Source organism: Esox lucius, chromosome 19 (genome assembly GCF_011004845.1).
Source record: "Esox lucius isolate fEsoLuc1 chromosome 19, fEsoLuc1.pri, whole genome shotgun sequence".
NCBI lineage: Eukaryota > Metazoa > Chordata > Actinopteri > Esociformes > Esocidae > Esox > Esox lucius.
In genome coordinates, this window is record NC_047587.1 from 11,461,651 (window position 1) to 11,605,829 (window position 144,179).

The window sequence follows — 144,179 nt, forward strand, 5'->3', positions numbered from 1 at the left end:
CTCAATTGATCAGTCAATGAAACATATAAAGCCCTTCCTGCATCAGCAGTGACAATGTGCTTTTACAGTAACCTATAGACTCTTACAAGTACCTGAGTGGAAGAAACCTACAGAGGAACAAGGCTAATCTGGCTTTATCGGAGAGAAGGCCAGCAAGTTTTCCAATTCAGCAGTCTTAACTCCCACTAACCTTGAAACTGGTTTGTGTTTGGCCCCATATCCAATACTTGATATATTATTTAATGACTATATGAACAAAACAATATTTTTTGTTTCCCTCAAGGGTCCATGATGTCATCATCTCTAGTCCTATAGAATTATTCCCATATCTCACCCCATATCTCCCATATTGTCTTACAGGGACTGGGATGTGGTATAACTAGTTAGTCACTGGCCATAAGTAGGACTGTGTTTGGTGTTGGGTTACAATGGGATTTGTGATAGGAGGACAGACCTGACTCTGTGTCTAGCACAGTCGTTGTTCAGAGAGATTGTGGTGGTCGGTTGGCTTTGACAAAGTGGTTCTAGTTGGAGTCCCATCGTATCTGGTCTGAGAGCTGGGTGATTTTACAGTCAGCGATGTTGATAGTATAATGATCTCCTTTTTTCTCTATCTGAGTAAGTTAGCGTAAAACTTTTCAAAAGTAGGTTAAACAGAAATCTGGACTTACATTTTTCAGTTAGATTATAGGAGGGTGTTTTTGGAAGGTTTGGAGTTCAGCAAGCAATAATGGATGTGAATGGGCCTGGGTACAACAACCAAGGAAATGGTAAGAATAAATGGTGACAATTAATTTACACATTTTGTTAGCGAGAGTATTGGTTAACATATTCTATTGTTAAAATCCTGTTCATTTTTTATAGCCAGTAACATAATTTACATTATTGTAACAACAGCAACATTTATAATTTAACATATTTACCTAGATCAAATGTGAGACTATTGGTCAACATATTCAATTGTTTACGTAAAATACAGTTTTATTTATTTATTTATTTGTGATAGCCAGTAACATAAATTACATTATTATAACAACAGCAACATTTAGCAACATTTTGAATTGAATACGTTTACCTGGATCAAATGTGAGACTATTGGTCAACATATTCTATTGTTTATGTATAATCCTGTTTTTATATTTTTTTATTTTTTTATTATATTATTGCAACAACAGCAATATTTTGAATTTAATACATTCACGTGAATCAAATCTAAACTTGTTTTTGTGGATGTGTTTGTTTGTCAACTCACGGCTATAGTTATACCTATTTGAGAGTTACATATTAGACACATCTGATTTTCATTAGGTCACTAAACATATTGTTTAACTTGCCACTATTTCTCTTTTATGTAACATTTTTGTAGAACTCTGTGTAGATAAAGTAGACTGAAATTAATTGGAGTGTAACATGTATGAAATCCACAGAGATCATTCTAATATTAGCACAAGAGGAAGTGATTTTTTTTCCTCCTTTTTCTCTTCAATCTTTTTTTAAACCAGTGATTCCCACGGAGACTCTTCTAATCGTTGGGTCTGCTTATTTAAACTGCCATACACAACTGGATGGACGCCCAATGTTTTAAAGCTAGGAGTTTCAGTTGCACAGACGTGAGCCCCAAGTCAAAGATAGTCCGGAACTTGATGGGGACCAGCTGGACAGTAGCTTATGTTAGTGAAGATTCATTGCACATCTTCCTTTTGAGTGGCTGAAAAGCACCATCCGGGGCAAGTCCAACAAAGTTCAAGGAGCAATTCACATAGTGCAGTATGTCTGAAAAATAAACAACGCTCAGCTGCAAATTCTCAGATGTCATCTGAGTCGGAACCCTGGTCTGCCCGGACGGCTAGCGGGGAGATGAAGAGGGATGATTTAACTAATATTTTGTTTTGGAAGCTGTATTTATGGATGACCATGTAAAACAAACACCAATTTGAGCCATTCTATTATTAGAACATTTGTTATTTTAAAATAGTTTTTGCCAGTTTATCTTTATTTAATGCACATCCACAAGATTATCTGTGCTGTATGGGCCCCCTATGTGTACATCTGTTGCTTGCTCTCCGTGTGGCATATGACACATTACGGTGTTGAAGCAAGGCCACGAACTAGATGGAAACATGCCTAGAATTCTCTAACTTTCTCACACAATAATATATTAAGCAAACCGTAGTTTGAAATCAAATCTCAATTTCCTGTGATTTGTACTGTAAAGTACAGTAAAGCTACATGTTTATTATGTCATGTTTTTTTTGTTCTGACATTGGTTTCACTGACAAATGTTTTATCCGAACACATTCATTACTAGGTACGAATGTTGATTTACTAATGTCTGCTCTTTTGATCGATGAGTCCTGAAACCATAAACTCTTGTAGATTAACTTCTGCTTACATCCCACTGTGTGGGCCAAAGTCTTACAAGGACCCAGGTCACATAATTACATGAAGAGTTTGGACACGATTATCCAGTTGCGACCCAGTAATGTATAGTTACTTAAGTGTTGATTTTTCAGTACAACATTTCTAGGGTTTGTTTGGGACTACCCACTGTTGAGTGTGATGAGTGTCCCAAACACATAATTATGAAGCTATATTTCCTAGCAAACTCTACTGATGGTAGATTTTTGTTGCCTTGTTTTTCTTGTGTGTTTTTGCATTGACATTGACTGATTTATCGTAGATACGAATTATGTAATTATAAAATACTTAAAATATGTACCCTCTGGCAGGTACATAAACACATTTGGCATTTTAGAGAATTTTGGACGTGAGATTGGTTTACAAAAATGTGCGGAGGAGCTCAAATAAACTGCATGTACTTCCAAAACTTTCAGCTATTTAGAAATGGTCTGCGAGCTACCTGTACCTCGTGGTCAGCTTTTTAGAGGCACCCTGTTATTATTAATAACAGGGTGACTGACATGTAGACATTTAGTCTCTATTGTTCAGATCTCTATCAGACATTGTGAAAACATATTAGCAGTGAACATTCTAGTAACACTTTATTTAAAGGTCATATGCACAACGCATTATTCAGCATTATACATGTATTCATAATGCAATATAATACAGTAATAATGCAGTATAAGCAAGAAACAAATAGCGTTGTTAGCAGATCTCACTGTGAACCTCGACGGCTGCATGGTCGTATCCCAAAAAACTGTAAAAAACCTAGGCGTTACCCTTGACCCTGACCTCTCCTTTGAAGAACATATAAAATATGTCTCAAGAGTTGCTTATTTTCATCTTCGAAACATTGCAAAAATTTGAAACTTTCTATCAAAAACTGATGCAGAAAAATTAATCCATGCTTTCGTTACTTCTAGACTAGATTACTGCAATGCTCATCTCTCTGGTTATCCAGACAAACTAATAAATAAACTTCAATTAGTGCTGCACACGGCTGCTAGAATCCTAACTAGAACAAAAAAATTTGAACACATTACTCCTGTCCTAGCGTCCTTACACTGGCTGCCTATTAGGGTTAGGGCTGATTTTAAGATTTTACTCTTAACCTATAAATCAATACATGGACTTGCTCCTACTTACCTTGCTGAAATGATCCAGCCATGCATACCTACAAGTAACCCACGATCGTAAGATGCAGGCCTTTTAATTGTACCTAGAATTTCTCAACAAACAGCTGGCGGCAGGGCTTTTTCTCCTAGAGCTCCACTACTGTGGAATGATCTGCCAATTAAGGTTAGAAATGCAAACTCAGTGCAAACTTTCAAGTGTCTACTAAAAACTCATCTCTACAGCACAGTTTATAATTAGGTGTAGACTGGCCCGGGGGCGTGAAGATGACCAGTAGGCTTGATACTGTCCACCTTGCTGTCTTGCCAGGTGGGCTCTCGTCGCCACTAGGATGCCCTCCCTCCAATGCCTTTCGGGGGAAGAGTCACTGGCTTGTTGTTGTCTCTCTGTTGCGCACTTGTGCAATTGGGCTGTACGCTGCTGGCCCTCTTTCAGGGGGGTTGCGGTTGGTGGGTGTCCCTTTGGTTGATGCCTGGCAATGTGGGTGGATTGATTTCCTGCCTGTTGGGCCCTGTCCGGGCCTCCCCCGGGTAGGACCACAGTGTCGCCGGACCCCCCCGTCTCAGTTCCATGGTGTTATGCTGCTATATTATTGTGCTAGGAAATATGAGGAAAGCACTTTCTAACTTTTCTCAGTCTCCTCCAGTTAAACATTTTAGGAGGAGATGAGGTCCTGGTCCACACCTGCGGAGTACCTGGTTTGGGGTGCCCGTTGCTGTCCCTGTCCCTGTCCTTGTCTACCTGGTCATACTTTTGACCTAGTCTAGAATAAAATAGACTCTTGATTTAGCCCAGAGAAATGTATTCATTATTCTAATTGGACTCTTAATATCTCACCCGGCACAGCCAGAAGAGGACTGGTCACCCCTCTGAGCCTGGGTCCTCTCTAGGTTTCTTCCTAAAATTCGGCCTTCTTAGGGAGTTTTTCCTAGCTGAAATCCAACACTACTGTTGTTTTCTCCTTGGGGCTTAAGGCCGGGTGTCTCTGTAAAGCACTTTGTGACAACTGCTGTTGTAAAAAGGGCTTGATAAATAAATTTGATGAAATTTGATTGAGTTATAGACACTCGTAAAAACTCACGGAGACCCGTGATGTTGTATACAAACACTCATAATGCATTATATGTTGACAGAGTTGGGGAGTTACAGATTACAAGTAATCCGTTACATGTAACCGTGTAATCGGTTGTAATCGGATTCCAGATACATAAAAAATAAAATGTATGATTACTTTATGATTACTTCAATTAATAACAAATAGGTGCGCAAAATAATTATGACACATTGCATGTTTGAGTTTATTATTTAATGTTTTAAAAACATTGTTATTTGAATCAAAATAAGAATTGCGTGCCTCAGTTATGTGTGATTATCATGCGCGCAAAGGTGGTTCGCTCGCATAACCAGATTAATAACGGATTAAATGCTAGTTTAATTTTCTACGGTTTTGGTTGATTGGATGGCTAGTAAAAACAGAGTATATATACGATAATATTAGCCAAGCTATATAAAATGTTATTTAGTTATCTACTCAACGCATATTTCTCAGAACAATGATAGGCCTAGTGTGATATCTTTTTCAAGTTTCAAGGTTTATTTGAGTAATCCAAAAGTTACATTACTGATTACAAATGTGGACAGGTAACTTAAAAAGTAACCTACCCAAACCTGTATGTTGAATTATGATGACCTATAATGTACAGAATCATAGTGCTTTACAGTTACTGGGAAATATTTCCTCAGGTTTCATACAGCATTATAATTATCAACACAGTGATTCATCTAAAAGGTGTGGCCAATGACAAGCAAATCACTATTATTGCATCATCATTTTTTTCATGGTGTGTTATAGCAAACTTTTATAAGCCACTATAAAGTCATCTTTGATTGCTTTAGGTTAAGTGATGAAATGTCTTATCACAAAAACATAATACAACATATGACATTACTATAACATTTCCAGTTGAAGATTTAGGCTTCTCTTCTGATGCATACTGTAGCTTGACCACACGCTGCCTGCTCAAGCAGCAAGTATTATTTGGAGGCGCTTCGAGAAGAGTGTATTCTCCAACCAACAACTGCGATCAAACTTGCAGGTATCCAACCCGCTGTAAGGGGTCATTAAAACATGAGTGACAAGGCAATGATCTTCGATATCCCAACTGTCCTTCTTGGATAATGCTGAGTCTGCAATTTGCGCAGCCCTCTGAAACCCTCAGGTTTCCTGTCCTCAGCTGAACTCAGAGGCTGTGACTTCAGTCCCTACTCCTATGGATTTCCAGAAACACACCGGAACAATGTCATATTCAACACTCTCATTTTTGATTCGACATTGTACAACATGCCCTGAAATGCCACCTTGGTAAAATAGCCTAAAGACCACAGTCACTTTTACCACTTAAGCAACAGACATAAAAAATAGGCACACTTTGTTGGATATGGTTATATTCACCTTCTTTTTGAAGGCCTAATTCACATCTACAGTGGGGAGAACAAGTATTTGATACTCTGCCGATTTTGCAGGTTTTCCTACTTACAAAGCATGTAAAGGTCTGTAATTTTTATCAGAAAATCACATTGTATGATTTTTTAATAATTAATTATAATTTTATTGCATGACATAAGCATTTGATCACCTACCAACCAGTAAGAATTCTGGCTCTCACAGACCTGTTAGTTTTTCTTTAAGAAGCCCTCCTGTTCTCCACTCATTACCTGTATTAACTGCACCTGTTTGAACTCGTTACCTGTATAAAAGACACCTGTCCGCACACTCAATCAAACAGACTCCAACCTCTCCACAATGGCCAAGACCAGGAGCTATGTAAGGACCTCAGGGATAAAATTGTAGACCTGCACAAGGCTGGGATGGGCAACAGGACAATAGGCAAGCAGCTTGGTGAGAAGGCAACAACTGTTGGCGCAATTATTAGAAAATGGAAGAAGTTCAAGTTGACGGTCAATCTCCCTCTGTCTGGGGCTCCATGCAAGATCTCACCTCGTGGGGCATCAATGATCATGAGGAAGGTGAGGGATCAGCCCAGAACTACACGGCAGGACCTGGTCAATGATCTGAAGAGAGCTGGGACCACATTCTCAAAGAACACCATTAGTAACACACTACGTCGTCATGGATTAAAATCCTGCAGCGCACGCAAGGTCCCCCTGCTCAAGCCAGCGCATGTCCAGGCCCGTCTGAAGTTTGCCAATGACCATTTGGGTGATCCAGAAGAGGAATGGGAGAAGGTCATGTGGTCTGATGAGACAAAAATTTTGCTTTTTGGTCTATACTCCACTCGCCGTGTTTGGAGGAAGAAGGATGAGTACAACCCCAAGAACACCATCCCAACCGTGAAGCACGGAGGTGGAAACATCATTCTTTGGGGATGCTTTTCTGCAAAGGGGACAGGACGACTGCATCGTATTGAGGGGAGGATGGATGGGGCCATGTATTGCGAGATCTTGGCCTACAACCTCCTTCCCTCAGTAAGAGCATTGAAGATGGGTCGTGGCTGGGTCTTCCAGCATGACAACCACCCAAAACACACAGCCAGGGCAACTAAGGAGTGGCTCCGTAAGAAGCATCTCAAACCTGAAGGATCTGGAGAAGGTCTGTATGGAGGAGTGGGCCAAAATCCCTGCTGCAGTGTGGTATAAACCTGGTCAAGAACTACAGGAAACGTATGATCTCTGTAATTGCTAACAAAGGTTTCTGTACCAAATATTAAGTTCTGCTTTTCTCATGTATCAAATACTTATGTCATGCAATAAAATGCAAATTAATTACTTAAAAATCATACATGTGATTTTCTAGATTTTTGTACCTATGATAAAAATTACAGACTTCTACATGCTTTGTAAGTGGGAAAACCTGCAAAATCGGCAGTGTATCAAATACTCCCCACTGTATGTGCTGCAGTTCAACTCACCCAACATGGTTGTCTTGAGACTTGAGAGGTGCTTTTTGCTGTTTTTCTCCCCAGGTAAAGCCCATCAGAACCAGGACACGATCAGATCAGGACTCCCTGTCCAAGCCATGCAGAAGAACGAGAGGTCCACCCACATCCCTGGCATAGAGAAAGAGGTGGATATCATCAATATCAAGGGAATTGAAGACATTGGCTATGTCCAGTCGGATTCCGTGGTAATTTGCCTTTACATTTCAGTGACTGACAAGTCAACATCCACAGCAGTGCACACAGAAGCAACATTCAAAACGTGTGATTCATGGTGATACGTTAGCAGCACAGTAAAACCAGTGTGATTCATGGTGATACGTTAGCAGCACAGTAAAACCAGTGTGATTCATGGTGATACGTTAGCAGCACAGTAAAACCAGTGTGATTCATGGTGATACGTTAGCAGCACAGTAAAACCAGTGTGATTCATGGTGATACGTTAGCAGCACAGTAAAACCAGTGTGATTCATGGTGATACGTTAGCAGCACAGTAAAACCAGTGTGATTCATGGTGATACGTTAGCAGCACAGTAAAACCAGTGTGATTCATGGTGATACGTTAGCAGCACAGTAAAACCAGTGTGATTCATGGTGATACGTTAGCAGCACAGTAAAACCAGTGTGATTCATGGTGATACGTTAGCAGCACAGTAAAACCAGTGTGATTCATGGTGATACGTTAGCAGCACAGTAAAACCAGTGTGATTCATGGTGATACGTTAGCAGCACAGTAAAACCAGTGTGATTCATGGTGATACGTTAGCAGCACAGTAAAACCAGTGTGATTCATGGTGATACGTTAGCAGCACAGTAAAACCAGTGTGATTCATGGTGATACGTTAGCAGCACAGTAAAACCAGTGTGATTCATGGTGATACGTTAGCAGCACAGTAAAACCAGTGTGATTCATGGTGATACGTTAGCAGCACAGTAAAACCAGTGTGATTCATGGTGATACGTTAGCAGCACAGTAAAACCAGTGTGATTCATGGTGATACGTTAGCAGCACAGTAAAACCAGTGTGATTCATGGTGATACGTTAGCAGCACAGTAAAACCAGTGTGATTCATGGTGATACTTTAGCAGCACAGTAAAACCAGTGTGATTCATGGTGATACGTTAGCAGCACAGTAAAACCAGTGTGATTCATGGTGATACGTTAGCAGCACAGTAAAACCAGTGTGATTCATGGTGATACGTTAGCAGCACAGTAAAACCAGTGTGATTCATGGTGATACGTTAGCAGCACAGTAAAACCAGTGTGATTCATGGTGATACGTTAGCAGCACAGTAAAACCAGTGTGATTCATTGTGATACGTTAGCAGCACAGTAAAACCAGTGTGATTCATGGTGATACGTTAGCAGCACAGTAAAACCAGTGTGATTCATGGTGATACGTTAGCAGCACAGTAAAACCAGTGTGATTCATGGTGATACGTTAGCAGCACAGTAAAACCAGTGTGATTCATGGTGATACGTTAGCAGCACAGTAAAACCAGTGTGATTCATGGTGATACGTTAGCAGCACAGTAAAACCAGTGTCAACGGAGAACAATACATTTCGGAGATTGTGTTGTTTGGCTTTTGAGTCTACTGAATTTGTCAGTTGATCCACACTACTGTAATTATGTCACAGATGTATGTACGGTAAGTAAGGAGAGTCTGTCTCTCTGAGCTGTCTATCTAAATATAATTTATATGAATTTGACATATTTCTCTATCCTATCTGTAAAAGTACCACCGAGCACCATATTTTTAAACTCTTGAACCAATGTCAGCCACTGTAACGACATGATGTGTTGTTAACTTCTTAAAAGTCACACTCTCTCTTCAGTTTGACCTGTAAACTTCATACAGCCGGATGGTGGTGACTAATGTAAACCTACACTGTTTAGTAATGTCTTAGGCTAGCTGATGTAAAGTAATATATTAGGCTTGCTGTTTTTAATAGTATATTAGGCTAGCTGTTAACAGTAATTTCTTAGTCTAGCTGTTAAATCAAGGTTAGCTGTGTACAATAATATCCTAGGCTTGCTGTAAACAGCAAGGTATTAGGCTTGTTGTGTACAGTCACTAATTGTAAGTTGCACATGTTAATTGACAAAAATGTAGGCCTAAATGCAATATTCTAGGCTAGCTGTATACAGTAATTTCCAAGGCATGCTGTATACAATTATTTCCTAAACAAGCTCTTTACAAACATGTCCTAGACCAACATTAGTTTCTATGATGGATAAAGTTGTTTCCTTGATTAGCTGTTTAAGGTGATGTCCTAGACTAGCTGTATACAGTCAAATCCTATGCTAGCTGTATGCAGTAACACTTAGCCTTGGGCTGATTTGACCACATCCTTATGTTCCCTGTGAGAAGTGAACTTTGCCTCAGCTTCCTGCATGGAGCAGACGGACACATGTTTTCCTCTGGGACAGCTCACTAGTTTACAAGGCTGCATTTGTTATGTTTTTTAGCTAGCTTTGTGTTTTTTGCTTTTTAAGTAGCTAAAATTAACCCGTCTCTAGATTCCAGCTTTTTTTTTGGTGTTATGCAATGAAACATGCTTTTTACATTATTCACATGAATTTTTTTGTGTCCCTCAGATAGTTTTTAACAAAATCAAACCAATATACTGTTTGTCTGGTTGGCTATCTTTATTAATAACCTTTTGGAATCAGCTCAGCAAAAACAGAGCAAATATAAACATAAACAACAATTGACGTCAGTTATCATTCAAATAATAGTTATAACATTTAAGCTGATCTTGTACCAAAATACAAAGAGCATTAGATATGTGCTCATATCTTAGTGTCTTTTTCAGTAATCTTAAAGAGGAGATAAATAAACAATTGCATTTTAGTCAGCCATTTGATACATCACTTTAGGACTACTGTACTCAAAAATCTGATATATGTGTATTTATTTATGAAGACTGAATAAGTGTACAATTACACCTTTTTGAGGAATCACAAAAAATTCAAGCCAATTCTGGTGGATTTGGTCTTATTCATAGTGAAACCACTTAAGGTGAAACTATGAGGAAACATTTTTAGCTACTGATGGAACACCAAATGAACAAAAGTGTCAAATTTATTGTTTCTGGGGTGGGGTTACCCCTTTAAGTTGTTGGGATGATCAAACCAAAACTGTGCTACCTTGTTCACTCCTTCCATAAAATGTGTTATATATATTTTCTGCTGCTTATTAAGGTAATGGATAGGTGTTGGTATTTGGGGTGTGGTTAAATAGGAGTGTGTTATGTCGTGATGCGATCTATGTTGTGTTTTTCTATTGTATTATCTTGTAACAGAAAAGAGACGTCGGTCGCTACATATATACAGTACATATATAACGTATCTAGCCACATACATAAGAGGAAGCAGAGGGTTATATGTTAATAAGGTCCGAAATGTTGCCAAATTACGGTGAGTTTCTTTTACTACTACACTAGCGAGTCCAATGGCCTTTGGTACTGTTAAATGTTTTCCACTTTTTTACTATCTATAACTGGAGTGTTCGACTGACTGGCAGTATAACATTGCGAATCATGTTACAACACAGGTCACAGTCGGGCACAAGATACTTACGAGTGGGTATTTTAGTTTTGGAATATTCACAAGTGGAAGTTGGGCTGCAAGCTCTAGTCGTGTACGTTTGTAATATTGCCCCCCCAGAAGTGTCAGCCTCAAGTGATCACTATGAAACACTTTTCCATGTGACCACTCCACGAAAGCGTTGGGGCCCAAGTGTTCTTCCAACATAAGATTGGCGACATGTTGTCTTATGTAAGCAAGCATTACATGCTGCTTATAGTAGTTATGTCTTTCTCAATGTCTTTCAATTCTGCCATTGAATTGGAATAGAATGCAACAGATGAATAGGGAGAACTCTGAACATGATTATTTTGACTAATTGGCTCAATAAACCATGTTGCACACCATAGTTTGAAAGGTCAGTACATAGTACCAAAGCAATGATATCCAAATACTTAATGAACAGTTTTTCATTTTGGCCATTGCATGACTGTTCTCCTTGACCGTTACCTTACTCTGGTATTAGTATGGAGGTGGGCATGGTCGAAATCAAATTCCACTGTCAAATACATCTAACAAAGTAACTTCTAAAAGTTTGGGAAGATACTGGTGAAGTTCTTGCATAAAATTTGATTGATATGTCCTTCTCAGCATTTAAATCTGCTTCCCGAGAACACTGTAGATAACTATGTGTGATTACTGATAAAAACAACATACTGTGGTAGATCATATTTTAATTGGTTATTTTTTGCCGATTTCAGAAACATTGTTGTCAGGGACATTGGTCTTTCTTGTAAAGCATGTATTGATAAAAGTTAAGCTTTTATATTCATCAGAGGGTTCCGATTAAATTGTTCATATAAACCAGTGAAGTTCCTCTTTTTAGGAATGTTTGTTTTGGTTGGACCAACATTTATGTCGTAATGAAATGTAGCGCTGCTAAACCTTGACCTCCTATTGAATATCCGCTCCTGAAAAACATGATATACTGTATCCGCAGTGGTTTTATATGTACGGAATGATTGGAAAACAAGAGGGCACCTTTTCACATTCAGATCAAGGCTAATATTAGCTAGGGCTACTTAGACTCATCTCGTGTCTCAGACTCTTCTCATGTAACAAGTAGTAGCCTAGGTCTTGAAGCGGAGAGTCTTGGTTCACCCCTGTGGACGGTGTCAGAGAGCGGGAGAGAGAAAGAGAGAGAGGGGGAAAGAAAGCACGAGGGAGTGCTCTGTTTAATAGCAGTAGTCGCCGGCTGTGCTTGCCTAGTGATGGGAAGATGGCTGGAGAAACACCAGAGAGTTCAGGGACTTCACTGCTTCATAATGCAGCGGCTACAGCTAGCAAGCCCCGACACTTCTTAAAGGATGTGATTTTTCATGGCAAATTTCAAGTGAGTGGAATGACGGGGTGAGAAACAGTATGTGTGGATGTACATCATGTGTTTACAAACTAATACTTAGCAGAAGACAGAGACATCTTTCTCTGGAGAACTGCTGCTTTTACATTTGGGTTGTTTGGTATGTTTTAAAATAATACATATATGCTTGGCATTTCTTTCACTTTGCTTAACTATGATTTAAAATGTTGATTTGTGGAATGTTATAAATAGTCAGATGTGATGTTTTTAATTTTAGAAACCTACATATGCAATCAAATTGGTTAGGTTACAACACCAATTGGATAAGTAATTGCTTAAATATGTTAAACCATTCAGTTGTTTAGTTTTGTGCCATCTCAATATAGCTTAGAAAGGGCTTGACCTGGTTTTTAGAAAGATAATTATCATGTAGCCTAATTGCAGAACAAGACTATCTACCAAACATGTCTGACACGTTTTAATGTCTTGTTCACTGGTGTTGAGCTAGTCTTAGCACAGAGGGGGCGGGGGGCTCTCGAGGGGCCCATCGGACCAAATTATTTTGAAAATGAATAGCTGAAATAGCCATAAAAACAAAATGAGGATGTTAGTTGGTTAGACGGTGATGCCGCCATGCAAATCAGTATGTAGGGAATTAATATGGCGCAGTGCATGTGTACGTCACATGCATACTGCATACAAATTCCAGTCTGAACAGAATATTACTTATAGCCCAGCCCGAGCTCAATCTCACAGCTCATCAAATGTGTGTTCTTGTAAGCCCAATTATTGCACGACACAAATAAAAAAAAAAAAGCGTTCCAGCATTTCGTTGATATTAAAGACTATTTCTCAACCCTTGAGAAACCTCCACCTGAGAGCAGGCACATGTTAGGTTGTAGTCAACATCCCCCACCACTCTCCAAAATGTTTAAATCATATGAGCTTTCTTGTGGTGTAAAACGTAACCTTTTTTTGCTTAAAAGCCTGTTTAGGGCCTTCTCTCCCACGATGGGATGGTCACACCCTGTACATGACTACGTTAGCGCTGCTTCTTCCTGTAACACAATCTGCATGTCTCTCTGCAAAGACTTTTACTATGAACAAGAAAGGCGTTTGTGTAAATTGTGGGCCTTTATTTCTGGAACATAAACACCAGCAAACTGTGACATTCGGCCCCACCCCAAATCCTTGCTAAAAGCCACAACAAAGCAGTCATACATAAAAAAACAGGAACTTAATTGGTTGAAACCTAACTGAAGATTTTCCTTTATTTTGTTTTCCCTTGTGCTTTTCAACATTCTTTTTTATTCATTGCACTTTTGACATTGTTTACAAGTGGTGTGTTACAGAGGCTGAATAACTGCAGTGGATGAATTTTCAATAATGGCCTTTAGACTTCTTGTCTGTAAGACAATTGAAAATAATACCTATTTCTCTGAATTTATTAATGCTGTGTTAGTACTGTATAAAGTAATCTCTGTCATTGCTGTGAGGTACCAATAGTCATTCTAAACTAACACACTAATACTTTTGAAGGGCATGGCTCCCCCAGCAACAGTTAACCAGCAGCACAAGCACAAGGCCCTGGCCAGGGGGCCCCTCTAGGGGATAAGGTGACAGACAAAGCTGCACATTCCTATATAATATAAGGAACCCCAGCTAAGACCAACATGTCCCGCGTTCGACTCAGGTCACAGTCAAAACACTGCCTTAGGATTTGTGCAGGACAGACAAAAACTTTGCTAGCTACAACCTTCAGTAGCTACATAATAGGAAGCCTAAAATAAAACTGTTCTGGTGGATATTAGGATTTGTTCAGGATAGATAAACATTTAGCTGGATACACGATTCGTAATGGTTAAAGACACAGCCTTTCAAATGGGCGGCCCAGGTTTGAATCTCAGGAGGGCAACAACAATCAAGTAAATGTGAGAAAATTGTTTTGGAATTGTATCATGAATTAACTTGATTACAAATCACACAGTGCGTTGTTGTCTCTGGGTAGGATAGCTGGCTTGGTTAATTTATAGCCCTGTGGCTAGGTAGCTGGCATCTTGACACAAGAATACCAGAGTCAATACTAGTATGTGAAGTGGTTATATGTTATACTGTAGTTGTAAAATCACAAACTGCGTAATCCATTTAGGAATTAAAATCATTTAACACTTTTAACTAATTGCAAGCCAAAAAGCTGCATGAATCAGTTACAGTAGCTATAGCAATGTGCTGCGAATCTGCCAGCAGGGAAACTGCTGAATTGGCTGATTCTTTCTGATGATCTGGTATGAGTCACAACCATGAGACTCCAACCGGTTCAGATGAGAGATAAGACAATTTAATTAGCAATCCCACATATATATCTACAGTGAAATGGAACTCTTAAATGATATCCAAGATGTAACCTGTTTCCTCCCAGTCAATTCCTCTCAACATCTCAGTGGTTACACCCATGCCCCTTGCACAAGCTCCAATGCTGCAATAACACTTGAAGCTCTGTCAATTCTTCCACCCCTCATGAAAGTGGTGTTTGTGTCAAATCTGGATCTTTTACTGGAACATAAACAACATTAACACACTAATTCATGATGTTGTGCACCCCCTCACATACAGCTAGATGACGGAATTTGATGAAAAAAATACCCTAAAGAATTGGTCTTAAAAAAAAAGCTGGGGTAACTCTCATGGATCCAGCTGAAACATGTCTGTAGCAAATTGAGTTAGAGAACCATGATGCATCTGAGGACTAAGAGTCCGAAGTTTTTTGGTAAAGAAATTTCCCAAATTCCTATTTCCAAAAGGCATCCAGATCAAAGTGTCAGGGCGTTTATGAAACCTTAATTTAGGACAATCCTAATAAAACACAACACGTAACTGTATCTTTCAGTAATAAAAGTCTAATGAATACACAGTGGTGTTAATTAGGCAAAATAATATAATAGTCTTGTGACAAAACATTGAGAGAATTTATAATGTTAAGAGCACTTTGCTGAGGAGCTCATTTTAGGAGATGGTACATTGATACCTTCTGCCAGTTCAGCACCAATTCCATATTTGTGTTGTCTGGTGCTTGAACTACCATGGCCACTGGCATTCACTGCTCCTGGGGTAAAAACATGTCAAATGTATGAATGTCATTTACATTTTTTTATTTTTATAAGCCCATTCGTCTCTTCTGTAGCTTTTGCCTAGGTTCTCAGTGTACTGTATAGAGAAAGTAATGTGCTATGTTTTCTGTCAAAATACCCAGTAAAATAATTTCTTAATAAACAAATCTACAAGGGGGCTTCATAAAATCTGGTGGATATTTTCCTGTAATCTGTGTCCAGGTTGTGATTGTGTATCCAAAAGCATGTGCTCAGTTGTATGGTTCCTGGTTTGAGATTTGATTTGTCCTTAATTTTAATTATTCATAGAGAACAAACATATGTGATATTCAATTATTGAATCATACCAGAAGCAATGGTTTTAGATCTGGTAGATATAAATAGTTTGGGGTGTCCCCTTTAATTGCAAATCAGGCCCATTCATGGCGCATTTAACACGTTTCAATCTGTTTCCTACTGCTGTTTCATACAAATAACAATTAGGTATTACAGATATATACTAATAAAATAAATCTGCCCGATAAGCCTACTTTGCAGTTTTGGGAATGCTTTTGGGGAAAATGTATCATTATAAGCTACTGATCAAATTTGTGTGACCCAGAGACAGATGCAAAATATTATGTTTGGTTTGGCTAATAATTTATGCCATTATTATTTAAGCTGATAATGGCTAAACAGGGCTGTGTTCTTGTGAATGTTGCACTGATTAGATTGTAGCTGTGAGCATGCAGCGTATTTGTGAAATTTGTTTATAAAAGCTAGCCATGGAAGGCATGAAAAATTCTGTGTGTTCAAGGTACTCAGAAATGGGCTGCAAGCTGCCAATAACTGGTGAGTGAACTGATCTAACAGTCCCGTTTCCCAAAATGTTGGAACTCTGCGTAAATTGCAAATAAAAACAAAAGGCAATGATATGCAAATCATTTATCCCTATATTTAATTGAAAATAGTACAAAGACAACATATAAAATGTTGAGAAATGTAATTGTCTTTGGAAAAAGACATACCCATTTTGACTTTGATGCCAGCAACACTTCAAAATAGTTGGGACAGGGGTTTACCACTGTGTTGCATCACCTCTTCTTTTAACGATACCCCATAAGTGTTTGGGGACTGGTAAGACAAATTGCTGTCGTTTTTAAAGTGAAATGTTTTCCCATTTTTGCTTGATACAGGATTGCTTGATTTCAGGGTCTCCTTTGTCATATTTTTCATTTCATACAACACCAAATGTTTTTAATGGGTGACAGGTCCGGACTGCAGTCAGACCAATTTAGCACAAGGACTCTTTTAATACAGAGCCAAGCTCTAGTATGGCATTGTGTTGCTGAAATAAGCATAATATACCTTCCCTGAAAAAGACGTCTAGATGGCAGCATACAGCTCCGGAAAAGATTAAGAGACCACTGCACCTTTTTCTTTCCTTTCCAAAAAAGTTGAAAAGGAAGGTTTTGAGTGAGGAACAGAAGCGTTCAATTTGCAGTGGTCTCTTAATTTTAGCCCTTCTGTTCCTCACTTAAAACCTTCCTTTTCAACTTTTTTGGTCTCTTAATTTTTTTCTGGAACTGTATGTTGCTCCAAATCCTGTATATATTGATCAGGATTAATGTTTCCTCCGTAAATGGTTCTCCTTGCATGGTAGAGTTTTAGCTTGCATTTGTGGATGCTGCGGTGTTCACAGACAATGGTTTTGTCTGTGAAGTGTTCCTCAGCCCATGCAGTGATTCCCGCTACAAAATCATGTCTGTTTTTAAAGCGCTATCACCTACAGTAAGGGCCCAAAGATCACGGCCGTATAACATAGGTCCTTTGCGTACACAATTTCTTTGGTATTCTCTGTATCTTTTAAAGATATTATGTACCGTAGATGATGAGATCACCAAACTCTTTGCAATTGTACATTGAGAAACATTATTCTTAAATTGTTGCACTATTTGCATGTGCTGTCTTTCACAGAGTGGTAACCCCCCCCCCACATATTTACTTCTGAAAGACTCATCCTCTCTGGGATGCCCTTTTTATACCCAGTCATGTTACTGACCAGTTTTTTTGTTGTTGCATTAAACAACTTTTCCAGACTTTTGTTGCCCCTGTCTCAGCTTTTTTGCAACGTGTTGCTGGAATCAAATTCAAAGTGGGCATATATCTTTCAAAAAACAATGACATTTGATGCATTCTATTTTTATTTACATTTTACACGGTGTCCCAACCTTTGTGGAAATGGGGTTGTACCGACATTTAGATTAGATTCAACTTTATTGACATTGAGCAGTACAAGTACACTACAACAAAATGCAGTTAGCATCTAACCAGGTGGAGTTAGCATCTAACCAGGTGGAGTTAGCATCTAACCAGGTGGAGTTAGCATCTAACCAGGTGGAGTTAGCATCTAACCAGGTGGAGTTAGCATCTAACTCCACCTTAACTCCTACAGTGCCACTGACATAGGGCTTCTCAGTGGGTGTGGGTGTCCAGATGAAACCCATTCAGTTAAATGGCCTGATACTTTAAACGCAAACACCTTGAGAAGCCCAGTGTGTGTGTCTATGATCCACGTCTATGTGTACGTAGTGACCTGAAGTCCCCACAAAGACAGAATGCGTACATGCTCACGGGGCTTTTGCCATGTATCCACGGGGAAAATAACAACATTTTGGTCGCTTTTAAGGAAAGCTTTATATTTTATACACTATACACTCGGTTTATTAATGAGATCCCTGAAAGCACCGGTCCTGAGGAATGTTTGTCACACATTTTTAACTATGCTATTTAACTGTTCCTATCTGTGACAATGGGGTTTAGTCTAACGTATAACATTAGCTAGAAGACAGTGCCTCTAACAGTTTCTCAGCCAGTGGTATGAATGGAACAGTTTCTTAGATGTATCTCTTCATTACTTCAGGAAAATTGTTGTGTGGAATTACTATGAAATTAAATCAAAGCCATTATATTTATGTTGAATGGTCCACTTACATATTGTGACTAAAAATAGGAAATTAGTTTGTCAGTCAGTGTTATCAAAATAGTCTGCAAGGAAATTCAACAATATTATTACAGCTGATAAGACAGGCAGTCTTACAATTTCAAGTATGTTGATATGGTCAATGGGCTGGGCACTGTGGAGCCGTTTGTAGTTGTAGCCAGACCAAAACAGTCCAGCCCTAAAAACATCACATCAGTCAACTATGCTTTCCCAAACACAACTTTAAATGACACAAGTATACAGTCTGTCCAGCATGTGGTCTTGTGTGCACCCAAGCACAAGAAATGCCCATGTCTGCACACACACACACACACACACACACACACATATACACACACACACACACACACACACGCACAACACACTGTACACAACACACTGTACACACACAGTCATACTGCTACTTTTCAAACTGCTCACTCAACCAAGAAGCTAGCGGAATCAGTGCGTTGGATCTCTTTTGAATGACAACCTTAGTTCTGCTTGCAGGCGCCCCCGCCAGATTTAGTCACTAAAGTGTGATGAGACAAGGAAATCACTGCTGGCCCTCAGGCAAAGGTGGGCCAATTTGCACTACCTTCAGGGGACTCCCGCCAAGCACAGCCCAAGTTGAAATCCCACTTCTACTTATGAAAAATATGTCTTTCTTATCTTTTAATAGTTTTATGTTTTTTAAAGATTAGATTATCTAATGACATTGTCGACTGTAATTACAATAAAAGGTCAACCTAGTCTGAAATTAGCTGTTTGTTTTGAAGTCACCCAAATATCCCCAAATGTCCGATAGCAGCATATGTCTGTATTTATCTTTATGAGGATCCCATTTAGCTGCTGAGAAGGAAAGCATTGTACAAAATACATGGATATCCCAACAATTAAAAATAGTAAAATGCAAATGTACAGTTGTACACAGTTGGTGTATATTACATTAATATAGTTTTACAATGATGGACTCCAGAAAGAATAACAATCGGGGTCCTTTTTAATTAAATAAATAAATACAATACATTATACAGTACATTACTAAGAGGTTGCTGGATCAAATCCCCAAGCTGACAGGGTGAAATATATGTTGTTCTGTCCTTGAACAAGTTGGTTATGGCTAATCGTTTCAGGGTTGCTGTCAATAAAAGCTGATCTTCTGACTGTGACCCAACTCTCTGTGGGTGCAAAAAACAACGCATTCCTTTACACATGGAAAAAATGCAAGTGCACAACTGTTATCTTTATTGTTTCCTAGCCTCTGCTCTAGATTGGAGGTTTGCTAGGAGACCCCTAGTAGGATTCTTGCATGATGCCTAAGCAATAAGCAGAACAAATAGACAACAGATGAAAGATCCTGCATAGTTTTGTCAAAATAACTATTTTATTTCCCTAAATATTCTATGTTGTGTATGATTATTCAATGTATCCACTCTCTACCTTGTAAAACATAACCTATTGAAGTTCTTACAGTAATGGGTTATAACATTATTCATATGGATGTTATCCATATAAAGATCACATCAATTAGATTTCATAATACAGAGTCAGCAAAGTGTTGTTCTTCACATACTGTACAGAGTGGCATTTTGTTCAAGGTTGAAATAAATGCAAAAGATTTAGTATGTTTTTGTTTTTTATAAATACAATAATTAGGAAGCCCTGTTTAATCAGCACTTCTGTTCAAAGTCAATGAGGGAGGTCACTTCACCAAGGGGAATTCAATTCCACAGGAGCCTCATTCAGACTAGGTGACTCTGCTACCTTGACCCCTGTAGTCTATAACTGGCTCACTAACCAGTGCCTCTCACGACAAATGGCAAAAGCTGCACAGCACACGCACATACACAAACATACACACACACACACACACACACATGCACATGATTCAGTTAGGTAGCTAGCCCAGCCAGCCCTCTCTAATGCACAGCCCTCCCCTCTCCCCTCAGCTCCTGAACTCCCTAATACCTGAGGAGAACACACGATGCCAGCACGGCCTGTACTTCCAGGATGGAGAGAGGCGGGTGGACTACGTCCTCACCTACCACATCAAGAAGCCCAGCAGCTCCCGGTCCAACCGACACTCGTACTGCTTCACCGACAACGCCTTCACGCGGACCCTCCGCCGTGGGACAGCCAGGCTGGGACGACCGCCACCCCCGCAGCCCAGGGGTGATCTGGAGGTGGCCCCTCACGACCACAGCATGGACTACCATGAAGATGACAAGCGCTTCCGTCGGGAAGAGTTCGAGGGCAACCTGACCGACATGGGCCTGGAGTTGGAGAAGGATGAGGACGTGAGTTGCTGCTTTCTGGCGTCTCTTGTTCTTTTTGACAGCCCCGAGCCCACCCGAAATTATCAGCTGTGTCCAGCCGGGTCTAGTGGCATTAGCCACACATTAGCCCAGGCTGGAGAGGGGAGAGCATTCCACACAACACCGCTGCACCTCTGCAGTCTTTGTTTTCTGGTGGCTCGGTGGATCAGGGGTAGTTTTGTCTTTGGGCTTAGGTCAGCCAGTTTGGCTGGAGCCCCCACCATGCCGCAGTACACAAAAGGTGCATTGTGATTTGGCACAGTACCAGCTGAAACTGGCCTATAGAGGGGTGGCACAGGGCTGGGGTAACCCAGGTAACCCTGGTAACCTTTTAACCTGTCGGACTGCTGTCTTTGGTTTGTTTGTTTGTTTGCTTGTTTGTTGGATTTATTCAGAAATTGCATCTGCGTGACGAGTCTGTTAGCTGATGGAAGTGCTGTTTGGGTTTCTCTAAAAACGCCAAGATGGTATTCAAATTGCCTTAAACATTAAAATAAATATGCTTTATTGTTATTATGTTGAAAGCCATTGCCTTTTGAAATCACAGATCAGTATCAAAAGATTACTCTCTCTAATCAACTGTCTTGAGGGTATGAAAACAATAGTTGTGGTGTTTGTTTTCTGTACTCTTGTGGTGTTAGTCTTCAGTAGACTTGTGGTGTTAGTCTTCAGTAGACTTGTGGTGTTAGTCTTCAGAAATCTTGTGGTGTTAATCTTCAGTAGACTTGTGGTGTTAGTCTTCAGTAGACTTGTGGTGTTAGTCTTCAGAAGTCTTGTGGTGTTAGTCTTCAGTAGACTTGTGGTGTTAGTCTTCAGTAGACTTGTGGTGTTAGTCTTCAGTAGACTTGTGGTGTTAGTCTTCAGAAGTCTTGTGGTGTTAGTCTTCAGTAGACTTGTGGTGTTAGTCTTCAGAAGTCTTGTGTGTCTTCAGAAGTCGTGTTAGCCTTTGGTAGTTGACTGTCTTGAGGGTGTTTGACTGTCTTGAGGCTGTTATTTTTCAGTAGCCTTGTGCTGGTTGTTTTCAGGGGCCTTGTGGTATTGGTCTTCAGTTGCCAATTGCACCAGAAGAAGCTGCCACTGCTTTACATTGTCCAATATGTCAATACATAACTGTTATAACATAACCAATTTTATTTTGATACAAAATGTATCTTTTCTGAAATTATGAATCTTACAAATTGTCAATGTGAAAGAACATTTGTTTTGACTTTTTTAGTAACCAGATTGTTCCCTCCTCTGCCTTGATTTTAACCACACCCCTTCCATGTCCCACATTGATGAACACTGTGCCAGCAATTTGATCCTGCAGACGAGGTAAAGACATCTGAGACTATGGAGTTGGTCGAAGTGATGATGATGGCAAGATGACAGCTGCTGTTGCAGATCATTTTACCCAGACAGAGACACAGACAGACACAGACAGACAGACAGACAGAGACAGACAGAGACACAGACAGACACAGACAGAGACAGACAGACAGACAGACAGAGACAGACAGAGACACAGACAGAGACAGACAGAGACACAGACAGAGACAGACAGAGACACAGACAGAGACAGACAGACAGAGACAGACCAACAGAGACAGACAGAAACAGACAGACAGAAACTGACCGACAGCATACAGAGACAAAGACAGACAGACAGATCGAGATCGACAGACAGATTGATCAAGATATACAGAAAGAAACATAGAGACAGACAAATAGACAGACAGGCAGACAGAGGCAGACAGACAGACAAACAGAGGGATAGAGACTGACTGACTGAGACAGACAGACAGACAAACAGAGGGATAAAACTGACTGACAGAGACTGACAGAGACAGACAGAGACAGACAGACAAACAGACAGACAGCATACAGAGACAGACAGAGACAGGCAGACAGTTAGAGATTGACAGACAGACTGACCACAACAGACAGTCAGACAGACACATTGAGACAGACAGATACAGACAGATAGAATGAGGCAGACAGACAGAGAAAGACAGACATACAGACAGATAGAAAGAGACAGACATACAGCCAGAGACGTACAGACAGAGAAACGGATAGAGACCGACAGATAGAAACAGACAGACAGACAAGCCAGGGCAAGGCAGGGATGGCCCCTGTAGAAGGACCATTGCACACACACACACCCGTACACAAACATACCCGGAAACACACATACACAAACAAACACGCACACAAACCCCCTCACACATTTGCACTTGCACCCACACACAGTCCCACACACGGACACCAACACATGGACACAGATACATACACACACACACACACACACACACACAGCGTCTGGCAATCAATTTGGCAATGCCAGCAGGAAGATCCCTCTTGAATGTACTCTCCAAGAGCAGAACACACTCTAATACAACCCTGTATTCTGCATAGAGGACAACTGTTCCCGAGCTTGATGTCCTATTGTTTTTTTTCCATTAAGCGTGTGGTAAAGACAGACTTCTGTGTTCTTTGTACACTGTCCTTCATGAAGTGGCATACAACATTTGGTTGTGGATGCTAACGCTTGCTCTCTCTTAACAACCTGTTTATACAGTAAACCATCCGTTAATAATTTCCATGATGTCCCCAAATTTAATTTGAGACACTATTCTATTGCCAAAACTCTTTCTCTCCTGGTAACCGTGGTTATCACATCAAACTGTTTATGTTCTCTGTGGGGGGAAAACTAACTGAATAATCTCTTTCTTATGATGTTAGCGTAAGGAAGATCGAGGAGTAATATTTAGGTATTTTATCATTTCCTCTTATCGGCCGTCCGTTCTTGAGTTAGTTGATTAAAGTAGGCGCCCTGCGTATTATAGATCATTAAAGTGCTGTTGACTTAGACTGATCTGTATATAGAGGACACTTACTGGGACTTCTTCACATCTGGATCTAATAGTGGGACACTGCGACGGGACTGCAGTGGGTAGGGTGGAAGCAGAGGTTGTGATGGGATGTGGGGGACTGTGAATGTTTGGGGGTGAAACGCTGATGGAAAGCTACGCTAGGAATCCCATTATTTCAACTCTACCGCAACCGCTATGTTCTCCGATTGTGATGTCCGGCAGAGTGACATCAACTCTAAATTAGGTCTGTCTGTCAAAGAGCCAAAGACACATCCGCAGTGCTGGGACAAATCCATTCATTGGTATCTAGTATCCATTCACTAGTGACTAGGATGCTTGGTTAAGTCTCAGGCCTAGCTCTCACATTCATGTATTCCTTGTGGTTAAATGCTGCCTCTGAGAATTTATGTAATGTTGTCTTTTAATATCAACAATGCCACTTCTGTCTTGAGTTGATGAAAATGTCACTCATGCTATTGCAGATGTCTGCAGATCCACTGTTCGATATTCATTATACAGCACTGACGTGTTTCAAGCCCAAGGTACATTCAAAGGCCCATGATCTCTATCAAAAGCAAAACATAATGCTGGCTCAGAAATGCCAGAGAAAAACTCCTTATGCTGAGTGAGTTATTGAAGATGAGAGGGGACAAATGATGTTAAGTCTGTGGGTTGTTTCAGAGTTCAAAGTTAGTGGATGTGTTTTGTTTTATTATTCGTAGTCCCTTGTTACTAATGAGGACCGGCTCAGCTCCATTGGAGACAACATAAACTGAGAAACCCTGTTACAGTTGGCTTTTTAGAATTTCAGATGAAAGTTAGTGGCCGGCTTTCTGCTGATGACGCCTGCCTTCTCTCAGAGCTTTGAACCGTATCAGTGAGTCAGTGAGTGAATGAGCATCTCAGTAAGCGCTGATTCCATGTAAACAAACGAACCGCGATATCCTGTGGGCTGTAAGTGGGTAGCTAAGTAACAGCAGCGTCACAGCATTCCCAGTGAATCCTTCCTGCGTTTATGTACTCGAACATACAGTGAAATACAGATCTCTGTCTGGTTGCTATTTTTCACTTTCTTGTCATTGTCCTAGATTCCAGTGCTTATATTATGGTGAGACTTGTTTGTAATGATGATGAAAGAATGAATCATTTTGAAAGAATGATAGCAGACATTTCTCCTGATTTCCCAGGGTGTCTCATCGTCTCTGTCCCATAAGTAGCCTCCAGTTCCCAGATGTTTTGATTGAACTGATTATAGTGGGGGAGGAATATGTTTGGAGGGGCACTGTTTACCCAAATGTCATCCAGACGAATGTATTGCTTTCCTTACTGACATGAGATAAACACATGCATGCATTTAATTCTTTTATTCTGTTGCCTTTATAACCTTGGATGTTTATCTATTGTATCTGTGTGTCGCTGAAGACAATTGTTAGTCTGGCTTAGAAAGAGACAAAACCGGGCAAAGTGTTAGGAATTCAGTTTTCAACATCACTAATGTCAATTTTACTGTTAAAAAAAACGATGCCTCTTTCATCAAAGTAATGTAATCTGGGTTTTTTTCCTCAGACTAAAACCCCTGGCGTGGGCTTTGTGAAGATCCATGCACCATGGCACGTGCTTTGTCGAGAAGCTGAATTCATGAAGCTCAAGATGCCTACAAAAAAAGTTAGTGAGCTGCTGATGGAGGTGTGCAGGTTACTAGCTGTCAGATCACTGCTGGCGTAATTGTTTTCCCCTCAGCCCTCCCTCTGTGGGGGAAACAGGAGGAGGCAAACAGGAGAAACCAGGAGAAACCAGGAGAGACCAGGATGAAGGAAGCGGGGGTTTCTGACAGCTAGTACCTTTTTCAGACCCAGACCTAGTCTTGCTCATGGGTTCTTATCCTCTCTTCAATCATCTGGTTAACCCCTCTGGGTTGTTCCCTGTGCCAGGTATATGAAGTGAAGCAGAGTTCTGGCGTTGGGGCGAAGATCAGCACGTTGGTGAGCAAGGCCACGGAACCACTTCATCCCAACGTGGAGGAGAACAGGGTTCACAACGTTAAGCATCTCTCCTATGCCTTCTCCAGGGAAAAACAGCACCTGTAAGTACACCGATCCCTCAGTGTCTACGCTGTGTATGGACTGCAAACGTAAATGCAAGTTTTTAAGGTCCGTAGCTGTTCCAGTATGTTTGGTTTCGGGAGGCATTTAAGTTAAAGGAAAGGTTCGCTGTTTTTTTATCTTGGGGTGTTTTTTCGGATTATCTAGCCTAATCCTGGACTGTGGAGACATTACTTTTCAAAGGAAGCCTCGTCTGGCTAAAATGGAAGTGAACAGGGCAACAGATATAGCGTTCCAAAACGGGAAGGCCATGGTATGTTGATATAGGTCTCAGCATGTTCTCTGTCAAAACGAGCAAACTCTCAAAACTGTATTAATTCCAAAAAAGTATGTCTCCCCTTAGTCCAGAATTAGGCCAGATAATCAGAAAAAAGGTGCCAGGACAAAGATAGCTATCCTTTCCTTTAATGCGTATGTTCTGCGCAGTACAGTATCAATTAGCAGATGTGCATACACAACTGTCATGCCCTGTCTGTTATAACTAGGGGACTAGCTGACAACATATAGCGCTCACAGTGGAAACCCTTGTCTTTTAAATGAAAATGACTGGGGGCGTGCAACGTGTAGCTGAGGTCCTTACGGCTTTTACACAAGAGTCTAACAATTAGATCCATAGGACTGGTTCTACAGTATGAAGATCAGATTCCTGCAGCAGTCTGAGGTGGTTTTAGAGTCATTCAATGTGCTTCCAATAGACACATCGTACCATCTGCCCTATGGCATTGATGATTGGCAAGGAAATAACTTATGTCTTGGAGTTTGCAAAGCATAACCTCAGAAACATGCATAGAGGTGACAAAAAAACTACAATTTTATTTTATTTGAAACCTATCTGTTTATAGTATGTCTTTCAATGCTATATGTGTATATATAATATAAATAAATATATACAATACATACACAGTGGGGAGCTGTATTTGAAACACTGCCGATTTTGCAGGTTTTCCTACTTACAAAGCATGTAGAGGTCTGTAATTTTTATCATAGGTACTCTTCAGCTGTGAGTGACGGAATCAAAAACAAAAATCCAGAAAATCACATTGTATGATTTTTAAGTAATTAATTTGCATTTTATTGCATGACATAAGCATTTGATACATCAGAAAAGCAGAACTTATCTCGCGATACATGACCCCATCCATCCTCCCCTCAATACGGTGCAGTCGTCCTTTCCCCTTTGCAGAAAAGCATCCCCAAAGAATGATGTTTCCACCTCCATGCTTCACGTCTGGGATGGTGTTCTTGGGTTTGTACTCATCCTTCTTCTTCCTCCAAACACGGCGAGTGGAGTTTAGACCAAAAAGCTCTATTTTTGTCTCATCAGACCACATGACCTTCTCCCATTCCTCCTCTGGATCATGCAATAAAATGCAATTTAATTATTTAAAAATCATACAATGTGATTTTTTTGATTTATGTTTTAGATTCTGTCTCTCACTGTTGAAGTGTACCTATGATATGAATTATAGACCTCTACATGCTTTGTAAGGAGGAAAACCTGCAAAATCGGCAGTGTATCAAATACTTGTTCTCCCCACTGTACGTATTGCATCCAACTGCTCTTTGAAACCCTGATTCCTGGTTCATTGTGATGACATATGGCATAGCATGTGTCTTACCCATTGACACACATTGAAGATGGAAGAGATAAATAGCTGCTGGCTTCACGGTTTGAGAGCCTGCTCAACAACAGACTATCAATAATGACTGTGACACAGTTTAGCAAGAAATAAAACTAAAAACAAATGTTCTCTTTTTTAAGTAGGGTGTAGTCCTACATTGTAATGAAAGGATATTGGGATGGTGAACAATATCCTGAAAGGATTGAGAGTGACCCTATTAATTTCTAAACTTGAACCAGTTAGTTTGCAACACTTCCTGGAGCGACAGATCAACAAATAAACTTCTTGTTGATGTTTGTTAATGTTATAAAGAAAATGGCTTATCAGCCTTAAATCTTACTCAAACAACACACAATTGTATTTATCTAAGGGCATGAGCAATAAACAGGGTTATTTCTGCTTGCCTTTGTTGTTGTTGATTTATTTTGGGTAGAGTTTGGACAAGCTTCTGTTTTGAGCTGCTGACCCAGTGCTGGAGGCTGTGCTATGTTCTCTCTGCTATTTAATAATCTTGTCTGCTGTACATCTACCTATGCCAACTATACAAATTATGTTATAACTTTAGGCCCTTTGAACTCTGTCCAGCTACGCCTGGTCCCAGATCAGTTTTTGTTGCTGTGTGACAATGACTGTGGTAGACAACGAGACCACAGGAACTAATCTGGGGACAGGCTTTGTCCAGGCTTTTTAACCACTTACACCGTCTGTATAATGGGGATCATTGCAGCTCTGTGCGTAAAACATTTCCAGGATGATGTTTATTGTGTACTGATACAACAACAGCAACAAGTGCTTCTATTTATAATGTTGGTACATGGCCTCAAAGACCACCTGTCTTTATATTATGTCGCCGTTAACACTGTCTATTTCTCACTCTCTGTTTTTTTATAATAGGTTTGATTTATCAGACCGAGAGTCCTTCTTTGACAGTAAAACAAGATCTTCAATCGTAAGTGTTGCTTCATTGTCTCACTCAAGTCCTCCATTAGTGTACAAGAGTCTAAAACCCTCAAGGTTTTGGACAGTATTTTCACATTAAGACTGTGGATAACACCTATACTTTCTTTAAGATTTCTTTAAGAAAATGTCAGGATATTTTGAATGACTTATTTTTATGGTTACTCAAATAAACATTTAAAGAACCTAGCCCCTCAAAAATGAACTTCCCCTCAAAAAAGCAGGTTCTTCAGAAAGGCTGAGGAATCATTAAGAAGGGGTTCTTTGAAGAACAGTAATCAACCATAGTTTCAATTCTCTAAAATGTTCCTCTATGAACAATTGTTTTTTTATAATTTTGGCTGTAATCAGTATGCTAGATATTCCTATTTTGTTATAACAAAATGCATCTAAAATTTTCTAATTCGATTATTCTTCACTTCTTATCAGGTTTTTGAAATATTGAAACGAACAAAATGCACCAAGGCTAAGTATAGCATGGGTAAGTTTGCCTCATTTTTTATTTGAATGTGAGATGGATATTGAGGATGTAAATTGTCTCCAAAATGCATGTGTTTAAGGGTCATTCTACAAAAACTGTGGCTTTTGGAAGAGCAACATTTCTAAAAATTATTTAACCCAAAAATATTAGAAAACACAAATAAATGACATCTTAATTTATTTTACTGAACTGAAAGCACTTTGAATTTCTGTATTATCATAATATGGCAAACTACAACAACACACAAACCGAGTGTAGAGCAGATTTTGACATTGTAGATAATTCAACAGTTCCTTCTTCTGTCACACTTTTCACATACATATTTTATTATTATTTGAATTGAAGTCTTGCCATTAATTATCTTGGGAAACTAGAAACATTTTGGGTGGAATTTCTTGGTATATCTGACTAATCCCATTCCTGCATTAAGCATCTGCCTGTTTGCCTGTCCTGTGCTGTTTCCACATATTCTGTTGTTTAGTTCTAAGACAGTATGGGGTGAAGTCTCTGGTCAGGAGAGTTGTGATTTCAGTGTAACTGCACACACATCTCAACAGTTAATCCATTTCATGTTGAGTAAGTTTACAGTGCTTCTTCCAGGAATACTTTTTAGGCCCTTTTAGGGCAGTTGATTGTCCAATCGAGAAGTTATTTGGCTGAGCTGTAGTCATCATCGCTCTTCTTCAGAACCCTTCTGGGTCGGAGCCTGACTCTGGTAAACTCTTTAAAGCAGCCAACTACAGTTGGTCGGTTTTAGTTGTTAATAACTGAAATCAAGACTTAGCAAAAATTCCTGATGAAATGAACAATGGATGAAGATGATCTTTGAGACAGTATTACCTGTACAGTTGACGGTAGCCGCTTCATTCTGTTACACCTTCACATTTTGGTATGAGTAGTCTTATGATGACACAAGCCATAGCTCTGGAAAGTCTCCTGAACATCCAACATGTCATGTTAAATTGACTGTCTTCCCCTTTGGGTCTGACCCTCCTCTCTCACCCTCTGTCATGCTGACAGTCCCAATCAGCTAATCTGTCTCTGCAAAGGTGAATCTGATGTGTATTTGTTCAATGGTTAGTTTTTTGTGTGTGACCACTGGTTGGATACATGTCTGCACAAGTGTGTGTGGGTAAAGAAATGCATCTTATCTTTGCGTGAGTGTGTGTAAACTGCTTCATGTAACTGTAAAAGTTGTTACAGTATTACCATCAAACATTCCAGCTATTGTTACTGAATAATCACAGAACCCATCTTATGCCAGCTACTTTTGCTCTATGATCACAGAACCCTCCCTATACCAGTTTATGTTACTGTATGAACACAAAACCCATCTTATGCCAGCTACTGTTACTGTGTAATCACAGAACATTCCCTATGCTAGATACTGTTACTGTATGAACACAAAACCCATCTTATGCCAGCTAATGTTATTGTATGACCACAGAACCCTTCCTTTGTCAGCGATTGTTACTGTATGATCACAGAATCCTTCCTATGCCAGCTACTATTACTGTAAGATCACAGAATAATTCCTATGCCAGCTCCTGTTATTTGTTCAGAAAAGCACCTAAATAAAAGAATGATGTTTTGGCTACTATTTAGAATGGCCCTGAGGGCCCTGAGGCTTACACTACCAAAACCGATATCTGAAGTCATTAGATTCCCTGTTCCTTGTTTACTCCGAGTGTTGTTCCCTTAATAATGGGAGTTGAAACAGTTAACAGCATTGGGAAAAAAAATATATTTATACCATTTGCATTGCAGTTTTTCCAAACATAATGCTGTCATATTTGGCAAATAGTTTGGCTTTTCTTTTTTGAATAATCGTTTTGTCAAATTTAGCTTGTCTTATCAGTTAGATATGCTATGTTTTTGTATTTTATTAATGAGCTCAGGTGTACCACATTCTTTGGGGAAAATCGTGAGCGACTGTGCATAAGACTGAATTTTTACCTTGTGACTAAGCTACTATTCACAAGGCCTGCAAATGCTTTATTATGAAAAAATAATCCACCTCTTCTGTAAATATCATCTGGCATTTCTGATGGCCGGTACCGTGGTAGATGGCAATAACAATCTAACTAGAGGTCACAGCTCAGTGTAAAACAGATTTCTCTCATCCAATAGATGTAGGACTGACACTTCAAAATTGCATTTCCTACATGATTTATTTGTTAATCTGTTTGCAATGTTTTCGTTTGATATTTCAGTTTAGATATATGAGGCAAAGACATGGGTTAGACGTTCATCAGATCAGGAAGGGCCATGAGTAGCGACAGAAACTGTGAGGAAGGGGACAGATTCCCTAGGGGAGATTCAACAGAAGATAGGAGCGTACAAAGAATACATGTACCAGCGAAGAATGTAATCATTTTGCACCAGATACATTTTCCAAAAATAAATTAAATAAAGAGAAAAATCTGATCAGACTTTTCTGAGTTGCTGGCCAGGGGAGACCCTTGTGTATTTTTACTGTTGTTGACATCTTTCGTGGATGTGTGAAGTCAACACCCCTCTGCATTACCACACGGGAAGTCTGTTAATGCACTTGGCTGGGTCAAAGGCACAGGCTGAGGATCAAAGGAATTAGATGGTATTTCACTTAGATTTTAAACAAGGTACAACTAAATAGTGTTTTGCCTTGCAGGGATCACCAGCCTTCTGGGTAATGGAGTCTATACAGCTGCCTATCCGTTACATGATGTGAGTAGAAATTTAAGTATGCATAGCTGTGTTAGCAGATCGTTATAATTTTTGGGTTCAGTTTGTATTGAGAACATATATTTCCAACACCGTAGAAACCACACGTTTATTAAGAGATGGGACATGGGAGTGAGTTCACCTGCTCAAAGCTAACAACATAATAAAGTTTAATGTCAACTTGACTGTATAAGCAGTGGGTATGATTATTAATTAAAAATGTTAACATGTTATTAATAAAAATAATATTGGCGTTGTTGTGTCCATTAGATTCGATGATGAAATGGAATGGCACTGTGTAGGCACACTGTCGACTATTCTGGACCTATTCTGTCCTGATCATGACTGGACTTTTGTTTTGCAGGGCGATGTGGATGGTGAAAATGTGGAGCCCAATGATAGGAAGGTGAGTGACTTGAATGTGGACCCTGGCGTTAGTCAAACCTAAGCAGACCACACCAATATTAACCGACCAGACTGACATTATCAGACCACACTAATGTTACCTGACCTCTCTAATATTATCAGACTAGTCTCATTAACAGACCAGTCTGATATTATCAGACCAATCTAATATTAACAGACCTCTCCGATATTAACAGACCAGTCTAATGTTAACAGACCAGTCTGATATTAATATACCAGTCTGATATTACCAAAACCAGTCTGATATTAACAAACCAGTCTGATATGAACAGACCAGTCTGTTATTAACAGACCAGTCTGATATTAACAGACCAGACTAATATTAACAGACCAGTCTAATATTAACAGACCTCTCTAATATTAACACACCAGTCTAATGTTTACAGACCAGTCTGATATTAACAGACCAGTCTGATGTTAACAGACCAGACTAATATTAACAGACCAGTCTAATATTAACAGACCTCTCTGATATTAACAGACCAGTCTAATGTTTACAGACCAGACTGATGAAAAAGATGTGCTTTGAAAGCAGTCTTAATTAATGAGTACACAGGTATGACTAACACTTCAACATGATTATATGACTGTAGTGTGTGTATGTGACTGTGTGTGTATATTTGTGTGTATCTAGCGTTGCACAGTACACCAACACGTCTGTACTTCATTTAAGAGATAGTTTGACCTTGATTCATATTTGTGCAATTTTATTTTTAGTTAGTTTCTGGTTTCAATGCGGCTTTTGTATCTCTAGATGCACAGTTTCAAATAATGTATTTGGACGATGGTAATATTGCAAATTCCAGGCTTGGGACAGAGGTGAAAAATGGCTTGTGAAAATCTATTTTATTTACCTTATAATTATGCAGAGAAATTTATTGAGACTCTTTTACAGCTGAGCCCTGTATTACAACAAAAAAAAACATACAAAATGGAAATAAAACATACATTGAGAAAAATTCTCAGAATTAACAATTATAAGATAATTTATAAGAAATGTAAAATGTCTTATAGGCATTCAAATATATAACTGAAATTAATTCTGGATGGCATTCCATAAGTGAGGCAAAATATTCAAAAGCAGTTTTAACCAGGCATTTTTTATCCTAATCCTAACCTGAGTTTTGTGATGCCTAAACTTAACCATAACCTAATCCTAACCTTATGCCTAACCCCAATATTGCCATGCCTAACATTAACCCTAAGTAAACTTAACTGTAAATGTTATTCGTAACGAGGCATTTTTAATTTAGAAATGATTAGGTTTTGGCTCTATACTCCATGGTGTATTTGGGTGCGTATTGGTTTCACCCTTTTAAAATGACAACACTTTGTACACAATTTAAGGGCACCAAAAGGATTGGAGCCAAACAAGATTTTGCAGTTATATTCATGTTTTGAGACTATGTATTTAGATTTACCACATCCAGATCTGTTTTTTACTTTGGAGCAAATATCTGTTTTCCTTGGTACTGTTTTGTTTTCCGAGTTTTGGTGTTGGATATACTTTGGTATCGACATGGTGATTCTAAACTTGGCCCTTCCATTGTAACAACAGTGTTTAATGAGCGTACAGCTGCTTGGCGTGTGAGCTGGGGCAGACACCTATCCAGAATGATGGGTTGGACCCCGGGAACTATTAGGACTGGGGATGACAGCTTGTCTCAATACTGTTAAACAATCTTACCCACTGAAGTCTGCCCTGGCAGAAGGCTGAGGCCTTATGGTACTGGATGTCTCCAGGTTTCTGCTTGCTAAAGTCATATACAGTACTGTAGCCATGTGTGTGTGTGTGTGTGTGTGTGTGTGTGTGTGTGTGTTTGTGTGTTGGTGTTTAGTGCTCTTGTGCATGTGTGTGTACTCGTGCACACTTTTATAAACTGGGAATGTTGACTGTCTCTCCGTTACGTTTGAGTAATAGGCTTGACTGTAGTAACTGTAGCAGAGACTATTTTAGAGACTCTGGCTTTGACTGGCTTTCAAACAAACATTCCTATCAGGTATGCCCTTCTGATTCAAACACACATTCCTGTTAGCTGTTAAATGTCCTTAAGAATTATTGGTTCTCAGTTCTTAATGGGCTGTTTCTTACATAATCTGCATGGAGTTGAGACCTGGATATTGCTTTGAGATCTAGTCAAGAAGAGTGCCTTCTCACAGAATTACTTGTAGAGTATTTTAACATGTGTAAAATTTCTGTTTTAAATCATTCCTGAACATCAATTTTAGATAATTATGGTGGCCTGAAATATAACAGAATTTTCTTTTTCACAAATAAATAGATAAAACAACTTGAAAAGTAGAAAATATGCAGCATTTTCAGAGTTGTGTTGTCAAGCTGTTTTTGTGTGTGAATGTCTGTCTGATACTGTCTGGGACATCTGTTGAGTACTGGAAGGATCCCATTGGCATCCCTATCATTGAAACTGAGAATAATGACATGTAATTGAGGAATCCTCTCGGAACATGGACGTCTCCAAGTGTCTTATCTGCCACCCCCTGGGAACCAGTACAATAAGCTCAATTTGGCAACAAATTTAATCTATATATGGCTTGTGTGTTTGTGCGTGTGTGTATGTGTTTTTCTGCCCGTGTGTGTTGTCAGAGCTCCAGCCAGATGCCTCCCCCCCCGTTTCATCTTGTATCAGCGCCACCATCTGTCTTGTCCTCGCAATGACCAAAAACCAGTTGAATTCACCAACTGTTTACGTTTTCACGTAGCTAACATAATCACGCTGATGAGATAAGCTGACGCATGAGGTAGTTCAACGAAGATAAGGACCTTTATAAGGGAACATGCCTCTCAGGGAGTGGAGGAATGGAGGAGTAGGAGAGGATCTTTGATGGCACACCAGGGAAAGGAGCTGTCTCTTCGAGGCCCGTCGATCAGTAAGGCTTTGTGAAAAGTCCAGTGGGTTATTTATATATGGCCTCTATGGTATTTCGGCAGGATGGTGTTGGTGGAAAGTGGAAACCCTGTCTGTTGGGGTAAGGGATAAGGAGGGAGAAAGAGAGAGGGAGGGAGTGAGGCATGGAGGAAAAACCGAGAGAAAGCCCCTGCTTATTGGGGGGGTTGATGGCCTCAAAATGCTCTCCATATTATCGAGTGGGATCAATGTGTCACTGGCAGGGCACCAGAGTGGGACAGTTCCAGCGCTGCCTGCCGATGGGCCCGTCCATCCCTGCCAGACCCTGCCTGGAACCCCGCAGGATGAGCCCAGGCCAACAGGATGGTCTCAGGGCAGAGGAGAGGAGCAGGAAAACAAAGCCGTAGCATGTCACCACATTTCTCTGTCAGCGTCTGAGCTGTGTGGGACACAGTGGACACCTGCCAGGATCTGCAGCCAGAGGGTGTGACTGAAATATACAGAGAGAGAGAGAGAAGGAGAGGCAGAGGGAGAGAAAGACAGGATGTGGGGGTGCTGAGGGGAGGGACAGAGAGGGAGAATAAGAAGGTTGAGTTATGAGGCTGTACTGGCTGTGGGTCACACAGGTGGGTAGGTGAAGACAGTGATGAGACTTGTCTTCCTGTCTTCCTGTTACTTGTTGTCCCTGATTGGTTGGATCATCTGCACAGATCGTGTTTGCCTGTGGTGTTCACACTGTGACACTGACAGCACAGTCGGTCGGTCGTCATTATTTCCTCTGGAGGAATGTGTGTCAGTGTGGGGAAAGGTCGACGTGCGGCTTTCTAAGGAGGTTCCTTCCTCTCCTTGTTTTGGTGTAGATGGACTGAGAGGCTCAGTTCGGTTGACTTTTGAAACGGGCAATCTACTCCAAAACTAAATGAAAATAGAATTATGCTGACACCCTATAAAAAGGATTTCCTCCAGAAATGAGCCTCGTTTAGTGGTTTGGGATGTTCCATATTATCAGGTGGGCTGTCAGCCAGGTGAACCTTTTTTAACCCGAAAGACAGCAAGCAAATGAGAAATAGGCCATTTTTACGTAATCATTCATGTGAAATTTCCTTTTTCAGTGAGAGAGTTCTGTGAGCTTGTGGGCTTGTGGGCTTAAATCAAAGGATATTTGTGTGCATCAACAATGTCCAGGCCCTTTGCATTGTATCTCATCCAGACTTTTCTTCAGGGGCTAAACAGTGTAGATGTAGCAAAGTGTAATAAAATCAGTAGACTTCTCTTGACATTTTCTTGCTATTCCTCAGTCGTCTTTGACTCTATAATACAGAGGCTGTTGTGTGTTGAGAAATTCATCCAACACCTGGTAGAACTCTCCATGTTAAACTCGCCTGGTAGAATTCTCCTGGTAGATCTCTCCTGGTAGAACTCTCCTTGTAAACCTATCCTGGTAAAACTCTCCTGGTAGAACCCTGCTGGTAGCACTCTCGACCACAGCAGTCTATCCCCTATCTGCTAAAAAGTATTCTTCATAACATTATACGAATGTTTTTGACCCACTTTGATGGATGACTAAGGGAGTTTAGCCTGTGTGTCACCTCATATGTATACCCCAGTGAAACAGGATGTTATTGATGACCACTTACGTAAGAATTCCCAAAGATTCATATAAACTTTCAAATGTAAAAATGTAACATTTCTTTCACTAAACAATTTTCACACAATAAAACGTTAAATTAATATGATTTCTAGAGTTGTATGAACAACAGTGCAATTTTTTCACAGCCTTTTTTGTTTGTATTTACATAAGGTGACACAATTCTGTAGGGTAAGTACTATGGGCATACTTACAGTTTGTGTTAGCATTATTTTTGTGGACAAAATGTTCAGCTACAGTATGAGAAATTCAGAAATAATAAATGCCGATTGGCAAGATGTTTAAGACACATAGCTAAACTTAGCGAAGGGAGTCTCAGAAGGAATGTGCCAGTGCGAGCTGAGACTGGCGATCCCAGCGGATCGCCCACGGATCACCTTACCGCTGTGTGAATGGCTGGCAGATACACTCTATAAACCAGCCGGGACAACCTGATGCCAAGGGGCCTCGTTCATGAGGCCGTGCATCTCTGCCATTTGTGCTGTCAGTGGACACGTACAGCAGGTATGTCTGAATGGTTCTTCAAAGGCATTTTCCCCCTACAAGTGATCTGTCATGTTCCAAATGTAGGGAGTATGCTAGAGAGATATTGGATGTTTGTGTGTGTGTGTGTGTTTGTGTGCGAGAGAGACCCATAGAGTGAACAACTTGTCTTCATTACTCTAAAGAAAATATTTGTTCTTAGCTGTGATGGTAAAAAAGAGACAACAATTATTTAAGTTGATGAAACAATACAGGGCTCATGAGAGGTTGGAAAGAAGACAGAATTTTTTTCTAACAAATAATTGTTCACCAATGTTTGATCAATGCAGTTTGTTGCTGTATAAAATAGCATGAAGAGGTGTTGATCAGACAGATGCACAAGCGGACAGGACACACAGATGGAAAATGAATTGGGGTGGGACAGAAAGCAGTCTCCCCAATACTGAACACTGTGTCCCAACTCCCCAATACTGAACACTGTGGCTCCCCAATACTGAACACTGTGTCCCAGCTCCACAATACTGAACACTGTGTCCCAGCTCTCTAATACTGAACACTGTGGCTCCCCAATACTGAACACTGTGTCCCAGCTCCCTAATACTGAACACTGTGTCCCAGCTCTCCAATACTGAATAGTATTGTCTCAACTGCGCAATACTGAACACTATTTCACAGCTCTCCATTACCAAAGACTGTGTCCCAGCTCCTCAATACTGAACACTGTGTCCCAGCTCCTCAATACTGAACATTGTTTTACAGCTCCCTAATACTGAACACTGTGTCCCAGCTCTCTAATACTGAATAGTATTGTCTCAGCTGCCCAATACTGAACACTATTTCACAGCTCTCCATTACCAAAGACTGTGTCCCAGCTCCTCAATACTGAACATTGTTTTGCAGCTCCCTAATACTGAACACTGTGTCCCAGCTCTCCAATACTGAATAGTATTGTCTCAGCTGCCCAATACTGAACACTATTTCACAGCTCTCCATTACCAAACACTGAGTCCCAGCTCCTCAATACTGAACACTTTGTCCCAGCTCATCAATACTGAACATTGTTTTACAGCTCCCTAATACTGAACATTGTGTCCCAGCTCTCCAATACTGAATAGTATTGTCTCAGCTGCCCAATACTGAACACTATTTTACAGCTCTCCATTACCAAACACTGAGTCCCAGCTCCTCAATACTGAACACTTTGTCCCAGCTCCTCAATACTGAACATTGTTTTACAGCTCCCCCAATACCGAACAATGTGTCCCTGCTCCCCAATACTGAGCACTGTGTGTCCACTACTGGTTACAACCTTCTCTCTCCTGCCTGTTCGTTAACCCTTCCCTCTGTCACTTTACAGCTCCCATCTGTTCTCTGCCACTCACAAACTCCCCCCAACCCTGCTCCCCCCTCTCCCTCCACTTTCACAGCTCTGCCATTCAACACGGTAGCACGTTCTCTCTTTACCTCCCTCCTGACATCTGTGGTCAGACGAGGGAAGAAAAAAGAGCTGGCTTCAAATGTCTCACTCTCAACCTCCGGCCAGGCTTTTCTAACTGGAGCTCATTTCATCCGTCAGAGGTCAAAATGCCCATTCATTCACAGCTCTCACACCCTCTCTCAAGCCTACATGCTTACATGTGTTTCACTTAGAGCTTAGAGAGACCTACTTGTCAGTAAGTCATGGGAAGATCCAGAGCTGTAATATTTTTTTTCATCACTCAATATCACTGACAGTGGTTTTACTGCTGAAACATCTGACATGACATGATAAAGCATCGGTGTGTGTGTGTGTGTGTGTGGGGGGGGGGGGGGGTTGGGAGGGTGGGTTACTATGTGATCCATCTAAGGGTTTGAAAGTAATATTTTGTGTTTTTGTGTGTTTCAGCTGTTGTATGAGGAGTGGGCGAGTTACAGTGTATTTTACAAATACCAGCCTATCGGGCTAGTTAGGTGAGTTTGGAAACGTCTCTGGTCTCTCATCAAAGTTTGGTTCTGTTAAGATCGAAACATCACACTATGTCTTTTAAAAAGTTATGTATATGCAGTAAATTCCCAATGTATTTGGACAGTAACACATTTGGCTCTTTTTTTCACCAATCTAGAGATTATACAATGGCTGTGGGTTAAAGTGTAGACTGAGAGCTTTAATCTGAATGTGTGATCATCCATATACTACAGTTTAGAAAATACAGGGCATTTTACATTTCCCCCATTTTTGTGAAGAAAAGGAGTTTAGACAATTGCTGGTGTCTGAAAGCTTGAGAACCAAAGCACTGTCAATGCAAGTCAAGCTTGCAACCACAAGGCAGATAACATCATTGTTTGGTACATAAAAAAAAATGGTAAATTACCTAATAGATAAAGGAAGACTTCTCAAGTAGATAAACAAATAATGGTCATTATTGTGAACAAATAAAAACTTACCGATTAGAAAAACTCTCCAGGACACAGGCAGAAATGTGTTTCACAGAACACTACAACAGGTAGTGTCTGTGTCTGGACTGCTGTGTGCTAGCTTTAGAAACAGGATGCCCTTAAAAACGCACATATCACATCATCAGTGAAATATGGGTGAGGCGTTGTTCCTGTATGTTTTGACATGGCTGCCACTGGTTCTGGCTCAATTGTCTTCATTGATGATGTAACTGCTGACAGTAGCAGCAGGCTGAATTCTGCAGTCTATGGAAACAGCTGGTCTGCTCAGATGCATTTGCTGTACAGGCCAGGCAGAGCATCACCAATAAACATACCCAGCATCTGTTGATTTCTACTGGTCGCAGGTTATGGGTCCAGACCAATTATTAAACATGACAGCATCAATGATTTATTGCATATAATCTTAATCTGTCAAAATACTTTTGGTATTTATAAAGTTGAGAGAATAAGTAGAACACATGATGTACATTTCAGAATGGTTAATTTGATATGGATTAAAATACCCTCGAAGCATGTTTAGTAACGCCAACATTCTACAATGTCCATCTGTAAAATGGAGTAAGTCGATGTGATGCAATGTGTTCTCCCTAATGCAGCAAATGTGTGTCATGTATTTTGCTTTGCTCAATTTAAAAGCTGAGATTGCTGTGTTGTTCCACATACAGGAAGTACTTTGGAGAGAAAATTGGTCTGTACTTTGCGTGGCTGGGACTGTACACCCAGATGCTGATCCCTGCTTCTCTGGTGGGGGTCATCGTTTTCCTGTATGGCTGTGCCACCGTAGATGACAACATTCCCAGGTTAGCAGCATGAGGCCCTCTTCACAGCCTGCCTTACAATCAAGGAGTTAATCACTGGCTTCATCTGACAGATGATCAAATAACTGTGCAATGGGTCTTACAAAAATAGAAAAATGATTGAATTACAACGAAATGGTTTAACAGTGTTCATCACCGGCCCTCCTGAGGCACACAGTAGCTCAATGAGAGTAAGACCTTACATCCAATTCAGACATCAAGCTGAGTGGTTTCAGATACTGTAACCGACAGATTTACAGTTGGATAATTTCAGGACAGAGGCCTCGATGGCCTCAACAACTGGCAAGTGCACAACTTGCCTCCAGGCCTATCACAGAACACAAAAGAGTTTTTAAATAGTTTATATTCAACAGTTTAAACTAACAGACATTTACCAGTTCATGGTCTTAACATTTTACCTTAAAGAAAAAGACACATGATTTCTTATTATTTTAAAACTACACTGAAATCCGCTTATAGCTTTCACTTGATTCTAGAAGAAGTGTCCTGCTCTTCACCTCCGTACTCCTGTCCCTGCCGACTGGCTCGTCAGGACTAACATCTAATAAACTATTGATAACAGACTGGGTCACTTTCCTGCTGGCTTAACTATAAAAAAATAATCAGGAAATGTTCCCATATGGAGACCGAGGAGGTGATTTGTGACTTCCAACATCTGGTTGATGTAGGTGACAAGACAAGTTGAAGCTTCCCCCCTCTGGCTAACATCTCTTTTCTCCGTTCGGATACTTTGGCAGCCGGCAGTGTGTCCTGATCCTCCAGCACTTGCTGTCACTCCTCCACACACGTTAGGTTAGCCCGAGTCGCCTTGTAAAAACCAAGAACAGGAGGTATTCCTGGGACTTGACCTGACCTTGAACTCTAGCTTGGTGCTGAGGACTAGACCTAACAGAACAACGTGGGACAGATTTCTAATCAAAATATCTTCATTGTGTAAATATCTGAATGATATATTTAAGGGGTTGCAGTGAACTTCGACATTTTGAAAACAGCGTGGGCTGGGATATATACACGCTAATGCTCTTCACCGTGGTAACAACAAAAAGGGGGGCAGAATTTTGTCTTTCTCTAACCCCCCTGACACCACCCCCCCCCCTCCCCCGCCCCTATTACTCTCCAATTAACTGCTGTGTGTGTGTTTTTATGTGTGTTCGTGAAGCATGGAGATCTGCCACCCCAAGAACAACATCACCATGTGTCCGCTGTGTGACAAAGCCTGTAGCTACTGGAAGCTGATGGAGGCCTGTGGGACGGCCCGGGCCAGCCACCTCTTCGACAACCCGGCCACCGTCTTCTTCTCCATCTTCATGGCCCTCTGGGGTGAGAGGCTGAGGCTCAGTACAACAGGGCCTCACCACTTCCTCATTTCTGTTGAGCTGACCTGAACAGGGACGCTCACGGTAATGATTAATCAACATGTCTGATGGTAATGTGAGACACAGTGGCTGTATACCCTCCTGTCACGTACACTTCCTCTGGTCCCTTCTGGCTTGGACATGGCTCACTGGACTAACCCACACAGACTTTGCTAGACAGCTAAAGAGACAACAGTACTGCGCCACCATCTCCAACTCTGTAGTGACCTTAGTGATGTAGGCTTGTTTAGCAGGCAAGGTATGTCCAAAGTGTTTCGGAGAGGTGAAGTGCCAAGTGCACGTATACAGGCCACGTCCCCTGTAAAACTCTGATGTGTTGCTTATTGTACAGTGAGGATACGTTGACAGCTCTGGAAGAAAATGAGAGACCACTGCAACGTTTTCTTTCCTTTCCGAAAAAATGTAAAAGGAAGATTTTGAGTGAGTAACAGAAGGGTTCAGTTTGCAGTGGTCTCTGTTCCTCACTCAAAACCTTCCTTTTCGATTTTTTTGGAAAGGAAAAAAAAAAGGTGCAGTGGTCTCTTAATTTCTTCCGGAGCTGTATATACTCTTCTGTACTTATGTGATGCCACAGGAAATGAACTCCTGGCCTTGACTCAGCCAGGGTCATTCTCTTATTGAGCCGTGCAGGACTTCTCTAAATAATAAGACTGTAACTCATTTCATTCATTCCTCTGCTCTTTCTCAGTTCAACATATTCTGTTCTTGTAGATATTTAGTCTCCCAGATCTCCTCTCTCTTTCTTCCCTCCCATCAGTGCACACTAGTGTCTCTTTCTTTCTGTGTAGCTGTCTCTTTCTGCAAAGCTTTCTCTTTCTCTTCAGCTGTCTTACACTCTGTTTCTGTCTCTTTTTCTCCCTCTCTCTAGCTGTCTGCCTTTCAGTCTAGCTGTCTGTCTCTCTAGCTGTCTGTTTATCTGTCTTTCTTTCTCTCTAGTTGTCTGTCTTTCTAATTGTTTCTCTCTAGTGTTCTCTTTCTCTCCAGCTGTCTGTCTTTCTAGCTGTTGCTCTTTCTCACTGTCTGTATCTTTTACTTCCTCTCTGTCTTTCACCTTGGCTGTCTCTCTCTGTTTCTTTTTCTCCAGTTTTAAATTTTTCTCTCTCTGGCTATCTAACTTTCATACTTTCTCTCTCTATTCTACTAAGCCCTGTAGACTTGACTGCACTCTGTTTTACAGTGTGCTATAAACAACTCTTGCTTTCCCTTGTAAAAAGGGACTGTTTGCGTGTACATTCCTGTGCTCTGTTCAGTGTCTCTGCAAAGCTGGGTCTGAGACTGAAGGCAGAAAGTGATAAACTGGAGTACTGCAGGAGGGCACGTGTTCAGCCCCAAGATCTATTTGCAGTTTAACAGAAATCAGCATTTTATTGGATCTCAACTGAGATCTAAGTCTTTCTTATTTGTGGAAAACCCTTAACAATAGCTGGGTTTTCATAAATTTTATAAAGTTTTCAGAATTGAAATTGAATGTGTTACTGTCATGTTTTTAGCTCAGTTGTAAATGTGCCCACCCCGGTCTTGGCACCCCCCGATGGGTGCTCTAGCGAAAAGATGGTAGGCACACCGAATGTACGCTAGTTCACACGACGACATTGTTTCAGAACAAAATTACCTCCCAGGAAATAACAATTAATGGATTTCAAATTCATTTTGAATTATGTCAATCATCAGCCAAGCACCAATCATCCTGGTACCAAAATTGTTCCATAATAATTCCGCTGCGCAATCATACTAAAACATGTTACCTCTGTAACTTAATAAAGTTCATGCTTTCTCAAATTATAGTGTGAGGACCTCATAACATGTCATCACCTACCTCCAAGTTTAGTTTTTATTGTGTCCTCCCTGTTTCTGCTATCAGGGTTAATATTATGACCAGAAATTATGTTTTGGTTGTCCACAGATGAATATCCCTGTTGCAATCAGGTAGACATTGTTGTGGTGCTCACCACCATTCCAGTAGTGGATGTAACACTATAGGAAATAAAACAATGTCAGCGCCTCCTTCAGTCAGTCTTACAGAAGGTGTTTCACCCAAGGAGTTCACAGGATGCTTTGATGGACTATATGGAAGGAATGCTAAACATGTTAGCTGTCCTCACATTGGACTGCCATCAGTGCATTTCTGTCCCACTGAACATGCCGTAACGAGAACATGCCGTAACTAGAACATACCTTTCAATCCAACTGGTTTAATGACCAATGAAGCAACTGCTCATTTCTGAGTTGACTCCAGGGTAATGGTGTTATATGTCAGAAATTATTATTAATTCCCCAAGTCTCTGAATGAGGTGTCTGACCACATGCAAACCCATCTCGAATCCATTTCCACAAAAGCATTGAATTAGCCACATATTTAGCTCCTCATCCCTCACACGTGGCAATTTATAATTTTACTAATTATGAATTCCATAATTGATAAGTCTTCCTAATTTTAACACCTTTATTAAACAGCACACACATGATGACTTCGGCCAGGCTGAGGGGCCATCATTTAACTGTCAAGGTTACATTCAACTCATTTCCTAATGAACCTCTCTCCTATTATTTAACCTGCATGAGGAATGTGACCATGCAGCCATCGGAAATGGCGGGAAGAACTGTCCGCCTTCTTGATATTGTGGATCGTCATCCACGGAAGTGAGTTCCTGACTGACCTGTGTTGTGTTGTCTCGTGCAGCCGCCATGTTCATGGAGCACTGGAAAAGAAGACAGATGCGTCTGAACTATGAATGGGATCTGACAGGCTTTGAGGAGGAGGAGGTCAGTGCTGTCTAGTTAGTCTTGAATTTCACTGCTGTTTTTGAATGGAAGCTGCGTGCTGCACACTGTCTGAATTAATGCAATCACCTGATGTGTTTGTGTTTCTAAACGCTGTTGTTGCGGTGCACTAACGTCCAAATAATGCTTCTTTACCTGTATTTTTCGTCACTAGCCACGGGAAACTGAATACTGTAAAAGGAATACTTTTGCAAATCTACTATTTTTTTCACTGACCAGCATTGTCCTAATTGAAGACTTAACATTGTCAAAAACCTATCTGACACCATAGACTGGTATACCACAACATCCTTTAAGAAAAAAAGACTTCAAGGTTGAGAGGTTTTAGTAACTCTCTTGTCCTCCTCTTTTCCCCCGTGGGTACCGACAGGAAGAGCTGAAGGTTTGAAACATTTCATTTTAAACAAAATATTTTTACCATCTGGCTTTGCCACCACTCCACACTGGCTCTTCTTCCTCAGACTGTCCACGGACACTTCCCCCCCACAAAGCTTCCACAAACCACCACTCTTCATTAAACCACCACTCTTTCACTGAACGCCCAGTAGGGTTGCAAAATTCAGCTAACTTCCAACTGCTGGAAAACCTGAGAATTTTGGGGGAAAGTTATCTGAATTTTCCAACCCTAATGCCCACTGCTTTTGGCCTGCTCACAGGGATCTGTGTCATCCTGTCTCCTCAGAGTCGGATGTCAGGTCCAGCTCACCAGCCCATGATTTTCCTGGCCTAGCCAGCACTCACTCTCTCTGAATCCCTGGCCTAGCCAGCTCTCTCTCTCTCTCTCTCTCTCTCTCTCTCTCTCTCTCTCTGAATCCCTGGCCTAGCCAGCACTCACTCTCTCTGAATCCCTGGCCTAGCCAGCTCTCTCTCTCTCTCTCTCTCTCTCTCTCTCTCTCTCTCTCTCTGAATCTCTGGCATTGCCAGCCTCCTCTCTTTCTCTCACTCTCTGGACCCTTGGCGTAGACAGCCCCCTGTCTCTCTCCCTTCGATTCCCTGGGCTGTCTCCTCTGCAAAGATTCATATTGCAGAATATCAGCCACTCTTGGTGAAATTGTTCTGTCCGTCATAGTCAGTCAGTAGAAATCGGGAACCATCATATGGGACAGAATCCTTTGAAAATCTTCGAGCCTGGGTGGTCCAGGGTTCTAAGCCACGGCCTCTGGTGCACACATATCTCACAGCAGCATGGGTTTGATTCACATATGGGTTTGATTCAGGTATGGGTTTGTTTCACGTATGGGTTTGATTCATGTGTGGGTTTGATTCACATAAGGGTTTGATTCACGTACTGTAAACAGCAGCAGCATGGGTTTGATTCACATATGGGTTTGATTCAGGTATGGGTTTGTTTCATGTATGGGTTTGATTCATGTGTGGGTTTGATTCACATAAGGGTTTGATTCACGTACTGTAAACAGCAGCAGCATGGGTTTGATTCCTGCCTACTTGCTATTGCAGCACACTGTTCTGTATTTCTCTCCTGTATTTCTCTCCATTTTGCAATAAAATGCAAAATGCCATCCCCCCAAAATCAAAATTAAATATCTTGTACATACTTTGACGACCCATAACAACCCATGTATTGTTGAATTTGATAAGTGGATTTAAAACCTTCATTACCAAGTATGTTGTCAAAATAATTTCCACTTGGTTGGACAGTGACAACCTTGATGGGTGTCCCTACCTGTGTCCCTGCCTTGATAAGTCTATATTCCATCCTTAGGACCACCCACGAGCTGAGTATGAGTTCCGAGTAATGCAGAAGTCCCTGAAGAAAGAGCACAAGACACAGAAGGTACCAGTTCACTGTTCCTGGTTGTTTAGCCAGCCGCTTGATGTCGCTGGTTTAGTTTTTCACATCATCCAACTTCTCTTGATATCATTTGCTTTGCAGTCTCTTCTTCATTCCCGATGTTTGGAAAAAATGTGTGCCTCTCATGCAATAATTAATCCTCTAACTGTGGTAGATTGTATCAAATGACATGTGACACAGGTCTCTACTACTGCAGTGTCCGATAACAGCCCTGTACATGACTAGCCTGTGTTTCGCCTTGTTTTCTTTGAACTCTATGACTGTCTTGCGGTGCTCCTGGGTTGCTGTGTTTGTGTCTCCTGAATGTTAGAAGCCCACAGAGGTAGCGGAAGAAACCACAAACAAATGGAAGCAAACGGTTCAGTCTGCCATGGCTGGGCTCAAACTGGTACTATCGGTGTCTCCTCATCTCCCTAACACACCTGTCTCGCACACACTGCACTCGTCTGTCAGGACAAGCCCAAGTCATCCCTCACACCCCGTTGGGTTCTAACTGAATGAACGGAGAGAACCCGCTCATTTGTCTGTGAAGCACACGAGTGATTATGCACACAGTGTTTTTGCAAATATTGTGTCTTTGGATTGAGGCTGGGACTCGACACCTCGGCCGATTTTTCTGTTGGCAGCCCCTCCCACTGAGATCTTCCCTCGCACACCACTGCTCGCCGCCACGTTTTACAGAGCTGACGTCAGAACCAGTGCACGTTTCCACTTTCTTTTGTCTTTTCTTTTCAATAACTGTTTGACTGTTTGCCTCTGCTTTCTGTTGTTAAATTACCTGGATGTGATTTCCCCATAGTGGAAATGCCTGGTGCATGTTGTGATGTTCTGGTTGCCAAATTCAGTCCGTTTTGTGTGTTCTCCTGTAGATCCATAGACAGCATGCTAGTTGGTTTTGATCCAGATGGTTAATGCAATGGCTGTGGCTACAAGGGCACCCTATTCCCTACTTAGCGCACTACTTTTCTCTGATCAGAAGTAGTGCAAAGTCTAGTGAATAGGGTGCCGTTTCAAAGGACAGAGATGTGCGGCATTCTGAGACTGAGAATGACTAAATGCCTGACGTGTGGTGAATGAACTGTGACAGCGCCGTGCAGACCGTTGACTCCCAGTGTTGAATAATACCGTATGAGACCGTATGTGTGTTATGGTTGTATCAGCATCAAAACACCAGCTTTGCTCATCTCCATCCATCATCCTCTGTTTGGATTCACCTGCTCACTGATTGCATATGCACGGCTGTAACTCGACAGGTCTGAATATCTGTATCTACTCTTTTAGACAGAAAAAGAAAAGCTCACGTGCAGAGATCGGTTCCCGGCGTACATGACCAATATAGTCATGATGCTTCTGATGGTGAGTCCAACGACAAGAAGTACTTTGTTCTGTGGAATTTTTGATTATTCTAATATCTGGTGTGATGTGGACTTGTGGCTTTATCAGTCAATTCTCTGTTAATGCCTCAAATTGTACACTGATAATAAGATAATAAGTTCAAAGGTTTATGAATTACATGTTTAATAAGGACATTAAAGTTTATGTCAGTTTATGACCGTTTAAGGTATTTCTCGGTAAAATAAGTATTTGGTTACCTACAAACAAGCAAAACAGCTCTCACAGACCTGTAACTTCTTCTTTAAGAGGCTCCTCTGTCCTCCACTCGTTACCTGTATTAATGACACCTGTTTGAACTTGTTATCAGTATAAAAGACACCTGTCCACAACCTCAAACAGTCAAACTCCAAACTCCACCATAGCCAAGACCAAAGAGCTGTCAAAGGACACCAGAAACAAAATTGTAGACCTGCACCAGGCTGGGAAGACTGAATCTGCAATAGGTATGTAGCTTGGTGTGAAGAAATCAACTGTGGGAACAATTATAAGAAAATGGAAGACATACAAGACCACTGATAATCTCCCTCGATCCGGGGCTCCACGCAAGATCTCACCCCATGGGGTCAAAATGATCACAAGAACAGTGAGCAAAAATCCCAGAACCACACGGGGGACCTAGTGAATGACCTGCAGAGAGCTGGGACCAAAGTAACAAAGGCTACCATCAGTAACACACTACGCCGCCAGGGACTCAAATCCTGCAGTGCCAGACGTGTCCCCCTGCTTAAGCCAGTACATGTCCAGGCCCGTCTGAGGTTTGCTAGAGAGCATTTGGATGGTCCAGAAGAGGATTGGGAGAATGTCATATGGTCAGATGAAACCAAAATATAACTTTTTGGCAAAAACTCAACTCGTCATGTTTGGAGGAGAAAGAATGCTGAGTTGCATCCAAAGAACACCATACCTACTGTGAAGCATGGGGGTGGAAACATCATGCTTTGGGACTGTTTTTCTGCAAAGGGACCAGGACGACTGATCCATGTAAAGGAAAGAATGAATGGGGCCATGTATGGTGAGATTTCATCAGCAAGGGCATTGAAGATGAAATGTGGCTGGGTCTTTCAGCATGACAATGATCCCAAACACACCGCCCGGGCAACGAAGGAGTGGCTTTGTAAGAAGCATTTCAAGGTCCTGGAGTGGCCTAGCCAGTCACCCCATAGAAAATCTTTGGAGGGAGTTGAAAGTCTGTGTTGCCCAGCGATAGCCCCAAAACATCACTGCTCTAGAGGAGATCTGCATGGAGGAATGAGACAAAATACCAGCAACAGTGTGTGAAAACCTTGTAATGACTTACAGAAAACGTTAGATCTCTGTCATTGCCAACAAAGGGTATATACCAAAGTATTGAGATGAACTTTTGTTATTGACCAAATACTCATTTTCCACCATAATTTACCAATAAATTCATTAAAAATCCTACTATGTGATTTTCTGGATTTTCTCATTTTGTCTCTTATAGTTGAAGTGTACCTATGATGAAAATTACGGGCCTCTCTCATCTTTTTACGTGGGAGAACTTGCACAATTGGTGGCTGACTAAATACTTTTTTGCCCCACTGTATATCATGGAACTCCCAATCATTAGATAATTTCTCCTGGTATTGTCCTCTGAGGGCTAGTTTTGAGTCAGGACCCTGCAGTGCTGTCACATCATATTATAATGATCAGTTGGAACTGCAGACTCCACAGTTGGGAGACCTGAGAGATTACAATCAAATTATTAACTGATACTTTATTTCAGCAAAATCAAAGCTGATTCAAAACAAGAGTGGAAAAATGTACATAGAGTATCACAAGTTCTACCTGAGTTATTGAACTGCTCTTGAAACATGTCTCCTGTCTGCTCTGTTCTGTCAGATTGGGGTGACATTTGCCATTGTGTTTGGTGTTATCCTGTACCGGATCTCCACTAACGCAGCTCTGCACTTAAGCAACAACCCGACAACGCGTTCCAACGTCCGTCTGACGGTCAAAACCACTGCCGCCATCATCAATCTGGTGGTCATTCTGATCCTGGACGAGGTCTACGGGGCTGTCGCACGCTGGCTCACAGTCCTAGGTATTTGAAGTAATGCATGAATTGACATTCAGCAACGTGGAGATATGTTGTCAAAAGTCAAATACAAATTAGAGTGCCACAGCTTTATATTTGAACTAAGTTAGAACTAAGCAATAAGGTATGTGGTGTGGTATATGGCCGATATACAATGGTCAGGGCTGTCCTAAGGCATGAGGCAACATGGAGTGACAAAATATAGCACATAGTTCTGGTATGTTAGAAATGTACCAAAATCCGTTGAGGTGCCTTATTGATAGTATATACTGTAACTGAGAAATTATTCCCCGTTGTCCAGGTATTGTGCTATTCTTGATGCCTAAGAACAGCTCTTAGTCATGGTATGTTGGCAATATAAGGTACATCATCCCCTTGTGCCTTACTGCTTACATGTAGCACAGCTTTCAGGCAGTCACTATTCCGGGTTTGTACTAATAGCAATACTTTTTTTGGTTTCCATTGTCTTAGGTCAATTTGGCAACATTAAATAAAGACCCATTTACTGGAAGCCGTGTCTTGGTGTATTCTGCTTTGACAGCCTGCCAACGTCTCTATTAACTGTTAGTCACCAGTATAGCAGGGATTTTGGGTTGCCACTAACAACAAAATAATTTTCTTGTCAACCTTTAAAGTAGCTCCACCATTAATGGTCTTCTGACAAGAAATGTAGAGTAATTTGGTCCAGATTGAATGCAGTAACCCTTTCTAAGACTCGTCCTTCTCTAGAGGCCTAGTACTGTTTTCCTTTAAATCTCAACCAGCGACAGCCGTGTAACCTATGTGAATGTTTGTCCCCTCAGAGGTCCCGAAGACAGACAAGAGCTTTGAGGAGAGATTAATATTCAAAACATTCATCCTGAAGTTTGTGAACGCCTTTACCCCCATTATTTATATAGCATTCTTCCGAGGCAGGTGAGTCACTTGCAGTCGACTTATTTTTCTCAGCACTCTATACTAATTTTAATGGGCTTGTTATGTGATATTATGCAGTTCTATGTGACGTAATGTACAGTGACTTGGGAAAGTATTCTGACCCCTTAACTCTCTCCAAATGTTGTTGTGTTATGGACTTCAATCAATCAAATGTATTTATAATGACCTTTTCACATCAGCGATCGTCACATAGTTTACAGTTGATTACATTTGTTTTGCCGTCAGTCTACACTCAATGCCTCATAATGACAAAGCAAAAGCATGTGAGGGGATCTGCAAGGAACAATGGGAGAAACTGCTCAAATCCAGGTGTCAAAAGCTGTAGAGACAATACTCAATAAGACTCAAAATATTGTGATAGCTTCTGCAACATACTCAATAAAGAATATGATTTACATTAAATATTTCTGTTTTTTATATTTTTAAATAGATTTGCTCACATTAACACAAGTAGGTCCATAACACGAGAAAAGTGGAGAAAATGAAGGGTTCATTTGAATGAATCATTTCCAGAAGTGTCCGTATAAGACTTCTTTACACAACATACGTTGATGAGACACTGTACACTTGTGCTTTGGTGTTGCTTCTACTGACACATTTTCTCCCTGACTCCTTGCAGGCTTGTTGGTCGACCGGGGAGTTATCTGTATGTGTTTGAGTCCTACCGCATGGAAGAGGTAACAATACACCTCTAAATCCTCCTTGGACAGGAATGCACTAATTGAAAAATAATTTTGCTGAAAGTGAGGCAGAACAGCACTGCTTGGATGACAGGGAATGGGTCTTTGTAATGGGGGTCGCAAGAGGCAAGAGAAGCCTGGAGTAAATGATAAAAACAGAAGATGCATTTGTTTCAAAATATTGCAAGTGATATTGATCTCTTGAGGTTTGACTTGCGATTTTGATGAGAATTCGGTTTATTCTGCAGTCCTAAAAGTAGCTAATTTGCGTTTGAATAATTCCCATGTTTAGTGTTTCTGTTTTGTATGTTTGTGGTACTGCAGAGAAGACTTGTAATATAACTACTGCCCCCCCCTCTCCCCCCCCCCCCACACACACAGTGTGCTCATGGAGGATGTTTGATGGAGTTGTGTATTCAGCTCAGTATCACCATGTTGGGAAAGCAACTCATCCAGAACAATTTGTTTGAAATTGGCATCCCGTGAGTACACGCACGCACACACACACACAGACAAACACCCATATGTACATGCCAGCCCCAAAAGTAGGTGTCTATGATCCCAGATGCTGATGTTGTCCCTGACTGAACCGTTGCCATGACTACGGCTGTCCCTATGTATCCGTGTTAAACTGTTCTTCTGATTGTGTTCCACTGAACGCAGGAAGCTGAAGAAGTTGATAAGGTACATCAAGTCCAAGAGGAGGTCCTTCCAGGAAGAGGAGAGGGAGAAGAAGTTACAGCGCTACGAGACAGATCACTTCCTGGAGCCCTTTGCAGGCCTCACACCAGAGTATATGGAGATGAGTGAGTGCCTGTGTGTGCATGGGTGTGTGTGTGTGTACTGTGAACCCCTAGCACTGCTAAATCTAGCCCTGTGAGAGTCTTGGGGATGCAACAGGCCCAGAGGACCAATCAGTTATAGAGACCCTATTTGTTTTTACTGTTTGTTTTCTTACATAGAATGTAGCCTTTAACTGCTCCAGCGGTTCTTGAACTTCTCCTCTGGGACCCCCCAGACTTTTCAGACTGTTTTGTATTGCTGAAGTAGCTCACCTGATTCACCTAGTCAAGGGCTTGATGATTAGTTGACAAGTTAAATCAGGTGTGCTAGCTCTGGGATGGGCTTCCATGTACCTGGCTCCAGGATTCAGGGATGGACTGCCGTGTACTTGGCTCCAGGACTCATGGATGGAATTCCATGTACCTGGCTCCGGGACTCTGGGATGAACTGCCATGTACCTGGCTCCAGGACTCTGGGATGGACTACCGTGTACCTCTGGAGATGTAGAGTAGGACTCTGGAGATGTTGTAGAACCGCTGAACTACATGGCCTTGTTGTGACTAGACTGGGGATCCCAGTCAAGGCTAACAAATGGATGTGGATGACTTTCTATATTTATTTAACATTCCACCAAGGAACAACCCTCAGGCCCTTACGCCACATCTTAGCTTGTAGAGTCTACAGTGCCTATAGGCATTTTTATCCCTTCCACTTTATCCTTAGCTCTTTTGATGGCTACTTGGTACTTACGATTTAGCGTTGCCTATTCTCTAGAGAGGGAACTTGGTGAATCAGTACAGTTTAACATGGTTTGATCTGGTGAATCAGTACAGTATAATATGGTTTGATCTGGTAAATTAGTACAGTTTAACATGGTTTGATCTGGTGAATCAGTACAGTTTAACATGGTTTGATCTGGTGAATCAGTACAGTCTAACATGGTTTGATCTGGTGAATCAGTACAGTTTAACATGGTTTGATCTGGTTAATCAGTACAGTTTAACATGGTTTGATCTGGTGAATCAGTACAGTTTAACATGGTTTGATCTGGTTAATCAGTACAGTTTAACATGGTTTGATCTGGTGAATCAGTACAGTTTAACATGGTTTGATCTGGTGAATCAGTATAGTTTAACATGGTTTGATCTGGTGAATCAGTACAGTTTAACATGGTTTGATCTGGTGAATCAGTACAGTTTAACATGGTTTGATCTGGTGAATCAGTACAGTTTAACATGGTTTGATCTGGTTAATCAGTACAGTTTAACATGGTTTGATCTGGTGAATCAGTACAGTTTAACATGGTTTGATCTGGTGAATCAGTACAGTTTAACATGGTTTGATCTGGTTAATCAGTACAGTTTAACATGGTTTGATCTGGTGAATCAGTATAGTTTAACATGGTTTGATCTGGTGAATCAGTACAGTTTAACATGGTTTGATCTGGTTAATCAGTACAGTTTAACATGGTTTGATCTGGTGAATCAGTACAGTTTAACATGGTTTGATCTGGTGAATCAGTACAGTTTAACATGGTTTGATCTGGTGAATCAGTACAGTTTAACATGGTTTGATCTGGTGAATCAGTACAGTTTAACATGGTTTGATCTGGTGAATCAGTACAGTTTAACATGGTTTGATCTGGTGAATCAGTAGTTTAACATGGTTTGATCTGGTGAATCAGTACAGTTTAACATGGTTTGATCTGGTGAATCAGTACAGTTTAACATGGTTTGATCTGGTGAATCAGTACAGTTTAGCATGGTTTGATCTGGTTAATCAGTACAGTTTAACATGGTTTGATCTGGTGAATCAGTACAGTTTAACATGGTTTGATCTGGTTAATCAGTACAGTTTAACATGGTTTGATCTGGTGAATCAGTACAGTTTAACATGGTCTAAAGACACCGAAAATGTAGAATTCACAGACATGGCCTTGTTTTAATAGCGCTTCTCTGTGGTCTATGTTTCCACTGAGAAGCCAGGTAAAGTTTGCCTGACTAGTCTATGGGTGTGAGTAAACCAACCCCAGTCCAGTACTGTTCAGTGACCCGCTTAATGTTTTAACCATGACGGGCATTTTACACTGCACACATCTGCCGTGGCCACTCTTGTGGGCATGGATCAGAAATAGCTGTGTCTCCGCGTAGATACAAGCACTCAGAATCAGCTTTCATTCCCATGGTGAATTGCATCACACACCAGCAGTAGCTAAAACAGGGCTGTAAAGCTTTTAATCTTGAAAGGTGAAAACACGTGGAGGACCAGTGCTACACAAGCTGGTCACTGGTTTGTTAGCACCTTCGTTTAAAGACACGTGTTATCCCTGCTGATAGAGGATTGCTGTTGTTTTAATGTTATTAGACCAGATCATATCATCTAGATATCTGCAGTTTACCGGGCATGCTGTCATTTGTTAATGTGTTCAATGCAACTGCCTGGAACTTGTCATGTCAACAGGAAGTGACAGAGCAAAGTTTTTTCGTGGAGAGTGTGAGGACCGGGGGTCTCTACTGTGTATACTCAGTGGTTATCACTGTTGACCAGAGACACGCTGTGAGGAACAAAGAAACAGCCAGGTACTTGTTGTTCTGGAGCTCTTTAGATGTTAGGTTCTAACCTCTATCGTTACAGAATTCTGACGGGCCATTTTTGACTGTCACGTCACGACATATTATTGATTAGTTGGAGCTGGGTTTTATTTTCTATTGACTTGAATCATGATGAAACCTCGGGTGGCTGTCTGGCTTTCGGATAATGTCAGAGATCGAAGTAATTAACAGATGAATGAGTCAAAGGCCTTCTTTCCTCAGATGGCTAATTGGGGGTTCTCTTTTGATGGGCAAGTAGTAGATAATCACGACTTGTGAACATTTTAACCAGGTATTCCTGTAGCAAAGCTGCATGTTTACAATGCCAAGTGACCTAAAGGCTTTAAGAAGTAATTATTTCTATGCGTTAAGAATTAATGTTTAAGACCCATTTAGAGTACTCACCAAAATGTCAAACAAGAATGGACACTAGCTTATTAAACTAAACATTAGTTTCACTGTGTGTGGGCTTGGAAAGAATATTGTTTTTGATTTATTCCGGACACCTGTGACCGAAGTTAATTTGTGCCGTTGTCAAGTATATTGAAAAAGGATATCGCAAATTGAATGAATGACTTCCTTCCTCCTTACCAAAGCTACTGCAAGGCTTCTTCCTCCATGACAAAGTGCTTTCCACAGATCCGCCTGTTGGCAGTTACCACGGCCAGATCCCCCACATGGTTCATTTCACCATGACTGGTCGTTTGTTTTTCATCCCCCTGGTTTACTTGACATGGCTAGGCTCCATGATCCACGACCCTCCCTTTTTGTCGTGTTTCCCCGTTCATGTATTTTCTCTCTTAACCGTCTCAATGCTCTGTCTCTATCTACAGTATCAGAAATGTAGGATCTATCTATAGAAATCAAAGATTTCTTGCTAGCTTGTTTGCACTCACATGAGGGTGGCCAAGTGTGGCCAGGCAAATACTGCGTGTGTAGTATATTTACGCAACAAGGCACGAGGGGGTGTGGTATATAGCCAAAAAAACAAGTCTAAGAACCTTTTAGCTCAACGCATTGTGGAGTTAAAAGTGAGCTGCAAAAAGTGCTGTAATGTCATACCCATAGTATATGGTCTCTTATACCAATGCTATCATCCAATTAGCATTTAGGATTTAGGAAACCACTGTACTAATTAAAGTTTAAAACAGCTTGTCTTAAAGAAGCTGTTAGGCCAAAGACTGGTGAATAGTCTCACTGCATTCTCAGAATAGAGAGTTTTACTCTTAATTGTCATGGCATTGCAAAGATGGCTGATTTCACACTCATGTCTTAAGGTGTCATAATACTTTGGTGTTAATTAGACGAATGTTCTTATCCTATCTTCCCAGCTGGGCCTAGGGCTATTGGTCTCATTCACTGGTCACACCCATGATCCACACATTTACGGGTTGTTTAGTATTACACAGAATTCTGCACCTTGCAGTGGGTGTTAGATTTCCCGCTAGCGTGACTTCTGAAGAGCACCTGCTTCTGCAACACAAATGAGCACTGTGTGTGTGTGGGTGTGTATGTGTGTGCATATTGTTGGTGCGTTTCTTTGTGTGTTTGAAGCTAAAGACAGAGAGAGAGAAATAATGTGTGTGAGAGAGTGCAATTAATGGTGAAAACACTACATTCTCAAAAGCATGCTTCAGTTAAAAAGTACCCTAATCAGGTGTTGAAGTTTAATAGCTACTAGGCATTCTAGGGGGTTGAGAGGGAGGGACATTACTAAGGGTTCTAGTGGGTTTTGGAGGACTGTCATCACTAAGGGTTCTAGTAGGTTGTGGAGGAGTGACATTACTAAGGGTTCTAGTGGGTCGTAGAGGAGAGATATTACTAAGGGTTCTAGTGGGTTGTGGAAGAGTGACATTACTAAGGGTTCTAGTGGGTTGTGGAGGACTGACATTACTAAGGGTTCTAGTTGATTGTGGAGGAGTGACATTACTAAGGGTTCTAGTGGGTTGTGGAGGACTGACATTACTAAGGGTTCTAGTTGATTGTGGAGGAGTGACATTACTAAGGGTTCTAGTGGGTTGTGGAGGACTGACATTACTAAGGGTTCTAGTTGATTGTGGAGGAGTGACATTACAAAGGGTTCTAGTGGGTCGTGGAGGAGTGACATTACTAAGGGTTCTAGTGGGTTTTGGAGGACTGTCATCACTAAGGGTTCTAGTAGGTTGTGGAGGAGTGACATTACTAAGGGTTCTAGTGGGTTGTGGAGGACTGACATTACTAAGGGTTCTAGTTGATTGTGGAGGAGTGACATTACTAAGGGTTCTAGTGGGTTGTGGAGGACTGACATTACTAAGGGTTCTAGTTGATTGTGGAGGAGTGACATTACAAAGGGTTCTAGTGGGTCGTGGAGGAGTGACATTACTAAGGGTTCTAGTGGGTCATGGAGGAGTGACATTACTAAGGGTTCTAGTGGGTCGTGGAGGAGTGACATTACTAAGGGTTCTAGTGGGTCGTGGAGGAGTGACATTACTAAGGGTTCTAGTGGGTTGTGGAGGAGTGACATTACTAACGGCTCACTTCCCACCCTCTCTCTCCTCCTTTCCCCTGCCCTGCTATTCCCACCGTCCCCTCTCTTCCCTCTCTCTATGCCCCTGTCACCCTCCTCTTGCTCCCTCCCCCCTCCCTCTCCTTTTCCTCCCTGCCACCCTCCCTTTCCACTTTCTCCCTGTCCCTATCCCTCCCTTTCCTTTCTCTCTGTCCCTTCTCCCTGACTGGCCTTGCTGCGGTATATAATCAGATCCACTACCACACTTAGTTATTCTCAGCTACTTCAATAAATAAACCTCTTAAGAGAATGTTGTTGATCCAGAGGACCTAAAGATGTTACTATTTAATAGATTTATTTTTTTACATTTACAAGTGTTAATTTTGTTTTGCCATATTTGTTGAGTGAATCATTTCACATGAGCATGCTTTAGCTTTGGACACTGTATGGTGTCATGTGAGGTTTAGATCATCCATGTTGATGGAATTGTTTTGCCTATTCTCAACGAATCTCATAGTAGGAGTGCTGACTTAGGATCAGGTTTGACCCTGTCCATATTATCATGTTCATTATGATCTAGAAAATATACTTTTTCACTATCATTACTTCTAATTGGTTAATGTGGAGCTGAAGGATGACTCTCTGTCTCTGTGTCCTATCAGTAATCCAGTTTGGGTTTGTGACCCTGTTTGTGGCGTCGTTTCCACTGGCTCCACTGTTCGCCCTCCTCAACAACATCATCGAGATACGCCTGGATGCCAAGAAGTTTGTGGCTGAGCTCAGGAGGCCGGTCGCTGCTAGGGCAAAAGACATTGGTGGGTTCAAAGTTCAGAATCATTGTTCTTTCATTAAGCATAAATGTTATTTTTCTTATGTGGTCTATGATAGGCAAATGAACACACACGGGACAGAGGAAGAACTCTGCCTAGAAGGCCAGCATCCTGGAGTTGCCTCTTCACTGTTAACGTTGAGACTGGTGTTTTGCGGGTACTATTTTATGAAGCTGTCAGTTGAGGACCTGTGAGGCTTCTGTTTCTCAAATGAGACACTAATGTATTTGTCCTCTTGCTCAGTTGTTCACCGGGGCCTCCCATTCATCTTTCTGTTCTGATTAGAGCCAGTTTGCCCTGTTCTGTGAAGGGAGCAGTACACCGCGTTGTCCAAGAGCTTCAGTTTCTTGGCAAAATTATTTGTTTCTGGCCATTTTGTGCCTGTAATCAAATCCATAAACACTGATGCTGAAGATACTGAACTTGTCTAAAGAAGGCCAGTTTCATTGCTTCTTTAATCAGCACATCAGTTTTCAGATGTGCTGACATAGGGTTTTCTAATGATCAATTAACCTTTTAAAATGATTAAATTGGATTAGCAATCACAATATTTCATTGGAACACAGGAGTGATGGTTGCTGATAATGGGCCTCTGTACACCTATGTAGATCTTCCATTGAAAATCATCCGTTTCCACATACAATAGTAATTTCCAACATTAACAATGTCTACACTGTATTTTTGATCAATTTGATGTTATTTTAATGGACAAATTTTTTTCAAAAATATGGACATTTATAAGAGACCCTGACTTTTGAACTTTAGTGTACATATACACTCACCCAAATGATTATTAGGAACACCTGTTCAATTTCTCATTAATGCAATTATCTAATCAACCAATCACATGGCAATTGCTTCAATGCATTTAGGGGTGTGGTCCTGGTCAAGACAATCTCCTGAACTCCAAACTGAATGTCAGAATGGGAAAGATTTAAGCAATTTTTAGCGTGGCATGGTATTTCACAATCTGCTCAGTTACTGGGATTTTCACACACAACCATTTCTAGGGTTTACAAAGAATGGTGTGAAAAGGGAAAAACATCCAGTATGCAGCAGTCCTGTGGGCGAAAATGCCTTGTTGATGCTAGAGGTCAGAGGAGAATGGGCCGACTGATTCAAGCTGATAGAAGAGCAACTTTGACTGAAATAACCACTCGTTACAACCGAGGTATGCAGCAAAGCATTTGTGAAGCCACAACATGCACAACCTTGAGGCGGATGGGCTGCAACAGCAGAAGACCCCACTGGGTACCACTCATCTCCACTACATTCAAATACCCGTCATGGTTGAGACATTCAGATGTCAGAATTTGGCGTAAACAGAATGAGAACTTGGATCCATCATGCCTTGTCACCACTGTGCAGGCTGGTGGTGGTGATGTAATGGTGTGGGGGATGTTTTCTTGGCACACTTTAGGCCCCTTAGTGCCAATTGGGCATCATTTAAATGCCCCGGCCTACCTGAGCATTGTTTCTGACCATGTCCATCCCTTTATGACCACCATGTACCCATCCTCTGATGGCTACTTCCAGCAGGATAATGCACCATGTTACAAAGCTCGAATCATTTCAAATTGGTTTCTTGAACATGACAATGAGTTTACTGTACTGAAATGGCCCCCACAGTCACCAGATCTCAACCCAATAGAGCATCTTTGGGATGTGGTGGAACGGGAGCTTTGTGCCCTGGATGTGCATCCCACAAATCTCCATCAACTGCAAGATGCTCTCCTATCAATATGGGCCAACATTTCTAAAGAATGCTTTCATCACCTTGTTGAATCAATGCCACGTAGAATTAAGGCAGTTCTGAAGGCGAAAGGGGGTCAAACACAGTATTAGTATGGTGTTCCTAATAATCCTTTAGGTAAGTGTATTTTAAACTGGAAGGATGACATACTGTTCCTGATACTGGCAATAAAATACAGATAAAAGCACATTTATATGCAACGTTTGAATCCCAAACTACAACTAAACCATGGGTTCCTGGCACACAGCGTTACCAGTGTGCCAGGGTAGACTGTTGGTTAGAGCATCAGAGCAGTATCTTAAACGGTTGTCAGGTTGAATCCAAAAGCCGACAAGTTGGAAAAGTCGTTTGTCCCTGAACAAGGCAGTTGTTGCTGTTTGTGAGAATGTATTCACAGTCATGTCTACAACGCATAATAATATTAAAAAAATTAAAGGTCAGAGAATGAGTGTAGATTTTTTTTTCCTATATGTGTAATACTGTAGGTTTATTATTAGTATGTTAATAATAATAAGTTTCATCCAGAGTTCTGACTCTCATGTCCAGCTTTCTGTTCTGGTTTTAGGGATATGGTACAACCTACTCCGGGGTGTGGCTAAAGTGGCTGTCATCATAAACGTAAGTCATTCCTGTAATTAACATTCAAAATTAAAAACAACAACAGATACTTTTTGTGATGTAAAAGAATGAGACAAAGATATATCATGTTAGAACTTTTTCCAATTTTTATGTGACCTATAATGTGAACAATTCAATTGAAAAATAAACTGAAATCATTGAGGGAAAAAAATGACAAATAAAAACCTTAACAATAAACTGGTTGCATACGTTTGCACACCCTCTTATAACTGGGGATGCGGCTGTGTTCAGAATTAACCAATCACATTCAAACTCATGTTAAATAGAAGTCACTACACACTTGCCATCATTTTAAATGACTCTGATGAATCACAAATAAAGTTCAGCTATTCTAGTAGGATTTTCCTGACATTTTCTTAGTTGCATTTTAGAGCAAAAACCATGGTCCTCAGAGAACTTCCAAAGCATCAGAGGGATCTCATTGTTGAAAGATATCAGTCAGGAGAAGGGTACAAAATAATTTCCAAAGCATTAGATATACCATGGAACACAGTGAAGACAGTCATCATCAAGTGGAGTAAATATGACACAACAGAGACATTACCAAGAACTGGAGGTCCCTCTAAAATGTAAAAAGACGAGAAGAAAACTGGTCAGGGAGGCTTCCAAGAGGCCTACTGCAAGATTAAAGGAACTGCAGCAATTTCTGGCAAGTACTGGCTGTATGCTATATGTGACAACAATCTCCCGTATTCTTCATATGAATGGGCTATGGCTAGGGTGGCAAGATGGAAGCCTTTTCTTACAAAGAAAAACATCCAAGCCTGGCTGAAGTTTGTAAAAACAAACATCAAGTCCCCCAAAAATCACGTGGGAAAATGTGTTATGATCTGATGAAACCAAGGTTGAACTTTTTAGCCATAATTCCACAAGGTATGTTTGGTGCAAAAACAACACTGCACATCACCCAAAGAACACCATACCCACAGTGAAGCATAGTGGTGACAGCATCATGCTTTGGGGCTGTTTTTCTTCAGCTGGAACCAAGGCCTTAGTCAGGGTGGAGGGAATTATGAACAATTTTGTGGAGGCAATGTTGGCACAAAACCTTCAGGCGTCTGTTAGAAAGCTGAAGATGAGCCAAAGCACACATCCAAATCCACAAAAGCATGGCTTCACCAGAATAAGATTAACGTTTTGGAATGGCCCAGCCAGAGCCCAGACCTAAATCCAATAGAACATCTGTGGGGTTATCTAAAGAGGGCTATACGCAGGAGATGCCCTCGCAATCTGACAGATTTGGAGTGCTTTTGCAAAGAAGAGTGGGCAAATATTGCCACATCAAGATGTGCCATGCTGATAGACTCCTACCCAAGACTGACTGCTGTAACAAAAGGTGCTTCAAAAAAGTATTTAAGGGTGTGCAAACTTATGCAACCAGGTTATTGTGAGTTTTCTATATTTTTTTTCCCCCCCTGTTTTTCAATTGAATTGTTCACGTTATAGGTCACATTAAAGGTGGAAAAAGTTCAGACATGATTTATCTTTATCTCATTCTTTTACATCACAAGAACCTAGCATTTTTACAGGGGTGTGTAGACTTTTTATATCCACTGTATATAGAGAAACTTACACTTAGTACATTCATCTTAAGATAGTCAGGTGAGATAAGCACAAAACATAAAATCTTTCAAAATGTATTTTTTTTTATATATATATATATAGGGAAGTCACTGAGATGTTCTGCCAAAGTTACTTTTTTCCCTCAATTGTATTCATTCTTCAACCCCCTCAACATTAACATATCTGCACTCAGAATACAGGGATGTTCTAGTTTTTCTAAACAAAATTAGAACTTCTGTCACTGAAGCTTAACCCTCGAGCACATTAAAGAGCCGGTCCTTCACTGTGAATTTGTTTCATATACTTTTTACAGGGGGGTACTTTTAAAATAATGTAATTGGCCTTTTAAGAGGTTTCCCCTCTAAACGCCTGTCACTAGGCTCAGAGAATACCATACTTGGTCAGAAGGAGAGCTCGAAAGTCCATAAATCCTACACCAGGCTCGCACTTCCCTTCCAACAAGAATAAACCTTGAAATGGCAACGTTGAACTGAGATCAAGATCTGTGTTATTTACGACAATGGAAGGTTTCAGTCGTCAAAATTGAATGGGAGTCTATGAAATGTTTCATTCAGAACAGGATGTTGCCCATGCATGTTTATGTCATTGTATTCCAGCAAATAATTAAATGTTCCAGCAAATAAGTAAATGTTATATCGATGACGAGGAATGTGCAAGAGTGCGCAACTTGGACGAACAATATATCGTTGCAGGGTTGCCATATCCGGTTGCCATATCCGGTTGCCATATCTGCAGTTTTCAAGTAAATTGGGCTACTTTTCAAACAATGTTCACCGCAGCTGCACCATTTCTTTGTTTATGCGCTATATTGTGTGTTTCTATGGTATTATCACAGTCAGATGTCAACTACAGAATCCGAGGCTTCACATGCGTATATTCTACATCTTCCCAGTTCAGGGGGCTGGGGGGCGGGGGTTACTTGTAAAATAGTAAATTTTGTGTACCAACAGAAGTTGGGCGAGTTTTCAGGCATTTTGGGCTGGTTTTCAGCAGTCGTTGGGCTGATAACTTATGTTTAACCTGGCAACACTGTATCATCGGTCATTGACCCCGGTCCGTCTCCCTCCAGGCGTTTGTGATCTCCTTCACGTCAGACTTCATCCCCAGGCTGGTGTACCAGTACATGTACAGCCCGGACGGATCCATGCATGGCTTCGTCGACCACACCTTGTCCTACTTCAACGTGTCGGACTTCCAGCACGGGAAAGAGCCCATGGAACCTCTGCATCTGGGCTACCCAGTGGACATGTGCAGGTGAGGTCACACAAACACCCCGGCTGAGTTAAGTACACTGGTGTTTTTCATTTTCACATTGGTAGGGATTGTCGTTTTTACACGCGCTACGCAAAACAATGTAACACGCAAAACAATGTATTTGAACTGAATTGTTTTTGACTTCACGAAAAGGTACTGTGGAGTTTATTTATTGCATATGGGGGTGACTCTTGACTAGGTATAAAGACTACAGAGAGCCTCCGTGGTCCAACACGCCCTACGTGATCTCCAAAGAGTTCTGGGCCGTGCTGGCTGCCCGGCTGGCCTTCGTCATTGTCTTCCAGGTGCGTGGAGTGGAGGGGAACATTTTTCAGGGATGTGTGTGGTGGTAGTGTTGCCTTGTGGTTACGCGTTGGAACAAAGTGCTGTGAGAAAGCCAGGAAACTGGGGACAGGTTATACTGTGTGTGATGCAGCTAAATTGTCATTAGTATTTACAGCCACAAGACATGAACGTATTGCTCAAAGATAGATTAGTATGCCCAAAGTGATTAGTTGTTGTTTTTTTGCTCATATGATGTGAAACAGGTTGATTGCTGAATCCACGAGACATGACTACAGTTTTATACAGGCATCCTGTTTCTTGCTGATTGACCAATGACATGCTGTTCCTCCCATCCATCCTTCTAGAATGTGGTGATGCTGATGAGTGACATTGTGGACTGGTTGATCCCAGACATCCCTAAAGACATCAGCCTTCAGATCCACAAGGAGAAGATCCTGATGGTAGAACTCTTCATGAAGGAGGAACAGGGCAAGAGGCAGTTTATAGACAGCATGACCCCTGGTGGCGGCAAAGAGAACAGCAACAAGCACGCCCCTATTGCCCGATCGCGCTCCATTCCACACACACACAGTCACACACATGCCAACAACTTCTAGCAGCTACGGTACAGTGTGGCCTGGTTAGCTCAGTCAATGGTTACTGAGGTCTGTGTCCTTATCCTTGTCCAGACATTCCATATAAAGGGAGAGGTGCTCCCCACAGTGTGTTGAGGCCGAAGTCAAGAGAAACAGAAATTGTCCCTGTGTACGATGCCTGCCAAAACTTTCAGTGAGTAACTAGATGACTGATCAAATGCCAACCAGTTAACCAGATGACTGAATAACTGCCAACCAGTTAACCAGATGACTGAATAACTGCCAACCAGTTAACTAGATGACTGAATAACTGCCAACCAGTTAACTAGATGACTGAATAACTGCCAACCAGTTAACTAGATGACTGAATAACTGCCAACCAGTTCACCAGATGACTGAATAACTGCCAACCAGTTAACCAGATGACTGAATAACTGCCAACCAGTTAACCAGATGACTGAATAACTGCCAACCAATTAACCAGATGACTGAATAACTGCCAATCAGTTCACCAGATGACTGAATAACTGCCAACGAGTTAACTAGCTGCCAACCAGTGGAGTCGTGGGCATTGAGGTCTCAAATATGCCATTTAGCAAAAGTTTTTTTATCCAAAGCAACATAAATTAGTGAAAACTGTGGCGGACCATGTTCAATGAGAGGGAAAAAGGTTTATTTCTATTTTAATTTGCACAGTACTGTCAACAAGACATTTTTTGTAACATGCTTTACATTATGTCCGGCATCCAAGATATTTCTATGTTTGCCTCTTTATAAACAGGATGTAAATTATATATTATTATTTACTATGTTTATTTAACCATACTCTAAACAGGATGGAGATATACATTATCATTTACTATGTTGATTTAACCATATTCTAAACAGAATGGAGATTATACATTATCATTTACTATGTTGACTCAACCATACTCTTGGTGCAAAGAATCACCATTATAAACGCTAAACCTTTTTTCAAATGTTACAGATGTGTTTTCTTTTGTTAACATTCTTTCTCAAAACAGTATTTTTATTTACCTAGTTTTTTTTGATTGGATTTTCAACAACATTTTAATATTGTAAAAATAATAATAAAAATGATTAAAATAATTCAAAAAATTGATATAAAGAAATGTGTGTAGAGCAAAAAATATATAATCTTAATCTTAAATGGGTGAGAGGATTTGTTTTTCATTGATACACAGATCTCAATCTATCACAGATCAAAAGTCAGTAGATTATTGGATGGCATTAGTAAAAGTGTCAAAAGGCTCTGCATAAGGGAAGAACATGGCTGAACATAGTTAAATTACATTGAATGTTTTAGTTCAGAGCATACTGTACATCTTAGCAGTGTCACTCATATGTCTCCTGTTATCCTTGTTTAGGCTACATTTTAGGAAAACTGTCTCTGCCATGAGTCGTAATTACATCACACTATGTGACTTCTATGCTTCAAGCCAATCAGGAAGCTTTTTTTTTTTTTTTTTGCAAATGGATTCATAATAATTTTAATGAAACTTTTAAAATGTATTTAAAACTGTATATTGTTTACACTTTCTTCTGTATACTGGATAGTAACAAATATAATATTCCTCCTTCTATACTTGTCTTTCTTCAGAGGACAAGGACCCTTTGATCATTTCATATGTCAGTTAAATGTATTCGTACAAAGTGAACATCAATCTATAGCAGCATACATTTTACTGGATTAATACGGTCTATGTTGTAAATGTATCAGGGATCTGCCTATTCTCTTTTTGATGCATGTGACGTTGAAAAATCTATTAAATTGAATGTATTTACAAGAAATGTGTTGTGGCTGTTGAGTGCTGTCCTGTTTTTGGACAAGGAGTATCAGCGTTTCAACCTTTCCGCAACTTCGAATAAAGAAATGTAGTGTTTCTGTCAAATATAGAACACTGCTGCTTTACACAGTTTTGTACAATGTGATGTTTGTATTTGTACTGAAATGAAATGCGGATGTTAAATCTAATATGCCTACTGTCTGTTGTAACATTTTGAAGTATTAGAGTGTCACACATCATTTGATACTGTATTTCAATTAGTGTTTTCCCCAAAATCCTATCAGTTTCTACAATACCAAGACTGTCAAGGACCCTGGACACTTTGCAGTGTTCTGGAACCTGTGTTATTTGAGATAGGCCAGACCTGACCCAAAACAGGACATCAGGAGAAAGGAAGCACTTCTTGATGTAAATAAAAAGAAATGTTCCATCTCTGCTTGACAATGGAACTTCCTCTCCTAGGCAGGACAGTTTTTATACATTCTTTGAAAGACATAACAAAAGAAGAAACTTTTACTGGAAATCATGCCCATGTATAAAAAAGCCCCGTCAAGGTTTTATTTTTACAAGGTGAAGAGATTTATCTTTTTCATTCTCTCTACATTCAAGTGTATATATTTTAGGGCATTAGACTAAACTTGGATTTGGGAAGAAAATCACATTTTCACAGAAAAAGGCAAACTGACGGCTCTGAAGTATCAGTAACTAATACTAGTTTAGCTCCAAAATATATATCCCAACATTGAATGATCAGCCTATCAGCTTTATGGTTTAGTACAAGTTCTCTTTGAATGAAAGCAAATGCGTGTGTGTGAGTGTGTGTTTCCCAGCATCCTTAATGGTGCACATGTGGCTTATCTCACCATGTGTCTAGATACACTTAGGAAGGTGTTGTCTTTTTACTAACCTTAGTTAACCCAGAAGTCAAGCCTCTTGTGATTTTCCTTTTAACCTGTTTATTTTGTGATCTTGTGTCTAACGGGTGATAAAGGCCCTGCTTCACTTTAGTTCAAAACAGCACATCTCAGCCGAGTTGCTCAAACACCGCAGCAAAGTCGAGTGGACTCGAGATGGCCGATGTTGGGATACATCCTCCAAAGCACATCTGATGCCGGTCTAGTTCTTATTGCCCTGCTCACTACGCCAGGAGTCTACACCATTAGAGACTCTACGGACTATTACCTCTACTGAGCTCAGAGCCGGAACAGTGTCGCTAAAGTGTGATGAGGCAAAGTAACCAAGGTGACACAGTGGAGGCCATTTTCCCAGCCCACCACGGGAACCCTCGGCTAGTCCTAGAGCAGAATACAAACCAGGTGCCGCAATATTTCAGCTAATTGTGAGGCAGTGACTTGACCTGCTGTACTATACAGGGGGCCCCATTGACTACATTTTCTGTCCGTGAGATATCACCTTTTGTCCTGAATATGTACTGCGTTATTCATCCCAACCACTAGATGGAAACAGTGAGGTTCATCCAGTACTCATAACATCATCATCGCCAGTGGGCTGGGACATACAGCATGTCTGTGTTGGAATCTGTTGAGCTGTGGTTTTTGCGTACGGAAAATAAGCAGTGCTCAACAGGAGCTCACTGGTGCTGATACATATCGAATAGACAGTGCTTGACAGGAGCTCACTGGTGCTGATACATATGGAATAGACAGTGCTTGACAGGAGCGCACTAGTGCTGATTCATATGGAATAGACAGTGCTTGACAGAAGCTCACTGGTGCTAATTCACATGGATTAGGCAGTGCTTGAGCTTCGGTACCTTTTATAGAATATTGGCATAAAAAGTTCCTACAACTCCTGTACCAAAACATATACAGAAAGTGAAGCAGCATATGTTCAAAGCCAAACGGACAGCTTAATAAAATACACCAAGAAATAATAAATGTCCCACCAAAAACTGCTATGTACATACAGTATCTCACAAAGGTGAGAACACCCCTCACAGTTTTGCAAATATTTGATTATATCTTTTCATGTGACAACACTGAAGAAATGACACTTTGCTACAATGTAAAGTAGTGAGTGTACAGCTTGTACAACACTTTAAATCTGCTGTCCCCTCAAAATAACTCAACACACAGCCATTAATATCTAAACTGCTGGCAACAAAATTGAGTACACCCCTAAGTGAAAATGTCCAAATTGGGCCCAATTTTCCCTCCCTGGTGTCATGTGACTTGTTAGTGTTACGAGGTCTCAAGTGTGAATGGGGAGCAGGTGTGTTAGATTTTGTGTTATCGCTCTCACACTCCCTCATACTGGTAATTGGAAGTTCAACATGGCACCTCATGGCAAAGAACTTTCTGAGGATCTGAAAAAAAGAATTGTTGCTTTACATAAAGATGGCCTAGACTATAAGAAGGTTGCCAAGACCCTGAAACTGAGCTGCAGCACGGTGGCCAAGACCATACAGCGGTTTAACAGGACAGGTTCCACTCAGAACAGGCCTCGCCATGGTCGACCAAAGAAGTTGAGTGTACATGCTCAGCGTCATATCCAGAGGTTGTCTTTGGGAAATAGTATGAGTGCCGCCAGCATTGCTGCAGAGGTTGAAGGGGTGGGGGGGTCAACCTGTCAGTGTTCAGGTCATACACCGCATACTGCAACAAATTGGTCTGCATGGCTGTCATCCCAGATGATGAACAAGAAAGTCTGCAAACAGTTTGCTGAAGACAAGCAAACTGAGCACATGGATTACTGGAACCATTTCCTGTGGTCTGATGAGATCAAGATAAACTTATTTGGTTCAGATGGTGTCAATCGTGTGTGGCGGCAACCAGGTGAGGAGTACAAAGACAAGTGTGTCTTGCCTACAGTCAAGCATGGTGGTGGGAGTGTCATGGTCTGGGGCTGCATGAGTGCTGACGGCACTGGGGAGCTACAGTTCATTGAGGGTACCATGAATGCCAACATGTACTGTGATATACTGAAACAGAGCATGATCCCCTGCCTTCAGAGCCTGGGCCGCAGGGCAGTATTTCAACATGATAACGACCCCAAACACACCTCTAAGATGACCACTGCCTTGCTAAAGAAGCTGAGGGTAAAGGTGATGGACTGGCAAGCATGTCTCCAAGCCTAAACCCTATTGAGCATCTGTGGGGCATCCTCAAATGGAAGGTGGAGGAGTGCAAGATCTATAACATCCACCAGCTCTGTGATGTTGTCATGGAGGAGTGGAATAGGACTCCAGTTGCAACCTGTGAAGCTCTGGTGAACTCCATGCCCAAGAGGGTTAAGGCAGTGCTGGAAAATGATGGTGGCCACACAAAATATTGACACTTTGGGCCCAATTTGGACATTTTCACTGAGGGGTGTACTCACTTTTGATGCCAGTGGTTTAGACATTATTGGCTGTGTGTTGTGTTATTTTGAGGGGACAGTAAATTTACACTGTTATACAAGCTGTACACTTGCTACTTTACATTGTAGAAAAGAGTCATTTCTTCAGTGTTGTCACATGAAAAGATATAATCAAATATTTACAAAAATGTGAGGGGTGTACTCACTTTTGTGAGATATGTATATATATATATATATATATACTGTTATGCTTAGGATTTGATTTGAACATCATTACATATTTGAATTTTTTTCTTATACACTTGCACTTATACGCAGTAGTTTAATCATTGAACTCCCACTACAGAAAACTGCATTTACCAGTTTTACCACTAGGGGTCCTCATCCAATCGTCCGAAAAAGCATCAACAAAGATCGTCCTTGGTCCACAGCCTGTGGAAGAGACTCCTTGTGACGCACCATTTATGCACCCCTCATAGGAATCTACGGGGGGGATAAGGTCAACCTCCTCAGCACAACGTCACCGTCTTCCACGACACGTCATCAAGAGTGCAGGGATGAAGACCCCTCTATAGATAGTTCAGTATAGGGGAACTTGGCTGAGCACAAGCGCCCTGGACAGGGCTGGTTCCGATGAGCGGTGACAGGCTGCCTTTGTGGGGAGACCCCCAGCTGATGCCTGCTGTTCTTGCCCCCCCCCGCCCAGATGGTTCATTACATCGCATGTCACATAGAGACGCACCGCTTGCCTCCGCCCCCTGCCTGACGTCTGTTAAAATCCTTTTGATTCAATGACAATATGTAGATTCCTTCTGAAATAGCCATACCCGAGACATTACATTGAAAATGATATGAACGAAAAGAATGAAGAATTGGCCTGCCTGTTTAGTACTAACAACAGGTTGATCTGTTCGGTGTGCTCTGACTGACACAGTGGTATTTCTGACACGGACCACAGATAGAGACCTGTACAAAACATATCATATTTGGAGTAGCCTGTGGGAGCACAAATAGGGGGTACTTGAGTGAAATCGAAATTGCAAACATGGGGTTTTACATGCTTTCACTTCAGCTGTGTACAACTGAACAAGCAAGGGCCCCTATAAAAATGGGCAAGAAACTTGCCCACCACTTGACTTCCTTTTGCCAAGCTAAAGTTAAATGGCTCATTACAAAAGGAAAACGAAAATGTCCCAATAAAATAAATATAATCCATTATTTATTTTTTTTAAACAGCCATCACAGCTAACTTTAGCCATAGCTTGCAAAACATATATGCAAGTATGTTCTTATCAACTCAGCCACAGTAGCTGGTTAGGCAGCTTGTGGTGGAACAAAGTTAATGTTATGCATGCTGCAATGTTTGGCCACATCCTCAACTCTACATACATTTGCCTGGCCGAATTGTCCGCACTGTTAACTAGCATGTTATTTTCCATGACTGTTTGATCCAGAAAACACTAGCTGTGGAATGCCATTCAATCCACAAAACACTAGCTATGTAGTACCAAAATTACTATGTAAATATGTGCAAATGTATATGGGTAAATATAATGACAAATTATTATAAAATGTCATGTGCATAGAATTTGGGAGTCTCAGATTTGGCTTCAGCTTCATTCCAAAGTTCTGCTCATTAAAATAACTAACTAGAATACTAAGTAATTAAGCTTGACCAAAACAACAGATCATATTTTGAGAGACAAGGTGCTGGGTGGTATTACTTCAGACAATCACTGAGCTTTGTCAGTATGATACGTTCCAGTTGTAAATCCAAGTAGAAAGGTATTTACATATTATTGAAAGTTATTTACATTAAAATGTTATCCTGAGGATTGCTGTTCATTTAAATAGGCATTAATGTCTTTGGAGTTCTTTGTGGGAAAGAAATAAGCCATGGTGTCAATGCAAGGCTTACTGAATCCTTGCGTTTAAATCCTACCTCCACCAGTTGCTCTGGGGTAGAGTTTGATTTGGTCATGCCTATCTCCATTCTGGAGTTTTTAATAGATTTCCTCTTTGCCATTGGGAACCAATTTGAAGAGCATTATTTGTTCCAACACTACCCGACATTTCTACAGTACTGACAGCAGTTTATGGTGGTTTTAGGATCCGAACATTAGCCTCCAAACACATCGTGGGAAAACACACTGGCCAACATGGAAATGGTTTAAATTTGGGGCTGCAATTGAGGGCAATGAACCACCAATCATAGAAACCAAAGGCATACTTGCTTCCAGGACCATAAGTGAATAGCCCTGCAACAGTCTATGTATATGTCCTCCTCAACTGCTTTCCATTCCTTGAAAGCGAGTGAGTGTATATAACTCTGTCCTTTACATAGGGCCCTGTGGCTACATTTAGTCTGGTCGAGCAAACGGATTTCCTCCAACAAATTGAGTCAGACGAATAAATATATGCAAGAGGAGGAGGGAGAAGCTGATTTTCCCAGACACTGGCTGCGTCAGAGAGGGGTAAAGAGCAGCAGTGGGTCCTCACATCTCCCAGAGACTTCCAGGCAGAGGTTGACATGGGAGGGCTGGGCCTCCTCAGTGGGTCCTCACATCTCCCAGGGACTTCCAGGCAGAGGTTGACATGGGAGGGCTGGGCCTCCTCAGTGGGTCGACAGCATTGGGATTGGAACTGTGTTATGACATCAAACAAATCAGGTCGGCCCGTCACTGTATATAACAACGCCTTCTTTAATAGGTGACTTGCCTGGTTAAATCAAGGTTAAATAAATGAAATGAAGAGCAGAGGGAGAAGGACAGTCACCCACAGCGGGAAGATCCAACTGACTCTGACGCTGTCCTAACATGGACACCGTAGACACGGTTCTGGTGACAACCCAAGCTGCTGGGGTTTCACAAACACTTCCACCCTATAGACTCACGTCAAGACACAGGTCTTCCACAGAGAGGTCACCATATACAACTCCCTGAGAAGTAGACTTAACTTGTTCTGTTTTCTTACAAACTCGACCCAAAAATGACCTACAGTACACTCATCTTAATCTCCATCCAACAGTACAACAACCTAGAAATGTAATTCAATTCATACAAACTACCGAAGAGATTGTCTTTTTAATATGAAGAGAGCAATAGATAATATTTACAACCACTATCATTGGCAGATGAAACCTAACTGAGGTCGTCTGGTCATGTAGCATCTCTCACATACATCACTTCCTGTTTAGAAGAGCAGTGTAAATAAAAATGGCTTTGTGAATATGCTTTTGTAAATGGGTTCTCGTGGGTTTCAACGCTCCCGAATCTTTTGGAAGTTGTTGCTATGAGACGGCCATAGATTCAAGTTGATATGATGGACTTGGTAAATGGGTGTAAGTCAGATTACTGCTTCAATAAAAACATTTGAAACAAAAAATAATGGATAGTGTATCTGGGCATACTTGATGCATGTTTAGTGCACGTGGAGGATGAGTATTGTATTGGTGAGTCACATTCCCCACAGCACCGCTGCATTCCTTATGTACAGTCATGTGCCAAAATCTCCTCCTGTAAGGTTTGCAGTTTCTACATATTTTGACATATGGATATGTAATCTTCACTTCAACTTCACTGGTGGCAGATATAGGTTACCTTATTCAAACAAACTACTCTGCAAGGATAAACTTTGCAATCATTTGCTCTTCAAAAAAAAACTCCTTCTACACTATAAATCGTTGTTGATAAGAGGAATGCATTTTCTGAATTTTCCCAGTCTCCTCCCGTTTTAAACTTTAGGAGGACATGAGGTCCTGGTCCACACCTGCGGAGTACCTGGTTTGGGGGGGGCGTGGCTGGCCCTGTCCAAAATCCTCTTGGTTGTCTTGCAGATCAAGACAAGACGATACCTATCGATTTCAGCTGCCACTGTGCTGACACCTCCTCCCTCCCCTGTGTTGTCCCTGTCCTTGTCCATTTATTTGGTCATGCTTCTGACCTAGTCTAAATTTAAATAGACTGGATTTGGATTTGGATTTAGCCCACATGCATTTATTAATTATTCTAATTTTTCCCGGCACAGCCAGAAGAGTCACCCCTCTGAGCCTGGGTCCTCTCTAGGTTTCTTTCTACATTTCGGCCTTCTTAGGGAGTTTTTCCTACTGATATTCAACACGTCAAACTTCAAGGATACCTACAGCATTTCGATAGGATTGAGATCTGGGCATTGACTTATAAATAACAATTATTTGTGAGACATTCTGTTGTAGATTTGCTTGGATATTTAGTTATATCTAGACATATTTAGTTAGATATTTAGTTAGTTTTCCTGTTGCAAGATTCGTGTTGTGTTCAGCTTCAGTTTATGGACAGATGGCCTTTTCCTCAGAAATTCTCTGGTACGATATGGAATTCATGGTTGACTCAGCAATGACAAGATGCCCGGGCCCTGAGGCAGCAAAGCAGCCCCAGACAATATTGTAACCGTCTTCATGGTTTATTGTTGGTATGAGGTTCTTCTGTTTAAAAGCTGTGTTTAATTTTCACCAAACATGGCATCTGGCATTGCGGTCAAACAACTCTAACTTTGACTCATCTGTCCAGAGCAAATGGTTCCTGTAGCCTTTACTCAGGTCTGGCAAACGTACGTTTTGACTTTATATTATTCTTTGAGAGAAAGTGCTTCTTCTTTCCTGACTTCCCATAAAGACAATGTTTGTGTAGTCTCTTTCTTACAGTTGATTATTTCTGACAGTCTCTTTCTGACAGTTGACAGTTGATACACTTGTTGACAAAAATTGTGACAAGAGAGGCCTGTAGATCCTTTGATGTTATCTTGGGGTTCTTCTACCAGCATCTTTCAGGCAGCTATTGTGTTGAAGTTGGTGGGACAACAGGTTTTGCTGCAAAGTATAGGCATATTATGTGATAGTAATGGTAGGGGTGTTCTCACATTTTCTAAATAAATAAGTTTCATTTTAATCTCACAAATGGTTTCAAAGTACAACCCCATTTCCAGAAAGGTTGGGTCACTACGTAAAATGCAAATAGAAAAGGATGCAGTGATTGCAGCCATTTATTTATCCCTATATTTAACAGAAAATTGTACAAAGACAATATATAAAATGTTGAAAAGTAGATATGTTACTGTTTTGGAAAAATACTCAGTTTCTCAGTTTTCTCAGTTTCAACATCTGATATGTTGTCTTTGTACTTTTTTCTATTGAATATAGGCTTTAAATGATTTGTACATCATTGCATTCTGTAATTCTTTACATTTTGCACAGCGTCTCAACTTTTTTGGAAACAGGGTTGTAAATCAAAAAGTGTGATTCATCAAATTTGGTTAACTTTATCAATTAATGTGTTCTTGCTCAGATGTCTATATAAGCAACTATCTATATATGTATACAACGATCAGCCATAATATTATGACCACCAGCTTAATACTGTGCAGCCACAGACCAGGTCCCCCTTTTGCTGCCAAAATCCCTGTCAAGGTATGGACTCCACTAGACCTCTGAAGGTGTGCTGTGGTATCTGGCACCAAAATATTAGCAGCAGGTCATTTAAGTCCTGTAAGTTGCGAGGTGGGGCCTCCATGGATCTGACTTGTTTGTCCAGCACATACTACAGCTGGAGTCTGGATTGGATTGAGATCTGTGGAATTTGGAGGCCAAGTCAACACCTTGAACTCGTTGTTGTGTTCCTCAAACCATTCCATTTTTGCCTTGTGGCAGGGTGCATTATCCTGCTGAAAGAGGCCAAAGCCATCAGGGAATACTATGAAAGGGTACACATGGTCTGCAACAATGCTCAGGTAGGTGGTACATGTCAAAGTAACATCCACATGAATGGCAGGACCCAAGGTTTCCCGGCAGAACATTGCCCAAAGCATCACACTGCCTCCGCCGGCTTGCCTTCTTCCCATAGTGCATCTTGGTGCCATGTGTTCTCCAGGTAAGTGACACACACGCACCCAGGCCATCCACGTGATGTAAAAGGAAATGTGACTCATCAGACCAGGCCACCTTCTCCCATTGTTCCGTGGTCCAGTTCTGATGCTCAAGTGTCCATTGTAGGCACTTTCAGACGTGGATAGGGGTCAGCATGGGCAACCTGACTGGTCTGTGGCTACACTGCCCCATACGCAACAAACTGTGATGCACTGTGTGTTCTGACACCTTTCTATCAACACCAGCATTAAGGTTTTCAGCAGTTTGAAACCACTTTTGATAGGTAATGACCACTGGAGACCGGGAACACCCCATGAGGGCTGTAGTTTTGGAAATGCTCTGACCCAGTCTCCTAGCCATCACAATTTGGCCCTTGTCAAAGATGCTCAGATCCTTACACTTGCCCATTTTTCCTGCTTCTAACACATCAACTTTGAGGACAGACTGTTCACTTGTTGCCTAATATATCCCACCCACTGACAGGTGACATGATAACAATTATCAATCTTATTCACTTCACCGGTCAGTGGTCATAATGTTATGGCTGATCGGTGTATAATATATCTTTGGGATGTGGTGGAACGGGAGCTTTGTGCCCTGGATGTGCATCCCACAAATCTCCATCAACTGCAAGATGCTATCCTATCAATATGGGCCAACATTTCTAAAGAATGCTTTCAGCACCTTGTTGAATCAATGGCATGTAGAATTAAGGCAGTTCTGAAGGCGAAAGGGGGTCAAACACAGTATTAGTATGGTGTTCTTAATAATCCTTTAGGTGAGTGTATGTGTCTGTTAAATTCCAACAATGGCACACCTGATATCACCTCAACCAAATCAGATTTAACTAGGAAAAGTATAAAACCCACTCCTGTGGTCATCAATATCCTCATGCAACAGGACCAGCTGGATGGCAAAAACAGTGCAAGTAGTACCTCAAAGGTATTTTGAATAAAAGAGTAGCTATTCAGCATGACAAAAGAGTTTAAAAGAAAAGCTTTGAGTGAGGAAAAGAAGGGTTCAATTCTGGTTTTACTGGCAGAGGGATACAGGTTGGTTCCATCCTGAAAATCTCAAAGACAGCAGTTCATAAGAACAAGGTCAAGCAACATACATTGAGGGTGAAAACATCCACTGACTAAGATGACCGTCAACTCATTAGAATGTCACTCAACAACCGTAGGATGAAATCAAGTGACCTACAAAAAGAATGGTCAACAGCAGCTGGGTTGAAGTGCACAGTGAGGACGGTTCAAAACAGGTTCCTAGGGGCAGGGCTGAAGTTGTGCAAAGTTAGAAAAAACCTTAATCAATGAGAAGCAAAAAGGAGCCAGGCTGAAGTTTGCAAAAGACCATAAGGATTGGACCGTAGTGGAATGGAATAAGGTCATCTTCTCTGATGAGTCAAATTTTCAGCTTTGCCCAACACCTGGTCGTCTAATGGTTAGACGGAGACCTGGAGAGGCCTACAAGCCACAGTATCTCGCACCCACTGTGAAATTTGGTGGAGGATCGGTGATGATCTGGGGATGCTTCAGCAAGGCTGGAATCAGCCAGATTTGTCTTTGTGAAGGACGCATGAATCAAGCCAAGTACAAGGTTATCCTGGAAGAACACCTGCTTTCTTCTGCTCTGACAATGTTCCCCAACTCTGCGAATTGTTTTTTCCAGCAGGATAATGCTCCATGCCACACAGCCAGGTCAATCAAGGTGTGGCTGGAGGACCACCAGACCAAGACCTTGTCATGGCCAGCCCAATCTCCAGACCTGAACCCCATTGAAAACCTCTGGAATTTGATCAAGAGGAAGATGGATGGTCACAAGCCATCAAACAAAGCCAAGCTACTTGACTTTTTGTGCCAGGAGTGGCATAAAGTCACCCAACAGCAATGTGACAGACTGGTGGAGAGCATGCCAAGACACATGAAAGCTGTCATTATTTTGTTATTGAAAAATGTATATGAATTAGTTTTCTTTGCATTATTTGATGCATCTTTTTTATTTTTTTATTTTGACCAGTTGTTTTCTACAAATAAATACTCTAATATTCTATAATTTACTCAAACACATACCTATGAATAGTAAAACCAGAGAAACTGATAATTCTGCAGTGGTCTCTTAATTTTTTCCAGAGCTGTATATATATATAAATAAATCCAACTTTCCAGGGGGTGCACTTCGGTATGCCAGGCCAGCCACTGTCAGCCACCCTGGTGCACTGACCTATTCAAAATGGTGGTAGACCAGAGCTTCTTGGCCAACCGACCAGTCCTAATGCCAGCAGAGTGCACGTAGAGCACCCCGAGGCTTCTAGAACCCTGCCGAAGTCACTTCCTGCCTCTGCCACCAGGGTGGGGATGCAGCAGGATCTGGTTTCTAGCGTTCTGTATGTTCTTCCTTGATACGCTGAGTGTTTGATTAAGCCTGTCTGTTTGGATACCATTTCAACTCAGGTCTGCAGGTTCACTCCGCTTTCACAGTGTCTCTGTGCCCCAGGTACTTCTGCCTACAGAGACAGAGCTAAAGGTGTTGAAGTGATTCACTGCTGACATTTCAAAAAATATCAGTGACCAAATTGATATGCGGCAAAGTTCTCAGCACTGATTTCAAATTGTGTTTGACGTCATTTGGGAACCAAATGCGCAGGCAACCAGCACATTTTATCTATCTTCAACCATCGTCAAAAGACTTCACATGGTGAAAGTGTAAAGAAACAGAAATGTAAGCTAAGGTGCCAAAATACCGGGCCATCAGTATAAGAGCTTAAGTGACCCGCTTGGCTGAATAAAGGTTAAATAAATCAATTTAAATCATGTCCACTTTAAGACACATACAGCCAGTGGCTTATGACTCATAGGCACTCTATCCTTCAGATTTCATAGACCTGTCCAATTACCAGTGTGATGGAAAACGTTCTCCCATAGACTGATTGACCCCTAATGAAATCACAATGAGTTAATAAAGACTTTAAACCATAAAACAATAACTTTATTTGTTGAGTTCAGGAGCATGTGTTTTAAGTTAAATGATTTTGCATTAAAATGTCAATTTCTAAATCGCAAGCATCTTATTCTTAGACCGTGTCAATTTCCATATGTAAATAACATATTGTACGAGGCAGCCAACATACTCTTGTATGTTAAAATAGTATAGGAGTCTGGGGACGAAACATCAGTGTGTGGTATTTCAAACATCCACCCTAGATGGCAGTGTTTTCCCTTACTCCTGTATGTATCAGCAAGGATTTTCACTGGATTGTTGTTGTTTCAATTACATGTAAGAACATTATGTTTTTTTACATCCATCTTGGAACTTTAATGGCAAAACGATTGCTGTGGATTCTAAAGAGGAGTGAAGATACAGAGTGAAGTAGGCATACTGTACACAGAGCCGAAATGATAAGGCAAGAATGGACCACTACCAGACAGGCACACACACGCACACAGGAGTAAACCAGTGACATCCCATGCTGTACAGTAAGTACAGCAAAGTGGCTACAGATTATAAATTATCTAGCCATTAGCATTTTATTGTGCAATAATTGGAATTCAAATGCTAGAGTCGGTGAGCGTGTTTTAGTCCAAAGCAAGACAGGCATTTCATTGTCCCAAAGTCACAATCAGTCCCAGAAAATCTAATTCTGCTTAGGGCCATAAAAAAGGCTACAGTTGGCACTGCAAACGTTATTCAAAAACATTCACGCAGTTGCATTTGCTTGAGTCTGCTTGGTGCGCCAAGTGAATGAGCCTTGCCGTTTTAGGACGTTCTTGCTCTTGTTCAAGTCAGGCAAGGTCAACCAATTACAGTATTAAATTAATTTCAAAGTATTCTCTTAGTCAGCACCAGGACAAGGAGGAAGGCTTTGACAAATATGTAAATGTAAATTGAAACTCAAAGACTAAACTGTCATGCACTGGCTGTAACTCTTTGTGAATCTTTGCCTCAGTCATTTCATCTTTGTCTCTGTATGTTTCCCTCTCTCTTTCCCTGACTCAGTCCTTCTCTCAGTCATTTCATCAACATCTGTCTTTTTGCCTAATTTCTTTCTCTGACTGTGATTTTAACAGTGTCATAGTGATAGCGCTACAAAATGTTAAAGGTACTTTAACTTGATTTACCGATGCCTTGAAAGTGGTTTTCTTGAAGATTCAGAAATTGAATACTTAAATGTTGTTTTGTTGCTAAGCTTCAGGTTAGTATGAGAATGCATTGGAGGTAGTAAAATCCCCCTTTATTCCAAATATGAATCCTAAATCCCAAACAAATTGAATTGAAATCACACAACAATTAATAAGGTCCAGAATCGAACACTAGCCTTGTCCTTGTGTTGTACATAAATGGACAGCAATAACATTTTATTAAGTGATTTGTCTTTAGTCGTCAACATTCCTTCATTTGAAATGTGCCATGCAGTAAGGTGATATACTACATGAACTACAGTTGTATTTCTGAATACTGTATACAGCAGCATGTTGAGTATTGAATCTGTCATTACACAATAGAGCTTGTTCCCTTTTCATTTGCTTTGGAAAAGCCTTACCTGCTGGATTCATACCACATTGAGGTACTCTGTTGTGGAATGTAACATTAAGTTACCTAAACATTGTAAAACAATTATATTGCATACAAGCTCTTATTGCTCTGTTTATATTCTGTCCCTTAGTGGTGGTTGAATTTTTCACTTTCATCGTCCCTGAGCCCTGGATAATGTAGGCTAGAAAGAGTAGTGCCTCTATTAGCGTGACCAGAGAGGGCACCCATCCAACAGACTGTCTACATTATTGTTGACATGTTCCAAATATGGTCCATATTATTCTCTATCTCTGTTTACATTGGTTTCTGTGCCAACCATTTGTGGAGTCCGAGGCAGAGAGAAATAAAACCCTTAATGTTTGAAACAGAAAGGTGGACCTTATATACCTTTGCTGTGAATTTTTTTTGTTTGTTTAAAAGGTAAATATACCTTCTGTTTTGCAAATGTATTCAACCTCCTCTTCTTTCAGATCCGCTAGGAAGGGCAATCTCTCTCTCTCAAAGCTGCTTACACAAGGTGCTGATATACAACCAGAGGTGGCTGAGTACTTTTCCACTGTTTCTGACCTCAGGATACAGCCCAGGTGACATATTAAAGGGAAAACCTGGATGAATGAGTGGAGGAACATAACAAATGCAGAAGCTTCCATACAAGTGTACTGCACGATACAATTAAGCAATTAACATCTTAAAAATGCTGAGCAGGCCCAGGTGAAGTCGATTTTGGATCAAGATGGCAAGAGAAATGTTTCTAAGTGACTGTGATAGAGAGTTCATTACTGGGGCATGGATGGCAGGAGTTTCAATAGGAAGAGTGACTAAAGTTATTTCTGCATTCAGATCTGTGGGAAGAACATCAGTAAAGTGGGTGGAAACTGTGGTTGAAAGCAAACATTTGATGACTGCGATGCATGTGCATTACTGCAATTTGTCAGGACAAACAGAAGGCCAACTCTTTCCGAAGTTACTGAGAATGTCAGCGCAGGATGTGATCAGACTAATTCAGCAAAAACAGTCCAGTAACAGTCCTACACAGAGAGGGATATCACAGTGGCGTTGCAGTGCACAAACCCCTGATTACAAAGACAAATGCACATAGGCACTGGTCTACAGAGATGTGGAAGAAAGTGTTATGGTCAGATAAGTCATCCTTCACCATATTCTCAACAAGTGGGCAAATGCATGTGTGGAATGGTTTAGACCTGAATGTTTGATCCCTACAGAGAAGGTTTCCGGAGGCTCTCGTTACGCTGTGGTGGACATTTTCCTGGCAGGGTTTGGGTCCACTTGTCCCATTAGAGGGTAGGATCACTGCAAATCATTACAAAGTTATTTAGAGTGATCACATTTAGCCTGTGGTGAATCATTTCTCTCCTGATTGAAGTAGTCTCTTCCAGGATGAAGATGTCTCCATCCACAGGGCACAAGGGCTCACTGAATGTTTTGGTGTTTCCAAAACACCTTTCTGAGACACTTTTTTATCCTTTAATTTGTCAACCGTCTGTATTTATACGACGTGTTTGTGGTATTTCACTCAAAAACGAATTACCGTATGTACGTGCCTCCTGACAGTGCCGGCTCTAGTCTTTTGGGGGCCCTAAGGATAATTTGATTAGATCTCCCTTAGCAATCGGGGGCTCCCTAGCGGTCGAGGGCCCAAAGGGACCACTTATGTTGCTTATACCTAGAACCAGCCCTGCCCCTAGATATGATAGCAGAATGTGTAGAACTGCAGGAAATTCGCTTTTAAAATAAAAAATGTTGTGTTCATCTCTCTTGCATCTATAAGGGAAATAAGAAAAACAAAGAATTTACATAACAAGCTAGCCACCACATTTGATTTGGATTTCAGTTTTTCATAGACAACTTTCAAGGTATAACTATAACCAAGCAAACAAAACCTTTTTTCTGTATGTGTCCCAGGCAAGTTTAGCCTTGGGAGCTAACTAGATATCAATTGGCTATCTTGGGATTCTAGCTAACTTCATATAATGTGTGGTTTGGAAAACCCATTTTTATAAACTGCCCTACCCATGTTGTATCTGTAACCAGGCTTACTCACCCTTTTGTATTGTTATGGGTCTCCCATGCAAAGAATAAACTGAAGAAACATTTAAGATGGACTGAAGCGAAGTGGAAAACTGTCCTGTGGTCTGATGAATAAACATTTTAATTTATTTTCGGGAATCCGGACTAAAGAGAAGAGGGACCATCCGACTTCTTATCAGTGCACAATACAAAAGCCAGCATCTGTGATGGTATGGGGGTGCATTAGTGCACATGGCATGGGTGACTTGCACATCTGTGAAGACACCAATATATATAGGTTTTGGAGCAACATATGCTGCCATCCAGGGAAGGCCTAGCTTATTTCAGCAAGATAATGCCAAACAACATTCTGCACGTATTACAACAGCATGGCTCCATAGTAAGAGTGCTAAACTGTCCTACCGGCAGTCCAGACCTGTCACCCATTGAAAACATGTGGACAAAGTAAAGAATTTGACAAAGGAGACCCCAAACTGTTTAGCAGCTGAAATACTAAACACTTACAGAGTATTGGTAAAAGAAGTGATGCAACACAGTGGTAAACATACCCCTTTCCCAACTTTTGCTGGCATCAAAATAGGCATGTACAGTATTTTTCCACAAACAATAAAATTGCTTAGTTTCAACATTTGATATGTTGTCTTATTTTCAATTAAATATAGGGATATATTATTTGCACATCATTGCATTCTCTTTACATTTGCATTTAACGCAGCGTCCCAAAAGCAATAGCATTCATAATATAATTAGATATTTCTGCGTTTGTATGTTGGAAATCTATCAAATGGATAATTAAACTAAAAACATTTCCCTCAGTCACATGGCTGAATAACAAAACATTTAATATCACACGATTGGTTCACTTTTATCTTTTAAAATGAAAGTCAATCATGTGTGCTGGCTAATACATATTTACAAAGATGAAAAGATCCAAACAAGGACACAACTAGGAAGCTGTGGTGTCTATGCTACAAGACTATCAGTGAATGGCCTCATTGAAGGTGGGCAGGGCCAGGCTCTGAACGATAACTCCAGATTTCAGTGTAGCTGATAACTAGCGCTTGCGTGTTTAGACTAAAGGGGCAACTGCAGAGTCTTTGCAAATCTAAAATTAATGATAATGTAGTGTGTATGCAGTGCAGAAACCTCATTGGTTGGCACTGGAATTAATGAACATTGTCTGTAAAATGACTGATCTTAATTGCATTGAGAATGGAGGGGTTGGATGCACTACATACCAATTAGTAAGGCGCTGCTCTGTTTGGTTGTGGTGGTGGGGGTGGTTGTGGAAAAACTCCCTGCAGAAGTAGTTAATTTAGCAACAGGACATTTGTCCAACCAGCGTTAACATTAAATTGCGATGCTACGGGTTAAACATAGAATGTTGACTTCCAGTGTGGAACCTGGCAGATAGGAGCCAGCCAAATGGCTGAGGGAATGCAGAGAGCCAAAACATCACACTTCCTAAATTACAGATTAGAAAGCATCTGGTTCATTGAACAACATTCTGCTTCTCGTATAGCGTGAGTCCTCCCCTATCCTCCCTGCAGCTCCACACTGATCTGTCAAAGAAAGGAAAAGACAGGCCAACTGAATATGGTCATTACCCTTGTTCAATTCAGACTGCCACAGGTGTGAGCAGTGTATGGCTGGACTGATTGAATCATTACTTCTTATGATCAATAAATTGTGTTTTTACAATTGAATCTGACATGGAAAATGTACTTTTTTTCTCCAATACATACAGCTGATTAAAACCAGGACCAATAGCCCGACTCTTCCAGAATTCAGCCCTTTAACCTTTGAAGTGTTGTTTCCACAGACTGTCTACTCGGCGCTGTAGCTCGGTCCAACAGACCATTTAAGACCCACTTATCTCAGGTAGTTTTAGGATAATTATCAATATGCCTTGAGGGTGGTAAGTATTTTCAGCAAGCTAATTTGTGAGGTCAGTGATCTCTATCAATACGTGTTTATCTCCTGCAATCTGGAACTCATTAAAACAATTCAACTTAAAATGGGTAATGGTAAATGTTTTCAGTTCGCACTCAAGAATAATCTGAAATGACAGAAATCAGTAAATGAGCAAAGTTTTTTTTCTTTTATTATTATTGTCCAGAATGGTTGGCTAAGCGGTGGAAGAAGACATGGAAATTACATTCCACTTAAACCATGTTTGTGCTGTTGAAGGACAGTTCCTTACAGCCCTTTATCCCACAAGCTCTCTGGATGGGCCCGCCACTCCATACACCCTGAAACCCTATCGACGACAACCCTAATGTCCTACAACCCTTCCCGGGCCCTTAAATCGCACGGACCTTCAATCGCCTCATCTGATTGCTCTCAGTACCAGCACATCAAACCGCCATAGTCACTGACAAGAACATTACACAACGGTTGGTATTTAGGCCTCTGAGACACATTTTACAGTTAAAAGTTTAACAGACTACACCGTAGATTTCCCTGGTATATACTGTGGCCAACAGGCCTTCTACACAGGGCAAGACACAAACCCATAAATACCCTGTGCGGCACGCTGTGAATCTATGGATTCTTGAACAAGCACTCTGCTCTAACATAATGCCAAGGGCATTTAGATATGTAGCTTAACAACGTGCTAATTATCAAGATTGTAACCACAGTGCTGTCAAGATGGAAACAATTTCAGCAGGAGTAATTTGCGGGCTGGACTTCAGACTGAACTTCCAGATTTTACAGTAAACCAGTATAGTGTGAGAAATAATGGTGAGAACGCGGAGTGGAGTCTTTTGTGTAGTGTCCAAGTGAGGTGAGTGGAATGTAACACTCATAGCCTTGAGGTGAAAGCCTTGAAGTGTCCAAAAACAAAGGTTATTATCATTATTATTTGTATAAGTCGGGTGCAATTTCAAGATGTGGCATTCCTTTTGATTTGGTAAACCCCCACGCAGATACCATACTAATGTGGCAGAAGTCATGGCAAAAGGGGTTGAAGTGTCTGAAATTTGCTGTGAAATAAGAGATCAGTATATTTCTATGTTTATTTGGGCATTATTTAGGCAGCAGCAGATAGCCTGGTATTTGTGGGCCGTTTGCTACACAAACCTTGAATGTCTGTAGGAAATGTGGCGGCCTTGCATGAACCCTGAGGAAAAAGTTACAAAAAAGAAAAGATCTTGTGATTTCATTTATTTGACAAACAAATCAATTAAATATGTATTTCATCTTTCAGGCATGCCATATTGACAAAAACACTAGTGGTAAAGTTATGAGTTGATCCTCATTTAATGCATTACAACATTTAGAAACAGAGAAAATGAATACTATTTGCAAACACGAGACAAGATTCACAACGAATGTAGCATCAATGACTGTTCAGCCAGTGATTATTTATTGCAAAAAATCATCAATACCTAGATTTGTTCTTGAATATCACAACTGTATTCCTATGCATAACTAATAAAATTCTCAAAAGATGGAAATATAACATGTACATGAAATATAACCATTCAACTGTATTAACATTATATTTTATATTTACGCAACAGATTAATAAAATATTTTCTCATGTTTGGGATCCACAGTCTTGACTGTTCTCCATTGTTGCTACTTGAGTTTCTTCAGATCTTACTCAACCTCACAACTGAGAACCACACCAGTGCCTGTCTCCATACAAGTCCAGTCTGTCATGCAAACCTATTATAGGAACTTGGTAAGATGCTGAATCCTAACTTTGACTGCAACTGAAGTAGTTGGATATTAGCTAATCTTTTGTTGCAGAAGGTTACATATGTTTACAGTAAAGTTAATTACATTGCAACTTGTTAGGGCTCAGATTTTTTTTTTCTTGTCAACAAAGGCATGTGTACAATCTCTATGGGGTTTGTTTACCGACCAGGGGTTTAAATGTTATCCTCGTTATCAACTAAGTTGTTAAACATCTGTTTCATCACAGGTAGTGGGGCTAGGAAAACAGCTATCCATGCAATTTTCTTAATATCTGTGCATATTTTGTTAAAGTAGTCATTCCAGTGTTAGGGAACTAATGTCACAGTGTTTCACTGCAGGCCCGTGCACAGATAGACCCCAGTGGGGGCTTGGCCCCCTGCCCTTTACCCCTCCAACTCCACCAGTGCCCTTTTTGCCCATCGGTCATCCGTGCCCGCATTCTATCTGCGTCATTCACACAGACGTGCATACATTTTCCATCTGCGTAATGCACATCATGGAAGCTGACCGTCATGAAGAAGCCAATGAGGGCATTGCACCCAATGTCCGTTCCGCAGCCTACAATCCTAAGGAGCCTTTTTGTCAATTGTGCCTCTCGAAAGGTCAGTGCACGGCCCTGTTTCACTTATACATACCCTTTCTGCTGGGCAAGAAGTGCGAATGCCACTCACTCACTCACTCACTGACTGACTGACTGACTGACTGGATACCCCTTATTAAATAGCGGAGTGGGTGGAGACGCAGACTAGCAAACCAGAAGTGCTGTGTTCAAGCCTTGTCAGAATCAAAACAGATTATGCATTAGGATTTGTTCAGAATAGACAGAATCAATGTCATTCACGATTGAAAGAAAAATAAACATTGTTGTGCCATGAAATTAAATAGCTTTGGCAGTGTAAATTTCATCTACAGTCTTTTTAGCAATTGCTCAATTCTTATGACTATGCCAAGTAGTAAGTTAGTAGATATTAGTAAGCCTATTACTGGCTAATAAGCTGTTAAGACGGCCAGTGGCCGTTTTAAAGCCATGCACTGCATAGATGATGTTTGTGGTGGAGGTACACTTAATAAGAAACATTAGTGAGTTTAACACAATGCTTAATGGTGTCTAGCGAAATATTCAAACTTAGCTAATGTCGAGACGCTATACCGATACCATGCAGACATATAGCTCTGTGGTGAAGTGGTTTAAAATACAGCCATGTGGGAGACCCTGGTTCGTATCCAGTGAGGACAACAATTTTCATCACTTTTAATTGTGGGCCGGCTGAGCTAGGCTTTTCTGGTTTTTATCCCATTGCCAAATCCTTGTTTAAGCTACAGAGAAAGACAATAAAATACAGAAATGGCTTCTTAGAATATGCCTAATAAAAGGCCTTTCTTTTGACCATTCAAAATAACACCATTCTACTGGTGTTATTTTGTAAGCTGTTCGTGTGTTGATGTGAGCAGTTTCATCAATAATGTCTTGCTGGACACAAGTATGTTTTAAAGTATTGGGGTACATCGTGTACTTTAAATTATGATTCACAAATCTATCTTGTTCGCTTTGACCACATCTGCTGTGTTCAACAAAGTTGTATGTAGCACTGAAGTGGGTGCAGGACTGTGACGTAACACTTGCTGTCGGCAACCACATTCTCTGTGCGTGAGAGAGGTGCACACTGAGGACAGTCCAACAGGGAGGTTTATTCACAGACACAAATTTAAAATGTATCTTTGTTTCCTTTTAAATGAAAATATTAAAGCAAATTTAAGGGAACAAATTTTCCGTTATGAGATACATTTCCCTACAAATTAAAATGTACCATATGTTAACGCTAGGAATAATAAAAAGCTATTTAGCAGATGCTCTTAAACAGATTGACTTACAGGAGCAATCACGGTTAAGTGCCTCAGTCAAGCCAGCGACCTTTGGGTGAATTTAGCAATTCACCTTTGTTCCTCGTCTTAACATTTTCATTTAATTCATTTTTGGAAAACATCTAATATGTCTTGGATTTAATTCAAGTATTATTAAAGCATGTTCAATAGATGAAGTATAATTATATATTATTCTTGTAATTATATCAAAACACCTATTACACATCCGTTGCATTACGTTATGTACATCATAGCTAAATACAGCACATTCCTCAGATGTTACCAGCAAAGTGGACTGAAAACGCTTTCCTACCTCAACAGCCTGGTTGAAATTCTGGGTACTGTCTCAGGGACAAAACAACAATGCCAGATTGGGATTGGATCTATCAGTCTTTTAGTTACTGTTTAGTTGATGTAACTGCTAGGCTATCAGATGCTAGGCTGCTAGGCTAATAAGTTCAACTTATAGTTTGTTTTAAAGGTTGTGCAGTTAAAGATGTCTACAAATATAATTAAGTATTGACACTAACATACGTGTGAAAGCAGCAGCTATATGGGTCAAACTCAAACCTTTCATCTTCTGTGGTGTTCTACATCTACTGTTCCTTTCCCTTTGGACAGTTAATGTGCTTAGTTCACGCATGCTATCATAGCACTCCTAATCTGTGAATAGTATGAGATGATAAATACTGTAAATCGATTAAATAGCCTACGTTAAGCGATGATCAATCACGGGTGATGCCTACCATCATTGTGCCCTTTTTTGAGAGTCAAGAGTAATACCTACTTGTAATCCCTCATTTGTTCTAGGAGCGCTGTTCTACATCATACCTTCAGCTCTTTCAAATTATTTTGTTTTTCAGTCTGCATACAGCGCTAGTCACAACATTTTACAAAATATTGACAGGAGAATACCCTTTGAGTGCGGGGATAGGACTTCATGAAACATCTGTGTGTGTTGATCATGATGCCTGTTCTGTAACTTCATATAGTGTCCAGCTGTTTCGAATGTGCACAAATTACTGTGAAACAAATACTGGCCTCTTCACCACTGGTGTCTTCGTTTCAACGTATTTCCACCAAGTGGGCAAGTCAGGAGCAAATAGTTTGAATTGACCAGTGGAATGCTGGTGTTGAAACTGGCGGTATATAATTTGGGAATGCCTAATTGCCATTTTGGATCCATCAAAAGTAAAGCTGCGAGGAAAGCTCTGCCCTCAGAAATGGGTGGCTCGCCCTTTGTGATGCGGCTTTGAGCATTGAGCCTGTATGTGTGTGTCGTGTAATTTTATCCATCCATAGCCTATAGCGTACTGTTCTCCCCATGGCTCGCACTGATTCATTCCTTCCTCGGTCATCGATGGGGCAATTTAATCAGCAACTTTGTTTTTCGAGCAACTTCGATTTCTCACGTGAGCTATCTTTGTGTCATTGCGAATGAAAAATAGAAGAGCAAAACACATTGTGTCTAGGTTTGGATTAATTATGGACCTACTAAGTCTTCGATGGAAACTATTGAGTTCGTTTGTGGCACTCAAAGAAAAGGACTAAAAGATTATTATCAGCCATGCAATAATGGTTGTAATTCTGGTCTTACTATTGCTGAATGTATTGCATCCCAGTTACCAAAAACCCTGTTCAACCATAGTGGTAAGGACCACTTTGCGGTGCGCTAGTGGGCAGAGATGTGACCCGAGGCAGCGCAGGGATGTTGGGGGGCGCGGAGGAGTGTACGAGTACCTTGGGGGAGCACCGAGACACAGAAAGTTGTATTGTGCCACGAAGTATCATTTACAAATACATCCCAGTGGAAAAATAGACGGGACCTTGGAGGAGAACAATCCGTTTAGTGAGTAAAGTGTAATTGCTTACTTTTATAATATTTAAGACAAGTAAAGCTGTATGGAGTCAAAGCATGCGTATCAAAGTTTATGTCCAGTCGCTGTGTAGGCTACATTTATTATTGTATGGGGAAATCAATATTAAACGTACATTAATGAATGCTGGAATAAAAAAATAAAACGTTTATTATTGCATGGGTAAGTCACGTTTTTTTTTTTTTTTACCGGATACAAGTGGGCAATTCTATGGAGTTCTTTGGGCCCTCTTCATATTAAAATGTCTGTGGTAAGAATTACAGCTACAGTTAAAACCAAGTAGGCTATGTTCAAAACACTGGAAGTGTTTTCTGTCAGTTCCCTGGACCGCTGTTTGCTAAATGTTGCTGGAAATGGGATGGAGGCTATACCATCAGAACTAACCTATGGCCGGGAGATGTGAGGTGGCTGACAGTACAGTATTCAAAGCATGGGGAACTTATTTGTGTTGATTCAATGTTCCTGGTAAATCTGTTGAGTTGTAGCATGCTGACAACTAACTTTAATTTATTTAATGAGACTTACAGAAGTGTTTTAGGTATGGGAGAGTGTTAATGTTGCTATCCATGTGTACTCAAATTCAATTTGTTTAACTTGCTATCCAGGTATATTGGAGATGATTTAATGTATGTTGCTACCCAGGTATATTGGAGATCACAGCAGTGGATGTGGGAGTAGTGGCGATTAAAGGACTATTCTCTGGGAGATTTCTGGCCATGAACGAAAAAGGACGACTTTATGCTTCGGTAAATATGATCAGATTTCTGATAACGGCTCAATGCTATCTCTTATTTCTGACTCATTGATTCAAAGAAAACAAAAACACAATTAAAAACTATTCAGTAACATTCTCTGTGTGTATGTGTGCATAGGTGTGTGTGAGAGACGTGCGCGCGTGTGTGTGTGTGTGTGTGTGTGTCCGTGTGCACTTCTCTTGTAGCATAGCCTGTGGTTTCAACATTGTCACCTTTCAGGCAGCCTTCAACTCGGAGTGCGAGTTCATGGAGCGAATCCATGAGTTGGGCTACAACACCTACGCCTCGCGCCGCTTCTGGACATCCCCGTCATCCCCATCATCCCCGTCATCCACGTCCACCGGCAGGCGAAGGGCGAGTGTCGAGAGGCTGTGGTACGTGTCGATCAACGGAAAGGGACGGCCGAAGAGCGGCCAGAAGACCCGCAGGACCGAGAAGGCCTCGCTATTCCTGCCCAGGATCCTGGGCCATAAAGACCATGACCTGGTTCACCTGCTGTTCAACAGTAGTCTAGGGTACAGACAGACGGCCCACAGACTCACAGGGAGCACAAGGCAGAGGAGACACAGACACACTTCCGGAGCCCTGGAGTCTGGCAGCGATGATGAGGATGACTGACACAGAAGAGCTCCTGTTGCTTTTCCACCACAAACACACGCAAACACACACACACATACTCAGGCAAACAGAAACTCTCTCTCTCACACAAACACACACACACACTTAAATATACTCAGAGTGATGTAGAACATTAGAATGCATATTATGTTCATGCTGTCCTATGATGTTTCCGAGAGGATGAAGACTGCTGAATGTTTTTTTGTACTGTTACTGTTAACTCACGTTATTGGATATGTTTGTCCTGTGCTGTAATTCATATGAATACATTGGGAAGGATGTATGCGAGCTACTCGAGAAAATTATGTAGCAAATGCACTTTGTTGGAACTTTCTGTATGCCCTCTCAGTTTCAGATGGTAGAGGTCAGCTTAGCCGATGCCAGGCCAGCACCGGTGAATCCCAGTGGATAAAAGTTATTTCCTTTAATTGTGTAGCTCAATTTCCATGGCATTGTCTATTTATTTGCCTCTGTTACTTGTTACATAAATACTTTTTGATCAAAATGTTTTCATTGTTGGGTTTCTACTCTGACTCAAGTTTCATCACTGTGTTAGTCTAGATTTCCACAGCTATTCTTCTCTGGGAGAATTCTGCAGAAATATCTCAAAATAACTGTGTAGGGAATCTGTGAATCATTTGGGTAATCAATACTAACAAATATTGAAACTGTCAGGGTTGCGATTTCAGAGTTCTAGGCTACTGTTATTACTATGACACATGTGTTCTGTGTGATCTGAGTTGAGCACAGGTTTGGTTCTGTTCATATGTAGACACTGCACCCTATGGGTCAAAAGTCAAACCTCTTTAGAGACTAATTTCTTAAGAAATGACATGCCATTACAGACACATATCTTTATTAAATATATATATATATATATTAGTTTAACAAATTCACCAAGAGATTTAAAGAGAGAGATTTAAAGACAATTTAGAAAACAATAATAAAAGTCTGGATCATTGTTTTTCCTTTTTTATGGTTATGGATTTTCAGTGTGTATATTCACAGTAAAGTATTCATAAGTAATGTTCTTACAAAGGCAATGGATTTCTTTCAAATAATAAATTCGTGACTGCGACTTTAACACTATTTCAGTGCCAGCATTGGTGAATCCGGTACCCATGCAATACACGCATTCAATGAAAACGTAAAACCACGTGGATGAAAAGCAGTACCAAGGAGAGCGGCTGTGAATGTTTACTTAAACAAAGGCTTATTGGGTTTATGTACACACACAAATGTAGAATATCAGGCTATTTGAAGAGCTGAAAGAGTACTGAAGCTTAATTTTCACCAAACAAAAAGCATCCACGCTGGATATCATAAAATAAAAGAAGTATTCCTATAACTATAAAAATTTCTAGAGTTGAACATATTACTCTGAATCCAACAGTTCCGTGAAGCACTTGCGATTTGGGCGTTCAGTATAAGAAATATCCGAACAATCAAATGATTAAAATATAATTTCTTCTTTGCAAAACGGAAGTTTTAGCCATCGTTAGCAACAACAATTAAGGCGCATTCCCTCCAGAATTAATTACACATCCTAAATATATCAAGAACAGTTGTGAGCAGGTGCAATAGTCAGTCCCCGTGTCAGCTCACGTCTTCTCCTTGTCAATTTGACCATGTATTAACTACAATCGCAAATGTCGCTATATAATCAATAGGGGTGAAGGGGCCATAGGGTTCAAACCACCAGCGCACCTTCGAGTATCCCTCTTAATTGAACTTATATGATAAAAATTGAGTGTTGCATCGTTTTTTTTACTCATATGCTGTTCTACTTCAGGCAAGGTCATCGTGGGAAAAAAAAGGTTCGGTCTGAAAACCGGAAGCACTAACCGCCTGTGTGCAAAGGAGTGCACATTCTGGGTAATTAGACTGGGTTTTTCTGTTCAAATAACTTTAAGCTAAGAATTCATCTGCATAATAGGGTCATGTTTGAAAATGTCTTACATTTTGTATCCCTTTTAAAACTGATATTTTGCATTCTATTAATGTAATAAACAAGTTACTGTATTTTTGTGTAGGCCTCCAACAAAATATAGGCTCTTTTTATTTGTTGAGGATTACATTCTGTCCAAGTAATCGCTTTTTACCCTGTCGAGAAAATAAAAATGATCGATAAGAATGCTGTTGTTTTCCTGTTATGATTCATTTACAGCACGGTCTCCTATTCAAGTATGTTAGCTTTTCAGTTTCCTATTCTGCATCCTGCAATACATCATTTATTCTATTTCAAATAAAGTTTTAGACAAAGATCTCATGCGTAATTCTTCCGGTCGCCTGGACATATACGGAAGGTCTGTGACGAACAATCTAAATATATAGGCTTGAGTAAAGTTGTATGTGTCAACTCACATTAGATCAATTACTTCAACTGAGCGAATTGAGTTGTTTGGTGCGCACTGCCACCATCAGAAATCACCACCAATGTCCTTTTTACGTCTCGGGGTAGGCGTGAGGATGATCTGGAATCAGTTTTGTTCGCTTTAGTTGACCGTGAATAAGGCTTTACGGACAGATCCTAGATCAGCATTCGTACTCCGATACGCTTTGTGGATACGGGCTCTGAGCGCAAAAAAAGTAGGGGGGGGGGGCGTCTAAGTGACTTCGCGTGGAAGGTAACTATGATGCGTGTGTATTGAGAGCAACCTTTACAGTAGGTGGCGCGTGATGTAATTTCGTAGCACATATAAGTATCGTGAAAAGAGACATGGCCAAGTCCTGCAAGACGACAACAACACCAGAGCCAAGCTACTCGGAATAGAGTGATACAAAAACACTCAGCGGATCCATTGCAGTAGCCTACAGAAAAGACTTAATGCAGACGGAGAAAGAAGTTCACTGTTTCACTGGATAGCCTGGTTGGGCTGAGTCACACAGTTCCACAAACTTTTCTGTCTACCTGTGAGCACCTCAGACAGGGGAATAGGGGTTTTGGGGATTTTTTTAAAATTTATTTCAGCAAACACGTGTGACAGTTCCAACCGTACAGGGATGTCTGATCACGCTTCCTGGCTACCAGTACGACTGCTGGTGTGGGGACTGATATGTAGCTCAGTGCGCACTGCCCCATTCGCTGGAAAACAGAACGGCAGTCTTGAGCGGCACTGGGAAACGCTATACTCTCGCTCACTGGCTCGGAACCCATGGGAAAAGAGAGAAATCAACCGGGACGGTGACTATCTAATGGGCATCAAAAGACTTCGACGTCTCTACTGCAATGTTGGCATTGGGTTTCACATTCAAGTTTTACCAGACGGAAAGATAACTGGAATACATAATGAAAATAGATACAGTGAGTACATTTTCATTATTATAGTAAAACTTTTTAAAAAAGCACGTCCCTCTCGGTCTGCAACTGCAATCTGTTAGTGCTATGCGCCACCAGTTAGGAACTTCTTATTGAAGAATATCCTAGAGTGAATTAACATAGTACCGTGTCTAGATTTGGCTACTAGCGAATTGACGTCACTGGTTTGTTTTATCGTCTCATTCTGCCATGAGGACAGTGGAAGGATGCAGTGGTGTGTTTAGCCGAGAGTTAATTTCAAGTCATTTCAGCTTCTTTGCAAAACTTTCATTAATGCGCCTCCTTGAACAATTTTCGCGGCCCAATTTCAAATATAAAGGCTTCAGGACATGTTTCTGACGCGTCAAAATGAATCAGAGATAGCAGGTTTACCTGGAAGTTTAGCCTCACTGATTTCCATGGGCTCAATTGGGTCAGCTATATTCTCTGCAGCAAAATCTATTATGGGGAATAACATTCCACTCTGGTTTATGTCCAGTATAAAATCTAATATATTTGTGTTATTAATTCCCTGCAAAGTTGTTGATGTGAATATTGTTTATGTACAATACTAGTCAAGCCAAGCCAAATTTATGTCTTTACCTTGATAAACATTCCAGGTTCTGTACAGGCAGTGTTCTCAAAACCCCAACCTGTTGCTTGGAACTTCACTGAGAGGAAGTCTATATCATATTTTGCCCCAATGCTCCAATTCGTCACGTGAAGGGAGGAAAGCATCATTTCCTTGCAGGATGCTTCAGTAACAGTTTTAAAATAGATCTAGACCATTCCAATTCAGTCTCCCTTATCACATTAATCTTTTTTTACCACACTGAAATATACAATGGATTATAAACAACGTTGTTTTGGTTCAGATAAGAACAGTATAAACAGAACAGTAATATTGTTTGTCTCATTTCAGGTCTCCTTGAGATATCCCCTGTGGAGAGAGGAGTTGTGACTCTCTTTGGTGTCCGAAGTGGTCTGTTTCTGGCTATGAATGGCAAAGGGAAACTCTATGGATCTGTAAGTATATATTACATGATATCTAGGATGTTTTTGGGTTCACAACTTTGCTTGAGGTTAGATCTTCACAGAAGAAATAATAGCCAGTGCCTTGGCATGTTTTACACACAGCACATGAATGTTATTTTGAGCTTGGCCACAGTTGCAATCAATAAAATGTGTATATCCTTCCCTTTCTGTTGAGTCCAGCATACATTATACATTGTAAAGTTAAATTGGTCCCCAAAAAATCCTACATTTTTAAAATGTACATGTGATTTGGGAAATGAGTTCAACAGAGGTTCAACAGCTATGGAATAGTCTACTGAAATTGCATACATGTTCCTTACTCTGAGACTTAACCTGTCCTCTATCGTTCCCTCTCTAGGGTCACTACAATGATGAATGCAAGTTCAAGGAAAACCTCTTGGCAAATAACTACAATGCGTATGAATCAGCAGCCCACCCTGGGATGTATATTGGACTAAGTAAGACTGGCAAAACCAAAAAAGGAAACAGGGTTACACCAGCAATGACAGTGACACACTTCTTACCGAGGATCTGATTGGGCCCATAGACTGCGTACTAGTATCGCCAAGAGAGGGTTTAGGAGAGACTGGAAACCATGCACTTTCAAATGTTTGAGTGTGATTAATTTAAATTATTTATTTATGAATCTAGATACTTTTTATATTTTTGGAGAAAGAAAGTAAGGTAAACGGGAAAATGAATAGAGACACTTGTTTTAGTTTTGTATCTATAAAATGTGCTGCTATAAGTGTCTTGAGAGTATACTTTTTTTTTTTAAGTCAAGTGGATTTTGCACTGTTTCTAAGTACTGTTGTGCAGCAATGGTTTTGCAGTAAATGTTCTCATCTAATCTGTATGCTTTTGAAAGATTTTAGGGAAGCCAAGGTTGTCAGATCATTACATATTAATACAATTATACTAAAGGTTCAAACCAATAAATAACCTAATCCCGTAATAGTCAAATTGATCAATTCAATGACAAATACGGCTTCCAAAAATTCAACATCACAACTGTTTTCCTGTATTGAATTTGTAACTAAATAGATGGCATGGGTCCAACTTGTGTGATTGCAGTATTTTGTATGTAAGACAGACTGTTTTTTAGTTTTCCATTCCAAATTGGTTTAGCTTTTTACTACCTCAGTATGAAACTACAGCAATTGCTCTTTCTCTTGTATGTCATTTTGTCATCTTTCAGAAGCATGAAATATGACCTTGCCAAACATCAATGTTTTACGAGTTAAAATAGCCTACACTGTATTACTAATTAGGTAAAATCCCCCAAAAAATGAATGGAACTGATAGAGGTAGTTTAGCTATGTTTGGACGGCACGTCTGTAGTGGACAGTTTGGGTTAAAGTTAACTCGTGTCTGAGGTGGACCTTTTTGTTGTACGCATGTGTGGCAAACCCTTACATTGCACATGCATCACAAACGACTGTATTCTCCACCTCTCCCAGAATAGTGAAAGTAGAGTAGTATTACTAAACTTGGACATTGTCGACGTGTTGTGTTTTGTCTGTATTTTAATATCCTGTTGTACACAATGCCTGGTATGCGGTTTTGATGTCAACTAAGAACCCATATTTGCGTTGGGAGTGTGTTTATATTTTTTATTTTATTTTTTTATCATGCTAACTTTACCAAGAAGAATGTAATTTCTTGCTGGCACGGGGAAGTGGGAAAAATGAACATATATTTTAAAACTGAAAACTAAAACTAGATTTGTTTCTTACTGTGTTCATTGATATTATCCCTTGTGACAACCTTCATTCAGTTTAACATTATATTACATTCCCTGCTATGCATTTCATATACGTGTATCAACATTATTTTTATGTCTGTAGTTTTATACAGGTCTCGTTCAACATTGTGGTGTATGTGCCGTGCACATTATCAAATAACGAAAAGGAAATAAATTGTGTTCTGCATCAGTCTGTTGATCAATCTGTGACTCTTAACCACCAGATCAATCAAATAACATTACAAGTCCAAGTGAAGCTAAACAGCTAGGAATTTATGCTAGGAATAATGCTAAAACCTGTCAACCATTTACATCAACGGTATATGAAATGCACACATAAGCCTATTACAGATAATATGTCCATACTAATGACCTTGACTGCTTGGTGCAGAACTGAAGGATACATCTGAGAAATGTAGGCCTATCACACACTGCCATTACAGAGAATTCTTACAGAGTGTGCGTCTCTGAAAGATGAGTTGGGAAGAATACAGTTCAGTCTGTAAAAATAGATTATATCTCAACGAGACAACTTGTATAAAAAAAGATTAAATAAATAAAAAGAAATGGTTGGCTCAGTGTGTTACACTAAATAATAGGGTGCCCAAATGTGACTGTCTTGGAATACCTTCTCAAAAAGGACAAAACGGCACCAAGAACTAAAAGATGAAACATGATGACAAAGTGGATTATAGACTATCTTACTTGACCCTGTAATTTACACACATATACAGAGCTGCAAAATACCATATGTATTCATAATTTAATGGCAGCCTTTCTGTAGGACTTTAAATCTAGATAGATCTCAGCTTCATTTCACGTCTGTTTAATGGCAAGAATGGTGGAAACAGGCTACTGAACAAAAAGTGTAAAAAGATTCATCTGGGATTGTCATGTTGTTAACTTTTAGTTCTACTTCCAACAGTCATGAGTTCAAATCCACACTTCTTAGGGTATTGGGAGGTCATCGTATCATTGAGACGATGGGGTAATTTGTATGCTTGGATTTATTACCTTATTCACTCAAGATTAACATGTTAAAAGCCTGGTAATTTCACGCCTCTCTAAAGTGGTAATGTTGCTGAAGTCTTGTCAATAAATTGGCCATGCTAATGGAGAGTAACGCAAGTAGATTGCTGCAGGCTAAGACAGTGTGAATGGAGGACAAAGCACTCGTCAATATGAGTGTGATTTCAATGAATGAATGAATGAATGTCAGGAAAGCATCAGTCCAGCCTTGTTTGGGTCTACTCAGTATCTACACCTGCCATTCACTACAGAGTTGAGAAGTTACAATCACAGTGACAGGAAAAAAAATCAAATCATTGACAGCACTGTCACAATTTTGTAACTATTTTGCCTCTTAGCGACACTATTAAAAGTAATGTGTCACAGTCACAGATCTGCAGAAAGATTTTTTTGGCTTGCTAATGTTTTTGTTTGAATTAAATGCATCTGGACACCTTTACAGCAACCAGTTCCTTATCTTTATAGAATAAGAGTTGTCTGAAGGCTGAGAGGAATACGACATGAAGGAAAAAGCACTTATAGTTATGAAAACTATGATTAATATCTTTGTGCTGCGAACTGTCTGGAGGACAATTCCGGTCATTTCCAAAAAGTGCCCTCAACAACAACGCTTCCCAAACCTTTTGGGTTCCTGTAGCACTAATAGAATTTAGCTCTGTCCAGATTAGCCCCGAAATATCTACAGCAGATTCCTGACATCACGGAGGGAAGTGGCCCATTGGGTGTAGACCAGTGTGGTGTGTGTCCGTTCCAGACAGCGGAAGTCTAGGCCTCTTCTCCATGCCTCTGTAAAAATGACAGTACACTGGTACAACCCCAGGCCAGCTTTGTCCAGCAGCTGAGAGGCCAATAAAGTGGTGTCATTTCCGCACCAATTGCTCTATCCTCATCAAAACCAATATTTGCACATGGCTTGGGTGGAACGGTGGCCTTACAACGAACCGTTTACCTCAAGGGTTCATTTTATGTCCAATAGGTCTTTGAAGTATGTTTGATGTGGGAAGGTCTTCGACTAACTCCAGAAAAACCAGGAAACTGACAACAAGGTGTGTGTTAACAGAAGGCGCATTGGCAGTAATTTGCGGTGAAGTTGACGGTCTTGGCAAACAGAGAAAGCAGCTCAGCCAGGGCAATGGCAAATGCTATTGGCTAGCTATTTTCTAGGGATTTTTTCCCCCCTCTGTCCTTTGCGGTGCTAATCAAACACACTGGCATGGAGGCTAGCAGCAGGGAGCGGTCAGCAAGCCTTGACAGCAGGTAATTGTGAAACTGCATGTATAATGCAACCGTCCTGCCACCTCCGTGTCTGAGAGCACAGGTGCCAAAAGGAGGATGTCCTCAATGCTGCTTTGGCTCCCAAAGTGATACACCGGGAGGTTTAACTGAACTCAAACATCTTGTGTTGAATGAGATGTTTGGAACTAATATCACCACTCTGACAATTCGTACTGTCCTGTAGAACATGGATATGTTAAGTAGAAAATAAAACAAATACTTACAGGTCAAAATTGTGGTTCCAGGAGTTTTTTTAACTCCTGGACCCACTTAATCTGTCTTTACCTCGACTGCTGTGAGTGACCAGCGGGGAAGCCTTTGACTATTCATGGTCTCATTAGAGTCTCAGCATCAACGAATCTTGAATCCATTAAATGACCATTTATTTTATCTCCCTTAACAAACACACAGCCTCTTTAAGGCGCAGGGGACTGGCTCAGGGACTGATGAATGCTTGGGCTTACAGAGGACGGAGCCCCGGGGCCCGAGTTACAAGGTGCCCTAAGGCAGAGTGAAATAAAAATGTATACATTGGTTTTGTTTTGTACTGCCTGGGGCCACAGGGCACCTGAGAGGCTTTGAAAGTATAGCTTAACGACAGGTCTTCACTAAGAGGCAGATTAAATAATGTTACGTTGCCTCTGTTTTCAGGATAAGACGATAGGTTAATTTCTGGGAATAACTCTCCTAAGATGATAAGTTAATTTCTGGGATTAACTCTCCTGAACCTCTTGGACTGTAGGCCTGATTGTAGAGAGCAGTGGACAGAGGACTGTTAGTACATCACAGAGAAGGTAGGTTTGGTAGTTTAGTACATGGTCTGATTTAGAAAGGTTTTTTTGCAGAACAATTAGCCACAAATGTGTCAACAACCCACAAATCAGTGTTGTACCAACGCCCCCAACAAAAACAGCTGATAGCTTCATCAGGGGCTGGCTACCTAGGACACACAAAAATGACTACTTTTGACCAAATAATTCTGTAGTAAATCTAATTAAACTTAATACTACTACTACTCCTATTAATGCTGTTGCGACTGCTAAAATTTATATGAATAATAGCAGCAAGTTATTGTCGCAATAACTGGAAGGAATATACAGCATATACAGTATATCTAGAAATGTATGCATGAGTGAATGAGTGAGTGAGTTTGCATGTGCGAATGTGTTTTTTTTGGGTGAGTGAGCCATTTCATGTGTGAGTTTATTTATGCCCTGTCATGCAGGCTGTTGAAGGTGATCAGGTGTTCAGCAGTCTGACAGCTTGTCTCTGAGTGTCTTAGTATGAGATCAAATGCTCCGGTACAGTCCTTGCTCAGCGAAGGAGTTTGAATGAAAAGACATGGCTGGGGTGAGAAGGGTCCTTGATGTAGCTGGTAAGTCTCCTGGGGGATCGAGAGGTTTGAAACTAGTGGCGGCCAGCCAATCAGAGCCTTAGGGCTGGAGCCCCACATGCGCGTGTAAAAAAAAGATGAAATAGATGTGTTTTCTCTTACATTGTGGACTGTATAGCAAATTGTGATAAAAGAAGAGCTGCATCAATGAGATACTAGATATTTCATCACATTACTTTTACATCACAGTATTAATGGACCAACTCTGCATTCTGGAATATTGATCTCTTTATCAAGAATTAACGAGATGGTGCAAAAGTACAAATACGTTAGTCACTGTCATCATGGTGGTACCACAGGGATAGAAAAGAGAATCGTAAGATAAACCCATGCTTGCCAATATAATGCTGTAGGCAGGAGGCACGACACAGGCGCAAGGAGAACGAAGGACATTTAATATAAAAGCAAGGTAACAGAAACAGAAACTAAGTCACATAACCAGAAACAAGTTACCACCGATAAGACGACCAAACAATGACCGCCAGGGTGCATAAGGGAAGGAGGAACTTGAATAGGGATGGTGATCAGAAACAGAGGTGAGGGGAATAACCACAGGTTATTGAGGGAGAGAGGGTGTTGGATCTCAGGATGCGACAGTCCTTCTGTGTTTACATGTGCATAAAAATGTGTCTCATTTCAATCAAATGTACACCGATCAGCCATAACGTTATGACCACCTGCCTAAAATGGTGTAGGTCCCCCTTTTGCCACCAAAACAGTCCGGACCCATCGATCCATGGACTCCACTAGACCTCTGAAGGTGTGCTGTGGTATCTGGCACCAAGGAAACGTGATTCATCACACCAGGCCATCTTCTTGCATTGCTCTGTGGTCCAGTTCTGATGCTCACGTGCCCATTGCAGGCGCTTTCGGAAGTGGACAGGGGTCAGCATGGGCTCCCTGACTGGTCTGTGGCTACGCAGCCCCATACGCAACAAACTGTGATGCCCGGTGTACTCCCCACATGCATCATGACCCTGTCGCCGTTTCACCGCTTTTCCTTCCTTGGACCACTTTTGATAGGTACTGACCACTGCAGACCAGGAACACCCCACAAGTGCTGCAGTTTTGGAGATGCTCTGACCCAATCATCTAGCCATCACAATTTGGCCCTTGTCAAAGTTGCTCAGATCCTTACGCTTGCCCCTTTTTCCTGCTTCTAACACATCAACTTTGAGGACAGAATGTTCATTTGCTGCCTAATATATCCCACCCACTGACAGGTGACATGATAACGAGATTATCAGTGTTATTGACATCACCTGTCAATGGTCATAATGTTATCGCTGATCAGTGTATATCTAGTCCAGGCCCGGATCTAGACTGCTTTGATTGAGGGGGTATTGGGAAATGTTGGTGGGGGGGGGGGGGGGGGGGGGGTTCAATCCATTATATAATACAGTTAGCTCCAGAAATAATTGGACACAGACACAAGTTAAGTTATTTTGGCTGTTTACCAAAATATATTCATGTTACAGTCAAATAATGTATATGGGCTTAAAGTGCAGTCTCTCAGCTTTAATTGTAAGGTTATTTACATTCAAATTGGAGGAAGGGTTTAGGAAGTACAGCTATTTAGTATGTAGCCGCCTCTTATTCAAGGGACCAAAATTAATTGGACATTTGACTCAAAAGCTATTTCATGGACAGGTGTGGGTTATTTCTTCATCAATTAAGCAGGTAAAAGGTTGATTCTAGAGTTGATTCTAGGTGTGGCATTTGCATTTGGAAGCTGTTGCTGTGAGCCCACAAAATGCGGTCAAAGGAGCTCTCAATGCAAGTGAAACAGGTCATCCTTAGGCTGCAAAAAATTTAATCTGAGAGACATTTGGAGTGGCCAAATCAACAGTTTGGTACATTCTGAGAACAAAAGAACACACTGGTGAGCTCTGCAACACAAAAAGGCCTGGACGTCCACAGAAGACAACAGTGGTGGATGAATGTAGGATCCATTCCATGGTAAAGAAAAACCCCTTCACAACATCCAGCAAAGTGAAGAACACTCTCCAGGAGGTAGACATATCATTATCCAAGTCTACTGAGAGATGACTTCACGAGAGCAAATACAAAGGATTCACTGGTGCAATAATAGAAAGGCCAGATTAGACTTTGCCAAAAAACATATAAAAAAGCCAGCCCAGTTATGGAACAGCATTCTTTGGACAGATTAAACTATGATCAACATGTACCAGAATGATGGGAAGAAAAAGTATGGAGAAGGCTTGGACCGGCTCATGATCCGAAGCGTACCACATCATCTGTAAAACACAGTGGAGGCAGTGTGATGGCATGGACATGCATGGCTTCCAATGGCACTGGGTCACTAGTGTTTATTGACGATGTGACAGAAGACAGAAGATGCCGGATGAATTCTGAAGTGTATAGGGATGTCTGTTCAGATTCAGCCAAATTCAACAATGTTGATAGGACGCTGCTTCCCTTTAAAGATGGACAATGACCCAAAACTGCACAACTGCAAAAGCAACCCAGGAGTTTATTTAAGCAAAGAAGTGGAATATTCTGCAATGGCCGAGTCAATCACTTGATCTCAACCCGATCGAGCATGCATTTCACTTGCTGAAGACAAAACCTAAGGCAGAAAGACCCACGAACAACTGAAGACAGCTGCTGTAAAGGCCTGGTAAAGCATCACAAAGGAGGAAACCCAGCGTTTGATGATGTCCATGCATTCCAGACTTCAAGCAGTCATTGCCTGCAAAGGATTCTCAACAAATTATTAAAATGAAAATTTTAGTTATGATCAAGTTAATTTGTCCAAATACATTTGAGGCCAGGAAATAAGGGGACTGTGTATGAAAATGGTTGCAATTCCTAAATATTTAATACAATATTTTTGTTCAACCCCTTGAATTAAAGCTGAAAGTCACTTCAATTGCATCTCGGTTGTTTCATTTCAAATCCATTGTGGTGGCATACAGAGCAAAAACTATGACAATTCTGTCCGTCTCCAAATATTTCCAGATCAAACAGTAAGTGATGTAAAAAGCAGGGCTATTGGGAGCTTTCGCCTCACAACATGACACAGCCTAAAAGTAAATTGATATTTTCTGATCATTTAAAGTATGATAGGATATTAGAACAGTTTATAACAAATATAATTTTTTTACCCACCTCCAACCCCTATCAATATGACAATATTACAATTATGGCCAATTTTACAATTCTTAAAATGCTTAAATGCTTGATATTACAGTGGTTCTCAAAATGTTTACACTGCGTACCAACTCAAAAAATATTTCACTGAATATACAGTGGATCTAAAAAATCTACACACCCCTGTTAAAATGCCAGGTTCTTGTGATGTGAAAGAAGGAGACAAAGATAAATCATGTCAAAACTTTTTCCACCTTTAATGTGACCTATAACGTTTCAATAGAAAAACAAACAGATCTTTGAGGGGGAAAAATACTAAAAGAAAAACTCACAATAACCTGGTTGCATAAGTGTGCACACCCTTAAACTAATACTTTGTTGAAGCACCTTTTGATTTTTATTACAGCAGTCAGTCTTTTTGGGTAGGAGTCTATTAGCATGGACCATCTTGATGTGGCAATATTTGCCCACTCTTCTTTGCAAAAGCGCTCCAAATCCGTCAGATTGCGAGGACATTTCCTGTTCACAGCCCTCTTCAGATCACCCCACAGATGTTCAATTGGATTCAGGTCTGGGCTCTGGCTGGGCCATTCCAAAACATTCATCTTCTTCTGGTGAAGCCATGCTTTTGTGGATTTGGATGTGTGCTTTGGGTCGTTGTCATACTGAAAGGTGAACTTCCTCATCATCCTCAGCTTTCTAACGAACAGCTGAAGGTTCTGTGCCAAAATTGCTTGGTATTTGGAACTGTTCATTATTCCCTCCACTCTGACTAAGGCCCTGGTTCCAGCTGAAGAAAAACAGCCCCAAAGCATGATGCTGCCATCACCATGCTTCACTGTGAGTATGGTGTTCTTTGAGTCATGTGCAGTGTTGTTTTTGCGCCAAACATACCTTTTGGAATTATGGCCAAAAAGTTCATTCTTGGTTTCACCAGATCATAACACACTTTCCCATGTGCTTTTGGGGGACTTGATGTTTGTTTTTGGAAACTTCAGCCAGGCTTGGATGTTTTTCTTTGTAAGAAAAGGCTTTCGTCTAGCCACCCTACACCATAGTCCATTCATATGAAGAATACGGGAGATTTTTGTCTCATGTAGCATACAGCCAGTACTTGCCAGAAATGACTGCAGTTCATTTAATATTGCTGTAGGCCTATTGGAAGCCTCCCTGACCAGTTTTCTTCTCGTCTTTTCATCAATTTTGGAGGGACATCCAGTTCTCGGTAAAGTTTCTGTTGTGTCATATTTTCTCCACATGATGATGACTGTCTTCACTGTGTACCCTTCTCCTGACTGATATCTTTCAGCACTGATATCCTTCTGATGCTTTGGAAGCTCTCTACCATGGCTTTTGCTCTGAGATGCAACAAAGAAAATGTCAGGAAAATCCTACTAGGAACAGCTGAAGATTATTTGTGATTAATCACAGTCACTTTAAATGATGGCATGTGTGTAATGACTTCTGTTTAAGATGAGTCTGAATGTGATTGATTAATTCTGTACACAGCCACTTCCCCAGTTATAAGAGGGTGTGCACACTTATGCACCAGGTTATTGTAAGGTTTTTATTTTTCCCCCTCATAGATTTAATTTGTTTTTCAATTTAATTGTTCACATTATAGGTCACATTAAGAGTGGAAAAACTTCTGACATGATTTATCCTTATCTCATTCTTTAATATCACAAAAACCTGGCAAAACCTAGACTTTTTATATCCACTGTATATCCACTAAAGGGAGCACCGCATACTACCAGTTTTATATGTACCATTATTTGAGAGCCAGTGAATTAGACAAATTAGACATACATTTTTTTTTTTTTGTAAATTGACCTTTTCCTTATAAATGGATTATAAATAAATAAATGAATTTGCAATGGAAAAAATAAATATACAGTTATTGCAATTGAACAAGCTGAAAAAAAACACTTTTTTCCATTGCAAAAACAATTTCAGCCTGTTTACTCTGTTGAAGATAATGCACTACCTCAAACAATGACTGCCACAGATGAAAGCACAGTCACAGTGATCACCTAGCTACACCCAACTTTGCCCCAGAGGTTGAGCATCGACCACGCCTGTCCACAACTCATTGCTTAGTAACACTAGTAATCATCAGAATCGAGTCTGTGCAGATGGTTACTAGCTACTTTCTTTGCGCATGCCCCCCTATCGCCTGCCTCCTGTCGGGTGAAAACGCAGTCTGTGGAAATGTTATTAGTAAAAAAACAAGGTACAGTGGGGAGAACAAGTATTTGATACACTGACGATTTTGCAAGTTTTCCCACTTACAAAGCAAGTAAATGTCTGTAATTTTTATCATACGTACAGAAAAAAAAAAATCCAGAAAATCACATTGTATGATTTTTAAGTAATTCTTTTGCATTTTATTGCATGACATAAGTATTTGATACATCAGAAAAGCACAACTTAATATTTGGTACAGAAACCTTTGATTGCAATTACAGAGATCATACTTTTCCTGTAGTTCTTGACCAGGTTTGCACAGACTCCTCCATACAGACCTTCTCCAGATCCTTCAGGTTTCAGGGGTGTCGCTGGGCAATACGGACTTTCAGCTTCCTCCAAAGATTTTCTATTGGGTTCAGGTCTGGAGACTGGCTAGGCCACTCCAGGACCTTGAGATGCTTCTTACGGAGCCACTCCTTAGTTGCCCTGGCTGGAAGACCCAGCCATGACCCATTTTCAATGCTCTTACTGAAGGAAGGAGGTTGTTGGCCAAGATCTCGCGATACATGGCCCCATCCATCCTCCCTTTGATACAGAGCAGTCGTACTGTCCCCTTCGCAGAAAAGCATCCCCAAAGAATGATGTTTCCACCTCCATGCTTCAAGGTTGGGATGGTGTTCTTGGGGTTGTACTCATCCTTCTTCTTCCTCCAAACACGGCGAGGGGAGTTTACACCAAAAAGCTCTATTTTTGTCTCATCAGACCACATGAACTTCTCCCATTCTTCCTCTGGATCATCCAGATGGTCATTGGTAAACTTCAGATGGGCCTGGACATGCGCTGGCTTGACAATTTTAATCCTTGACGGCGTAGTGTGTTACTAATGGTTTTCTTTGCGACTGTGGTCCCAGCTCTCTTCAGGTCATTGACAAGGTCCTGCCGTGTAGTTCTGGGCTGATCCCTCACCTTCCTCATGATCATTGATGCCCCACGAGATCTTGCATGGAGCCCCAGACCGTCATCTTGAACTTCATCCATTTTCTAATAATTGCGCCAACAGTTGTTGCTTTCTCAACAAGCTGCTTGCCTATTGTCATGTAGCCCATCCCAGTCTTGTGCAGGTCTACAATTTTATCCCTGATGTCCTTACACAGCTCTCTGATCTTGGCCATTGTGGAGAGGTTGGAGTCTGTTTGATTGAGTGTGTGGACAGGTGTCTTTTATACAGGTAACGAGTTCAAACAGGTGCAGTAAATACAGGTAATGAGTGGAGAACAGGAGGACTTCTTAAAGAAAAACTATCAGGTCTGTGAGAACCGGAATTCTTACTGGTTGGTAGGTGATCAAATACGTACACTCACCTAAAGGATTATTAGGAACACCATACTAATACTGTGTTTGTCCCCCTTTCGCCTTCAGAACTACCTTAATTCTACGTGGCATTGATTCAACAAGGTGCTGAAAGAATTCTTTAGAAATGTTGGCCCATATTGATAGGATAGCATCTTGCAGTTGATGGAGATTTGTGGGATGCACATCCAGGGCACGAAGCTCCCGTTCCACCACATCCCAAATATGCTCTATTGGGTTGAGATCTGGTGACTGTGGGGGCCATTTCAGTACAGTGAACTCATTGTCATGTTCAAGAAACCAATTTGAAATCATTCGAGCTTTGTGACGTGGTACATTATCCTGCTGGAAGTAGCCATCAGAGGATGGGTACATGGTGGTCATAAAGGGATGGACATGGTCAGAAACAATGCTCAGGTAGGCCGTGGCATTTAAACAATGCCCAATTGGCACTAAGGGGCCGAAAGTGTGCCAAGAAAACATCCCCCACACCATTACACCACCACCACCAGCCTGCACAGTGGTAACAAGGCATGATGGATCCATATTCTCATTCTGTTTACGCCTAATTCTGACTCTACCATCTGAATGTCTCAACAGAAATCGAGACTCATCAGACCAGGCAACATTCTTCCAGTCTTCAACTGTCCAATTTTGGTGAGCTCGTGCATATTGTAGCCTCTTTTTCCTATTTGTAGTGGAGATGAGTGGTACCCGGTGGGGTATTCTGCTGTTGTAGCCCATCCACCTCAAGGTTGTGCGTGTTGTGGCTTCACAAATGCTTTGCTGCATACCTCGGTTGTAACGAGTGGTTATTTCAGTCAAAATTGCTCTTCTATCAGTTTGAATCAGTCGGCCCATTCTCCTCTGACCTCTAGCATCAACAAGGCATTTTCACCCACATGACTGCCGCATACTGGATGTTTTTCCCTTTTCACACCATCCTTTGTAAACCCTAGAAATGGTTGTGCGTGAAAATCTCAGTAACTGAGCAGATTGTGAAATACTCAGACTGGCCCGTCTGGCACCAACAACCATGCCACGCTCAAAATTGCTTAAATCACCTTTCTTTCCCATTCTGACATTCACTTTGGAGTTCAGGAGATTGTATTGACCAGGATCACACCCCTAAATGCATTGAAGCAACTGCCATGTGATTGGTTGATTAGATAATTGCATTAATGAGACATTGAACAGGTGTTCCTAATAATCCTTAAGGTGAGTGTATGTCATGCAATAAAATGCAAATTAATTATTTAACCCTTGTGCGCCCCTCAAATTTACTACCCTTTGGACATCTTCGTGGAAAAAAAATTTACACCTACCATAAACTGATATAAAATATTTATACATGAATATTTTTTGAAGCTTTTTTTTTTCATAAATCTCTTAAATAACTTGATATCTGCTCAAAACAACCAAACATTAAATAATGTGGAGAGAACAAGTATTTGATACACTGCAGATTTTGCAGGTTTTCCTACTTACAAAGCATGTAGAGGTCTGTCATTTTTATCATAGGTACACTTCAACTGTGAAAAACAAAAATCACTTCAACTGTGAAAAAAAAAATCCCGAAAATCACATTGTTTGATTTTTAACCCTTGTGCGCCCCTCTGGCATTTTTGTAAATTTTCCTCAATATTCTTTTTGTATTTGGGTATTGCATTAATTTTGAGACAATACAATTGAGTGTGCATTCCTAATGTTTACAAGATTTTACAGTGGAGAAGGTGAACTGACTCTACTCCCCCTGGCACATTAATATAGCAGCAAAGAAAATGATGCCATTCCGGATAGGTCTCCAAGGTGGTTTTCCAAGTTTCCCTGTTACCTTTACCAAGTGGGAGTCAAGTGGGACAATGTCAAGTGGGAGTCAAGTGGGAGTCAAGTGGGACAATGTCAAGTGGGAGCCACTGGTGGACCCACGGAAGGTGCTGATGCCATCACTGCAAATTGGGCCTTATTAAACAATTTGTCAGAGCTCTAGATAAGGATTAGGCAGCCTTCAAGTACCTTCAAGACTTCGTCCCTAAGCTGCCTGAGGCAAAGGTCAAAGCCGGTGTCTTTGTCAGACCACAGATAAAGAAGATCCTGGAGTGCAATGAATTCCCCAAGAAGCTCACAAGTTAGGAGAAAGCAGCTTGGAACAGCTTTGTTGCAGTGGTTTGGGGCTTCCTGGGCAATCACAAGGCTGAAAACTCTGTGGAGCTGGTTGAGACTGGTGAAGATCTACGGCACAATGGGCTGTAGGATGTCATTCAAAGTCTATATCTTTGATGCTCATCTTGATAAATTCAAGGAGAGCATGGGCGTGAACTTGGAGGAGCAAGGCGAGCGCTTCCACCAGGATATACTGGACTTTGAACAACGACAGTATAACGAGAACATGATGGGAGACTACATTTGGGGGCTGATTCATAAAAGTGATTTAAAGTATAATCGTAATTCTCGAAGATCTACTCACTTTTGTGTTCCTTTAGTATAAATACATGCATGTTTGGATTCACATGTTATTTTTTTCGGACTTTGTGAAGGAAAAGGCATAAGTCCGAAAAAAACAACAAGGAATAATTGCCTTCTGTACTTTTGAGGCATAAGAAATTATGAAATTACACCCAGGAACAAACATTGTGTTACATAGTTCTATCAAAGAATATATCAAAAAATATGAACTCAAAACCAAATAAAAAAGTATAATAACATATAAAATTCCAACAATTAAGGTCTAAACCAATGTATTTGTTTCGGAATGCAAAACCAGGAACACTTACAACTGATCAGACAGACTGACTAGTCTCCGCGCTGAGTTTTTTATTGTCGAACCAGCCAATCAGATATTAGAAAACTATGTAAATTTGAATTATTTGTTTCTTTGTATGTTTTCTTGTATATTTGAGGGGGCAAGACATACAATTTTATTTGGAAATGCCCCCTCCTGCACCCCCCCTCCCTCCTTTGATAGATGCCATCAAGCTGAGAAGATTATCCTAGCACGCCAAACAACTTATCATCTGATGTTCTGAAAGAAAGAATGAGGTTTGGTCTTGAATGTCTGCTTTTCTCTCCACTGTCTAGTACTTTCATGTGTCAGAAGTTGATAATGTAACTGGTTGCAATTTATGTAAGTTCTATTTTTCAGTTTATTTTTGTCTCCACTAGAAGTCTCTATAAGAGTGTCTATTACAGATCTTTGTATTTGTGCTTCCTCATTAACAACTCCTTGTGTACCGAGGTCCTGAATGTTGTGAATTACTGCTAAATCAGAGTCCAACTGAGTACAAAGGCTAGGATCAAGACTAGACATTGACAGCTCTCTTGTGCCTACAATAAGATGCAAACAAACACACATGCCTAAACAGCAGGAATGCCCATTGTCCAGATACTTCAAATTGGGGGAATTTATTCAAACCCTGCAGTAATTTCTAAATAATCTGGATGAAAATACCCTCAAATGAAAGCGGACATTTGACATGTTATCCCTCCTGTACAAATAGTTTTGGAGTTCACTGCGCAACCATTCATACATTTGATAATGCCATTTATTCTTTCCTTAAAAAACTGTATTATATGAGCAATCCTGCATCCTAATCCCAACCATTGTGATAGCTCCCCAACACCCCTGACCACCCCCCACCCCCAGCCTACAAAAAAACAGAAGCAGTGAACTTAAACTTTAAGATCACAGTCCTAACTACAAACATGTTATGGACAGGTTGTTAGAGTTTTTCCAGTAGGTAAATGATGAAATCCCATCCTTTCTGTGAAAAAATACAGGCTCGGCCAATGTAATCAGTGGCCTTAAAGTGTGGCTTCAAAAAAACTAAATTGGTAAATACCACGGTATACTGCAGTAAATACTACAGTATTTACATTTCCCTTTCAGCAGGTGCTTTTGGTACAGTAAGGTACACCTATGTTATTTTTGCCTCAACATGAATTCACCTGCCATTAGTTCACACTAAATGAAAGTTTTAAAGGCACACTTTGATTCCGACCGAGCATGTGTTTCCTGTGTTTAAGGTTTTCTCTCTAGATCTCAGAAACAGCTTTGGTGTGATAGCTCCACTTCAGATTCTTGTTTGGAAATTCTGCTGTTTAGTCTGTCTCTAAAGGCTTTATCTTGTCACTTCCCCTTGACTTAAAACAAAACATTTAACAGATGGAAGTCTTTATTTCCTTAAGGTCAGACCACACTGCACACAACAAGTCATACTATATTATAGCATATGAGACCAGGGCAGCAGCCCCTGTGGGTTTGGAACCTGGGTTTCCCAGCCCGTGGGACCTCGCTATCAACTGCTCCAATGTTTCTTTTTTTACATGATCTATGACACACTATTCAAATACCTTAGGACAATATCAATGCATGCGTGAGTTTTCCTATGTGAAAATAAAACTTGGTGTGTATTAAGCCCAAGCCTGAGCAAGTTTTCAGTTTACGGTTCTTGTTTGAAAGAGGCAATTCTCAATGCAAACAGAACATTAAACATCAAAGGGGAATTACTCATGGCCAGACATGAAAGAGTTGCTCATTTAAGAGTGAAATCGCATGATATACAGTCAGGGCTGCTGTAAGATGCCACATGCTCTGGTCTGTTTGTCTGTAATCATTTCTAAGCACGTAATGGCCAGCCTTTCCTCTGCAAGGAATTCATCTGGGAAGTCGCAGCCTGGCTGTTCACCTGCGTCTCTCTTCTCCCTCCAATCTAAATGGCCACTCATGTGAAAGTGTGCATTTCCTGTCTGGGCGTGCTCCTCATAGGTGTGCGCATGTCTCCTCCTGTCCCGAGCAGCAATGGCGGCTTTTGGGTTTGGCCCGGGTCCACGGCGCTGCAGGCCCAGACATGCAGCTGGAAGCCAAGGCCTGGCCTAGTGGAGCGAGGGATGTATTTAGCCAGCGTGTTTGTGCCCCTGGTCTCCTTTGTAGAGCCAGCTGTAAGGTGTGTGTATGGGACAGAGATGCGGTACGGGCCTGCAGATGTTTGGCCATAAAGAGCACCACTTCAAAAGGGCTGAAAGACCACCGCACCCCCCCCCCACACCCCCACCCCATCTACACCCCCCCCCCCCCCTCCACCATGCCTCCCTCCGCTCTCCTCTAGAGCACAGCTTCACTCTAGAGGATTTCGTCAGGGGAAACAATGCAGACTTGGCCCCTGTAATCAGCGGCCAACGACAGGTGTTTTGAAATTAAAAGGGTTTAGTTCTGGACTGGACAAACAAGTTATGCCAGCGTCCTTTTCTATGCTGTTATCTCACATTGTAGACTCACATTGTAGTCTGTTCTGTACCGGCCAGTTTCTGTAGAGCGTTTGTGCCTGCAAACTTGGGACACCTTGAACTTGCCTGCAACTGACACTCGTACTGCTCTTCCTCCTGCTCTGTGTGTCTGGGAACACAGTCTAGTAAAGCATTAGAAAACAAACTGGAAACAAAACAGAGTTGTATAGCTTATGTTAGTTATTAGCAGTGTGTGCGTGTGTGTGTGTGTGTGTGGTCAACAGCTGGGACCAGGAGCCCTATAGTGTTTGGGTTATTGCATAAAGGATTCATTTTGTAGTCTAAAAATGACATGTGGGTTATCTGACCGACATTTTAAAGCCGTTAAGCCTATCTGTTTGAAGCTCTTCAGATCTGAAACCCAAACAGTAGACTGCAAGGATCATGGAGGGCAATGACTGGTGAGAACAAGCTGTTGGAAGCCGCAGTAGTGTTGCATTCATGAGTTATCTCCTGTTTCGCTCTGAAACCAAGGTAATAATTGCCAATATAATGTGTTCGGTCCCACCATAAATGTACAGTCCTCTAACAACTGCAAAGTGGGGGTTCCCCGTGGATCTATCTGCTGGTATAGAATAGCTTCTCAGCCGTCCAGGTAGCTCTCAAGAGACTAGTAGAATAGGAGGGACATATAATGTACTTGGTTCACGCACCTCTGGTGTTTGTGTGATTCAAAAATTCTCTAGGGGGAAATAGAACAACTTCTGTTCTCAAAGGTCAGTCAGATTTCCACTGCATTCCTGCTGCCTTTGTTTTTTTTACATTTCTCGCAGCAGTTGTGAAAAGTTCCCATTATTCTCCTCTGTCCCTCCCTCCCAGTGGAGTGTTGGAGACGGGGCACAACAGAGCAAAATGAGTATGACATGACTGAAAAAACAACTTCTCAGACAGAATGAAATTGACAAAAACAAAAAAAGGCATACACAAATTGGTTGTAACTTCTATTAGGATGTAGAGGCAGTTTTAATTTTCATATAGGTAAATAAATATTGTTTCTAATAAAAAAAACATCTTTGAACAAATAATGATTTCTTTCTGTCAAAATGTCTGTCTATGTTTACTTTGTTTCGTTCGATGGGGCCGTAAAGAAAGCAACAGCCTCACACGAGACTGTTGACTCAGATTTGTTACCCTGTCCTTACGATCACACACCTTCCTTTGACAGGCTCCTTCATCTCAGTCCCACTCTCTTGACATCCACAGAGTGTGGCTGTGGCCTGGGCCTGGCTCACGGAAAACACTCCTGTCCTCCTGTCCTCAAGACTCCTATGATACGGAGAGAAGATGTGACAGCTTAGGGGAGTTGGGGATGCATCTCATCTCATCCATCAAAGCTGCCGTGTTCAGGCCCTGCCCTAACTCAGCACAAGATAGATGTATCATATCAGATCCGCCTGTTGAGCATAAGAAGCCGTCTCCTTTCATTTAGGAGCCTCTTGATCAAACATTTCACTGTCAGGTATCAGATCCAGCAGATATTTGGCTTTGACAAGGAACAAGGCACCGTATCAGTGCATGAGGGCTCTTTATAAACAGAGTCGTGTCGTTTTATGAATAATATGGGGCAGTTGATTCATGTGCTCCTCCACGGCGAACATGATCTCAGAACTGAAATCAGTCGCTTAGTTCGCAGAAAGGTCTTGGGAGTAGTTTGTTACTCTGTAATCCTCAAACTCCATTCACCTGGGATGACTGTTCACTAATGCACTTTGGGCACCAGTGATACGAGGGATATTCATTTAACTCAGAAGAAGCATTGGCAGCAGCAGACATGTCGTCTACGTCCGCATGAGCGTTTCTACTCCGCTGCCTGGGTTGATGTCAAGCCAGGCTTCAGGCTGCCGCTGCTTTAACTGCCATGCAAGCCTGAGATCAAACAGCCTACCACAGGAAGCCTTTAAGAAGCAAAGAGGTTGTCCACACAGTTAATATCCAAATCAAACTTTACTGAATGATTGGGGGTCAACAGAAACAGGCACGTAGTCAAACTGTTAGGAAGGGGGAAGAGGAGGACAAACACACGGTGACCTGGTGACGCGGTCTCCGAGATTATGCCTGTGACAACAATTTGTTATGAAACAATCTTTGATTTAATTATTTAATTAGTTATTTAACGGTGGACTGAATACAGTAATAAATCAGTTGATAGGCATTAGGCATTTCAAACAGCTATCAGATGTAAATGCATGACAATCCCTGTGCTACAAACTTTGAAACTAACACTGAGGGGAATAAGCTGCAAAATAAACACAATAAATATAATATTATTAGTGGAAATAAACATTCCCATGCTGAGAGTTGCGCTGGAGGGGTTCTAATCATCAGACAGATGAGTCATCAGTAGATTTCTCAGCAGGTGAGTTCTCTGGGTGTCTGTCCTGTTCTGTCTTAACCTATAGTTGATTGTTTTCCTCGGTGGATGAATGTGTGTGTGTGTGTTTGTGTGTGTATGGATATCTCATCACCTGTCATGGAGTGACAATATATCTATAGGGGCCAGGCTGAGTGATCACCAGAAAGTGTTTCTTAACCCCAAACCCCTTTGGGCTGATGAGGGAGCTCTGAAATAAGATACTTCCTACATAATAGAATACAAACCATCTTCAGTGCATCAAGTCAGAGGGTTGAGAGACACAATGTGTTGACAGAGATCATTTTCCTCATGACCACAACCCCTTTCCGGAGGTGATTTTCCTCATGACCACAACCCCTTTCCGGAGGTCATTTTCCTCATGACCTCAACCCCTTTCCGGAGGTCATTTTCCAAATCACCACAACCACTTTCCGGAGGTCATTTTCCTCATGACCACAACTCCTTTCCGGAGGTCATTTTCCTCATAACCACAACCACTTTCCGGAGGTCATTTTCCTCATGACCACAACCACTTTTCCGGAGGTCATTTTCCTCATGACCACAACCCCTTTCCGGAGGTCATTTTCCTCATGACCACAACCACTTTCCGGAGGTCATTTTCCTCATGTCCACAACCCCTTTCCGGAGGTCATTTTCTTCATGACCACAACCCCTTTCCCGGAGATCATGGAGAGTCGATGTTCACACTTTCTAGAAAGGTCAAGGACTGAAAAGGTGAGAGCAGTGTTGTAATAACCCTTGCAAGCTAACTCCAGGACAAGTGGTGCCTCTGCAAATTTGCATTCATAGATTCCCTGGACCAGCTAGCACAATCTTATTTCTCATTACTAGACCCTTTAGTAACCAGGGGTTACCAGAGGAGCTAGCTATTTCTGTTGTTTTATTTAATTGGCCCTCCTTCACTGCACCGTCTAAAGGTTCATCCTTACTGTGTGAACCCTGCCGTGTGTGAGGTGTTCTGGAGCAGTTCTGCTAGCTCCCACAGGAGGGCGACGTTCCTTGAGAACAGGTCAAATGGAGGAGGAATTTCAAAGGCAGTGTTTGAGGTGCCACTCAGACTCACCTGTCCCATGGAGACACACATGCCTTCATGGCATATGCCCTGACACGCATGAGGCTGGATTCTTTCTAATAGTGATAAATACAGACCACAGCTGTAATATTTGACTCCCACTGACGAGCTCGGCAACCCTCCGCAAGAAGGCCTGCAGCTAATTTAACGTGACGATAATTTAAACATGGAGCGCACGGAACATAGTGCAGATGTTTTAATGTAAGCAACTGCATTGCACATGCACTGCGGGTAACAGAGCCCTACAGAAGCCCACACGCAGAGAGTAGCGTGTCTATTTCTCATCGGCTGAGATAAAAGCGTTCCTCTTAAAAGGCTCTTTTAAGCTACTTTATTTACCTGCTTGTTCCCTGATAGGGAGCCCCATCAAAGGCAGTGCTGCTGGTGATAAGAACCCGCCACATCACATGTAGTCCTGTGGGAGCACTCCAACACAGAGAGAGAGACCAGGTAGAGGACAGGACACAGATTACCCTGATGCTGGCTGCAGGAATGCTCACAGAGGTTTGACAGTGGGGTGTTTTGCAACAACATGGGAAGAAATACAAAGCACTTCAGGAACCCCTATGCACCAGTTGTACTTTGGGGATAGCATTTTTGTTATTTTCTGCTCGAGGAGTTGCCCGGGGAGCTTTGAACTTTGTGGACTTAATGTAACAGCAAAGCACATACGATTTAAGGACTAAAGAGGACTCTCAAAATTAGAACAACAACAACACTAACCCTGACCCTATATTCAAAATCAGGATATGATGTGATAATCCAATGTTAAAGAGGAAGCCTGAATGGGTGTAGTATCAAGGCCGCGTTCCGGCCACGGTGGTAAACATGGTCCAGTGCTGCCATCATCTGGTTGAAAGAGAGAACCACAAGGTAGCCGTGTGTCATGGTCTTTTTCTCCGTTATGAATGCATTACAAAGAAAGAACTGCGAACTGTGAGACAAACACAGCATTCCATTGGAAATTAATGTACCTCTGGCGTACACAAACATAATTATGTTCTACACTACCATTCAAAAGTTTGGGGTCACTTGTTTTGTCCATTAAAATGACATCTAATTGATCAGAAATTCATTGTAGACATTGTTAATGTTGTAAATGACTATTGTAGCTGGAAATGGCAGATCATTTATGGAATCTATGAAAAATTTAATATACACAGGCGTACAGAGGCCCATTATCAGCAACCATCATTCTTGTGTTCCAATGGAATGTTGTGTTTGCTAATTCAAGCTGATCATTTATAAGATCATTAGAAAACCCTTTTGCAATTATGTTAGCACAGCTGAAAAATGTTGTGCTGATTAAAGAGGTGGGGATGTGTCTCATCTCATCCATCAAAGCAATAAAACTGTCCATCTTTAGACTAGTTTGTTATCTAGAGCATCAGAAATTGTGTGTTAGATTAGAGGATCAAATGTCCAGAAACAAAAACATTTATTCTGAACCTTGTCAGTCTATTCTTGTTCTGAGAAAAAAAGGCTATTCCAATGCAAGAAATTGCAAAGAAACTGAAGATATTGTACAATGCTTTGTACAACTCTCTTCACAGAACAACACAAACCGTCTCAAACATGACAGAATGAGGAGTGGGAGGCCACGGTGCACAACTGAGGCAGAAGACAAATACATTAGTGTCTAGTTTGAGAAACAGACACCTCATAGGTTCTCAATTGGCACCTTCAATAAAAAGTTCCCGCAAAACACCAGCCTCAATGTCAATAGGGAAGAGGCCACTTTGGGATGCTGGGCTTCTCAGCAGAGTGGCAAAGAAAAACGCATAGACTGACCAATGAAGAGAAAAGATTTAAGATGGGCAAAAAAACACAGACAGCCACTGGACAGAGGAAGATTGGAAAAAAGGGCCAGTTGACGACCTGTGAGGTGTTTGTTTCTCAAACAAGACCCTAAAATTTTTTGTTTTTCCAACTACAATAGTCAATTACAACATTAACAATGTTTACACTGTATTTCTACACTGTATCAAGTGATCTAATTTTATTGGACAAATAATTAGCTTTTCTTTCCCAAGGCCATTCCTAAGTGATAGTGGTAGTGATAGTGATAGTGGTAGTGATAGTGGTAGTGGTAGTGATAGTGATAGTGGTAGTGATAGTGGTAGTGGTAATGATAGTGGTAGTGGTAGTGATAGTGGTAGTGGTAGTGATAGTGGTAGTGAGAGTGGTAGTGATAGTGATAGTGGTAGTGGTAGTGATAGTGGTAGTGAGAGTGGTAGTGATAGTGATAGTGGTAGTGGTAGTGATAGTGGTAGTGATAGTGGTAGTGATAGTGATAGTGGTAGTGGTAGTGATAGTGGTAGTGATAGTGATAGTGGTAGTGGTAGTGGTAGTGATAGTTGTAATGATAGTAGTAGTGGTAATGATAGTGGTAGTGATAGTGATAGTGGTAGTGGTAGTGATAGTGGTAGTGAGAGTGGTAGTGATAGTGATAGTGGTAGTGGTAGTGATAGTGGTAGTGATAGTGATAGTGGTAGTGGTAGTGGTAGTGATAGTTGTAATGATAGTAGTAGTGGTAGTGATAGTGGTAGTAATAGTGATAGTGGTAGTGATAGTTGTAATGATAGTGGTAGTGATAGTGGTAGTAATAGTGATAGAGGTAGTGATAGTGGTAGTGGTCCCCTTTACTATGCACTGGACGTTTTGTGGGACCCACAAATCCTGTATGAAGAAAAGAGGTAAACAAATATCATTGCCTTAGTTCCAGACTTGATTGCTTGTGGACCTTCCAGTTGGGGAGGGGGGGGTATGACCAGTAGAGGGGGGTATGACCAGTAGGGGGGGGGTATAACCAGTAGAAGGGGGTATACCCAGTAGAGGTGGAATGACCCATAAAGGGGGGTATGACCAGTAGAGGGATGAATGACCAGTAGAGGGGGGTATGACCAGTAGAGGGGGTTATGATCAGTAGAGGGAGGTATGATCAGTAAGGGGGGGGGGGGGGGTGTATACCCAGTAGAGGTGGAATGACCCATAAAGGGGGGGTATGAGCAGTAGAGGGATGAATGACCAGTAGATGGGTATAACCAGTAGAGGGGTGAATGACCAGTAGAGGGGGTATAACCAGTAGAGGGGTGAATGACCAGTAGAGGGGGTATAACCAGTAGAGGGGTGAATGACCAGTAGAGGGGGTATAACCAGTAGAGGGGGTATGACCAGTAGAGGGGGGTATGACCAGTAGGGGGGGGGTATAACCAGTAGATGTGGAATGACCCATAAAGGGGGGTATGACCAGTAGAGGGATGAATGACCAGTAGAGGGGGGTATGACTAGTAGAGGGGGTATGACCAGTAGAGGGGTGAATGGCCAGTAGAGGGGGTATGGCCAGTAGAGGGGGTATTACCCATAAAGGGGGGTATGACCAGTAGGGGGATGAATGACCAGTAGAGGGGGTTATGATCAGTAGAGGGAGGTATGATCAGTAAGGGGGGGGGGGTGTATACCCAGTAGAGGTGGAATGACCAATAAAGGGGGAGTATGAGCAGTAGAGGGATGAATGACCAGAAGAGGGGGTATAACCAGTAGATGGGTGAATGACCAGTAGAGGGGGTATAATCAGTAGAGGGGTGAATGACCAGTAGAGGGGTGAATGACCAGTAGAGGGGGTATGACCCATAAAGGGGGGTATGACCAGTAGAGGGATGAATGACCAGTAGAGGGGGGTATGACCAGTAGAGGGGGTTATGATCAGTAGAGGGAGGTATGATCAGTAAGGGGGGGGGGGGGTGTATACCCAGTAGAGGTGGAATGACCCATAAAGGGGGGGTATGAGCAGTAGAGGGATGAATGACCAGTAGATGGGTATAACCAGTAGAGGGGTGAATGACCAGTAGAGGGGGTATAACCAGTAGAGGGGTGAATGACCAGTAGAGGGGGTATAACCAGTAGAGGGGTGAATGACCAGTAGAGGGGGTATAACCAGTAGAGGGGGTATGACCAGTAGAGGGGGGTATGACCAGTAGGGGGGGTATAACCAGTAGATGTGGAATGACCCATAAAGGGGGGTATGACCAGTAGAGGGATGAATGACCAGTAGAGGGGGGTATGACCAGTAGAGGGGGTATGACCAGTAGAGGGGTGAATGACCAGTAGAGGGGGTATGACTAGTAGAGGGGGTATGACCAGTAGAGGGGTGAATGGCCAGTAGAGGGGGTATGGCCAGTAGAGGGGGTATTACCCATAAAGGGGGGTATGACCAGTAGGGGGATGAATGACCAGTAGAGGGGGTTATGATCAGTAGAGGGAGGTATGATCAGTAAGGGGGGGGGGGTGTATACCCAGTAGAGGTGGAATGACCAATAAAGGGGGAGTATGAGCAGTAGAGGGATGAATGACCAGTAGAGGGGGTATAACCAGTAGATGGGTGAATGACCAGTAGAGGGGGTATAATCAGTAGAGGGGTGAATGACCAGTAGAGGGGTGAATGACCAGTAGAGGGGGTATGACCAGTAGAGGGGGTATGACCAATAGAGGGGTGAATGGCCAGTAGAGGGGGGTATGACCAGTAGAGGGGTGAATGGCCAGTAGAGGGGGGAATGACCAGTAGAGGGGGTATGACCAGTAGAGGGGTATAACCAGTAGAGGGGTGAATAACCAGTAGAGGGGGTATAACCAGTAGAGGGGGTATGGCCAGTAGAGGGGGTATGACCAGTAGAGGGGGTATAACCAGTAGAGGGGTGAATGACCAGTAGAGGGGGTATAACCAGTAGAGGGGGTATGACCAGTAGAGGGGGGTATGACCAGTAGGGGGGGGTATAACCAGTAGATGTGGAATGACCCATAAAGGGGGGTATGACCAGTAGAGGGATGAATGACCAGTAGAGGGGGATATGACCAGTAGAGGGGTATGACCAGTAGAGGGGTGAATGACCAGTAGAGGGGGTATGACTAGTAGAGGGGGTATGACCAGTAGAGGGGTGAATGGCCAGTATAGGGGGTATGGCCAGTAGAGGGGGTATGACCCATAAAGGGGGGTATGACCAGTAGGGGGATGAATGACCAGTAGAGGGGGTTATGATCAGTAGAGGGAGGTATGATCAGTAAGGGGGGGGGGGGTGTATACCCAGTAGAGGTGGAATGACCAATAAAGGGGGAGTATGAGCAGTAAAGGGATGAATGACCAGTAGAGGGGGTATAACCAGTAGAGGGGTGAATAACCAGTAGAGGGGGTATAACCAGTAGAGGGGGTATGGCCAGTAGAGGGGGTATGACCAGTAGAGGGGTATAACCAGTAGAGGGGTGAATAACCAGTAGAGGGGGTATAACCAGTAGAGGGGGTATGGCCAGTAGAGGGGGTATGGCCAGTAGAGGGGTGAATGGCCAGTAGAGGGGGGTATGACTCCTTCTCCCCATGACAATACAGGCCTCCAGCCGGCTGAGGATGAATGAGAGCCACAGAGGACGTCTGCATAATGCTGCTGCCCGCCAGGCTGGTTTTGTCCTGTTACTGCTGGGCAGCTGCCTTTCTCTGGTTTTCCCTTTTCCTAGAAGAGGCCTGGATCAGAATTCAGCGGGACAAAGCCGAGCAGGGCCAGCTGCCGGACAGACAGCTGGCCTATAGCAATCTGCAGCAGGTGAGCATCGGATTGGCGGGCATGAGTCCTACTGATAACATTTCTCTGCTCTTTCTTTCTCTCTTTCTTTCTCTCTCTTTCTCTCTTTTTCCCTTGCACTCTCTCTGTAAAGTTCTGCAAACAAACAGCACTTCAGTTAAAATGTTGCCTGCTATACCGTCTGTGAATCTGGGTCCGAATCTATACTGTCAGAATGCTGTGTTAGTGGAAAATTACAAATAATAAAACATAAAACCCTGAAAAACATTAACAGAGAAATACATTTTGTGAAGATTGAGAAAGCAATGCTCCTTGGAATGCAATAACCCCCGGTTGGGAGAAGTTGACTGAATATTTGAAGTGACCAGTGTAAATGAATGGAGTGACTGATGGAAAAACAACATCAATGATACCATAAATGATTTGCATACAGTACTTACCATTCTATTTTCTTACTGTCAGGATAAAATTCCTTACCAGTGTAGAAGCTGTACTTTTTTCAACAGTTGAAACGGGACCAGGAAAGTAAAATATAGTTTAAGGACTTGTTTCAATTATGATCTCAAATTGTGAGTCCATTGGACCGTCATCTTTCCACTCATTCTGATGTTGTTTTGAAAATGTTGTGATTGTGTGGCTTTTTGCAGTGCTAATTTGGTTGACTCAACCAAATATTTATAAAAGTGTTTTCCCCAGAAGATTATGCTGGATCCCTAACAAATGAACAATAATAGCTATCTGGGGGCTTAGTCTGTGATACGAGTGTAGGCCAGATCAAGTTAAAGAAGATTTTTCTATTTGTCCCAGATTGCCAGCCTAGCTGCTTAAAATGCAGCCAGATGCGTTTGAGGGGAGTGTTTAAGTACCAGTGTCATTAAAGATGAGTTTGAGGGGAGTGTTTGAGTGCCGATGTCATTATAGTGACACTGGACTACAGCCTTTGCCAGAGATTTCAGGGAATTAATTGTAAGCAGTCCTGAGGTCTGAGAAAATCTGTTCAAATTCAGTTTTCTTTAACCCTTCAAGGTAATACTTTCACTCATTTATATTTTTTCCACTCTTCATGTTTACGATGTGATCTCTCCAGAGAAAACAAAGAAGTTACTACAATCTTACAATCTACTGGCACTTCATCCTTTTGCTGTTTGATAAGACACATTATGGAGTCGGAGGCCAGTTCCTTCAACAGCTGTTGAACAGTGCTCTGACAGTGCTGAAACAGTGCCAGAGTGCTAGAGGGATGGGTCCCTTGGCCCAGTGACATAGTGCCGGAGCGATGGGTCCCTTGGCCCAGTCACGTAACAGTGCCAGAGCGATGGGTCCTTTGGCTCAGTGACGTAACAGTGCCGGAGCGATGGGTCTCCTGGCCCAGTGACGTAACAGTGCCAGAGCCATGGGTCCCTTGGCCAAGTGACATAACAGTTCCGGAGCGATGGGTCTCTTGGCCCAGTGATGTAGAAGTGCAGGAGTGGTAGGTCCTTTGGCCCAGTGACATAACAGTGCCGGAGCGGTGGGTCCCTTGGCCCAGTGATGTAGAAGTGCAGGAGTGGTAGGTCCCTTGGCCCAGTGACATAACAGTGCCGGAGTGGTGGGTCCCTTGGCCCAGTGACGTAACAGTGCCGGAGTGGCGGATCCCCTGGCCCAGTGACGTAAGTAATAGAAAGATGGGTCCCTTGACCCAGTGACGTAACAGTACACATCTAATTGGCACCTTCTTACCTATACTCACTTCCAGACTAATGTACTGTAGATGGAATAGGGTCTAATTTGTGATGTAGTCTGGTAGTTGGAGGTAGGTGCACCTCTCTGCTCCTCCCTCTGCCCTGGTCTGTTCTTCATTGTTTGTTAAGCTCACGTTCACTGGCCGATGGGAAAGGATTAGGGTTTCAGCCTTTTCTTTTCCTCTATACAGAGTCCTCCCTTCAAAAGCATTCCATGCATAACAAAATAGTATATACTATGTCCCAATCCTCTCTGCAGCCCCTTTCTCCCAATTTACTCCCTCTTAGTTACGCCCTTCCCCCAACACACATTCATCCTATCTCTCGTACACCTTCATACACAGCCTGATGTCTATTCAATTTACTTCCCAGAACCATGCACACACAATAAATGTGTTTTAGTTTTGTTGGGGTAAATATCTAAAATATCATACATAGAAAATATACAATAGCCTTTGTGTGTCCATTTTATTTTCCATTTATTGTGCAGTAAAAACACAACTGATAATGTCACGTATCTGGTCGTATTGAGCTCACGACACAAGATGACATGAGGTACATTTGTAATAAACATGGTTGTAAATTACTATTGGAAAAACTAAGTAGGTAAACCTGCCATTTACGAAAGTCCATCATATCCATTTTCAACTATATATCAAGGCCATCAACGACCTAATGGCGCATTACAGTCTTTCAATGAAACAACTTTAAAAGAATCTATAAACAAGTTATAACAACCTTATAAAATCAGGTTGGTTATTATGGCACCAGTTTCAATCAATGCTTATGACTAGCTCCCTGCAGGACCCATTTGGATAATGGTATTGATGCATTTAATGCTTTATTTTGTTTGCTTTCACCAGAACCATGATCACGGGCACTGAAAAGACATATAGAAAAATACAATCAGAATTAAAGAAAAATTCTGATGAACAGAATGTAGTCTGTAGCATGAGGTATAGTGAAAGAAACAGTAGCTCTATTTTTACGTTTTCTTTTTTTTCTTTTTTGGAATAGAGCAGATATCATAAAACAAATTTAAAAAAAAATCTGATCACATACCAAATACACTACGAAACAATGACAGTGTCAATAATATCATAATTTTCTATGAGAAAATTAATTAAATTCTATTACATGGCAGTATATTGACATTTTAATAATAAAAGATATTCACAAAATAGCAGCAAACACTGATAAAAAAAGCATTGTTTTTTTTTCTTTTTCATTTCTTTTGCTGGGAATATTGCTCCATAGCAGCTTGTTAAGGAGTGATCAGTGTAACCGTACAATCAAACACATCGACTCTGCACTTCGCCTACAGACTTCATGCCTCCCATTACTCCACTCCTATCCCAATAGCAACTTCAGTTATATCTTCCAGCTTCATCCTGATCTCTAACGAGACATCGTTGAATTTGTGCAAAGTTAATCTAAAAGCCTTTTTTTTTCAATTTTCAGTTGATGACGGGAGGATTTGAAACTCTTATCCGTTGTGTTTCCTCAACATTGAGTATGCTAAGCCAATGCAATGTTTTCAGAGTAATACTTTCGCACGTTTACTTTCACATAACTTTGAAAGTAAGATATTTTAATTAGATATTATTATACACAAGTATTACTAGTTGGACAAGAAGTGCTGATTTTAATGGATATTGTTATATGTCGGAAAGATGATGCCTGGAATTTGTACGAATGTACTGTGTGGATTCGTCCACTCACAATCCACAGAATATTCTGCAATAAATACTTGTTCGTAAGGTGAGGATCAACTACAAGCTTCCAACTCAATCCAAGCAGTGGAGAATTCCAATTCGTAATTCATGAGGGGAACAGGCATGCCTCCCCGTGACACTGGTATCGTCATCTTTAAGCGTGTCTTAAGAGACAGCTGTGATCCATATACTGTAGATGTTATGGATTGCGCAACAGAAATGCAGGAAATTTCCGATTGAGATGTTATGAACTACACAACAGAAATATAGGTAATTTCCGACTGAGCAGATGAATTCAAGCTCTGTTGGCGAGGGAACATTGCCTTTAAATTTCAATCACACTGTAAGGCTGAACGTCTGCAGTAAGGACTGAATAGAAGCCCTAAATTTACCAAAAATCAGCCTACGATGTCCTGCTTCTCCAACACAATGTTTAGAGACGTTCGCCCGTCATTGTTCCTAAACCATCCCATTGTGTTTAGTCATCATGTCCCACATGGTTATCCTCAGTATAATCAGTAAGGAGTTATTGACCCAAAGTGCTTTTACGATGGAATGGTTTTCTGAAAGTAAGACAGAGAAACGTTTCGCTATAACTGTGACTGTTTACATATAGACAGCATACAGGTCATCCAGCAAATTATTATCTAGAATGCAATGTTCGAAATATGGAGTAAAATAGGATCTAGAAATGGTCAGTGCGCTGTCCTTGGGAGGATGTGTAATAGCAGTTATACCGGAACACGCAGTAAGGAACAGACCTCTGATAAGAATTTTAAACGTTTGCTAAACAACATTAACATATATGGTTACATTCTGAATCCTCCAAAAGGTTAGATTTATTTTTCCCAACCCCCCCCCCCCCCCCCCCCCCCCACAAAAAAAGTAATACCTCAAAGTTGGTTAAACCTTAAAGCAAGCATGGACCAAATTAAGCTGGAACAACAAAACTACACCTCGTTTAGAAATGGGGATTACCATACTTTAAAACACTTCTGTCATCAAACAACTCAGGACCAGCTTCTTATTTCTGATTGCAGGTGTATGATACTTAATTTGTTGAACAAAAAAGAAGACCTAGGTTATGATTCACTAGATGATATCTATTTTGTTGCGCAACAACACATACAGTACTACATATCGTATTTTCCACCAGTTATTCAAGTCTGTTTTGTCAAAAACAAATAACAAGGAACCACGGCCAATTGATACTCCCTCAAACCAGTAAGGAGAAAGAGAAGCACAAGAATCAAGCTCTGGCTGGCCCCTGAAACACCGGTTGAGAGCCAGACAGCACGTCCTGGCCAGGCCAGGCCAGACCCTGTGCTTTGAGCACATGTGAGGGGGAGTGGCTGAGAGCGTAGCGGGGTTGGGGGTGGGGACTGGTGTTGCTGAGACGGTGTCAATCAGCGAGCCCTGCTCTCCCCCGAAGCCCTGTCCTCCTCCATCAACAGCCTCTACTTAGTGAGCACCACGGCGAGACGGTCCCGCTCAGATGTTCACGTCCCTCACGTCCGTTGGTGTGCACGAAAGGTCCAGCTCCTCGTCCACGTTCTTGGTCTCCGTGGAAACGGTGTGCCGTTGCGCCTGACGGAGACTGGTCTCCAGTAAGGATTCGATCTGTTCTTGGCACGCTCGCAAACAGTCCTGAAGATGGAGGAAAGAGACACAGAGTTGAGTACACCACCGGACGTTCCCTCAGCAACAAGCAAGACGCACCGTCAAGGACACGACGGACTGGAGTCTGCCGTCGAAAAATGAAATCAACCGAGACCATGTGAGCGAATTCAGAGTTAGAACGATGTGGCCATGGCACCAATGGGGTTTTCTAGGAGTGGTGGAGGCACATTGATCCAGAAACTGGTCACACAGTGTGCGATGGGCTGTCACACAGTGTGTGAGGATTGGGAGGAAGACAATCCACCCATAAAGGACTGGAAACTCAATCCGCTAGCACCAATTCCAGGCCCCAAAACAATAGGAGCTAAAGTAATTCATTGGGCCAAGGGAAAGAGGGACGAGCCCTCAGTCAGGTGGTGTAAGAACAGCCTAAGGGACCTCGTTCTAATGATTACAGTTCTTATTACCTGGGATCAAAGGGCCCTGTAGAAACTGGAGTCCGAGAAATGTGTGGGGAAGGCTTCAGAAGTTATTCTCGTATTAACAATACTAAGATAGTACCTCTGATTAAATTAGAAGAGTGCACATAAACTTTAGAATTACAAAAAGTCAGAAAAAATTTGATTCTATATTAAACTATGACACGACAGAACTGAAATGTTACTAGTGTTTGTTAGGTGAATATACATGACAGATTTCAACTAACAAGTAGTTGTAAAGAAATCACATATATTCACATGCTGCTTCCTCTTTTTTTCCCTTATTTGGCCTCAACAGATGCCAGGCCCCCCTGCGTTATTGACCAATAGGACGACAGAAACAAAAACACTTCCACGTTGTGGTTGTTGCATGCCTGTCACTTCCTGAGGCATTCAGAGACAGGATTTAGACCCTGGCTACCTGCTGCTCAGCATCCCACCAGGCCCCTCGCCTCTTTAACTCTCACTGTCCCCTCATCCCTTTGGAGTTATCAAACAGTGGAAGACATCAGATCATTAAAATGTCTAAGGACACATGTCAACTGGATTAAAGAGACAGGCATCCGTTCCGGGTGCCGAGCTGGGCACAATGGCAGGGGGGCTCTGCTCAGTGGCGAGCTACACATTCTGTGAACCAGGCTGGACGGTCAACACATACCGGGTCACTCCGGATGACTTGGGACAGGAAGTCAGTGAGCTGCTGGGATGACAGCGCGTTGTCCGCACTCTTCAAATGCAGGCCCTGGACCGCGGCCGCAACACTGCCCGCTGCAATCATTGATGGAGGGTTGGCGATGAATTTTACGTCTGGTGGGGCAGAAAATAAGAGAGAAGAGATGAGGGACAGGGGTCAAACTCTGGAAAGCAAGACAATGGATCCACAAACAGTCCACACAATGATCTTGTTAATGGGGCAGGTGAATGGCTGCAAAGAGGCAGCTCAGGCCGTTGACTATCTGCAGGAGGCATGAGACAACAACCGAGGGATTACAAATGCCAATGGGCCATTCTCTCTCTCACAGTAAGGGGTGAGGTGTGGAGGAGGGAGAGAGGGGTGAGCCGAATGGACAGGTCAGTGTAATGTGTACTAATATCCAGAGTGGGTAGAGAGCAAAGAGACAGTGTCCATCCGACGGAAAGAACCGGGGACATTCTGAAGTGACCTCATGCTGACATGTGGCAGGATGCCTGTTCTGCTGTTAAGGAGCTACGCTGGAGGTCCCAGACCAAGACAAGCTCCCCCTTTTGTACATCAGCAGATCCACCGTGCCCTCCTCTCTCTGTGCCCTCCCCAGGCACATTTGCATATTCAAAACGTTGGTATGGGTAGAGAAGAGCGGAGAAAAGGAGATTTTCAAATAAGAAACCCATTGCTCTGGTTGGGCTCCTAATGCATGTGGGTGATCAATGATCTATTCAACCCGAGAGCTGTTTGATGACCGTACGGAGGGAATGAAAGCAGGAAAAGCTCATGAAATGCAGATGTATTCTCCCTCTGCCCCCCTCCACCTCTAGCTCAACCCCACTTCTCCTCCTCCTCTCGCAGCCTCGGTATGCAATAAATCACCCTTCAACCCGCTCCGCTAGGGCCCCCTCTGGAAAGATCATGTTTTACTTCCTCTTTTCAAGTGGTTAGAGAGACAATAAATCTACTCCAGGCAGGGGCCCTCACACACACGCACACACACACACAGATAGACAGACACACAGAGGGGCAGCTAAGACCAGGCACATTGTGTGAAACAACAGGTCTAATCACCAGGCTTACAGCATTCATTTTACCATATTAATTAGGGGGCCTCTTAGTCTAGGATACAAGTCCCTTAACACCTCCCAACCTAACGCTAAGAGTACGGAGCATCACCGTGACGACGCACCCATCGTGGCAGCCTTTGGGGACGGTCTCTGAACCAGGGAGAACGTGGAGCAAAGGTGTGAGGAAGCAACAGCCCTGTGAGATAAATAGAACTTGACACTGGAGGCAAGCCAGAACGCCATTATCTTGGCAATTATGCCCACCAAATCAGCCCACAGCTAGCATCTCAGATGCTCTAAAAGACCTGCATAAATAAAGACACCCCACAGGCTACAAAATAGTATGCGAACCTCTGCTTACAAAATGTTATTATTCCATTTCCCAAAACCATAGTTAATCAGAGACAAAACCGGGAATACTTTTTTCACTGTACATATTAACACACCTTTCTGACAACGACAATGCGACAGCAGTTCACAACTTGCGAATAATGACATCATGGATGTTCAACAGGTATTCACACTTGCCCTGTTTTTCCACCCCCGGTCTACCCCACCTCTAGGTGGAGTTAACTTCTTAAAGTGACCCACTTTAAAGACGTGTGTTTTTATCGATGCAAAACAGTACTTTGTCTTTATTCTCCTACACCTGAAGAGATTCCATTGTGGGTTCCAACCAGTACCCCATTCCCTCAAAAAAAACTGATTTGTTCTAGAGGAAGCCATTTTGTCCTGTGGTAGGTGGGGAAGACTTCATTTAGAAGACTGTATGAAGGCAATCCTGCCAGTTTCAGGCATGAAGGCAATCCTGCCAGTTTCGGTCCTATCCTGTTCTGCACCCTTGGTTGCTTTTTGGTAAAAGTATCAACTTGGTTAAAAATGTCTGCCAGTGGAATAGTAGTGCCTTCTATTGTCCAGGACTGTGGTGGAGCTTATAGGATTTCCACAAGGCGGAAGTTGACTGGTGCAACAGGAGATACGTTTAAGTACACCCCTGAAGTATTTGCCCAACTGCTCAGTGTTCGGACATAAAGAGAAGACAATTTAACTCACATCTTTCTGGATGGGACTGATCATTCCATTGACTAAAACCGATACTTACCTTAGCAGCCTATAGTCAGTAATCCATAGATAGTACATCTAAAACCTAGAGGACATGCAGGTCTGCAACAACCTTCTGATTTAACTAAAGAGCAACAGCAGAGCAGGCACTAGTTTAACAACAGGCAGGTGGTGTTGGTGGCAGTGTGGTGGATGTGGTGTAAAGGTGTGGAGGTGCTGGTGGTCTGAAGGTGGAGGTGTAGAGGTGGAGGTGCTGGTGGTGTGGAGGTGGTGGTGTAGAGGTGGTGTGGTGTAAAGGTTTGGAGGTGCTGGTGTAGAGGTGTGGTGGAGGTGCTGGTGGTGTGGAGGTGCTGGTGGTCTGAAGGTGGAGGTGTAGAGGTGGTGTGGTGGACGAGGTGTAAAGGTTTGGAGGTGCTGGTGGTCTGAAGGTGGAGGTGTAGAGGTGGTGTGGTGGACGTGGTGTAAAGGTTTGGAGGTGCTGTTGAAGAGGTGTGGTGGAGGTGCTGGTGGTGTGGAGGTGGTGGTTGGAGTATGGTGGTGGTGTGGAGGTGGTGGTTGGGGTATGGTGGTGGTGTGGAGGTGTGAAGGTGGTGGTGTAGAGGTGGTGTGGAAGTGGTGGTGGTGTGGAGGTGGTGGTGTAGAGGTGGTGTGGAGGTGGTGGTGGTGTGGAGGTGGTGGTGTAGAGGTGGTGTGGAGGTGGTGGTGGTGTGGAGGTGGTGGTGTAGAGGTGGTGTGGAGGTGGTGGTGGTGTGGAGGTGGTGGTGTAGAGGTGTGGTGGTGGTGTAGAGGTGGTGTGGAGGTGGTGGTGTAGAGGTGTGGTGGTGATGTTGTAGAGGTGGTGTGGAGGTGGTGGTGGTGTGGAGGTGGTGGTGTAGAGGTGTGGTGGTGGTGTAGAGGTGTGGTGGAGGTGGCGTTCCTCCCATGCGTACCTGTAGCACAGAGAGCCACAAAGGTCTGCGCATGCTTGCGCAGGATTTGCTTGGTGTCCGGATGGATGGGTAGTTTGGAGAGGAAATGGTCTATGAAATCGTGCGGAGTCACTGAGGCTAGATCCCATTTCAGTTTGTTCAATACTAGTAGTTCCATTTGCTGTGAAGGAGAGAGGGGGAGAAATAGAGTGAGAGTGTGGGAGAAAGCGAAAGTGAGTGGGAATAAAAGAGAGACAGATGAAGAAAGAGAGATGTAGTGAGACCATGTGGAAGGATTCAGGAATGCACCACAAGAGGGTAGACATGCTCCACACAGGGCGGTGTAGTGACTAATTCCTTATCACCACAACTATAGATATGTGATAGAACTAAGCTTATCATTTACAAGTTTTGTTGTTTTTCTAACTTCATATGATTGACCTCCAAACTCAACATGTGGTAAAATGAAAATATTGAAGAAATACATTCATTTCATTTTAAGTATTGTTTCACAATAGGGTAGCTAATTACGCCAGGCCTGTAATATATTATAGGGTATCTCCTAAGCATAATCCCCAGGTGTTGGTTCGAAATAATGTGAACATGAAGCGGAAGTCAAATTACCAGCAATTCGCCCGGTCTGATGGAATTGTCGGTGTATATGCTCAACTTCTCAGCAGTTAGGGGAATGGTCTCCTTCATCTTTGACGCAAGAAACATGCAGGTAGCTCCAAGTAACTGTAGACGGGTTTTCCTGGTGGGTTCAATAGACAAATATCTGTCCAAAAAATTCATAGCTAGGGGAAAAACCTCCTCCTCGCATTTCTGTTCCTCACACACCTGTAATCCAAAACGAAACGAAAGATGACTTACTCATCCATTCTACTAGTAAAAGGTTATCAAGAGTAACGAACAACAACATGAGTCATTCATTAATGCATAAACGTGCATATTATAAGCACGTAAAAGCAGATGTAACCCTATTAAGTTTTGGTTACAAATAAATAATTTTTACTGACATTGGATTTCTCTCCCAACAAAAAGATGAATGGCGTCCAGCAAGCGCATGGCGTGCACAGCCATTGTAGTTCGTCATATTTTCAAAAAATATTTAAAAATATTTAAAAATTGTTTTAGCATGTAACAATAACATATAAACGTTCATTTGAGTATATGTTATCGGACAAAACTGGCACATTCCGAATATCTAAAATAATTATAGTCAAAATTAACTTATTTGTGAGCAACTAGAAAGAATTGACCTGGAGCATGCGTCCCCATCTCATAACAGCATGCGACTTCAAAAATGATTAATAAATATAATCGATGACGCCAGAAAAACATTTTCACCATGTTAATGAAAGGCAAAGTATCCCATTTCATAGTATGTCACTTTAATTACGTTTTTCCAAAAGTGTTCTAAGCTATTAACAGATATTAGATGTAAACCATTGAAACTGCAACAAGACTTCAACGTTCAGATGCTTCAACTCAAGTTGCAATTATAAACCCAATGTTTGCTTTACGCGTGTAACAACAGACACATAGCTAAAAATGCATCTTACGTCATTAAGCCTAATATATCGAAATTATTGACATCGTTATTACACAATTAAAAAAGAAAACAGTGCAATAAACCACACAGAAAACAAAGATGGCGCAGTGACTGCATACGTGTACATTTGCATTAATTTAGAGAACTATTAAAGTTAAGGGTTACATTATTACCCTTCACTATAATAGAAGGGAATAGCCTAATTCTGGTAATTTTCAGCATGTCAGGTAAAGACTCTCAACAGACTTCAACAGCGTCTAACGTTCAAAAGGTACGCTATCGCTGGTTAAACTAATAACGCAATAAATCAATTTGAAAGTTATTTATTTGTTGAACAAAGCAAGACAAGGATTCTTTATATAACTTTTATATTTTATGCTCTGTTAGTTGTAGGCCTAAGCCCTAAGTATTTTTACTTACACATTATTCTAAAGGGCACAGACGTTGGAGATATCCTATGAATCAAATGAAATAATTGAACGTTGTGTAGCTATTATAGTGTTTCTTGCACAAACCTCCAACATCCATGTAGAAACAATTCTTCTCATGTAGGGTACAATCTCTTTCTGTACACATTTGAAGTAGTTCGTTGCCGGGAGATAATTGTCTTCAGCTTTAAGCATGGTCTGCAAAACTCTGTCGTTAAGCAGGTTTGTGTCTTGGTAAGCTCTCCGGACGGTCTCCACTTCACAGCACAGCAACTGATGTTCCATTCCTTCAGCTTCGTCAGTCGCTTGAGCAATAAAAGAGCCTAAAAGAGTGAGTGAATGAATGCTTCTCCAATAGTTCAGTATGTGTTTCTCTGTCTCTGTCTGACGCATCTGCTGTGTCGAAGCTCTCAGGAGGGCTACCAAACTCGGCCCTACTGTATTAACTCCCCTCCCCTCGGCGAACTGGGGCAATGACGTGACTGTTGTTACTGAGCAGATCAAAGGCAAGCACCTTTGAATGAATTGCATTGGAAGGGAGCGAGGGCGACAGAGAAAGAGCGAGAGAGATCCAAACAGAGAGGCCCGCCTCGGAGAAGAGGGCAAGTTTTAGAACCCTATTTTACATAAGCCCACAGACCCTCCCAACGGCTCCTAGACTGTTGAACGGGGAGTGGGAGGTCTCAGGTCTGACTGCAGCTCCTGTGTTGGACCAGAAGGGGAAGCAGAGATGCTCGGTGGTTGGATTGGAGGAATGATGTTTTGCATTGTCCGTGTGGCCTTCATTGTTTGACCGAGAACATACACTTTTCCAAGTATGGTACATGCCCAAAGAAAAGTGAAAGCAATGGAAGGAGGTACATAGACGATGATTGGCATCACTTATTGGGTATTATTATAACCATGTTGTACTTTGTAAATAGATTTTCTTCTTGCAATTATAATTATTGTTAAGATAAGAATAAGGATTACCCTGAAAACGACGGTGATGATGGCAATGATATTATTAGTGTTGTCGTTTTAATTGTCATTGTCATCAATGCGTTTTTATTGTATCATAATTATGATATACAATTATGAAAATCATCTTTGAAAAAAATCCTTGATCATACAACATTTTCCTTGGGACTACCTATAGGACACTAACAATGTTAGATTAATCTTTATTAAATGATATAATAGATCAAATTCCTTTACTAAATACACTTATTTATCATGCACGAATATGCACAGCAACAATGTATTATTCAACAGGCCTGTTGTTACAGACTGCAATAAACTGCCTAGGGCTAAAGGCTTTTGCAATGTTTGTGTGAATCAAAAAGGTTTAGCTCGGTTTAGCTTTCAAGACCCACTAAGGTTCAGAATTTAGAATTAAAAAATTAAACACAGGTTAACCTGAGTTGCTGTACAAGGGTTCTGCTTCAGTGTCCGCATTCCAGCCCTTCCTCTCAGCTCTGAGAAAAGAACTCTTCACTAGACCACTAGGCAACATGGTAATAATCAGGACTAAACAAATGATCAAACTGAAGTTGGTTTCCCTTCATGTCTGAAAATGACTGTGAAACAATCCAGAGTATACTTTTCATACAGCTCTTTGTGATCTTGCATGCATTGTGAAGACATGCACTTTTGAGTACTCATGCTAATGAAATAAAACAACAACACAGGAACCTGCGCTCACACACACATGCAGGACTCATTTACCTGCAGAAACATGCATGCATCTAAATGGAGACACAAAAGTTGATTGCCCTTAAGAAGCATATTTACGGAAAATAGGAAGTACATACACATGCATTCCACAATGTACTTTATTCAATACAATTATTATTATATTTAGATCTTACATGGACAATTGTCAACACGTGCGTTTGATCTCACTTTGTATCCTTAACCCTAACCCCAATTCTAACTTTTGCCCTAAACCTAACACATTTTAGGTTTCATTTATAAAATGTGTTCAGAAAGAAATTACCCCATTACTCAACCTTTTCTTATTTAACCCCAGTTTGGAGAAATGTTTGTCCCTGCTGTATAATTAAGTCAGAAACGCACACAGGCATTTAATGTTTTTAACCTGATACATCTATTCTCCTCTTATCCAGCCTGTAGCTGGAGTCTGCATAGGGAATCCTGCTGTAGGTCTGACAAGGAGAGCAGCCTTAGTGAGCAAAACTGGGGACAAAATAACACACAAAAATTCCCAACCGATTTCTTCAGCTGTTCTCATTGGAGTACATTTTATTGGTCCCAGAAGAGCAATGTCTCGTCCCAGTTAACACTTTTAGGTTCCATTTTATATCCTTTGTGGAAAAGGTTTTAAATTGACCCAGATAAGGTTTTAAATGAAACCAAGAAAGATTCTTTAAAGCGTTCTCCTATGGAGATTGACGAAAAAACGTTTTGGAACCTTTTTCTAAGAGTGCACATCTCAAATACAATGCCATGTACTGCGATTCCCCTGTTTCCACATGACGTTGATGAGATGGTTCTTTGCCACATATGAGAAAAAATAAAAATGATGCATGTTTGTGTGCCATGGTTGGCCAAGGATACTGGAGCACAGGTCCACTTCAGTTCCAAGAGAGAGTGAGTGAAGGTGTAGGTACTGGGGGAATGAGGGACCCCGTCTGACTTTTGCCTCTGATCTGTCTGTGCTATGCATCAGCAGGGCAGGAACATAATATCTACAGATCAACTACCAGTGGCTATGACTGTTTTTAGTTGCCATGAATATTTTTTATTTAAGTGTCAATTGATTAATTAAACAGATACATCTTCTTAGACATTAGATAAAAGCCAACTGAGTTTACTTAAGGTTGTACTCCAAAGAGAAATGGAGGGCAAGTAACAGCAATCACGCACAATGTATACAACAACTGACAGAACCTTTCAGTGAATGGTTCTCCCTGATGGAAGGCTGACAGTGTTTGTGCAAAATATGTGTCTAAAAATAATTTTCTTATGAAAACACACGGTTTCCGCAAAATCTTGACAGACACCTCCGATCTCCATGTGAATATAAATTCCAGTGCCTTGGAGAAGTCCGCATCTGACAACCCAATATATCACGCAACATAATGGAAAACCAATTACACAGGGAGCGGTAGAGCACCATGTAACAGGAATACAAGATGAATGCCCACTGCTCTCAGTGTTCTGACCGCAGCACTGTGATCCCATAGCTGTAAATCAGTTGTACTTGAAGTGATTCCAATCCCAAAGAATCTAGAACTCAAAGGTGGGAGTTTGAATAGCTCTCATAACCTGTGTCAAAGGTTCCAAATAAAATAACTATTTCAAGAGGGAGGGACATTGGCCAGGAAACATGACAAAAGAAATTATTCTTTGATGATTTTTTTGTTATGCTGGGATGTCCTTCTGGGTTCAGGGTTCATTTACTGCTGTCTTGAGCACATGGCTTACAAGACCCATTAGTGTTGATTGGAATTTCCACCTTAACGCAGTGTTTCCCAATCCTGGTCCTGGGGACCCCAAGGGGGCACTTTTTTGCCCTACGCCTGCTATAAATCTCAGCTGACCTCTAGGGATGTCTGTCTCTTTGGGGGTGTCTTTATAGAGCACTACTTTTGACCACAGGACCTTGGGCTATGGTCAATGTAATGCAAATAATGGGAAATAGGGTGCCATTTGGGATGCTCATATGCGAATCCATCCCCAGTGGCCTTTGGCCTTTTAAATATGCTGTCCTTTATCACAGACCAGTGTTTCATGCAGTAATGATGATGAAGATAAATTCTATGCAAGGGTTGAGAAAATAGATGCCTGTTGCCCTTTGAGAAAGATGCAGCATTTCTGTCTTTTTGTGAAGATGAATTCAGATGGAGTGATGTGAGGGACTTTGGGGTAAAGTCATGTCTCCTGTGGGAGGCAGGTGCATCATTACCCCTCATTCTTGATCCAGATTAATTGCAATGTGATTCTCAGTGAATAAGATACATTTATCATGCATTTGTGTAAACTGATAGACATGTAGACATGAAGGCCATCAGGTGGAATGCCCTGAAAGTGATTATTTTACGTAATGGTTCATACCTTTTGTATTCCAACAATGTATCATATGATATAAAACAAACCAAGCAATTGTCAACAAAAAATTATATATGCCAGCTTGACAGTAGAGATTTGAATTGAAATGTTTTCCATTCAAGCAATTGAGGTAGTCAGCAAATAAACACTTACTAATCATTACTAATAAAACAACCATCAAAAAGGAAGTTATAATCTATTTTGTGATCTTGAGGTACAACCCTGTTTTCAAAAAGGCTGGGACACTAGGTAAAATGTAAATAATAACAGTATGCAATAATGTGGTCTGACAAATCTAATTTGTAAAATATTTTTGGGACTCACGGACGCCGCGTCTTGGACTAAAGAGGAGAGGGACCATCCGGCATCTTATTAGGGCAAAGTTCAAATTCTATATCAAAAAGAATGGGAGTACATTTCACTTTCAAAACTACAGTAATTGGTCTCCTCAGTTTGCAAATGCTTACATTTACAAAGTATTGTAAAAAGAAGATGTGTTGCAACACAGTGGTAAACATACCCCTGTCCCAACTTTGTTGAAATCTGTTGCTGGCATCAAATTCACAATGGGACTGTATTTTTCCAAAAACAATATCATTTCTCAGTTTCAACATTTGATATGTTGTCTTTGAACTATAATTCTATTCAATACAGGGATAAATTATTTGCACATCATTGTATTCTGTTTTTGATTGCATCTTATGCAGCGTCCCAACTTGTTAAAAATGGGTCTGTACAACAATTGGTTCCAAAAGCCAGTTCCCCACTTTGAGTGAATGTTATCTTACACATTCCCTGTCTCCACTAATTGACCCAAATCCAGTATGATTTCCGAGGCATTACAATCCGACGGTCAAGGACCCAGTAACCCGAACACAGAGGAATGCCCACAGCAACACCCATGAGGAAATTCCCAACTGAAACAGCCAGGCTGCATGTCTACAGTGGGATTCCAGGCCTGAAGCGCATCAGCAGGAACACCAAGTCCTTTCAAGCAGGGGCGCCCAGATTAAAGCTGTTTACACAGGATCATCTCTAGTCATGGATTGATGTACTGTAGACTAGAGCTTCATACCTGTGTTCAGATAGTGTTTGAAATATTTCATGGTGACAAACACCAAGTTTTGAGACAATACGCTCCACTACGATGAGTCTCTGTCACAACAAACAGCTTACAGACGTTTTGGCTCTTGTGTGAGGGATGTGATAAAGATGTAGCGGATAGGGAAATATAGGACAACAAAGATGGCAACAGCATGCATGTTGTTCCCTAAAGTGGATGCAGTGTCTCTCCTTGGGCTTCCATATTTCACCTGTAAATAGTGAATTTCAGTTGATCACTATAATGGTCAATCAGTGTATTTTTCTAAATGCTGGATCTCTGTGGCATGACAATTTATTAGGACAAGTTTAGAAAAGATTGAGCCAGTGGTATCGTGGTGAATACAATAGCACCTTCACGAGGGTAAATCAGTGACGTTTTGTAAATTCCATCTATTTGGCAAGTTGCGTTGTTTACCCAAATTAGGGAAATATCACATTTGCTTGTGTCTTTCAGTTGATTACTACAACAAATCATTACATTTTCTCATCAAATTGGTTTGGTGGTGCTTGGGATGCTGCAATGAACAACATCACAAATGGAGCATATGGAATATTTCTCCTAATTGTACTACCCTGGAGGAGATCCATGTGACTAGACAGTGAGATATCAGACAGATTGCAACTCCACCCCTTATTCTCCCCAATGTCATGGTGGATCCAGTGGAATTTATAACCCTTTGTCGTCACAGTAACTCTTAACGAGTTTGGACAAATTGAATGTCGCAACCTGCTTCCTGGGAAACGGGATTTCTGTTCTGTTTCTTATCCCACTGTTTGCCCCGGACAGTTAGTGAGATCAGCGTGCATGAGGTCTTACAGTGGCATCTAAAGATATCTCGTCGGAGGTACTTACAAACCAGCATGCACCAGGTCCTCAAGCCCCCCACCCCTTTACATCATGGGGAGAAGGATGGATTATGAGAGCACACATACAATCAGAGCTTGTGATCACTTCATTGCAAAGTTAATAAAAAAAAATGCATGGGTTTGCCTGGAGGCAGTGCTCTGCCTTTGGTTCATTTGGCGAGTCGCTGTTTCAATGGGTACATTGAGTACTTTGTGGCTGTTGCTAATGATGGTCGACATTCTTTCAATGACGTCAGGATGATAACTACTATCTTAAATTTAGATCCGGAGAGGATTCTGCATTATCACATGAGGGGTATGAAAACTATTTTAAGGGACGTACTTCCATGCATCTACTGCAGTGATTATGACAGTGCATCACAACAAAGGAGGAATTCACACAGCTAGTGAAAGCATGCAGACCCTTGGTTTCCCCTAAAGCATCTAACTAACACATCTGATACGACACATTCCTGCTGCATCCCAGTCACTGGATGGATTGTTTAAGACCAGAGACCATTCATAATAACATGATGTGTGGAAGGGAACATCTTGATGCTGAACAATCTATGAGGACTAAAAATTTTTTTAACGGGTCTTTGGTGTAGTTGCAGTACACAGTATTTTTTGGGATGTCATTTAGCTAACATGGTCCCCAGTCTTTGGGCAGAGTGAAAACCTAAGATAACATTCAAATTTGACCATGTCATATGTGTGACCCTACTGAGTAATTGTTTTTAAAACACATTTTTGTGAATCAAAATACTGCCAATCAGACTATCTGAAACCATTTTCCTCCGATACTATAAACCCACCCGATAAGTAATTCTAACTCATGACCTGTGTGTGTGGATAGGTCAGGTACGTCACTAAACTTTCCCTGCTATGGCAAACCTGATATGGAATGGCATTCCCTATGAACAGAAAGCTACAATTGTTGATAGAGATGGTTGCTATCTGTTTGAGAGATCTACTCAACCTAAATACTTAGGAAAACATGAAAAGGGACCCAGCAAGCCTAGTTCAGACGGCTTGCGATTAGAAGGAATAAATGTTGTTGCCCTCGCTGGATTTAAACCGGGGTCTCCCATGTGACAGACTGTCTTTTACCAGGACACCACCAAGCTATATGTGTGCTGAGTGTTCTGCATTGTTAAATAGGATCAGTAACACAGGTGAAGTCAATGACAAACAGGTATGAGGGCGTTTGGTTCGTGACAAAGAACACAAAATGCAACGCTCCTACAATTAGCTGGCTACTGTAGTAACATCATTTCTACGACAATTAGTGGGTTTAGATGAAGCAGAAACTGCCTTGTTTTGCCCTGAGTCAGTGCAGAACAACAGTCTTATCTAAGAGCGTTTTTACACAGCTAATAGTTTTACTTACATGAAGAAGACTTGTTGTTACTGAAATTTCAAATAGTGCAAGCGCGTGAAGTTGTCAGGTCACCCTCTGAGATTACGTGGGACAATTTACCATCTTTCTTTGTAATGGTCCATGTCAGAATCGAACCCAGAACCATTGTGTTTCAGAACATGCTCCAACCAAATAACAGAAACATTAGAAATATGGAATGATGAATTGAAACTGTAACAATATTTTGTAACAATTCATTTTGAGGATGACCTACATAGGGCTTTATAACACATGACCAAGCCTTGTATCACAAATACATAAGTAGAGCATGAAGTGTTCAAAGTGTATTAGTGTGGTAATTGCACCCAACTCATTTGTCTCCCAGTCCATCAGCTGCTTTGAACTCCTGCTGAATACTTGATAACACGGGTATCAAGTCTGGGCAGAAAAATGGAAGAGGGCTTCCCAAAAAGGACACATAGTCCTGTTTTTTTTTTTATTACCCTCCCCCTGCAGAAAAAAATTGAGAAGAAAGAGGTGAAAGAAGTTTCCCACTGAAAGAAAACTTTCCTCAACACAGGGTGTCTTCACAATGAAAAGATGGATAGAGCAATTGTCCTGTTTAGTGATCCGCAAAAGAGAAAGGAGGGGGTCCTCTGTGAGGTGGAGGCCAGCGCCGGACCCGACCTGACACAGAGGGAGCAAGACAATGAGAGGCCAAGGGTGCTAACGAGAGGAAAACCTGGAGACAATAGAGGCCTTCGCCGGAGCAGCGCCGAAGCAGCGCCGGCCATCGAGCAGCAACGTTAAGTGCTTTAGACACCAGAGGACCAAGTGAAGCGAATGCAACTCAACGTTTCCTCCAGCGAGAAGCGGAGAGGGCCACAGCAGTCTGTTTGGGACCGTGTGTGGCCTCGATTTGGATATGGAACAAGAGACGGGTCTTCGCTGGGCTGGTCTGTGAGAGCAGTTAGACACTATCAAGTTGGATCTTAAAGATCATTTGATTTGACTACGCTGGAGTGGAGAAGGGTCTGATGAATAGGGGTCTGTGTTCTCCTGTCCTGATCGATCAGCAACCAGGGCTGGTTCTCTCCTCAATAAAGGCTGTGCCACTGTTCTTCTGTTCTCTCCTTGTCTCTCTGTTTTTCTGGCTCTCATTCTCTGGTTCTCTCTCTCCCTCGTTCCATCTCTCGTTCTCTCTGTCTTGTTCTCCCTCTCTCGTTCTCCCTCCCTGGTTCTCTCACTCGGTCTCTCTCCCTGGTTCTCTTTCATTCTCTGTCTGTTTGATTCTCTTCTCACTTTTTGGAATTGTTTAGGTTTTCAGCCAAGAAAGGAGCAGATGGAAAATTGTAACATTCAAAGCCAATTAGAATAGAATTATGCAGTCATCAATCTTATTTTCTAGGCCTGTAGGAAGCCCACAACAGCACAGAGCCTGAACAGAACTAACATGGAGGTCCTGTTTAGAATAACTAATCAAAAGATTTTTTAGAGTGGCAGCCTGGTGTTTCATATCTTTTATTTATCAGATAACAACCGAGCAGTGATTCTGTTAGAAGGAGACAGGATAGCATTCTGATGCTGTTGGTTCTAACAGCTGAAATTACAGTAAATCAGCCAGTGTTTGAATCATGGTTCAGTAGTACCTTACTCCTAAACATCACTCATCTACATGCATATATTTTTATTAGCAATTTACTCTATTGCTCATTCATTCATACTTCAAATTTTTCAATTTTTCCATTTTAGCTGATTTTTGACTATTACGTTTTCGTACTAATTGAGGATGTTAACCTTGCCAGAGCACTGCTGTCATTCTGTTTATTCAAAATCAAGGTACCGCCATGAATCAGACTCCTAAAGACCTTGATAAAATTGTATTTTATAACTTTTTATAAGTCATGAATCATTCATGAAGAATGATGAGCAGAGTCTGACCAAATTATTGGTATGTCTATTGAGATATTTAATATATTTGACTACTAAGCTATCCTACCCCAAACCTATAAGTGAATAAATCGTCTGCGAGGAAAGCTTTAAGATGTTTTTTCAATATATAGTCACTGCCGGTTATATGTTTGACCTAATCTGCAATTTAAGAATGTGTTCTTCCACAGACGGTTGAGGAAATTTGCTAAGGCTTCTAAGATCTTGGAGAACATTTACAGATGCGCCACTGAGTGCGTTCCTTCTGGCTGGATTGTCACCTGGTACGGCAGCAGTACCTTCTAGACCTTGGTGCCCTGCAGAGATTGGTCAGGTCTTCCCTATGTAACATCGCCAACACACTTCCCTCGCTGCGGGGAAATCTAACACAAACGGTACTAGAAGAAGCCCAGTAGGATCATCGCAAATGCCAACTGGCTGTTCACCTTCATGTGCTCTGGTAATCTGTACCAAGACCGTCATGTTCCGGTACAGCTTATTCCCCCAGGCAATCTGAATGTTCGGTACTACTATCCAGATTGTTGCTAGTTTACTGTACTCTTTTCAAACTGCTGCTAGTGTACAGTGTTACACATCTCCATCGTATAGAGTAGATCAGGTTGTTGTTTGTGGCCTGTGGAATGTTGGTCCACTCCTCTTCAATGGCTGTGCGAAGTTGCTGGATATTGGACTATGGGGATGTTATTTACATGCATGCTGCCTCTACCATGCTGCATGCACTTGACACAGTCTACCATGGTGCATCACGGTTTATTACTAATGCCAAGACACGCACTCATCACTGTCATCTTTATGAGGCGACTGGTTTTAGCTCTTTAGGTCTGCGTAGATGGTTCCATTGGCAAATTTTTATTTATAAAGCTATCAATGGTGTTTTACCCAGCTATCTCATTAGTTTGTTAACCAGGAAACATTCCATTTACAATCTCCGCTCCAATAACATTCTGACTCTAAATATCCCACGTGTAACAACTGAATTTGGTAAGACTGCTTTTAGTTATGTTGCACCTTGGTGTTGGAATTTGCTCCAAAAAGTTTTGAAGCTTTCTGTTTTTATACCACTTGAACATTTTAAACAATTACTTAAGCAATCCAAATCTGAACAATGTGCATGTTTTAAATAACCCCTTTATGTTATTTGTAATAATTTCACGTGTTTTGTAAATCAATTTTGTTGTTGTGACTGTTTCTGTGATTCTGTGTAATTTGTGTAATTGTTGCCCCAGGGCTCCCTTGTAAAAGAGATTTGACTATCTCAATGGGACTTCCCCTGGTAAAGGAAGGATAAATAAAATAAAATAATAATAAAATAAAAAAAATTGCCAGGACCTGGTACACGCTGTCGTATACGCCGATCCAGAGCATCCCAAACATGCTCAGTGGGTGACACGTCCAGTGAATATGCTGGCCATGCAAGAACTGGGATGTTTTCAGTTTCCAGGAATTGTGTACAGATCCTTGCAACATAGGGCCTTTCATTAGAAGAAATTCTTCCATAGAAGAAATTCTATGGTTATGCAAACCGATTGTTGCAGCAGCTGTCCTGGTGGATGGTCTCAGACGATCTTGGAGGTGAAGATGCTAGATGTGGAAGTCCAGGGCTTGTGTGGTTACACGTGGTCTGCGGTTGTGAGGCCGGTTGGATGTACTGCCAAATTCTCTGAAACACCTTTGGAGATGGCTTATGGTAGAGAAATTAACATTCAATTCAAGGGCAACAGCTCTTGTGGACATTCCTTCAGTCAGAATGCCAATTGCATACTCCCTCAAAACTTGCTACATCTGTGACATTGTGCTGTTTGATAGAACTGCACATTTTAGAGTGGCCTTTTATTGTGGCCAGCCTAAGGCACACTTGTGCAATAATCATGCAGTCTAATCAGCATCTTGATATGCCACACCTGTGTGGTGGATGGATTATCTTGGCAAATGAGAAGTGCTCACTAACACAGATTTAAACAGATTTGTGAACAATATTCGAGAGAAATAGTCCTTTTGTGTTCATAGAAAATGTCTTACATCTTTGAGTTCAGCTCATGATAAATGGGGGCAAAAACAGAAGTGTTGCGTTTATAATTTTGTTCAGTGTATATTCTTGCTTTATTTTTTTGTTTGGCTCTATTTCTGCTTATATGTATATATATATGTTTTAATTCGGGTGCCATGTCACAAGAATTCCAATGTGCATAATGATACTGTGTTGTTCGCTGCATTTAACAAATACACGCTGAAACCTGAAACTCTCCAACCATCTCAACGAGATCTCTCTTCTAATATTTCCTCAAAATATCGCTTTATCCCATATACACGCTCGTTCGCACTCTAAATACATCTTCACTGTGTTGTTGAGAGATCTGCCAGGAAAGTGTAGCTGTAAGCACTCCTTACTGTGGATTAATACACACTGCACAAGGCATACTCCGCAGAAAACCACTTCCTGCATCATTTACACTCGGGGTTGA

At 41.4% G+C, this 144,179-nt stretch overlaps 4 protein-coding genes across 4 annotated transcripts; 3 read left to right on the top strand and 1 right to left on the bottom strand.

The window, feature by feature from the left end:
* Positions 1-414: 414 nt before the first annotated feature.
* LOC105018276 (anoctamin-1) lies at positions 415-65,039 on the top strand. Its single transcript, XM_013138944.3, is given in 28 exon segments — positions 415-770; positions 7,521-7,681; positions 20,406-20,753; positions 25,193-25,291; positions 25,558-25,709; positions 28,245-28,299; positions 28,737-28,788; positions 31,439-31,494; positions 31,856-31,897; positions 38,801-38,865; positions 40,017-40,151; positions 41,329-41,489; positions 44,226-44,308; positions 44,697-44,708; positions 46,050-46,121; positions 46,450-46,527; positions 47,421-47,495; positions 49,395-49,596; positions 50,394-50,505; positions 51,146-51,203; positions 51,588-51,688; positions 51,870-52,012; positions 57,728-57,880; positions 60,214-60,266; positions 62,941-63,125; positions 63,325-63,430; positions 63,776-63,922; positions 63,925-65,039. Coding segments are annotated over 28 exon segments (3,096 nt in total). The 5' UTR covers positions 415-730; the 3' UTR covers positions 64,075-65,039.
* Positions 65,040-88,249: 23,210 nt separating this feature from the next.
* Positions 88,250-90,885, top strand: LOC105018277 (fibroblast growth factor 3-like). Its single transcript, XM_010883573.3, has 3 exons — positions 88,250-89,033; positions 89,704-89,807; positions 90,036-90,885. The coding sequence occupies exons 1-3, from the start codon at positions 88,760-88,762 to the stop codon at positions 90,432-90,434; spliced, it is 777 nt and encodes a 258-aa protein (XP_010881875.2). The 5' UTR covers positions 88,250-88,759; the 3' UTR covers positions 90,435-90,885.
* Positions 90,886-93,437: 2,552 nt separating this feature from the next.
* On the top strand, positions 93,438-95,496 carry LOC105018278 (fibroblast growth factor 4B). The gene is made up of 3 exons (XM_010883575.3): positions 93,438-93,738; positions 94,655-94,758; positions 95,126-95,496. The coding sequence occupies exons 1-3, from the start codon at positions 93,438-93,440 to the stop codon at positions 95,300-95,302; spliced, it is 582 nt and encodes a 193-aa protein (XP_010881877.2). The 3' UTR covers positions 95,303-95,496.
* Positions 95,497-125,454: 29,958 nt separating this feature from the next.
* LOC105018279 (G1/S-specific cyclin-D1) lies at positions 125,455-133,008 on the bottom strand. Its single transcript, XM_010883576.5, has 5 exons — positions 132,492-133,008; positions 131,046-131,261; positions 130,443-130,602; positions 127,355-127,503; positions 125,455-126,244 (listed from the first exon to the last, which is right to left on the bottom strand). Exons 1-5 carry the CDS (start codon positions 132,933-132,935, stop codon positions 126,089-126,091), a joined length of 1,125 nt encoding a protein of 374 aa, XP_010881878.2. The 5' UTR covers positions 132,936-133,008; the 3' UTR covers positions 125,455-126,088.
* Positions 133,009-144,179: the final 11,171 nt, after the last annotated feature.

What these genes read in the sequence shown, in the direction of transcription:
- LOC105018277 (XM_010883573.3), top strand. Translation starts at nt 88,760, where the DNA reads ATGGTTGTAATTCTGGTCTTACTATTGCTGAATGTATTGCATCCCAGT. An exon ending in GGAGGAGAACAATCCGTTTA is followed by an intron (nt 89,034 to 89,703) that starts GTGAGTAAAGTG and finishes GTTGCTACCCAG; the next exon opens with GTATATTGGAGATCACAGCA. An exon ending in AAGGACGACTTTATGCTTCG is followed by an intron (nt 89,808 to 90,035) that starts GTAAATATGATC and finishes GTCACCTTTCAG; the next exon opens with GCAGCCTTCAACTCGGAGTG.
- LOC105018278 (XM_010883575.3), top strand. Translation starts at nt 93,438, where the DNA reads ATGTCTGATCACGCTTCCTGGCTACCAGTACGACTGCTGGTGTGGGGA. An exon ending in ACATAATGAAAATAGATACA is followed by an intron (nt 93,739 to 94,654) that starts GTGAGTACATTT and finishes GTCTCATTTCAG; the next exon opens with GTCTCCTTGAGATATCCCCT. An exon ending in AAGGGAAACTCTATGGATCT is followed by an intron (nt 94,759 to 95,125) that starts GTAAGTATATAT and finishes TTCCCTCTCTAG; the next exon opens with GGTCACTACAATGATGAATG.
- LOC105018279 (XM_010883576.5), bottom strand. Translation starts at nt 132,935, where the DNA reads ATGCAATTCATTCAAAGGTGCTTGCCTTTGATCTGCTCAGTAACAACA. An exon ending in TCAGACCGGGCGAATTGCTG is followed by an intron (nt 130,603 to 131,045) that starts GTAATTTGACTT and finishes TCTCCTTCACAG; the next exon opens with CAAATGGAACTACTAGTATT. An exon ending in TGTGGCTCTCTGTGCTACAG is followed by an intron (nt 127,504 to 130,442) that starts GTACGCATGGGA and finishes CTGCCCCACCAG; the next exon opens with ACGTAAAATTCATCGCCAAC.